Here is a 144,179-nt window from a genome sequence, read left to right as displayed (position 1 = left end):
TGGTTGTGGCTATTGGGGTGGGTCGCAGCAGGGAATTGTGGAAGGCTTTAGATGGGTCACAGTGTAAAACAGTCTAGGAATCACTGGTATGAGGTAGGCTACATGCTGCTGACCTGAGTACAACTGTAACTCTTTTTTCTGTGTCTGTCTGTCTCTCTCACACACGCACGACACACACACAAATACACCCAGGCCCCTAACACTAATAGATGTTGACACAGATGATAGCCACACGGTGAATAGATCTTCAGCAGTTTTACGAGTGGCTGATATCCCTGTGCTTGTCCAGGCTGCTCCCCAGCCAGCTCCTACAGGTGTTGATAAACGCACCACACTGGATGCCAGTGACTCTGATGCCCCTCTGAACCATCTGTCTTTGGTGGAAACTGCAGCCCCATTGTCTCCTCACACCCAGTTATGGCCTCTCACACCGCATTAACACCAATAGAGTCCAAATACAGCCAGGATAGAGGTCAATGGAGAGGGGAGAGGGCTGGGGTGTTTGCTTTAACACCTTGGGGGGGCATTTATTGCCTTTTCAGTGTGTGTGTGTGTGTGTGTGTGTGTGTGTGTGTGTGTGTGTGTGTGTGTGTGTGTGTGTGTGTGTGTGTGTGTGTGTGTGTGTGTGTGTGTGTGTGTGTGTGTGTGTGTGTGTTTTTATAGTGGTCATCAGCTGGGCAATAGGGCAGATGGCTGGGCTAACAGGAATACGAGGAGCCTTGAGGAAACACATTTACACAAGCCTAGATTTACACAGTCACTCAGGGAGAGTTCATGGAAGCTAAACCCTTTCAGGGAAAGCAGGTATATCAAAAAATCAAGACAGAGAATGGGAGGGATCTTGAGAATTTCTATGATCTGAAACTGTAATAATAAGTATAAGATCTGTATGAAGTGATTTTGTTAGAACACATAGTAATGAGCTGTGGAATAGAATACAGTACACAAAACCATCTAAAATCTCACTAGAGAGAGAATGCAGTCAGAAGTTGAACATGTTTCCTCTCCAAGGGATAGACATGCTCTCCAGACTCTGGACCTAAGCCATGTGTATGTGTGTGTCTGTGCCAGGCAGGAAGCTGCTCTCTGCTGCTGTGATTGATAGAGCAACCGTACTGACCAATCCTCTCTTCCCACCATTAATCATACAGACACATACAGACACACATACACATCTGGTGGAGTGAATGCTTCCTCTGCAGTCAACAGCTGAACCTATCCTCGCTCTGTTTCTCTCCCATCACACAGTCTTTCACCTCTCCTTCATTCAGCCCTGAAGTCCTGGTGGGTTGGCTGGCTGATCAGTTCAGCATGTGCTCTCTTCTCTCTCCCTCTTTTCTTTCTCCTTCAAAAACACTTCATTGAAGTTTTGTAATGCCATTTTCTTTATTACAATACCTTTAATAAAGGCATGCTCTGTAAAGGCAGGTAGACTTCCATTGGAGATAAGTGAATTTGCCACTGTTTTAAAACCATGGCATTATCATTTACATTATCATTAACCTCAACATAACACTGTAGTGTCCATAGAGTCCAGACAAGAGACTGATACTCAAGGCAAGCCCTGACTGACTAACACTGCTGGTATGATATTAGCTTATTAAAACACATAGCATCATAGCCACTTCTTTCCTCTGATTCTAACACATAGCATCATATCCACACCTCTCTTAGATGTCATTTCAATGACAGGGATAAAAACAAGCTACCAGGTATAAAATTAAAATACTGGAAATATGTATTCATATTAACAATTCGTAATATACTGTATTTACAAAATAACATTATTTTTCCTTGGTATCAATTTCCTTTTTATATCCTGTATCGTTTGCTCAGCAAAGCAGCAGCTTGTTTCATAATATGGCGATGAAGATCAATAATGTGTAGCAGCCTTCTTCTCCTCTTCCTCCTCCTCTTACTCCTGGGAGAGTCTCCCTACATTAAAAGGGATAGTTCACCCAAATAAAAATTACACATTGGTTTCCTTGCCCTGTAAGCAGTCTATGGACAATGTATGACAGTAATCCATGCATTGGTTTAGTTTCCCTTGCACTGTTTTAGCATTTGTGGCACAGATCCAATTCAAGTCATGGAACCGATATTATAATTTTTTGCACATTATGTCCAAATTATCCAAAAGTATTTTAAATTGATTGTGAAGCTCAACAAAGTCACTTCGGTCTTTTGTACATGGGTGACAAATGCTAATATCAGTCCCATGACTTGAATGGGATATGTGTCACAAATACTAAAATGTTAGCATGTGAAAATAGTGCCAGAGAAAATAAACCAAAGCATAGATTGCTCTGATACATTGTCTCATACCTTGCTTACGGTTTAAGAAAACCGCCAGGTAGCCTAGTGGTTAGAGCGTTGGGCCAGTAACCGGAAGGTTGCTGGATTGAATCCCCGAGCTGACAAGGTAAAAATCTGTCGTTCTGCCCCTGAACAAGGCAGTTAACCCACTGTTCCCTGGGCGCAGTGGATGTTGATTAAGTCATCCCCCTCACCTCTCTGATTCAGAGGGGTTGGGTTAAATGTGGAAGACACATTTCAGTTGAATACATTCAGTTGGACAACTGCCTGGGTATCCCCCTTTCCTAATGTGTCATTTGGGTGAACTATCCCTTTAATAGTTCAGTATAGTCCTGGGGAGGAGGAGAGAAGAGTCCATATTTGTGCAAACTCTATTTCATGTCTTATGACTCTGTTATAACCCTCCATGTGTCTGTCTTTTCCATTGTCTTTATCTGTGTGAATGAGCATCGCTCCAAAAATGAAAAGCAGGTCAGATGAAACCACTAGGTCCTTTTGCAGATTGGAGAACGAGGGGATAAAGCACTCAGGTAGTGTCCTTCCCTCTGGTAGGTCTCCCAGTCACCGAGGAAGGGCTGCACATAGGAGCCAGGGGGGGTAGGGACTGATTAAAAGGGAGGTGGATAGGTTAAGGTGTATGGGCAGGGCAGTGTTTTTAGATCAGCGTTGGCTGTGTCCGCGGGTGTACGTCAGGGTAGATGCTGTGGTGATCGTAGGCTAGGATGGAGGTTCAAGACGGGGTTCGGGAAGGTTTGTGGTGTGCGTAGGCCAGGGTGGAGGTACGAGAGGGGGTCCTAGAGGGGGTGTGCTGGGTGTAGAGCAGGGTGGAGGTCCAGGATGGGCTCAGGGGAGAGTATTCTGCTCCGTGAGTCGTCTCCCTGGAGAAGACAGAGTCAGAGGAGCTGCTGGTGTCTGGACCCAATGGAGAATACTGGACCACAGGGATGGACAGATTCAAATACTCCTAGAGAGATTTGCGAGAGGGAGGGAGGACACGTTCAGGGGAAAAATTCAAATGATACAAAAATGACACTGTGTTTGTGTGTGTGCGTGTGTGCGTGAATGTGTTTGTTTACCTGGTTGGTCATGAGTGAGAGTGTGCGGTCCAGATCCTCTACCAGCTGTTGGAAGGTTGGTCTGCGAGATGAAACAGCGTGCCAGCAGTCTCTCATCATGATATACCTGAGAACACACACCACAGTGTTACAACAGAGCGTGTGTTTGTATTACTCTACTTGCGAGGACATTCTTACAGTATACTTGTGTTTTTTTTGTGTGTGTACTCACAGCTCCTCTGTGCAGGCGGCTGGCCTGTCCATACGATGTCCCTCCTTCAGCAGTTTGAACAGCTCCTCTACAGGGACCCCTGGGTAGGGAGACCCTCCTAGAGTAAAGATCTCCCACATCAACACCCCAAACGACCACCTACAACAGAATTCAATACAATCAACATCACTTTCTCAGGGACAATTATTGCTGGGCTTGAACGTAAACCTACCGACACATAACAACAGGATGGATAGCACAACACCACAGAATGTATATTAGGAGTTAGGAGTGTGACTTACACGTCACTCTGGTGTGTGTAGATGCGGTCGAACAGAGCCTCTGGAGCCATCCACTTCACTGGCAGACGACCCTGGGAGGAAAACAAGGGGTTAAAACACGTGTCAAACTTATTCCACAGAGGGCTAAATGTCTGCAGGGTTTCGCTCTACCCCTGTACTTGATTGATTAATTAAGCTGACTAATTAGTAAGAAAGTCCCCTCACTTGGTTGTCTAATGCTTTTGTCTAGGTTTTAATTGAAAAATTAATTCCCTCTGTGGAATGAGTTTGCCACCCCTGGGTTAAAACATCTATATGTCTGAATTTCAGTCGTCTACTCGCTCCACTGTGATCATGTTACTTACATTGGTGGTCTTCTTGTAGTAGTCTATGTGGTGGATGTCTCTGGCCAGACCAAAGTCTGCTATCTTCATCACATTGTCCTCTGTCACCAACACATTCCTGGCTGCTAGGTCTCTGTGGATACACTACAGAAAAAAACGGGATTGATTAATTTATTGGTTGACTGATTTACACTAATGTCCAGTAAAGGGAGAGGTAGAGAAAGAGAAAGTAATAGATTCAGACGAAGAGAATGAAACACAGAAAGATGAAAAGAAGAACAAGAGAGAGACATACAGACAAAAAGACAGACAATAACATTGGTTTCTTCTCTGACCTTCTGTAAGGCGAGGTATGCCATGCCCCTGGCCACCTGGTAGGCAGCAGACACCAGCTCCCTGACCTCTACGCTGTCCAGGGGGGCCTGGGTTGGCCCAGACCAGTACTCCAGATCCACAGGCCTCCGACAACGCAGGTACTCCCTCAGGTTGCCCTGAGATGCATACTCTACCACCACGTAGAGAGGGCCTGGAGGGAGAGGGAAGGGTTATAATAAACAATGTGGTGTTCCCCGAGGTTCAGCGCTTGGACCCCTGCTGTTATTTTCACCCCTTGGTACTGTGGCCATTGTACTCATCTGTGCAAATAAAATGCTATTTCGCTCACACGCTTGCACACACACACACAAGCACACATACACAAGCACACATACACAAGCACACACAGCACCAGTATTACCATCCTGTGTGCAGGCTCCCAGCAGGTTGATGATGTTTTTGTGTTTCCCGATCATCTTCATCATCTCCATTTCAGCGATCAGATCACTCAGGTCCTTCTCTGTGGCGTCCGCTACACAGGAAACAGGATGTGACATCAAATCAATATCAACCAATACAAACACTGTTTTTCAGTTTATTTTGAATTATCTCCTTAAATATTAGGAATATATTTCAGGAAGTAGTTTTATGTACCTTTGAGCATCTTGACGGCAACCTTGGTGAGACGAGAGGGTTTTTCTCTGTCCAGACCTGCAGCCTCTGCTAGCACAACCTGACCAAAACAACCTTCCCCCAGTGGCTTCCCCAGAGACAGCCTAGAACACAGACACATACAGCTATGAATGTCCTGTGCATGGAGGTTATGAATCTCCTTGGTTAAGTTATGAGCACCGTGTGCAGATTATGTATGCAATATGTAGGGTTATGTATGCCGATATTATAGATTGGGTATTCTCTATGCAGGGATATAAGCCCTCTAGTACCTGTCTCGTGACAGCTCCCAGAGTGGGTCTGCGGGCAGCTCATACACTGACACGCCGACCAGGGTGGGCGTGGCTCCACTGGAAAGGCGGTACGGCCTGACCAGACACACCCCCGACTGTAGAGAGGAAGAAGAGTCTACTGACACCTTGAGAAAGAGAAGGGGAGGTAGTGAGAGAGGATATACTGTAATAAGAGTTAGCCCGCTGAACTAAAGCCTATGGATTAGCTCAGGAAAAAAAGTATTCACGTCTCAAGCAAAGGTTACGCATCACACGATCATGGATCACTAGTATGTGTGTGTTACCTGTCTGTGTAGGGGAATGCTCTTGGCCAGTTTGTGAACGGCCAGCTGGCTGCTGAAGTCGCTCTTCTTCGGGGAGCAGCTTAGTCGGCAGGCGGTCGCTACGCCGACCATGAACATGATAATGAAGAAACCAACGCAGTAGATGAAGATCTCCAGGTAGGCCTGAGATGGTACAGGGGAGGGGGGCAGGTCTGGAGGAGAGGGAGTGAAGTAGGATGAATTCATAACATTTTTTACATTGTTTTCTTTCTTCTTCCATTTTAAGTGCAAATGTATAAAGCACATTGGGCTGCAAAGGTTTGTACACAAGGTGAATAAAGTTCAGAATAATACCGTTTATTTTTGCATGTGTACCTTTGATCACACTGAGCCAGGCAGAGTGGTGAGAGAGTCCTATAGAGTTTCCTGCCAGACAGGTGTACTCTCCTTCATCCTCCACAGACACGTTCCTCAGAGTAAACACCTCCATCTCCCTGTCTGTGGTGTTAAACCCTGCAGTCTGAGAGAGAAAGAGACATTTTTTAGCCCTCGTCAATACAGTGTGCGTTAACCTTCAGAACATGTACATATATGTGTGTGTGTGTGTGTGTGTGTGTGTGTGTGTGTGTGTGTGTGTGTGTGTGTGTGTGTGTGTACCTTAAGTACGCGTACGTAAGGCAGTCCGTCTGGTCCCACTCTGCTGCCATTAATGGTGATGCTTTTGAGCCACTGGATGTGGGGCTGAGGGTCGCTGAACACTCGACAGACAAACTCCACGTCGCTACCAACCATGGCCGTACGATTAGCTGGCAGGCCTGCCTGGAGGATGGGCCTGTGAGGGGAACGTTCTAGAATAAACAGAAAACATCAATGCAATGTGAGTGATACAAAAACACTAACATAGTGTTTACATATGTGTACCACTCAAGGTACACATATCAAAAGTAAACACACCTACTCATTCCAAGGTTTTTCTTTATTTTTACTATTTTCTACACTGTAGAATAATTGTGAAGACATCAAAACTATGAAATAACACATATGAAACCATGTAGTAACCTTAAAAAAGTGTTAAACAAATGAAAATATATTTTAGATTTTAGTTTCTTCAAAGTAGCCACCCTTTGCGTTGATGACAGCTTTGCACACTCTTGGCATTCTCTCAACCAGCTTCACCTGGAATGCTTTTCCAACATTCTTGAAGGAGTTCCCACATATGCTGAGCACTTGTTGGCTGTTTTTCCTTCACTCTGCGGTCTAACTCATCCCAAACCATCTCAATTCGGTTGAGGTCGGGTGATTGTGGAGGCCAGGTCATCTGATGCAGCCCTCCATCACTCTCCTTCTTGGTCAAATAGCCCTTACACAGCCTGGAGGTGTGTTGGGTCATTTTCCTGTTGAAAAACAAATGATTGTCCCACTAAGCGCAAACCAGATTTGATGGCGTATCGCTGCAGAATGCTGTGGTAGCCATGCTGGTTAAGTGTGCCTTGAATTCTAAAGAAATCACAGACAGTTTAACCAGCAAAGCACCCCCACACCATCTACTCCATGCTTCACGGTGGGAACTACACATGCGGAGATCACCTACTCTGCGTCTCACAAAGACACAGCGGTTGGAACCAAAAATCTCTAATTTGGACTCATCAGACCAAAAGACAGATTTCCACCGATCTAACTTCCATTGCTCGTGTTTCTTAGCCCAAGTCTCTTCTTATTATTGGTGTCCTTTAGCAGTGGTTTCTTTGCAGCAATTTTACCATGGCCTGATTCATACAGTATCCTCTGAACAGTTGATGTTGAGATGTGTCTGTTACTTGAACTCTGTGAAGCATTTATTTGGGCTGCAATCTAAGGTGCAGTTATCTCTAATGAACTTATCCTCTGCAGCAGAGGTAACTCTGGGTCTTACTTTCCTGTGGCGGTCCTCATGAGAGCCAGTTTCATCATAGCGATTGATGTTTTTTGCGACTGCACTTGAGGAAACTTCTTGAAATGTTCTGCATTGACTTACCTTCATGTCTTAAAATAATGATGGACTGTCGTTTCTCTTTGCTTATTTGAGCAGTTTTTGCCATAATATGGACTTGGTCTTTACCAAACAGGGCTATCTTCTGTATACCACCCCTACCTTGTCACAACACAACTGATTGGCTCAAACGCATTAAGAAGGAAAGACATTTCACAAATTACCTTTTAACAAGGCACACCTTTTAATTGAAATGCATTCCAGGTGACTACTTCATGAAGCTGGTTGAGAGAATTCCAAGAGTGTGCAAAGCTGTTATCAAGGCAAAGGGTGGCTACTTTGAAGAACCTAAAATATATTTTGATTTGTTTAACACTTTTATGCTTACTACATGATTCCATGTGTATTATTTCATAGTTTTGATGTCTTCACTATTATTCTACAATGTAGAAAATAGTAAAAATAAAGAAAAACCCTGGAATGACTAGGTGTGTCCAAACTTTTGACTGGTACTAATATATATATAGCCTTGGTTTCATGCATGTTAACATTAGAAGCCTCCTCCCTAAGTTTGTTTTATTCACTGCTTTAGCACACTCTGCCAACCCGGATGTCCTAGCCGTGTCTGAATCCTGGCTTAGGAAGTCCACCAAAAACTCTGAAATCTTAATCCCCTAACTACAACGTTTTCAGACAAGATAGAACGGCCAAAGGGGGCGGTGTTGCAATCTACTGCAGAGATAGCCTGCAGAGTTCTGTCCTACTGTCCAGGTCTGTACCCAAACAATTTGAACTTCTACTTTTAAAAATCCATCTCTCTAAAAACAAGTCTCTCACCGTTGCCGCCTGCTATAGACCACCCTCGGCCCCCAGCTGTGCTCTGGACACCATATGTGAACTGACTGCCCCCATCTATCTTCAGAGCTCGTGCTACTAGGTGACCTAAACTGGGACATGCTTAACACCCCAGCCATCCTACAATCCAAGCTTGACGCCCTCAATCTCACACAAATTATTAATGAACCCACCAGGTACCACCCCAAAGCCGTAAACACTGGCACCCTCATAGATATCATCCTAACCAATTTGCCCTCTAAATACACCTCTGCTGTTTTCAACCAAGATCTCAGCGATCACTGCCTCATTGCCTGCATCCGTAATGGGTCTACGGTCAAACGACCTCCACTTATCACTGTCAAACGCTCCCTGAAACATTTCAGCGAGCAAGCCTTTCTAATCGACCTTGCCCTGGTATCCTGGAAGGATATTGACCTCATCCCGTCAGTAGAGGATGCCTGGTTATTTTTTTTAAATGCCTTCCTCACCATCTTAAATAAGCATGCCCCATTCAAGAAATTTAGAATCAGGAACAGATATAGCCCTTGGTTCTCCCCAGACCTGACTGCCCTTAACCAACACAAAAACATCCTATGGCGTTCTGCATTAGCATCAAACAGCCCCCGTGATATGTACCTTTTCAGGGAAGTTAGAAACCAATATACACAAGCAGTTAGAAAAGCTAAGGCTAGCTTTTTCAAGCAGAAATTTGCTTCCTGCAACACAAATTCAAAAAAGTTCTGGGACATTGTAAAGTCCATGGAGAATAAGAACACCACCTCCCAACTGCCCACTGCACTGAGGATAGGATTTCAATAAGCATTTTTCTACGTCTGGCCATGCTTTCCACCTGACTACCCCTACCCCGGTCAACAGTACTGCACCCCCCACAGCAACTCGCCCAAGCCTTTCCCATTTCTCCTTCTCCCAAATCCAATCAGCTGATGTTCTGAAAGAGCTGCAAAATCTGGACCTCTACAAATCAGCCGGGCTAGACAATCTGGAACCTCTCTTTCCAAAATTATCTGCCACAATTGTTGCAACCCCTATTACTAGCCTGTTCAACCTCTCAACCTATTATCTGAGATCCCTAAAGATTGAAAGCTGCCGTGGTCATCCCCCCTATTCAAAGGGGGGAGACACTCTAGACCCAAACAGTTACAGACCTATATCTATCCAACACTGCCTTTCTAAAGTCTTCAAAAGTCAAGTTAACAAACAGATCACCGACCATTTCAAATCCCACCGTACCTTCTCCGCTATGCAATCTGGTTTCTGAGCTGGTCATGGGTGCACCTCAGCCACGCTTAAGGTCCTAAACGATATCATAACCGCCAACAATAAAAGATAGTACTGTGCATCTGTCTTCATTGACCTGGCCAAGGCTCTCGACTCTGTCAATCACCACATTCTTATCGGCAGACTCAACAGCCTTGGTTTCTCAAATGACTGCCTCGCCTGGTTCACCTGCTACTTCTCAGATAGAGTTCAGTGTGTCAAATCGGAGGGCCAGTTGTCCGGACCTCTGGCAGTCTCTATGGGGGTGCCACAGGGTTAAATTCTTGGGCCAACTCTTTTCTCTGTATACATCAATGATGTCGCTCTTGCTGCTGGTGAGTCTCTGATCCACCTCTACGCAGACGACACCATTCTGTATACTTCTGGCCCTTCTTTGGACACTGTGTTAACAACCCTCCAGACGAGCTTCAATGCCATACAACTCTCCTTCCGTGGCCTCCAACTGCTCCTAAATACAAGTAAAACTAAATGCATGCTCTTCAACCGATCACTGCCTGCACCTGCATCACTACTCTGGACGGTTTTGACTTAGAATATGTGGACAACTACAAATACCTAGGTGTCTGGTTAGACTGTAAACTCTCCTTCCAGACTCACATCAAACATCTCCAATCCAAAGTTAAATCAAGAATTGGCTTCCTATTTCGCAACAAAGCATCCTTCACTCATGCTGCCAAACATACCCTCGTAAAACTGACCATCCTACCGATCCTCGACTTTGGCGATGTCATTTACAAAATAGCCTCCAATACCCTACTCAACAAACTGGATGCAGTCTATCACAGTGCCATCCGTTTTGTCACCAAAGCCCCATATACTACCTACCACTGCGACCTGTACGCTCTCGTTGGCTGGCCTTCGCTTCATAATCGTCGCCAAACCCACTGGCTCCAGGTCATCTACAAGACCCTGCTAGGTAAAGTCCCCCCTTATCTCCGCTCACTGGTCACCATAGCAGCACCCACCTGTAGCACGCGCTCCAGTAGGTATATCTCTCTGGTCACCCCCAAAGCCAATTCCTCCTTTGGCCGTCTCTCTTTCCAGTTCTCTGCTGCCAATGACTGGAACGAACTACAAAAATCTCTGAAACTGGAAACACTTATCTCCCTCACTAGCTTTAAGCACCAGCTGTCAGAGCAGCTCACAGATCACTGCACCTGTACATAGCCCATCTATAATTTAGCCCAAACAACTACCTCTTCCCCTTCTGTATTTATTTATTTTATTTTGCTCCTTTGCACCCCATTATCTCTATTTCTACTTTGCACTTTCTTCTACTACAAATCTACCATTCCAGTGTTTTACTTGCTTTAACCTGTTGGGGATAGGGGGCAGTATTTGCACGGCCGGATAAAAAACGTACCCGATTTAATCTGGTTACTACTCCTGCCCAGTAACTAGAATATGCATATAATTATTGGCTTTGGATAGAAAACAGCCTAAAGTTTCTAAAACTGTTTGAATGGTGTCTGTGAGTATAACAGAAGTCATATGGCAGGCAAAAACCTGATAAGATTCCTTACAGGAAGTGGCCTGTCTGACAAGTTCTTGTTCTTCTTGGCTCTGTTTATTGAAAACTGAGGATCTTTGCTGTAACGGGACACTTCCTACGGCTCCCATAGGCTCTCAGAACCCGGGAAAAAGCTGAATGATGTAATTCCAGCCTCTGGCTGAAAAACATTAGCACGTTTGGATAGTGGCCGGTCAGAGTACCATCAGACTGAGGCTCGTGCACGAGGGGATCCCATGTTTTTATTTTCTCTCTCTTTGTACGTAAACACGCTTTCCCGGTCGGAATATTATCGCTTTTTTACGAGAAAAATGGCATAAAAATTGATTTTAAACAGCGGTTGACATGCTTCGAAGTACGGTAATGGAATATTTAGAAATGTTTTGTCACGAAATGCAGCGTGCGCGTCACCCTTCTTTACCATTCGGATAGTGTCTTGAACGCACGAACAAAACAGAGGATATTTGAACATAACTATGGATTATTTTGAACCAAACCAACATTTGTTATTGAAGTAGAAGTCCTTGGAGTGCATTCTGACGAAGAACAGCAAAGGTAATAACATTTTCTTTATAGTAAATCTGACTTTAGTCAGGGCTAAACTTGGTGGGTGTCTAAATAGCTAGCCCTGTGATGCCGGGCTATCTACTCAGAATATTGCAAAATGTGCTTTCACCGAAAAGCTATTTTAAAATCGGACATAGCGAGTGCATAGAGGAGTTCTGTATCTATAATTCTTAAAATAATTGTTATGTTTTTTGTGAACGTTTATCGTGAGTAATTTAGTAAATTCACCGGAAGTTTGCGGGGGGTATGCTAGTTCTGAACGTCACATGCTAATGTAAAAAGCTGGTTTTTGATATAAATATGAACTTGATTGAACAAAACATGCATGTATTGTATAACATAATGTCCTAGGGTTGTCATCTGATGAAGATCATCAAAGGTTAGTGCTGCATTTAGCTGTGGTTTGGGTTTATGTGACATTATATGCTAGCTTGAAAAATGGGTGTCTGATTATTTCTGGCTGGGTACTCTGCTGACATAATCTAATGTTTTGCTTTCATTGTAAAGCCTTTTTGAAATCGGACAGTGTGGTTAGATTACCGAGAGTATTGTCTTTAAAATGGTGTAAAATAGTCATACGTTTGAGAAATTGAAGTAATAGCATTTCTAAGGTATTTGAATAACGCGCCACGGGATTCAACTGGCTGTTGAGTAGGTGGGACGATTTCATCCCGCCGACCCTAGAGAGGATATTGTATTTACTTTGCCACCATGGACTTTTTTTGCCTTTACCTCCCTTATCTCACCTCATTTGCTCACATTGTACATAGACTTATTTTTCTACTGTATTATTGACTGTATATTTGTTTTACTCCATGTGTAACTCTGTGTTGTTGTATGTTGTCGAACTGCTTTGCTTTATCTTGGCCAGGTCGCAATTGTAAATGAGAACTTGTTCTCAACTTGCCTACCTGGTTAAATAAAGGTGAAATAAATAAATAAATATGCACACATACTGACCCACTACGTCCAGCTGGTAGGTGTGTGTGAGGCTGCCGTGCTTGTTCTCCACAAGACAGGTGTAGTTGCCTTTATCAGACGGAACCACTGACTCCATTATTATAGTCCACATGTGGTCCCGGAGCTAAAAGAGGGAGACAGCGAGAGAGGAAGAGCGTGAGAGAAAGAGGCAAAGGAGTGAAAACATGAGAATAGCCATGAAAAATACACATTTTGTGTTGTGTTAGTAATTTAATTTTGGCAAAGTAGAAATGCTTGACATCATTGGAAAATCAAAAGAAATCAGCCAAGACCTCAGAAAAAAATTGTAGACCTTCACAAGTCTGGTTCATCCTTGGGAGCAATTTCCAAACGCCTGAAGGTACCACATTCATCTGTACAAACAATAGTATGCAAGTATAAACACCATGGGATCACGCAATCGTACTTTGGTGCGAAATGTGCAAATCAATCCCAGAACAACAGCAAAGGACCTTGTGAAGATGCTGGAGGAAACAGGTACAAAAGTATCTATATCTACAGTAAAATGAGTCCTATATCGACATAACCTGAAAGGTCGCTAAGCAAGGAAGCCACTGCTCCAAAACCGCCATAAAAAAAGCTAGACTACGGTTTGCAACTGCACATGGGAACAAAGATCGTACTTTTTGGAGAAAAGTCCTCTGGTCTGATTAAACAAAAATAGAACTGTTTGGCCATAATGACCATTGTTATGTTTGGAGGAAAAAGGGGGAGTTTTGCAAGCTGAAGAACACCATCGCAACCGTGAAGCAAGGGGGTGGCAGCATCATGTCGTGGGGGTGTTTGCTGCAGGAGGGACTAGTGCACCTCACAAAGTAGATGGCATCATGAGGATAGAAAATTATGTGGCTGTATTGAAGCAACATCTCAAGACATCAGTCAGGAAGTTAAAGCTTGGTCGCAAATGGGTCTTCCAAATGGACAATGACCCCAAGCATACTTCCAAAGTTGTGACAAAATGGCTTAAGGACAACAAAGTCAAGGTATTGGGAGTGGCCATCGCAAAGCCCTGACCTCAATCCCATAGAACATTTGTGGGCAGAACTGAAAAAGCATGTGCGAGCAAGGAGGCCTACAAACCTGACTCAGTTACACCAGCTCTGTCAGGAGAAATGGGCCAAAATTCACGCAACTTATTGTGGGAAGCTTGTGGAAGCCTACCCGAAACGTTTTACCCAAGTTAAACAATTTAAAGGCAATGCTACAAAATACTAATTGAGTGTATGTAAACTTCTGATGAAAGAAATAAAAGCTGAAATAAATCATTCTCTCAACTATTATTCTGACATTTCACATTCTTAAAATAAAGTGGTGATCCTAACTGACCTAAGACAGGGAATTTTCTACTGGGATTAAATGTCAGGAATTGTGAAAAACTGAGTTTAAATGTATTTGGCTAAGGTGTATTTAAACTTCCGACTTCAACTGTATATACAACACATTAAGAACACCTTCCTAATATTGGGTTGCAATTGTTGTCTCATCTACATTGATTGAAGTGGATTTAACAAGTGACATCAATAAGCGATCATAGCTTTCACCTGGAATCACCTGGTCAGTCTATGTCATGGAAAGAGCAGGTGTCCTTAATGTTTTGTACACTCAGTGTATAAAACACAAGAAATTCATGTTTTTGGCTGCACTGGGGCTTTGACAGATGATACACAACTCAACAGACAACCCAGTATGAAGCAGAGGGCTATACAAAAACACATACCTTGAAGCCTCCAATGCGCTGGTCTTTCCTGAACTCTTTCCCATTCCTGTACCACCGCAAAGTTGGTGTGGGATTACCAGTCGCCTGGCAACGAAATTTAACAGTCTTACTGGCAGGAACGGCATGGAGCCTCTTCTCCATCTTGTCTGGAGTCGCCCACTGAGGAGCCATCACTAGAGAGAGGGAGAGGTATTTATATTTCACATTTTTGATTCAATATCAATCTTTCTTCAGTTGGTTTGGCTAGTAACTACTTTTTCAGACCAATAAAGCTAGAGGAAGCAAAGGGGAGAGAAAGGGAAGTGGCAGGGAAAGAGGTCAGGAGAAGGAGCTTACATTGGAGCTCCTGATTGTTAGATAGTTTATTTTCCTCTGAAGAAGACTCGTCATCATCATCTTCGTCCTCAGAAGATGCCAGCATGTCAGCTATGGAGAGAGAAGAAAACGTAAACCAAAAATAGAAACCAGTGTGTGTGTGTGTGTTTAAACAGGAAGGGCTGAGGCAGGGTTACTCTGTGGGGGTCTGGGATGCTCCTGCTGAGTGAAAAGGGAAACGGCTTAAAGATTAACCTTTCACATTTACCCCTTTAAGCTGCCACACACACACACACACACCAGTTCCCCTGTTGCTCCCTAACCCCCAGCTCAGAGATAAACAAACACACTAATAATCACCACCTTCATCCTGACAAATGGTTGTGAACAAAGGGCGAGTTGGGAGAGAGGAGGGAAAAGCAGCACGTTTCAGATCTTTAATGGGTCTTGTTTGAATACGTTGAATGAGAAAAAGCCTACTTCCTTCTACCATTAGACACAGTCGGATCAGGTTCCATTCCACAGCATTCACAGATCTGGTCACATCAGATCAGTGATTACTATAAGCAGGGACATTTACTACCACACATCCCTTTTCACCTCTCATCAGGATTACTGACTACTATACAATATATTACTAATATATTAGTAACTCAGGACATTTTCTGCCACAGATTCTGTATCTCCCAACCTCTCAGCAGGACCTACACCAGAAAAGCAGTCATCATTTCTCCTCTAATCTACAGATATTAGGTCCATAATCAGCATCACCACAGACTGACACAGACCATCCCCGAATTCAAGCTCCCAACCTCACTACATTATGTCTGTAATCTACAGGGAGAGGTCTACAGAGACTGCATTATGGGAGGTCTTGAATACAGCATGTCTGTCATCTAGAGGGAGAGGTCTACAGAAACTGCATTATGGGAGGTCTTGAATACAGCATGTCTGTCATCTAGAGGGAGAGGTCTACAGAAACTGCTTTATGGGAGGTCTTGAATACAGCATGTCTGTCATCTAGAGGGAGAGGTCTACAGAAACTGCATTATGGGAGGTCTTGAATACTGCCTGCTCATAGCAGGGGGAACATTCTCAATGAGAGGTTGTCAAAAATAGACAGAGAGAGAGAGCGCGCGCAAGAGAAAGAGAGAGCGAGGACGCGAGAGAGCGAGGGGATAAAGACAAAGAAAGCAAAAAAATTACTGAAAAAAAAAGAAAGGAATCCAGTAAAAGAGAGAAAAGCAGGGGGAGTTGGTTGAAGTCCAAAAACCTTTATTTGAACGAAGCAACGAGAAGGAGAGAAGGATATGGGAAATTGGGAGCAGGCTTTGTTTATGGAAAAATAGTTTGCGGCGCAAAAGTTACATTTAGGTGTTTTTGACTAAGAGAGAAAAACAAGAATTTATGGGTTCCAAAACAACAGTATCACACACACACACTCAGCTGGATACCAGATGGCTGGAAGCGAAACACACAAAAACATGCGGGCACACACATACACAAATAGATGCACACACGCATGCGCGTACAAACACGCGCACACAACACAGAGTGTTAGGGTTGGTCAGGATGGTTGTGATTACAGTACTCGCCAATACAAATAAAACCATCTCCTTTCAGACGGCATTCATCCTTTCCTACCAAAAACAGCATTTCTGCTCCACATCCTCCACATCCAACCAGCTGTGTGTGTGTATGTGTGTGTGGACAGGATATGTAAACCATGGCACCATGAAAAATCACTGTAAACATCCTCAGCTTTAAACTAAATGGACAAACCTTCAAGAGCTTCTTTCTAGCTCAATATAGAATCCCCCCACCCCAAACACACATCCATAAATGTAAATGTATGTTCTGTTTTCTCTAGCTCAGAATAGAGACCCACTACTAACGGAACAGTTCCAGATAGCAGAACAGAGTCAGTGGGATTGAACCACCATGGTAGCAGTCTGAACCCAGAACCCTCAGCCTGAACCCTCAGCCTAAACCTAGAACCCTTAGCCTGAACCTAGAACCCTTAGCCTGAACCTAGAACCCTTAGCCTGAACCCTCAGCCTGAACCTAGAACCCTTAGCCTGAACCTAGAACCCTTAGCCTGAACCCTCAGCCTGAACCTAGAACCCTTAGCCTGAACCTAGAACCCTTAGCCTGAACCTAGAACCCTTAGCCTGAACCCTCAGCCTGAACCCAGAACCCTCAGCCTGAACCTAGAACCCTCAGCCTGAACCTAGAACCCTCAGCCTGAAGCTAGAACCCTCAGCCTGAACCCAGAACCCTCAGCCTGAACCCTGAACCCTCAGCCTGAACCCAGAACCCTCAGCCTGAACCTAGAACCCTCAGCCTGAACCTAGAACCCTCAGCCTGAACCCAGAACCCTCAGCCTGAACCCAGAACCCTCAGCCTGAACCCAGAACCCTCAGCCTGAACCTAGAACCCTCAGCCTGAACCCAGAACCTTCAACCCTAATCTGACGATTTGTTTATTTATTTATTTGTAATAATGACAATTACAACAATACTGAATGAACACTTATTTTAACTTAATATAATACATCAATAAAATCAATTTAGCCTCAAATAAATAATGAAACATGTTCAATTTGGTTTAAATAATGCAAAAACAAAGTGTTGGAGAAGAAAGTAAAAGTGCAATATGTGCCATGTAAAAAAGCTAACGTTTAAGTTCCTTGCTCAGAACATGAGAACATATGAAAGCTGGTGGTTCCTTTTAACATGAGTCTTCAATATTCCCAGGTAAGAAGTTTTAGGTTGTAGTTATTATAGGAATTATAGGACTATTTCTCTCTATACGATTTGTATTTCATATACCTTTGACTATTGGATGTTCTTATAGGCACTTTAGTATTGCCAGTGTAACAGTATAGCTTCCGTCCCTCTCCTCGCTCCTACCTGGGCTCGAACCAGGAACACATCGACAACAGCCACCCTCGAAGCAGCGTTACCCATGTAGAGCAAGGGGAAAAACTACTCCAAGTCTCAGAGCGAGTGACGTTTGAAATGCTATTAGCGCGCACCCGGCTAACTAGCTAGCCATTTCACATCGGTTACACCAGCCTAATCTTGGGAGTTGACAGGCTTGAAGTCAGAAACAGCGCAATGCATTGCGAAGGGCTGCTGGCAAACGCACGAAAGTGCTGTTTGAATGAACCCTTACGAGCCTGCTGCTGCCTACCATCGCTCAGTCAGACTGCTCTATCAAATCATAAACTTAATTATAACATAATAACACACAGAAATACGAGCCGTAGGTCATTAATATGGTCGAATCCGGAAACTATCATCTTGAAAACAAAACGTTTTTCCTGTCAGTGAAATACGGAACCGTTCCGTATTTTATCTAACGGGTGGCATCCCTAAGTCTAAATATTCCTGTTACTTTGCACAACCTTCAATGTTATGTCATAATTACGTAAAATTCTGGCAAATTAGTTTGCAACGAGCCAGGCGGCCCAAACTGTTGCATATACCCTGACTCTGCGTGCAATGAACGCAAAATGACACAATTTCACCTGGTTAATATTGCCTGCTAACCTGGATTTCTTTTAGCTAAATATGCAGGTTTAAAAATATATACTTCTGTGTATTGATTTTAAGAAAGGCATTGATGTTTATGGTTAGATACAGTCGTGCAACGATTGTGCTTTTTTCGCAAATGCGCTTTTGTTAAATCATCCCCCGTTTGGCGAAGTTGGTTGTCTTTGTTAGGAAGAAATAGTCTTCACAGTTCACAACGAGCCAGGCGGCCCAAACTGCTGCATATACCCTGACTCTGTTTGCAAGAGAAGTGACACATTTTCCCTAGTTAAAAGAAATTCATGTTAGCAGGCAATATTAACTAAATATGCAGGTTTAAAAATATATACTTGTGTATTGATTTTAAGAAAGGCATTGAGGTTTATGGTTGGAGCAACGTGTACCTAAGCAATTATATGCAACGCAGGACAGGCTAGATAAACTAGTAATATCATCAACCATGTGTAGTTAACTAGTGATTATGATTGATTGATTGTTTTTTATAAGATAAGTTTAATGCTAGCTAGCAACTTACCTTGGCTTCTTACTGCATTCGCGTAACAGGCAGGCTCCTCGTGGAGTGCAATGTAAAGCAGGTGGTTAGAGCGTTGGACTAGTTAACCGTAAGGTTGCAAGATTGAACCCCGAGCTGACAAGGTACAAATCTGTAGTTCTGCCCCTGAACAAGGCAGTTAACCCACCGTTCCTAGGCCGTCATTGAAAATAAGAATGTGTTCTTAACTGACTTGCCTAGTAAAATAAAGGTCAAAAATCGGCGTCCAAAAATACCGATTTCCGATTGTTATGAAAACTTGAAATCGGCCCTAATTAATCTTCCATTCCGATTAATCGGTCGACCTCTACCCAGAACCCTCAACCTGAACCCAGAACCCTCAGCCTGAACCCAGAACCCTCAACCTGAGGGATTAAAATAGATTAAATAACACAGAGGAAAAGAAGGCTCACGTGAGTATACACAAGCACACACACACACACACACACACACACACACAGACACACGCGCACACACACACGCACGCGCACAGACACACGCGCGCGCACGCACACGCACACGCACACGCACACACACACACACACACACACACACACACACACACAGAAGGCTAATGAGACGTAGCCCTGTCTGTCAACTACAACCGAGAGAGCACAAGCAAGAAAGAAAGAGAATTTAAGATCTTTATGTGGCCCATGTTTCTTACCTGTGTCGCTGACGTGGGCAGCAGCTGGTCTGGACTGGGTCAGGGGAGAGTAAATCAGTAGAACCAGCAGTGACCAGAGGAGCAGCAGAGACCAGCGGGACAATAACATACTGGCACTGGTATAGGTTAACTGGTACAGTACTGGAATGGCAGGGGCTACTGGTACAGGGCTGGCTGTAGAGGGCGCTTAAATGTATCAGCCTACAACCATCAACTCTTCAGGTGGGGAACTGTAAGAGGAAAAAAGAGAGGGACATTCATGAATATGTTAAAGACAAGACAAGGCATTTTATGAAAATAAATGGCAAGAAAAGGATGTGACACTGCTACCCTGTCTAAAGCCCGTCCGATATATCAGTTCACCAATACTATCAGCCGATAACCAATATTTAATAAATAGGATGATAAAAGGGAATCTCATGCTTATATGAACACTTGTCATTATTGTCACGATGTATGAAATCAACATTTGAAGCACAATTATTGGACAATTGCTCTTTTGGATGCCAATTTATGAGAACCTAGTGTGGAAAATGTATATCAGTATCGGTAAGTTTGTCCCCCCAAAAATCGGAATCGGACCCGAAAAATATATGCGTCAGGCTCTAACTGGTCAGCCCATGCTCGCAGGAGGACATTGGTAGAGGCTGTGACACATGCTCTGGTGTCTCTTTTCACAGCTTCCAACACTCCTCACACTATAACATCTTTCGACGCTTGTCCCGTCAGCTCACCTGTCATATATTAATGCCCATCAAACGTTCCAAAACAAAGCTGTGTTTTATCACAGTTTTGTTATGCTTCCCCCTAAAGGCATCAGCATGCTTTGGTATTGGCTGGCGCCTAGCCGAGTGCTGAATAAGTGTGCACGCATACTCCCTTAAAAGTCATTAAGCAGCAATAGTACTGTTTGTCCATCTTGAGACGCTGTAACCAGTATACACTTCCTCAAAATAGTCAGACTTCATCTAAGATAACTCAAGAATTCTGTCATTCATTTAGAAGTTTTTTGCAGAGGAGATCTTAGTTGCGCAATTTTACATCTAACTAAGATGTTTGGTGCAGTATTTATCAATGAAAAAATGAGCATGAAAATGATTAGTCTCTGGTTGAATGACAAACACTTAATTGAAGAATCCCTACTGTTGACCAATCACCGACAAAGGGGCGTAGACTTTGGCTACCGACTTCGGCTTGTCTCGAGAAAAAATGTTGTGTGCAAGATCAGCCGAAAAAACCTTACCAAAGACCAAAACGAACAAAAACGTCATGATTAATATATGTACAAACTTTCCCGAACTGTTTTGATGGGAAGCATGCGGAGATTGCGGACGCCTTAACCTGCACCCTCAGCCCAAACACCATATGCCCCACAGTCCGCCTGCCAGTGCCACAGTGTTAAAGTCTTATTGAGAAGATGGATCTGGTGTTTAGGTGTTATGAGACCGCTCCAGACCACAAACAAACACTGATGTAGAGAGACTAACACCCAGGAGAGCTGTAAATATATTCTATAATACATCATCTCCCTTGTCATTATATACTGTTGTAGAGTCAGAAACATGTTGAACAGCTTGACGGTAAATTAACATTACTGAAATTTGGACACTACTGTAGCTGGCAGCTAGGGATGGTGTGGGCATTACTGAAGGTTACTCTGTCCTTCAGAACTGGCAGCCAGTGTGCGTGTGTGTGTGTGTCAGGGTGATGACCCAGAGTGGGAGATGTGTAACAGTAAAGAGTAGAGTGGCAGGTTTATGAAGATGTCATTAATGCCCTTGATTTACACCACACACACAGAGAATTTACCCTCATGGACACTGCCCGTAACTCAACCCCACACTAACGTTAAAGAGTCTCTTAAATTGATGAGTTTGTTTGCAGATTTATGAGTTTTGTGGTGGAGAGTCTCCATCCTACTGCTGGCTAGCTGACAGCAGTGCGCCCAGCACAGAGACAGCTAGGCAGACACAGTCTTCTTATTACATAGGAGAGAGAGTAAAAGAGAGAGACATAGAGTATGCAGGCTTTTGCTCCAGCTCTACCCCCCCCCCCACCCAATTCTACTCATCAGCTGCTTATCAGGCCCCAATTGGTTGAATTACGTGTGTTAGAGCAGGGTAGGAGAAAACCAGCATACCTCTGCCATAGCTCTTCGGAAGGAGACTTGGACACCCCTGCCATAGAAGCTAACAGCTAGCTAACAGCTAACACACCCAGTTCTGTAAACCTCACTGTGGTAGTTATCAAATCACCACAATCACCACAGACACAATAAGAACAGAAATAAGACCACTTTCTACCTGCCCCAGCCTTGCTGTGTGGCTTCTTTAAATTCTAAAGGAACTTCGGAGAGAAGAAAATGCAGATAACAGTAACTTTGACATCCATTTCAGCAATTTAACAGACGGTCTTATACAAAGAGAGTTGCTTTGAACCAGAGCAGGGTAGAAAACCCATACAAATGGTGATCATTGCAAGTAAAACCTTCCAAAATAGCTTCAAGTCCAGTGCTAGTTATTTTCTGTGCTGTTATTCTGCAGATGCTGCTGGTTTAAACTAGAAGCCACCGGGTCAGCTTGCTGGTTCTGTGTATAGCTTAGAGGAGGCTGTTAGAGTGACTCAGGGGGGTTGATATGATAAAAACTGATGGTCTGAGAGACAGTAACTACACACACACACAGGGTGGCATAGAGTCGCTAGGCCAGGAATAGAGCATCACACCAGCTCTCTATCGAGGAGAGGGCCTCAACATACCGGAAACATCTCCCTACTCCATCTTTCTCCCATGCCTTCCTCCCCATACACCCCACCCCCCTCTAATCCCTTCAATCAGACAACTTCTAGTTCTCCTAAGATTATCCCCCCCTAATTCCTTCAATCAGACAACTTCTAGTTCTCCTAAGATTATCCCCCCCTAATTCCTTCAATCAGACAACTTCTAGTTCTCCTAAGATTATCCCCCCTAATCCCTTCAATCAGACAACTTCTAGTTCTCCTAAGATTACCCCCCTAATCCCTTCAATCAGACAACTTCTAGTTCTCCTAAGATTATCCCCCCTCTAATCCCTTCAATCAGACAACTTCTAGTTCTCCTAAGATTACCCCCCTAATCCCTTCAATCAGACAACTTCTAGTTCTCCTAATATTACCACCCCAATCCCTTCAATCAGACAACTTCTAGTTCTCCTAAGATTACCACCCCAATCCCTTCAATCAGACAACTTCTAGTTCTCCTAAGATTACCCCCCTAATCCCTTCAATCAGACAACTTCTAGTTCTCCTAAGATTATCCCCCTAATCCCTTCAATCAGACAACTTCTAGTTCTCCTAAGATTATCCCCCCTCTAATCCCTTCAATCAGACAACTTCTAGTTCTCCTAATATTACCACCCCCTCTAATCCCTTCAATCAGACAACTTCTAGTTCTCCTAATATTACCACCCCTCTAATCCCTTCAATCAGACAACTTCTAGTTCTCCTAATATTACCACCCCAATCCCTTCAATCAGACAACTTCTAGTTCTCCTAATATTACCACCCCAATCCCTTCAATCAGACAACTTCTAGTTCTCCTAATATTACCACTCCAATCCCTTCAATCAGACAACTTCTAGTTCTCCTAAGATTACCCCCCTAATCCCTTCAATCAGACAACTTCTAGTTCTCCTAAGATTATCCCCCCCTCTAATCCCTTCAATCAGACAACTTCTAGTTCTCCTAATATTACCACCCCAATCCCTTCAATCAGACAACTTCTAGTTCTCCTAAGATTATCCCCCCTCTAATCCCTTCAATCAGACAACTTCTAGTTCTCCTAAGATTACCACCCCAATCCCTTCAATCAGACAACTTCTAGTTCTCCTAAGATTATCCCCCCCTCTAATCCCTTCAATCAGACAACTTCTAGTTCTCCTAAGATTACCACCCCAATCCCTTCAATCAGACAACTTCTAGTTCTCCTAATATTACCACCCCAATCCCTTCAATCAGACAACTTCTAGTTCTCCTAATATTACCACCCCAATCCCTTCAATCAGACAACTTCTAGTTCTCCTAATATTACCACCCCAATCCCTTCAATCAGACAACTTCTAGTTCTCCTAATATTACCACCCCAATCCCTTCAATCAGACAACTTCTAGTTCTCCTAAGATTACCCCCCCTCTAAACCCTTCAATAAAACAACTTCTAGTTCTCCTAAGATTATCCCCCCCTCCAATCCCTTCAATCAGACAACTTCTAGTTCTCCTAAGATTACCCCCCTCTAATCCCTTCAATCAGACAACTTCTAGTTCTCCTAAAATTACCCCCCCCTCTAATCCTTTCAATAAAACAACTTCTAGTTGTCCTAAGATTACCCCCCCTAATCCTTTCAATAAAACAACTTCTAGTTGTCCTAAGATTACCCCCCCCCCTAATCCTTTCAATAAGATATTGTCTAGCTCTCCTAAGATTATCTTTCCCTCACCCCCCTACATCTAATCCCTTCAGTCAGACAATTTCTAGTTCTCCTAAGATTATCTTTTTATTTCCCCCTCCCTCTCTTTCTGGCAGATGTGACCTCTCCAGATGTTCCATTCCAAAAGCCTTTACCTACACACCACATTCTACCTCAGCCCTGGCCTGGTCCACCCGACATAGTAACGCTGTCATAGTAACACACCATTTTCCTGTAAACTGGAAAACAGCTCATGGTGTGTACCTGTGTGTCAAGGGGAGCCATGGCTGAGATATGCTACCATGAAGCATCCATGAAGGCATTGATTGTGCAACTATACAACCCAGCTGTAGTACTGTTATTTACAGAGGCTGAATGGCGGGAGACAGAGGACAGGTTGAGAGTAGAACAGAAAGCACACAGGTCTGCTGTAAGACTTTTATCCACCTAACTCACTCACACTCCTGGTCAGTGACCCTGGAGTCTTCTATAGGCCTGGATAACAGCTCAGTGCCTTACCATACACCTTTATCTACCTCCCCACTCATCTCTTTATCCCTCTCCCAGTCTCTATCTGTTCTATTATCTCTCTCTACTCATCTGTTTCTCCTCTCAGAATGTGGTATCTGATTCAGATTAGCAGCCATCACACATTCCCTCCATTTCCAAATGGCAGAGTCAGTTCTCACACTCACATTCAGTATCTCAGTCTCTCACTGTTACCCTGGCGAGTAAGACTTAGATTTCCAATGTATTCATTACACAAGTACACTTGAAACTGAACTCACACCACACCATTATTATCGTCATTGTGTGTATGTGCTGACATAAACATCCAAAATGGTCTTCTGATCATAATGAGCCATTTCTGGACAGATAAAAAAACATACTCAAAGGAGAAACTCGATTGAAAGTGTTTTTTTTAGTTGAGCACCAGGTTTAATCTCGGTCCAGGAAACCAGCCCAATAACTTGTTCAATGTCATGCATGGCCCACGGATCATGTGGCAACAGTACTACTTATATTCACATTCTATTAAGGAGCAGGTGACAGTTCGGTAGCCTAGTGGTCAGTGTTGGGCTAGTAACCGAAAGGTTGCAAGTTCGAATCCCCGAGCTGACAAGGTAAAAATCTGTCGTTCTGCCCCTGAACAAGGCAGTTAACCCACTGTTCCTAGGCCGTCATTGAAAATAAGAATTTGTTCATAACTGACCTGCCTAGTTAAATAAATGTAAAATAAAAAAATAAACAGTTGGTTCTGCGCGTGACTCACCGGTCATGCGGTAGCGCTGTGATGAGTCAACGAACAGCAGATATGGCGCGTGCTGCTGAATGAACAGCCGGATCTCATCAGAGTTGGAATGTCACACGCACAAGCGTCATTTACCGTAAACAGATTAAACTGATACGTGTACACCCACGGCGGTCGGTCTGCCCATTGCGGTGGCATGTGACGCGACTGACTGCTTTACGGTGTGTTCCTCAGTCAGAGAGAGAGACATGGGTCACAGCTTACTAGCTGGACTGTGGTTTGTAATTATGTGGTCATCTTTGTGTATATCTTATACATGATTAATGAAGCCTTCATAATAAGGCATTATAAAGGTTGGCATTTATGACATGGTTACAAATGATTTGTGAAGCATAGTTATAGTTTACGAAGGCTCATTAATTTTTATAACGCATCTAAATCAGGATGATTTTTTGTTTTACTTTGTTAGGGCTAACACTGGCAGGGGCCCCTAAATTGCATAACATTCTTATAGCCTATGTGGGATAATTCCAATATGATCATGAATGGCCAGATCGGTCTATACCTACTTTATTTAAAAGTAGAATTGTTTTCTCAAATGTTTACGGATCACATAGGCCAAAGCAAGCTGCAACATTGTATCCGTGACTGTGGACATCTAGGCTATTGGTCGCATTGAATGTAGTGTCTCACCTGAATTTCTGATCCTTGTGCAGCTCCCCTCGAGAAGGTAGGTTAGACGTCTAAAAGAAAGTAATTAAATGTCCGATTCCGTCGATGTCTTTTAAACCTTAAAGTCACAACTCTCGTAAACAATGAGGTGTTTTTCCAGAGTTCAAATGCAGTGGCGCGGTGAAGCTTCGAGGAACGTTAATGGCCATTGATTTCGGAGTAGCAATGGAGCGGTCTCTCTATCTTCCGAGAGAAGAGGTATAAAAACACGTTCAGCACAAATACTTCACATGTAGCCTACTTGGTCAAGTTTTCGACCGGTTTCAGTAAAGATATCTCCAGCAGCAGCAAATCTCAAGGCATTTTACTTTACTCAATACGTTCCTATTCTTGGAGAAAACATGGGGAAACTCCGATCATCTTCTGTATTGTCTTGCAACTTTGCAGAATACTGCAACCAAATATTTATCTGAAAGTATATATATATATTGTTGTCAACACCGCATAGATCTATTTGCGAGGCGAATTGTCAGGCAACATTATAACGTTAGGTCATTGAATGTATTTCCGAGCGGCGAATTCCAGCTCTCTGACCTCCCCCAACCACTTCTCACCGTGTGCTGAGAGAATCTGAAGGAGACCTCCCCCTTCTCTCCTTTCCTCCCTATTCCCCCATTCTCTCGTTTCCTCCCCATTCCCCCCTTCTCACTCCCCTCTCACTTGCAGGAACTCAAAATGATTTAGCCTACACTGTAGACTTGTAGGTCTGTCACAAATTAAATGTAAAAAAAATGGTCTACTGGCTTGACTGATCGAAACACAGCATATTTTGGAAATAGACACCCTGTTCATTTGTGTTTTGGCAACATTCTCATAAGACATTAAACTACTAGGCTACTCAGCATTTGTGACTACTGCCCTTTTAACTAAACTTCTGACAGAGGGAAATGGCTTTCATATCATGGAGAGCCTGCTGTGTGTGTGTGTGTGTGTGTGTGTGTGTGTGTGTGTGTGTGTGTGTGTGTGTGTGTGTGTGTGTGTGTGTGTGTGTGGCTAACTGGTTGGGCAGTGATGTAACTGGCCCTGGTCTGAGTAAACAGTTGATTAAAAATCAGAGGAAGGTGATGCAGAGAGAGAAACACACACAAACACACTTGTTTCTGCGTCCATTGACTGATGCTGTGTGAAATGTGTCTGTTTGTCCAGGAAACCTTGGCATGGGATACAGTAGGCTGGCTTTTTTATAAGAAGCAGTAATTCTATTGGCTGTGATGGATGAACTGGGAATGGTGTTACCAGCTGTACTTCCTGGTATTGTCAATAATGGCCAAAGGTCAACTACTTTCCCAGTATGCATTAGGGATCTCAAAGTGGAAAATAACCCAATAACATTTATTTATGGGGTACCTCATATATCTGACTGTCTATCAGTCTGTCCGATGGTGTGCAAACTCCACTGACGACAGGTTAGCTAAATGCTGCATTACAGCCTCAAAAGGAATATGGGCTGTATAAAAATGCTTTATAAAAGGCACAAAAAATGTCAACAAGTAAGTGCAGTCAGTGCAGTCAAAAACGTGATTTTCCTGTGTTTTAAAAAATATATTTCCACACTATGACGTTGGAATAATACTATGAAATTGTGAAAATGATGATAATGCCCTTTTAGTGTAAGAGCTATTTGAAAAGAACGCCAGAGATGTCAGACTGTTTTGGTGGGATGGAGTCTTGGTCACCAGGCAGTAAATTACCTTCAGCTGCAATATGTAACATTTTGGGCAACCCAACCAAATTCATATAGAAATGTGAGTTATATATCTGTCGTTCTCATTAGAAAGCAAGTCTTAGAAGTGGTAGATCTGTTCTATGTGCACTATTTCTATGCTTCCCATTCTTAAATTTAGTTTTTGCTTATTTTTCATTTCAGTTTTGTACACCAGCTTAAACAGCTGAAAACACAATATTTTTGGTTAATGGAAATATATTTCACAGTGGTTTAGATAGTACAATGATTCTCTACACTATACATTGCTTGTTTTATCACATAAACTGAAATTCACCGAACTATTAGACTTTTAGCAACAAGGAAGTGGCAAAGTGATTTCTGCATATTTCACCTTTAATAGAAAAATAAGAAAGAGACTTCCAAACCTCTCTGCCAATAACAGCTAATTTTCGGTTTTTCCCTCCCCACCTAGACCACTCCCAGACAGTCCTAGCAAAATTCTTGCCTGAGAACACCATTTTAATTGAAAACTATCCCAGTAAGGTACTTATTTGTTACCAAGAAATTATTTGATATTGACATAAAAAAACACACACACACACACACACACACACACACACACACACACACACACACACACACACACACACACACACACACACACACACACACGGCCTGGTCCGCCCTATGGGAGTCTTAATCTGGCTTTTCAAAAAAAAAACACCTCATAAACCCAGAGCTTCTCTTCTCCTCTGGTGGCTGTGTGTGCACACAAGCAAGTGTCCGTACGGGTGTGTGCGTTTCTGTGTAGGGCAGGGTAGGGGATAGGCAGGGTAGGCGGGGAACATATCGTCCAGACCACATCACATGTGTAGAGGGTGTGGGTGTGTGGGGGGGGGCACATCTGGAGCTGGTTGCTGCTGACGCCACATTGGCGAGTATAGCAGAGGAGGGGGGAGATGAGGAGAGGGGAGATGAGGAGAGGAGGGGGACAGGAGGTCCTAAACCAGTGGTTTATTTTTAAGAATGGAATAAAGCAAACAATTGTTTCTAGTTCCGACCCAGCCAGCCCTGTCTCCAGTCCCAGACAATCAGCTTTACACACCATTAAAGGGGCAATCAGCCAGTCCTGTCTCCAGCCCCAGACAATCAGCTTTACACACCATTAAAGGGGCAATCAGCAGGTGCTACATACTTTTAAAAACTTTTAATTAATGATATGTCCCAGAGGAAGCTTGTGGGAGAAGCTATTGAAGGACGGCTCATTGTAATGAGCCCATCCTCCTATAACTCCTACCACCAGCATCTACTGATATGTACCTATTGATTCTTGGAGAATATAACTTCAAATGCCTCATGTTCTTAGCTCAACTGTCGTACCCCAACAGAAACAAAAATATAAGCTCATTTTACTATGTTTGTAACAAAGTAAATGTAAACAAATGCTATACAATCTCAAAACATGGTTAAAATTATACTTTTGATATCATTGATGGTCAGTCCTTGCATCCACAGCTCTGTTTATGAGAGTGCTTACTTTTTACCGAAATGGGTGGGAGTTAGCTTTGTTATTGTTTCAACTGCTGATTGCCGTTTTAAGGAAACTCTAACACTGTGTGTGTTTACCCTCTAGAGAATGCAGTTCTGAATGCCTCAGAATTGCGGAGCCCCAAACACACATCTACTATCATTATAAGGTGCCCATAGATCTGCCCCAGAAACAAGCATACTGATGCACATACACATGCATGCACGCACACCAGATGTTACCAGCTGTAGCAGGCTCAGTCCAATCCAGTCCAACTGACCACAGGAGAGGAAATAAGAAGATGTGTGTGTTTAGAACATAGCAGACAGTTAGAGAGGATACCCGCTGTAGCCACAGAACAGGGGAACAGAGAGGACAACTAAATACAGAAACACACAGACATCCCATCGGAGCTAAAGGCCAAAACCACACAAACAGCCTCAGCCCTATCACACAGCCCAGGCCCTCTCCCCAGCCCCAGCCTCATCACCCAGCCATAGCCGTCTCCCCAGCCTCAGCCCGGGCCTCTCCCCAGCCCTAGCCTCAGCCCAGGTCCTCTCCCCAGCCCTAGCCTCATCACCCAGCCATAGCCGTCTCCCCAGCCTCAGCCCGGGCCTCTCCCCAGCCCTAGCCTCAGCCCAGGTCCTCTCCCAGCCCTAGCCTCATCACCCAGCCATAGCCGTCTCCCCAGCCTCAGCCCGGGCCTCCCACTAGCTCTAGCCTCAGCCTATCACCCAGCCATAGCCCTCTCCCTAGCCTCAGCCCTATCACCCAGCCATATCCCTCTCCCCAGCCTCAGCCCTATCACCCAGCCATAGCCCTCGGCCCGGGCCTCTCCCCAGCCCTAGCCTCAGCCTGGGCCTCTCCCCAGCTCTAGCCTCAGCCCTATCACCACCCAGCCATAGCCCTCTCCCCAGCCCTAGCCTTAGCCCAGGCCTCTCCCCAGCCTCAGCCCTATCACCCAGCCATAGCCCTCTCCCCAGCCCCAGCCTCAGCCCTATCACCCAGCCATAGCCCTCCCCCCAGCCTCAGCCCTATCACCCAGCCTCAGCCCTATCACCCAGCCATAGCCCTATCACCCAGCCATAGCCCTATCACCCAGCCTCAGCCCTATCACCCAGCCATAGCCCCAGCCTCAGCCCGGGCCTCTCCCCAGCCCCAAAACTTACCAGCCTTGTCAGGGCACAACAGCCCTCTCACACCACAGTAGACTGTGAGACCCGTGACTTCAGCCTCTGTGATCTCAGCCTTTACCATGTCACTGATCACAGCTGTCACTGTAACCCAGACACACACACACACACACACACCCCCCTCATACACATTATTCGTACAAGCATATGCACAAACAAGCATACGACGACATCAAGTCATGACCACTACTGCTAATTAAACACTTTAACCAGGCCAGCCGAGCTGTGTGTGTGAGTTCAGTCTTCTGGTTCAGCCCTGTATGGTCAGGCTGACCTTGGCCGAGCAGTGAAATGTGAGTGTGTGTGTGTGTGTGTCTGTGGCTTTATATGAAGCTGTTTTATAAGGCGTTACCCAAGACGATGTCGGACCACAGAGGGTGACATGAGGAACCAAAATGGCTGCCAAGAGAGGCTGAGAGAGAGCGAGAGAGGAAGATGGAGAGAGAAGAGCGGGGGTAGAGTCAAAGAGAGGAGAGTGGAGATGGAAAGAAAGAAAGAAGGATGGGTGAAACTACCAAACCCTTTAAACCACAGTTATAATATAAGGAAAATAACATCCTAAAACAGGATTTAAATTATTCAACATTTCTGGAAACCTATAGGAACATCCTGGAACAAGCCTTGTTAAAAACAGTAGAAACACGTGATCACACCTGTGTGTAGATGGGAGAGAAAGTCTGGGTGCATATAACCACTTCTCCAGTTATGCTGGATTCACTCCCCAGGCAGGGATGAGCATGAGTGATGACCATGCCTGCCTCTCTGCTTCGCCACTTCTTCACTCTCACTAACATACACACAGTATCAGCTAGCATTAACTAAAACATACGCCCAGCTCAACTAAACACAGGATCTTCCAGCTGTCCAACCCTAACATCACATTACACACCCACTATCACCTCATATTCTCTTAATCCACAATCTCCTTTCTTCTCTGCCTCTCTCTAGTGACAGTATGCCACATTTTATTTGTCACATGCTTCGTAGACAACAGGTGTAGACTAACAGTGAAATTCTTACCATTTCCAACAATGCAGAGTTAAAGTATACATAAATGGTAGTCCAGTGTGTGTGCATAGTCAGTGCAAGAGAGTTAGTGCAAAAATGGGTCAATGCAGGTAGTCCGGGAAGCCATTCGATTAGCTATTTAGCAGTCTTATGGCTTGGGGGTAGAAGCTGTTCAGGGTCCTGCTGGTTCCAGACTTGGTGCATTGGTACCGCTTGCCATACGGTAGCAGAGAAAACAGTCTGTGGCTTGTATGCATGCGTGGGTGTGAGTGTGCAATAATGTGTAAGATATGTGTAAGCTATATCTGAGTTTAGCGGAGAGAGGAGAGTGTATTTATAAAGGAAGTGGGTTCTGGGCTGACTGAAGGGACATTCTCTGTTCTCCAAAAAAGCTGCCTGGCCGTGTAAACTCCACATTCCCGAGCTTGTGGTCTCTCTCAGAGGGAAGGACTGTGGCAAGACTACATCCATACCTTTTGAACCTGTTAAATCAGTATGCTTTAGAAATAAAATAAATCACCAAAAAATTGTTTCCAAGGATCAATCAAGACCTTGCACATGCTTGCCTGCCTGCACCATAAGTGTGTGTGTTTTCCTCCCATGAGCTCATGCTACACGAGAGTGTTCAAGCAGACAAGGCCTTGAGGAAGGAAGGGAGGAGGCCAGAGGGGTTTAGGAATGGAACGTGTCCCGCCCTTTAACCCCAAAACTAAGGATTCCAGCCCACACCACAACAGGCACACCCTCTCTTTGTCTCTCTCTCTCACACACACACACACACACACACACACACACACACACACACACACACACACACACACACACACACACACACACACACACACCATGCCATGCCATTACCCACAATGCACACCAACCAGGGGTTACCTAGCTATCCCTCTGTGAATGGCGTCGCTGACCCTCAGTACTGCTTGGTTGGGAGGGAAGAGGCACATACATGCATGCACGCATACATACACAAGCACGTACACACACACACACACACACACACACACACACACACACACACACACACACACACACACACACACACACACACACACACACACACACACACACACACACACAAGTATAAGGCTACACACAGAGCAGGATCATTTGTGATGTCATCGGAATTAAAGCTTCTCCACCACACTCAAGGATACACTGTAAATACAATGCATTACCATGCATTTTACACACACAATCTAGCCCAGTATCAAGACTATTGTTATTGTGGAGTTCACTGACTCCTGACAATTTGAATGTCACCAAAATAACAGTTTCACAGCCCACATTCATGGTCCACAGAGAGAGAGAGAGAGAGAGAGAGAGAAAAAAATACAAATAGGAAGAATTGAAGATGAGTTATATCATGAGAGTTCTTGCTGAGGCAAGCACATTGATGAACAGTCATTCTACCTATGATGTGTTTGTTTGTGTTCAGTAATTAGCATATCCGTGCCATCGCCCCCTCTGATTTGACTACAGGCCCCCTCTGTGGTCCCGCCCCCACAGCCTCATGCCACCGAACAGGGTCTCCCACCCACAAATCCGACACACACAGACAGAAACACACACGCACTTCCCCATCCATCACGGGTCATTAGTGAAAGCCACATCCATCCAATCAGCTGTGTGGTTTGTCTTTAGAAACAAATCAAATCAATCAAATTGTATTTGCCACATGCGCCAAATACAACAGGTATAGACTACCATGAAATGGTTATTTATGAGCCCTTTCCCAACAATGCAGAGTTAAAAAGTACACCATAATTTGCAAATAAATTCATGAAAAATCCTACAATGTGATTTTCTGGATTTTTTTTCTCTCATTTTGTCTGTCATAGTTGAAGTGTACAGGCCTCTCTCATCTTTTTAAGTGGGAGAACTTGCACAATTGGTGGCTGACTAAATACTTTTTTGCCCCACTGTATATAGCCACAGTAAAACGAGTCCTAAATCGACATAACCTGAAAGGTCGCTCAGCAAGGGAGAAGCCACTGCTCCAAAACCGCCATAAAAAAAGCCAGACTACGGTTTGCAACTACACATGGGGACAAAGATCGTACTTTTTGGAGAAAAGTCCTCTGGTCTGATTAAACGAAAATAGAACTGTTTGGCAATAATGACCATTGTTATATTTGGAGGAAAAAGGGGGACGCTTGCAAGCCGAAGAACACCATCCCAACCGTGAAACACGGGGGTGGCAGCATCATGTTGTGGGGGTGCTTTGCTGCAGGAAGGACTGGTGCACTTCACAAAATAGATATCATGAGGATAGAAAATGATGTGGATATATTGAAGCAACATCTCAAGACATTAGTCAGGAAGTTAAAGCTTGGTCGCAAATGGGTCTTCCAAATGGACAATGGCCCCAAGCATACTTCCAAAGTTGTGGCAAATAGCTTAAGGACAACAAAGTCAAGGTATTGGAGTGGCCATCACAAAGCCCTGACCTCAATCCCATAGACAATTTGTGGGCAGAACTGAAAAAGTGTGCGCGAGCAAGGAGGCCTACAAACCTGACTCAGTTTCACCAGCTCTGTCAGAAGGAATGGGCCAAAATTCACCAAAGTTATTGTGGGAAGCTTGTGGAAGGCTACCCGAAACATTTGAACTAAATTAAACAATTTAAAAGACAATGCTACCAAATACTAATTGAGTATGTAAACTTCTAACCCACTGGGAATGTGATGAAAGAAATGAAAGCTGAAATAAATCACAACTATTATTCTGACATTTAACATTCTTAAAATAAAGTGGTGAACCTAACTGACCTAAGACAGGAAATGTTTACTAGGATTAAATTTCAGGAATTGTGAAAAACTGAGTTTAAATGTATTTGGCTCAGGTGAATGTAAACTTCCGACTTCAACTGTATAGAGGTATATATCGTGATGACTTGTCACCTTAGCCCATTGCATATATGATAAACAGAGTAGCAGCAGCAGCATATATGTCTGTATGTGAGTGGGTGTGTAGTCAGTATAAATGTATATGCATATTATGTGTGGGTAAGCAAATGGAGTTCGAGTGACCGTGTGTAGGGCCCTGTGAGTGTGCAAAAAAAATAAATGATTTAGATATATAGGTTCACTCTGTCCGTATAGCCATTTTGTTAGCTATTTAGCAGTCTTATGGCATGGGGATAGAAGCAGTTCAGGAGCTTGTTGGTGTCAGACTTGATGCACCGGTACCACTTACTGTGCAGAAGCAGAGAGAACAGTCTATGACTTGGGTGGTTGGAGTCTTTAAAGATTTTCTGGGCCTTCCTTAGAGGTCCTGGATGGCAGGAAGCTCAGCCCCATTGATGTACTGGGCTGTCCCACCACCCTTTATAGCACCATGCGATCGAGGGTGGTGCTATTGCAGTACCAAGCAGTGATGCAGCCAGTCAAGATGCTGTTAATGGTATAGCTGTATTACTTTTTTTTTTAGGTTTGTCCCTAAAGGCAGGTTTCAAACACAAACCGTCACAATAAGTACATTCCAGTTACCCTACACACCCTTGTATGCTGCCTAGTCTGCCGGGGCCATCCTTCCAAATCTTGTCTCTTTAACTCAAGTTTCCGAGAGTAAAGCGCGCCAAATATGCGTGCGGATCACTTAAAGGAGCCGTTGACATAAAAACACAACTAGATACTAAAAACAGGCTACAGCCTTTATTGTAAAATACATAAAACAGTAATTATACAGTGATATGATACAACAACAAAAACATTTCACAATGATAAAGTGTAGCACCATGTGATGGAAATCCAACCCCAGGAATGGAGAAGATGGTCCATGTAGGATAATGTACATGTGGACACATTAAAGTGAGACTCAGCCATATAAACTTTTGTCACGAACCTCAGATATTGCAGATAAGCGCATTTGTGCATTTCACACTGCTGCAACGCAATAGCTGCGAGACCAAAACAGCGAGGAGTTTAGCCTCACACCGTTTGTTGTTGCGGAAGTCGGCCCGAATCTTCCGTCAAAATACATATATTATTTTACAAACATGTAGAACCTTTTACGCCATATATACAAACATGTGTACTAGAACATTTCTGGGTCTCGTTTCATATTCACTCCTCATGTCAGAGGAACAACCACTGCCCTCAGGTAGCTAAGTGAATACTAAGGTTTGATATAGTATTGGACAACTAGTCTCTTCTGAGAATTCAAAATCAGTGGTGAGCTACACAGGGGGTTGGGAGGAATGACTTAAGGACCAGGAGTGTATGTTTGTGTGGGGTTCAGTGGAGGAGTAGCGCAATCTAAGACATGTGCAGTAGGGTTATCGTACACTCTGAGACATGTGCAGTGGAGTCAGCATCTCTTCAAAGATGGCTCCCTTCACGTTGGAACCCCGAAGGTTAGCTTCCTGTAAATCACATCCAGACAGGTCACAGTTCTGAGAGAGAGGGGGAGAAAGATAGGGAGGGAGCTATGTTTGAGAGGTGTTTTTGTGTGTGTGTGTGTGTGTGTGTGTGTGTGTGTGTGTGTTTACCTCCAGGTCTGTGCCTGCCAGTGTAGCTCCTCTCAGGTTGCAGTTTTTCAGCTTGGCGTTCTTCAGGGTGGCAACTCGCAGGTTGATACCGGTCATCTGGCTACCCTCCATGTCCACCCCCTTTAGGTTGGCACCTAACACACATCAATATAAATCCAAGTATGATCGTAAAGGTATTGAACCTTGCTCGTCCTTGCCATCCAAGTGTGTGTGTCAAGTCAAATTTGTTTATGTGTGTGTTACCCTCCATGTTGGCTTTGACTCCAGCAGGGTCTTCAAAGTTACATCCTCTCAGAGACGCACCCTCTGCATTAGAACACAGCATCTTAACACCCTGTAGGTTAGCTCCCTGTAACACACACACACACACCTCCACATTAGAACACAGCATCTTAACACACTGTTGGTTAGCTCCCTGTAACACACACACACACCTCCACATTAGAACACAGCATCTTAACACCCTGTAGGTTAGCTCCCTGTAACACACACACACACCTCCACATTAGAACACAGCATCTTAACACCCTGTAGGTTAGCTCCCTGTAACACACACACACACCTCCACATTAGAACACAGCATCTTAACACACTGTTGGTTAGCTCCCTGTAACACACACACACACCTCCACATTAGAACACAGCATCTTAACACACTGTAGGTTAGCTCCCTGTAACACACACACACACACCTCCACATTAGAACACAGCATCTTAACACTCTGTAGGTCAGCGCCCTGTAACACACACACACACACACACACACACACACACACACACACACGTAACACAATGCATTTACACACTCACGTCAAGGCAGGCTGAGGACAGGTCTGCCCGCTCCAGGTTGGCACCACTGAGGTTGGCGTGAGTGAGGTTGGCAGCTCTCAGGTTGGCCATCTTAAAGTTGATGTAGCGCAGGTCCAGGCGAGACAGGTCTGCACCGCTGAAGTTCAGACCCTGTGTGTGTGTGTGTGAGAGAGAGAGAGAGAGAGAGATCAAAGAGGACAGTGTCAGACAAGATAGATCAAAGCCACTGAAAACAGATACATTTTGGTGAGTGTGTGCTACCTGACAGCGCAGCTCTGACTTGGTGGGTGTGGCCAACAGGAAACGTACAAACTCCTTCCTGGTTAGAGGGGAGTAGTCATCAGCAGGCTGGGAACTCTGGGTAGGAGAAAATATGGTGTAGTTAGGATAGACAGGCCTCATGCACACTTACGGTATTCACACGCACACACACCTTCATCAGGTTCTCCAGTTGCTCAGCCAGCTGCTCAATGCCGAAGAACCGAGCCTCCTCCAGGACCCCTGAGACAGAGAAAGAGATGAAGTAGCTATTAGTGTGCGTGTGTAAGTCCAGTGTGTACATTGTGAGTGTGTGGCATACCCAGTGGGTTGATGCCGTCATTGATGATGAGTTGTCCGTGTCTCAGGTAGTTGAGGATGGGTTCAAAGTAGCCTGGACTCCTGTCTATCAGGTAGGCACCCTGGGAGTCCTGTTTATTACCCCACACATCTACACACACAAGGAATTTGGGACATGAATAATGTGTGGAGGAGACAGGCAGTCAGTGGTGCATTGTGGGAGTGACATCATCACCTTTGTCTCGGAACATGTGGGCCAGCATGCTCGCTGGCTCTTTACTGACCAGCGTGCTCCTGAGGAGAAAACACACACACAGGTTATGTTTATCAATAAAATGGAGTGGACAGACTGCGAGGTTGTCATGGTTACCGTGTGGTGGTGAAGCAGCAACCCCCAACGTTGAGCGTCAGCCAATCAGTGTGAGTCTGGAACCAGTCTGGACAACCAGGGTCATCCTGGGGGTCTGCACACTTTGTCTTACTCACATCTGAGGGAAGTCATACAGATAGCAAGTACATCCCACCCAGATAGAAGCCCAGAATATCCCACACTGTACCTCCTGATAGAGCGGTATTGAGGCTGTATTCAACTTACCATCAAAGGAGTCGCCCTCAGACACATACAGCACGTCATCATCCCTGCAGAACACACGCACGCACGGTGTTAGCAGTGAACAGAACTTTGTCCTGCCTAGCTAGCTGAGTAGTTCTGCTATGTCGCCAATTTTAAACTGACCTTATAAGCGTTATGTCGTCTATAAGACCGCCTGTCCCGTTATAAACGCTGGAGGCTCGGATTCCCAGTTTACTGCTAGCGACGGACAGCAGGTCTGTCAGTGATCCATACAGCGCCACAACCTGCGGCAAAATACACACGAAGCCCACAGATACAACCCTGCGACAAAATATATCTGGCGATGTACACTGACAAATGACGAAACTGCTTGCAACTTAGCGTACCTACTGTGGTCAGATGAGATGTAGCTAGCTACAGCAGTAGCTATGCAGAGATGTTATCTGTGCTGCCGTTGATATAGAAAGGGATCCGATAGGGTTCTCGGAAACTAGCTTACCTTGCCATTGGAAGACGTTCCGTTGACAAACAGAGTGACTCTCTTCATGATAGTTTTGGTTATTTAGCTGCTCGGCTTGAGTCAACTAGCTAAATTTCGATTGGAACCGAAACATCCGCAACAAAATAAAATAAAAAGCTTGAAAAAGCGTTACAACGATGTCGTCCAATCAATGATTAAAGAGTGAATGTTGTCCAATGGCGATGAAGGAGGTGGTAACTCACATGCAGTTACTGAGATGTCATTGGTCATAATTATTTTTTCTAAGCAATGAATGCCTCCTTTCCTTGCTTCCTGTCCTTAAAACTTTTAGTTTGGAGGTGGAAAAATCATTGTTATCGAGCAATAATGACAAACCTCCTGGCATTGACAACTTAGATGGGAAGCTACTGAGGATGGTAACTGACTCTATAGCCACTCTTATCTGTCATATATTTAATCTATATCAAGCTTGCTGCCAACACGAGGCAAACTGTTGGAAAAATTTGTTTTACCACATTTTTTCCTGTGAACAAATTAACAACAGACTTTCAGCATGCATGTAGAGAATGGCACTCAACATGTACAGACAGCACTGACACATATGACTGATGAATGGTTGAAAGAAATTGATAAGAAGATTGTGGGAGCTGTACTGTTCGATTTCAGTGCAGCCTTTGATATTATTGACCATAACCTGCTGTTGAGAACGTAGGTGTTATGGCTTTTCAACCTCTGCCATATCGTGGATTCAGGGCTATCTATCTAATATAATTCAAAGAGTTTTCTTTAATGGAAGTTTCTCTAATGTCAAACATGTAAAGTGTGGTTTACCGCAGGGCAGCTCTCTAGGCCCTCTACTCTTTTCACCAATGACCTGCCACTGGCATTAAACAAAGCATGTATGTCCATGTATAATGATCAACTATATACACATCAGCAACCACAGCTAATGAAGTCACTGAAACCCTTAACAAAGAGTTGCAATCTGTTTTGGAATGGGTGGCCTGTAATAAACTGGTTGTGAACATCTCTAAAACTAAGAGCATTGTATTTGGCACAAATCATTCCCTAAGTTCTAGAACTCAGCTGAATCAAATCAAATCAAATTGTATTTGTCACATGCACCAAATAAAACAGGTGTAGACCTTACAGTGAAATGCTTACCTACAAGCCCTTAACCAACAATGCAGTTTTAAGAAAATACCAAAAAAGTAAGATAAGAGCTGTTGTTGTCTTACCCGTTGTTGTCTTAGCTAGCTCTCCCAATCAACACGTGATTGCTTTATGCCTCACTTTCTGTCTCTCTCAAATGTCAATATGCCTTGTACACTGTTGTTTAGGATAGTTATCATTGTTTTAGTTTACTGCCGAGCCCCTAGACCCACTCAACATGCCTCAGAGACCTCCTTTGTACCATCTCCCACACATGCAGTGACCTCACCCAACATAACTAGCCCGTCCAGAGATGCAACCTCTCTTAACATCACTCGTTGCCTGGGTTTACCTCCACTGTACCCACACCCCACCATACCCCTGTCTGTACATTATGCCCTGAATCTATCCTACCACGCCCAGAAATCTGCTCCTTTTATTCTCTGTCCCCAACGCACTAGACGACCAGTTTTGATAGCCATTAGCCGTACCCTCATCCTACTCCTCCTCTGTTCCTCGGGTGATGTGGAGGTTAACCCAGGCCCTGCGTGTCCCCAGGCACTCTCATTTGTTGACTTCTGTAACTGAAAAAGCCTTGGTTTCATGCATGTTAACATCAGAAGCCTCCTCCCTAAGTTTGTTTTACTCACTGCTTTAGCACACTCCGCCATCCCTGATGTCCTTGCCGTGTCTGAATCCTGGCTTAGGAAGGCCACCAAAAATTCAGAGATTTCCAAACCCAACTACAACATTTTCCGTCAAGATAGAACTGCAAAAGGGGAGGAGTTGCAATCTACTCCAGAGATAGCCTGCAAAGTTCTGTCATACTTTCCAGGTCTATGCCCAAACAGTTCGAGCTTCTAATTTTAAAAATGTATCTCTCCAGAAATAAGTCTCTCACTGTTGCCGCCTGTTATAGACCCTCCCTCAGCTCCCAGCTGTGCCCTGGACACCATATGTGAATTGATTGCCCCCATCTATCTTCAGAGTTCGCTCTGTTAGGTGACCTAAACTGGGATATGCTTAACACCCCGGCAGTCCTACAATTTAAGCTAGATGCCCTCAATCTCACACAAATTATCAAGGAACCCAGCAGGTACCCTAAATCCGTAAACACGGGCACCCTCATAGATATTATCCTGACCAACTTGCTCTCCAAATACACCTCTGCTGTTTTCAATCAGGATCTCAGCGATCACTGCCTCATTGCCTGCATCCGCTATGGGTCCGCGGTCAAACGACCACCCCTCATCACTGTCAAACACTCCCTAAAACACTTATGCGAGCAGGCCTTTCTAACCCACCTGGCCGGGGTATCCTGAAAGGATATAGACCTCATCTCGTCAGTCGAGGATGCCTGGACGTTCTTTAAAAGTAATTTCCTCACCATCTTAAATAAGCATGCCCCTTTCAAAAAATGTAGAACTAAGAACAGATATAGCCCTTGGTTCACTCCAGACCCTTGACCAGCACAAAAACATCCTGTGGCGGACTGCACTAGCATCAAATAGTTCCCGCGATATACAACTTTTCAGGGAAGTCAGGAACCAATACACGCAGTCAGTCAGGAAAGCAAAGGCTAGCTTTTTCAAACAGAAATTTGCATCCTGTAGCTCTAACTTCAAAAGGTTTTGGGACACTGTAAAGTCCATGGAGAATAAGAAAACCTCCTCCCAGCTGCCCACTGCACTGAAGCTAGGTAACACTGTCACCACCGATAAATCCACAATAATCGAGAATTTCAATAAGCATTTCCCTACGGCTGGCCATGCTTTCCTCCTGGCTACCCCAACCCCGGCCAACAGCTCCGCACCCCCCGCAGCTACTTGCCCAAGCCTCCCCAGCTTCTCCTTCACCCAAATCGAGATAGCAGATGTTCTGAAAGGGCTGCAAAACCTGTACCTGTACAAATCAGCTGGGATAGACAATCTGGACCCTCTCTTTCTAAAATTATCCGCCGCCGTTTTTGCAACCCCTATTACCAGTCTGTTCAACCTCTCTGTCGTATTGTCCGAGATCCCTAAAGTTTGGAAAGCTGCCGCGGTCATCCCCCTCTTCAAAGGGGGTGACACTCTAGACCCAAAGTGTTATAGACCAATATCCATCCTGCCCTGCCTTTCTAAAGTCTTCGAAAGCCAAGTTAATAAACAGATCACTGACCCTTTCGAATCCCACCGCACCTTCTCCACTGTGTAATCCGGTTTTCAAGCTGGTCACGGGTGCACCTCAGCCACGCTCAAGATACTAAACGATATCATAACTGCCATCGATAAAAGACTACTGTGCAGCCGTCTTCATCGACCTGGCCAAGGCTTTCGACTCTGTCAATCACCATATTCTTATCGGCAGACTCAACAGCCTTGGTTTCTCAAATGACTGCCTTGCCTGGTTCACCAACTACTTCTCAGACAGAGTTCAGTGTGTCAAATCGGAGGGCCTGTTGTCCGGACCTCTGGCAGTCTCTATGGGGGTACCACAGGGTTCAATTCTCGGGCCGACTCTTTTCTCTGTATATATCAACGATGTCGCTCTTGCTGCGGGTGATTCCCTGATCCACCTCTATGCAGACAACACCATTCTGTATACGTCTGGCGCTTCTTTGGACACTGTGTTAACTAACCTCCAAACGAGCTTCAATGCCATACAACACTCCTTCCGTGGCCTCCAACTGCTCTTAAATGCTAGTAAAACCAAATGCATGCTTTTCAACCGTTCGCTGCCCGCACCCGCCTGCCCGACTAGCATCACTACTCTGGACGGTTCTGACTTAGAATATGTGGACAACTACAAATACCTAGGTGTCTGGCTTGACTGTAAACTCTCCTTCCAGACTCATTTTAAACATCTCCAATCCAAAATTAAATCTAGAATCGCCTTCCTATTTCGTAACAAAGCCTTCTTAACTCACACCGCCAAACATACCCTCGTAAAACTGACTATCCTACCGATCCTCGACTTCGGCGATGTCATTTACAAAATAGCTTCCAATACTCTACTGCAGTCTATCACAGTGCCATCCGTTTTGTCACCAAAGCTCCTTATACCACCCACCACTGCGACCTGTATGCTCTAGTCGGCTGGCGCTCGCTACATATTCGTCACCAGACCCACTGGCTCCAGGTCATCTATAAGTCTTTGCTAGGTTTATCTCTGCCTTATCTCAGCTCACTGGTCACGATAACAACACCCACCCGTAGCACGTGCTCCAGCAGGTACAGTGAGGGAAAAAAGTATTTGATCCCCTGCTGATTTTGTTCGTTTGCCCATTGACAAAGAAATGATCAGTCTATAATTTTAATGGTAGGTTTATTTGAACAGTGAGAGACAGAATAACAACAAAAAAATCCAGAAAAATGCATGTAAAAAATGTTCTAAAATGATTTGCATTGTAATGAGGGAAATAAGTATTTGACCCCTCTGCAAAACATGACTTAGTACTTGGTGGCAAAACCCTTGTTGGCAATCACAGAGGTCAGACGTTTCTTGTAGTTGGCCACCAGGTTTGCACACATCTCAGGAGGGATTTTGTCCCACTCCTCTTTGCAGATCTTCTTCAAGTCATTAAGGTTTCGAGGCTGACGTTTGGCAACTCGAACCTTCAGCTCCCTCCACAGATTTTCTATGGGATTAAGGTCTGGAGACTGGCTAGGCCACTCCAGGACCTTAATGTGCTTCTTCTTGAGCCACTCCTTTGCTGCCTTGGCCGTGTGTTTTGGGTCATTGTCATGCTGGAATACCCATCCACGACCCATTTTCAATGCCCTGGCTGAGGGAAGGAGGTTCTCACCCAAGATTTGATGGTACATGGCCCCGTCCATCGTCCCTTTGATGCGGTAAAGTTGTCCTATCCCCTTAGCAGAAAAACACCCCCAAAGCATAATGTTTCCACCTCCATGTTTGACGGTGGGGATGGTTTTCTTGGGGTCATAGGCAGCATTCCTCCAAACACGGCGAGTTGAGTTGATGCCAAAGAGCTCCATTTTGGTCTCATCTGACCACAACACTTTCACCCAGTTGTCCTCTGAATCATTCAGATGTTCATTGACAAACTTCAGACGGGCATGTATATGTGCTTTCTTGAGCAGGGGGACCTTGCGGGCACTGCAGGATTTCAGTCCTTCACGGCGTAGTGTGTTACCAATTGTTTTCTTGGTGACTATGGTCCAGCTGCCTTGAGATCATTGACAAGATCCTCCCGTGTAGTTCTGGAATGATTCCTCACCGTTCTCATGATCATTGCAACTCCTCGAGGTGAGATCTTGCATGGAGCCCCAGGCAGAGGGAGATTGACAGTTCTTTTGTGTTTCTTCCATTTGCGAATAATCGCACCAACTGTTGTCACCTTCTCACCAAGCTGCTTGGTGATGGTCTTGTAGCCCATCCAGCCTTGTGTAGGTCTACAATCTTGTCCCTGACATCCTTGGAGAGCTCTTTGGTCTTGGCAATGGTGGAGAGTTTGGAATCTGATTGATTGATTGCTTCTGTGGACAGGTGTCTTTTATACAGGTAACAAACTGAGATTAGGAGCACTCCCATTAGGAGTGTGCTCCTAATCTCAGCTCATTACCTCTATAAAAGACACCTGGGAGCCAGAAATTATTTCTGATTGAGAGGGGGTCAAATACTTATTTCCCTCATTAAAATGCAAATCAATTTATAACATTTTTTACATGCGTTTTTCTGGATTTTTTTGTTGTTATTCTGTCTCTCACTGTTCAAATAAACCTACCATTAGAAGCTGTTTAGAAGCCTCTTGGACCTAGACTTGGCGCTCCGGTACCGCTTACCGTGCGGTAGCAGAGAGGACAGTCTATGACTAGGGTGGCTGGAGTCTTTGACAATTTTTAGGGCCTTTCTCTGACAACGCCTGGTATAGAGGTCCTGGATGGCAGGAAGCTTGGCCCCGGTGATGTACTGGGCCGTACGCACTACCCTCTGTAGTGCCTTGTGGTCGAGCAGTTGCCATACCAGGCAGTGATGCAACCCGTCAGGATGCTCTTGATGGTGCAGCTGTAAAACCTTTTGAGGATCTGAGGACCCATGCCAAATCTTTTTAGTCTACTGAGGGGGAATAGGTTTTGTCATGCCCTCTTCACGAATGTCTTGGTGTGCTTGGACCATGTTAGTTTGTTGGTGATGTGGACACCAAGGAACTTGAAGTTCTTAACCTGCTCCACTACAGCCCCGTCGATGAGAATGGGGGCGTGCTCGGTCCTCATTTTCCTGTAGTCCACAATCATCTCCTTTGTCTTGATCACGTTGAGGGAGAGGTTGTTGTCCTTGCACCACATGGTCAGGTCTCTGACCTCCTCCCTATAGGCTGTCTTGTCGGTGATCAGGCCTACCACTGTTGTGTCATTGGCAAGCTTAATGATGGTGTTGGAGTCGTGCCCTGGCCGTGCAGTCATGAGTGAACAGGGAGTACAGGAGGGGACTGAGCACACACCCCTGAGGGGCCCCTGTGTTGAGGATCAGCGTGGCAGATGTGTTCTTACCTACCCTTACCACCTGGGGGCGGCCCGTCAGGAAGTCCAGGATCCAGTTGCAGAGGGAGGTGTTTAGTCCCAGGGTCCTTAATCTGGTAATGAATGGTGTTGCTGTTGAAAAAAGTTGAGGAGACTAAATTACTTGGTGTTACCTAAGATTGTGAACTGTCATGGTCAAAATATATAGATTCAATGGTTGTAAAGATGGGGAGAGGTCTATCCGTAATGAAGATATGCTCTGCTTTTTTGACACCTCACTCCACAAAGCAAGTTCTACAGGCACTAGTTTTATCTTGTTATTAAATGTTTTTATAAGAAACTGTTTTCATAGTCAACTTACACACAGCACTGACACACACACTTACCCCACAGGTCCAGAACAAATTCAAGGAAATGTACAGTATTTTACAGAGCCATGATTTCTTGTAACTCTTCCATTTTATATAGCACAAGTGAAAAGCAAACCTGGTTTAAAAAAATAAAATAAAGCAACACCTCACGGCACAACGCCTCTTCCTCATGTGACCTACTTGTTGTGTGTATGTACTGACATGTATGTGTAACTGTTAGATGCACACACACACTACATGTTGTTTTTAAATGTATGCAAATTGAAAAGTATTTTGTCTAATGTCGCTTTATGTCGGACCCCAGTAAGACTAGCTGTCGCTATAGGCGTTGCTAATGGGGATCCTAATCAATCACATCAAACAGAGAGAATGCAGAATTTAACAATCAAATCACTTTATTAGCCAATTCATTCATACAGGCAAATAAAATAGCATGGGCTCTACAGTGTACAGACACGCTCACACATACAGTCATGGTTGGGTGGATATCTTACAATGCAAATAGAAGAGCTGGGTTGCATTCAGGAGACATAAATGGGAGAAAAAAACTAACAATTGCAATCCTACTGGACAAGTTCTCTGTTTGGAAATATAATTTGCCTCCTAAACACACCCCTTATCTGAGTAAAATAAAACTACATTGCGATTGGGAACAGAGGATTCTGGGAGGCTGTCAATCGTTTCTGCTGTCCTTGTGTGCCGAACTACAACTCTTCCCCCCCCCCCGGGTTAAGGTTGGGGAGTCTTGCATTCACTCATTTCCGCTGTCCTCTGTGTCGTCTTCTCCCTCGCTCCGTCCCTCCATCTCTCCGTCTCTAACTCTCTCAGGGTAGTTGAGGATGTGGCGGTTGGCCTGAATGAGGTACTGCTGCTGTTTGAAATACACCTTCAACACTCCCTTCATCACCACAAATGCTATACCACCCTACAACACAGAGAGAGAAAGAGAGCGAGAGACAAACATAAAACAAATGCTTCCTCAGCCTTGAGACATACTGTACAAATACACTCTCCCCTCACCAGAACGGTGCGTTGCAGAGATGAGGGTACCCTGCTGAAGATCAGTCGTCCCACCAGGCTGGCTACAGAGGGGAAGATGAGAGCTCCACACAGAGTACGAGACACTGACAGGTGGTCCCCTCCATTACCCCCATCAGCTGGCACACGGGGCAACGGACGACCTATACCTGGGAGGGAGGGGAAGAACGCATTTAATTTGCAGAATGTACTATATGCTGTAACGTTTACTAAACCTCTAGCGTTAACCATACCTCAGACAGACAACCTGTCTTCTCACTTTTGTATGTATGTATGCATGTATACCTGGCAATAGCAGCTGTAGTTTAGAGGAGTGTCTCTGCCACAGCCTCAGTATGTAGTCCTCCCAGCGGATCATCTTGCCCAGGACAAGCATCACAGGGATGGTAGGTAGACCCATCAGGAGGAACAGAGGATCTGCTCTCTCCATCACATCCAAGCCCTTCTTATGGCCCACCACCTGGAGAAAGAGGGGGAGGGGTAGAAGATGAGGGAGGGAGGGAAAGAGGTGAACTGGGACTCCTGTGTTTTGAGTTGCATTGTTGTTCGCAATGGATTCACTGAACTAGTTACTGAACTAGTGAGTAGTTAGTGTTAGTTATGGGTCAAAGGTTAGAGGTCAAGGGTAAGGGTATAATGGGTATGACAGGGTTAAGGTTCAGGGGTCAGAAGTCAAGAGGCATGTACCTGCATGACAGTCACAGCTCCATAGGTGACAGCTGACCAATAGACTGTCCCCACCACCACACCGGCAGCAGTGAATGGACTGGCCCGTGACAGAGCACTGTCCATCTGCTGGAGGAAGTATACCAACGGCCCTGGAGGGTGGGGGGGACAAACATATACAGACAGTCATTAACTAACTGACACATCTGGACATGAAAGCTACAGATTAGAGCTTTCATTGTGGTGTGTAGTGTGTTTGTGTTCGAGTTGGTTTGTTCTATATCCCACCTTGGGTAAGATGATGCCGTGTGTGTGTGTTAGTTACCCAATTTGGGAAAGACAATGCGGTACTCTGTGCCACACTGAGGGCAGCTGACGGCTCCTCCACTGTTTCCTTTCTGCTTCTCATCGAGCCAACGCTGCAGACAGGCCTGGTGGATCCACTTGGTACAGCCCTTACATCTACAGGGGCTCACCCACTCTGCCACGCGGTCCTCTCTCTCTGTCGCAAAACACACCCAGCAGTGCCTGGAAACACAGAGTGAGACACAGGTTAATACGCGTGCATGCGTTTGCGCGCACACACACACACACACACACACACACACACACACACACACACACACTTACTTCTCAGGGGGCTCCTCCACACAGGCCATCTTGAGTCTGTTCAGTTCCTCTAGGTCCCCGTCTCACCATGGGCCAGCCAGGCAAGACCTACACACACATTCTTTCTCTACATCTTGCTAAAATATAGACAGCATTTATTTACTAACTGCCTGTATTAGCTTGCTTCTTCTACATTCACAAACTCAATTCCGGTCAAACTTGTAACTTAGCTGGCTAACTGGCTACAAAGGCCTTGGCTAAGTGACATGCCCCAGTGACCACTGTAAACTAATCTTAGCTATAGTTAATGCTGTGATGCATATTTTCAATGTTTTAGTTGGATCAGAAAATGACATGTCCATACAATTTGCCATTCATAAGTTTTAATCGCTTTGTGATACTTGCTAACGGCCAAGTGTTAAGAGTAGCCATACTAGCTTCCTCCGGTACGTAACTGCCTAGCTAGCTAACTATAGATTAGAGGAATTCATAACTTTTAGTTGTTGTTGAATAATGACAGTGGTTTCTTACCTCGACAATACCTCTATATAAAAACCCGAAGTACCTTACAGTCAGTTTTTTAACTGGTTGGATGACAATAAAATAGTTTTTATTTATAAAAAATATTCGAACTGCCTGTCCTACGGACGAACAAAAATACATAGCAGTCCTTCCGGTCACAGACACTTTTTCTTAAAGGCAAATACATTTTTTTTTTCTCCAACTTGAATATTTTTGGATGTTGTGGAATTTACAGACAGATAAAACATACATAATTTCTGTTCACTAATAATTACCCATTATTTCCCAAACATGCACATAATAATGTAATAGACATTATGTTTCCACCCTCTCTGATGCTCATCTATTCATCTTGTAAAGGGGGAAAGTTTATTTAGCTGAAGGTACATTTATTCATAAAGATGGTGATGATGATAATAATGATTATGATAATGGAAAAGCAAGCCGGCAAAAACAGTGCACAAGCTCACAACCCTGAATCTGGGTTTGACAGCAAGCACGTGGGCTCCAGCTGGCAGTATTGCCATTGGCTGTTGCCAATGTCAGTCTACTCTAGAGACAACCGCATACCTACTGGGTTGGGTTGTGATCAACGCAAGCAGCAGCGACCACTGGTCTGAAACCAGAGGACAGGGCGTTATTTACATGATTAAAATATCAAATAGGCAAGATTGTATCAAAGGAGTAATAGAAACATATCTTAAACAATCAGTTCGTCATGGAGTCCTATGACATTATAGCTAACCAGCCGGTTGTGATCGATAATGTAAGTATGATGTCACTCATCCACACCCTTGCCTAGCTAACGACTAGCAAGGGAGGTTAGCTAGCTAGTGTTGTAGGCTTTGATCGAAGATTTTTTATAACTAAACCAAGATAGGCCACAGGCTGTCGTTTCCAATGGAAACAAAGTCATAGTGGGCAGAGCCAAGTACGAGCTAGCGAGATCCTATTGGCCTGTTCTAGCACACATCTGCATATTTCCGTCAGGGAATGCCTATTCTGAAGTGCGCGTGTGCAATAACTCAATTCGCCTTTGCACCCCTTCTAAACGCCATTTGTTTTTACTTTGGCAAATGGGAAAGTCTACAACAGATTCTAGTTTTGGGAAAAGATAACTGTATTGAGATCAAATGCTTAATCAATAGGACATTTGCATAATGTTTGCCAAAATCCATCTTCTCCCACTGCCCGCCACTGTGCTTCCTCTCACTACCATATTTGGTAGTGAGTGGAAACGCCAAGCGGATGATTCCCATTTATACATCCGGTGAAATATCTGTCTTATTGTTCTAGCTGTGCTTTGATAGCTGACATTACTGAATACATTGTACTAGCTGACTATTCATCAATATATTCCAGTTGCGCTTAGCCAGCTCTTTCCACGTGCACCTCGTGTTGTAAAATGTCTCTTTGTCAAATATGTATGTTGCTGTGTGTGCTGCAGAATCAGCCAACGTTAGTTAGCCAGCTTACGTTGTTATTTTTCATCCAAACACTGGTTTGCCTGTATCGTCTCCATCATATATGTTCTGTTCTGGAAGAATAACTATCTAGCTAGATTTAAATGACACATTCACAGTTAACGTCAGGCACTAGCTATGTAACTAGCTGCAACACCGGCTAGAAACAGTTGTGTCGCCGGGAGACAAACTCCACCTTGCGAACGGCTAGCCATCTATGCGAAATGCGTTGGCCGAGAAAGAAGTTAGCTATTGCCACCTGTCACTGATTATGCGCACTACACTAGAAATAAACTACTTAATTCCAAAATGAGCTTCTTTGTTAAATAATTGGTCCTGAATGAGTGTACCGGACCTTACAGGTGATAACTGTTGTTGTCAACATAATACTGCCTGTGTCATCTGTTGCCCTGTTATGAGCCCAGAGGCCTTTCATGGGCTAATGTTTTACTCAAACCCTTATAACTATTAATTATAAGGAAACACTAGGCATGTTAAAGCCCAGTGATGCTGCCATAACCCAGCAGATAGGTGCTGTCTCAGACAGAGTGGGATAATGCCTTCCGCTGCCTCAGGCTGTGTCTTATGACTCAACACACACGAGGAGTGTTAATTGTGGTGGGTTGGGACAGACAACTTAAGTAGTAATAGCTTGATATGAATAACTTTCTTTCCTGTCCTATCTCTCCTAATTTTCCCTCTACCTCCATCTGTCTCGATTCCCACGGGGGGCCAGCACAGAAAAAAAAAATGTATGAAATGTATGCATTCACTACTGTAAGTCGCTCTGGATAAGAGCGTCTGCTAAATGACTAAAATGTAAATGTAAATGTCTCTCCCCAGGGTTCAGGTGTTGTCAAAGCTGGCTTTGCTGGAGACCAGATCCCCAAATACTGCTTCCCCAACTAGTAAGACCTCCTTTATTTGTACCTATCCTACATCAATAAGACACAGCTGTGATTCAGATCGATAACATACATGGGGTTGTTTTTAACTGTGTTGTGTTCTGCTGTGTGTGATCCAGTGTGGGCCGTCCCAAGCACGTGCGCGTGATGGCAGGAGCCCTGGAGGGGGACCTCTTCATTGGACCCAAAGCAGAGGTAGGCATCATACCATAGCCTTACACACACACTATGAAGGGGCCTGTTTCAACAAGCCTCTAACCCTTCTCTTATCCCTCCCTCCCAGGAGCACAGAGGGTTGCTGTCAGTAAGGTATCCTATGGAGCATGGTATAGTGAAGGACTGGAACGATATGGAGAGGATCTGGCAGTACGTCTACTCTAAGGAACAGCTGCAGACCTTCTCAGAGGAGGTGGGCTCTCCTCTCACTTCCTTATTCTCCTCCTCCCCTTTTCCTGTCTCTAATCTCCTCACTGTGTGAACAGTTAACCATTGTTGTAAATGTTAGGCTTCTTGATTTATTGAATTGTATAAAAAATTATGGATGTTGTGAGTGTGTGAAAAGTATTTAACAGACAAGGGAGCTAGTATGACTAAGAAAGCGATTTTCAGCCTTCTGGCTCGCATGCTAACTGGATCTGTCTTCCCTTCCAGCACCCTGTCCTGCTGACTGAAGCCCCTCTGAACCCCAGTAAGAACAGGGAGAAGGCGGCTGAGGTGTTCTTTGAGACCTTCAACGTTCCCGCCCTCTTTATCTCCATGCAGGCAGTCCTCAGTCTGTGAGTACGCACACTGTTTGTGTGTTTGTGTACATACCGTGTGTGTTAGTGTGTGCAGGCACGCTTTTGTGTGTTTGTTATACTCATGCCCCTTTTTCTGGTCCAGCTATGCGACAGGGCGTACCACAGGTGTGGTGTTGGATGCGGGCGACGGGGTGACCCATGCGGTGCCCATCTACGAGGGCTTTGCCATTCCCCACTCCATCATGAGGGTGGACATCGCTGGAAGGGACGTGTCCCGTTACCTCCGGCTGTTGCTACGCAAGGAGGGCTATGACTTCCATACCTCCGCAGAGTTTGAGGTGGTCCGCACCATCAAAGAGGTAAGGGACGGACAGTGTGTGACCTAACTAGAAGAAAATGAAGGGCTCAGTAGGAATTGCTGTCAATTAGGACTGGGCGATATGGTTTAAAAATCACATCTCGATTTTTTTCAAACTTATGGGTGATTCACAATATATGTATCTCTATTATAATAAAAAAATAATGTTCTCTCTAAATAAGCATTGTTGTACAATTAAAGGTAAATGCACTGCATTTCAAACAGTCAGCAATAATCTAATGAATTCAGGGCTTGTGAAGTTATACCTAGGATAAATGTAAGCCTTCCACAACCATAAGACACACTAATAATTATTTATCAAAATAATTCAACCTGCTTTTTAACATTTTTATAATCACTGATCCAGCTTTCAAGTCTGTCTATGAAATTGCCCTTTTTTGTTGCAAATGTAACCAGAACCATGCATAATGCACATTCACTAATAATGACTAACTTCTTAAAGAAGCCATTAGGCTATAGAACATTAACACAGGACTCATCAACAATCTCTCCAGCCCACGTGCTAGTGATTAGCCAGCTAATTTTATATTTCAAGTTTAGCCAACTTGGATGTATTTGCTAGCTAACAAGGCTAAACAGTTGAATAGTTGTAAACACACCCTGCTGTCCGTCTCCAGCTGTTTGAACAGCGTGCTAGCATGTCCACTTTGTTCACATGCTTTATCTTGGTCAGGTCGCAGTTGTAAATGAGAACTTGTTCTCAACTTGCCTACCTGGTTAAATAAAGGTGAAATAAAGTAAAAAAGTGGTCTACCTTATTTCTCAGAATGACAACGAGTTGCCAATTCCTTATATAATTGCGTTTTATGCTTATTGCACATTTATAAAACACAGACTAGAAAGTATAAGACTTTGTCTATAATGCTGCTAGCGGTACTGCAATGCCACGAGCGACAAACTGAGCCTTTTTCCACAATCAATGTTCATTGATACTCCTGTTTTAGTAATGTCTGCTCTCGCAATGTGAGGAGTTGAGACATAAAAAGGGCATCGTCAGAAAGGTTAACTTGTCCTTTATTACAGTTAAATAATGTCTCAATGTGTTTCAGTGTCCATATGACTGATTCTGTTGGACCAAACCTCAAATTGAAATAGCGATTTCAAACCGCTTGTCAGAGAGACAAGCGGGCTTATTTTCTTTGGGCTTATTTTGGACCTAAGTTTGTCATCTGACTTTGGGACAACGACTCCCATTGTTAGGGCAGAGACATGAGCATCTCATCATTATATACAGATCTCTGGTGTAAATGGGGAGGTGCACACAGCACAGGAGGAGCAAAAGAGACGGGGCCAAAAATACAACACGAGAACAAGCGGACAGAAACGCTCATAAAGACAAAATGCGATACAGGCGTTTGGAATATCGCAGAAAAACATATATTCAAATGAATCTAATTACCGTAAATTCCGGACTATAAGCCGCAACTTTTTTCCCAGCTTTGAACCTCGCGGCTTAAACAATGACGCAGCTAATATATGGATTTTTCCCGCTTTCAATTTTTTTTTCTCCAAAATAACACATTCTGTGACATGCTCAGTTTTTTGGCGGCATGAAGCTTTCATTAGACCAATGAAATTGCCGAACGGGTTAAGGTCAAACAACTTTTTTGTTTACTGTTTAGATTAAATCGAGCGCTCTCAAACTTCCCATCATTCTGATTACGGTAGTCATTTTGTCACCCTCATCATGGCAAAGACACGGAGAAATGCATATGATGCAGCTTTCAAGTTGAAGGCGATTGATCTGGCTGTTGGAAAAGGAAATAGAGCTGCTGCACGGGAGCTTGGTCTTAATGAGTCGATGATAAGACGTTGGAAACAGCAGCGTGAGGAATTGACTCAGTGCAAAAAGACAACTAAAGCTTACTGCTAATTTTTTTATTTTTTGTTACAAGCCGTGTTTCGTTAAAGCCTATTTATTTTTGTTATAAGCCGTGTTTCGTTAAAGCATATTTATTTTTGTTACAAGCCGTGTTTCATTAAAGCCTATTTATTTTTGTTATAAGCCGTATTTCGTTAAAGCCTGTGTAAAGTTCATTTGTTTCAATGTACCGGTAGGCACCTGCGGCTTATAGACATGTGCGGCTTATTTATGTTCAAAATATATATATTTTTTAAATTCAGTGGGTGCGGCTTATATTCAGGTGCGCTTAATAGTCCGGAAATTACGGTAATTGAATATATTGGCCAGCCTAACTGTCAATAGGGCTGTGTTGGTAATGTGTGTGTTTCTGTCCTCAGAGAGCCTGCTACCTGTCCCTGAACCCCCAGAAGGATGAGACTCTGGAGACCGAGAAGGCCCAGTACACCCTCCCCGACGGTAGCACGCTGGATGTGAGTCAAACACCACACACACACACACACACACACACGCACACACACACACACACACACACACCTTTGTTTTATTTTGAGGGACTACAAACATCAACATCATCATCACTCTGACACCCAGTTGACCCTAACTCTGACCTCTGCCCCCTGTCCAGATTGGTCCAGCCAGGTTCCGCGCCCCAGAGCTGCTGTTCAGGCCAGACTTGATTGGAGACGAGAGCGAGGGGATACACGAGGTGCTGGCCTTCGCTATCCAGAAGTCTGACATGGACCTCCGACGCACACTCTTCTCCAACATCGTACTGTCTGGAGGATCCACACTGCTCAAAGGTTACACACACACACACACACTGACCAACAACAACTAATACTAGTGTGTTGTGAAAGTGGGTGTTTTCTCATGTGGTTTAAGGCTCCTTAGCTAACAGTCTTTTCTGCTGCAGGCTTCGGGGACAGGTTACTAAGCGAAGTGAAGAAGCTCGCTCCCAAAGACGTTAAGATCAAGGTACAGTAACTAATGACCCAACTTTTCACCTCTTCTTGGCCAGAGCTCAGCATGTTGCTATATGAGTCTGTTTTTAGCATGTGTGGGCAGGATGTCTCCTCAGCAAGTCCCTGCTGACTTTCTGTCTCTCTCTGTGTTTCCTGTCCAGATTTCCGCCCCTCAGGAGAGGCTCTACTCCACGTGGATCGGGTAAGAGATCACCACACAGACTCACTCTCACTCACGCATCTCTCTATTCCCTAATCCCTCTCTCCTCTCCTCCCTCTGCGTAGTGGCTCCATCCTGGCGTCGTTGGACACCTTTAAGAAAATGTGGGTCAGCAAGAAGGAGTATGAGGAGGACAGAGCACGGGCCATCCACAGGAAGACCTTCTAACACCGCTGCCCTTAAACTGACCTCAACATGACCTATCTGCCCTGTGCTGCCCCAACCTGTCATGACACTACCCTCCAATGCTCCTGTATTTGCTCTGTTGCCCCACATTACTGATTTGCCCCAACATCTGGAACTATCCCCACAGCCCAAAGTCTGCCCCAGTCTCCCCCTCTCCTTAAGGCCTCCCCCATCCTCTGGCCAGGGGACTTTCCATATACTCCCTCCCTCAATTCAGCATGCCTTCTGTTACCAGCCATGTGGGAGAGAGCAGGGTGGCCCTTCAGGCAAGCCTGTGGCCCTCTCACCTCCTCCCTCCTCACACACCCAGGGCTGCTGGGCATCTGACAATACTGTGGACTGTTCTTTCTGTTCTTAAAGGGGCAATGCTATACTCTACTCAACCCTGAAGTATTTATATTAGTCTCCTATCTACCCTGCCCTGTACGATACCTTGCATCATATCATCCAATGACAAAGAAGGTTAATGTTTTTCGATTCTGTAAGAATTCCATTCCAAACCGAAGAGATTGATTAAATTTTTTTGCGTTCTTTACAGTTACAAATCACCATGTTAATGTCAATGGTTGAATTCGCCATTGTTTTATTACATTCTTTGTTTCCATTTGTTGAATTAGATGGTGTTGAGGGTCAGGGTTAGGATAGTCTGCTACAGGAATAGATCATGCTACTCTCTGTAGATGGGTAAAGAATACCACTGGGTTTTACATTGGCTCATCAAATATTCAAGGAATTCATTGGAAAACATTCAAAGAACTTCTCTTTCCACCAACCCTCCCACATGTGTTCTTCAACAATGACTAATGGACATGCTTAGATGACAGCAATGTTTAACGCTTCCTTATGATGTGTAAAGTATCTCCATTCAGCTAGCTGTGTTTTTTTTCTCTTTGTTTGAAAATGACATTAGTGGAAATGGTTTGATAACGAAGGACGGGTGAGATGTATCCTGCTCACTCGGTACCAAATCCAACGGTGGGATTTCAACTTTAAATAACCATTAGATGACCATTGCTATTTCTAAATGACCGTTTAAGATATAACAGTTAAACTTTGGGACCAGTTGAATGGGACACTTGAATGCCTTGTAAAGATTAAACATGACAAAGTGCTGTCCATAAAACATGTTAGTGTTCTGTACTGCACAGAGAGACTGATCTGAGAGCTGTATGCCTGGACAGGATCATCTCTGAGGAGGTCCAAGTCTCCACTAACCATTGATACAGGTTCATATTTAATAATCACCTTTCTGGTTAACCTTCAGATTGATGAAGGCTTATCTGATCCTAGATCTGTGGTTATGGGCAGCTACAACCTGGAGTGATCTCTGATCTCAGTGTTAGTCAAGGGTCAGGCACTAGCTGAATATTGGGTGAAAGGCCACAGAGATCATCGTTTTATTTCTCTCCAAAGACTCCATATTTGGCTCCATTTAAAGGATGGTGGAGATCACCTGTTAAATGTTCCCTGTGAGTTCTTTTAAAACACCGTAAGTGTATGGGTTAGAACATTTGAGAGAGAGCTAGGTTTAGTTGCTATAGACTGTAGTAGGACCATTCTCATAATAAGCATGTAGAAGCACAAGATGGTGGATTATTATCAGTTAGTTTTCTACCCTCTATTCCCCCCTCGTGTACCACTAGAAGTCTGGGTGTTATTATGGCTAAGCTGATTTCCCTACGTCTCAGTGGCAGTAAAGGGGTTGTGTCCAAATCTGCGTCCGCCTTGCTCCTGTGCCCTGGCACCGGAAAGTCCACTTCAGATTCTGGGTGTTTTTTAAAAGGTTCTAAACTTCATCAGCCTTGTGTACAGTGGACCGCTTTTCAAAACGTCAAAAAATCAAATAAATGTACAATACTGTTTATTCAAGTGTTGCTTTTACTTTTCATTTTGTAAATTCAGTATAATAAATAAGTTAATGACTGCTGTTAGGTCTCTGGTCTTTGTAATTAATTCATCTTTATGATAATCATAACCAACAGGATGCTATGAATTGTTTCATACCCACTTCAGTTACACTCTGGTGACTTTGGTCACATATTAAACTAACTTATAAAGGCTTTATAAGGCATTCATTCAGAAGTACTACACATGCTTTACAATGAAAGCCATACCACATTCATAAGCAAGTCATATAAGATAAACTGAGAATGCTCTTGGGATCTTTTCTCGGTCACTCAATAAGAACATCACTATCGTCTGCTGGCTGGATATTACGGTTGAAGTTGATAGCACCATATTGTCTATGTTGGCAGAAATCCACTTTCCAAAAAGCAGAGAAGAATATAGGGGGAGGAGTTTACTCCCAAGTAGCTGTGTATAGCCTACCTGTGCAAAGGAGAAATTAAAACTTTAGCTTATTCTGTAGATTTCCTGTGCAGTGTGTTCTCGAAACGTTGTGTAGATACAGTATGTGTGTTTTATAGATTTATGGAGTAGATCCTTGGGGATGGTTGTTGGGGACACACTGTGATTCTATTCACCCATGATGATGGCCTGAAAAAGCAGAACATTGATGAGTTTCTCCAAGCAGGGAGTCAGGACCTCCAGCAGCTTGTAGAGAAATGTGGGAGCAGGTACCAGGTCCTCAACATTTAGGACAGGGCCCATGGTACTCAGGTTCCAGAGCTGCTGGAGCAGGTACCAGGTCCTCAACATTTAGGACAGTACCCATGGTACTCAGGTTCCAGAGCTGCTGGAGCAGGTACCAGGTCCTCAACATTTAGGACAGGACCCATGGTACTCAGGTTCCAGAGCTGCTGGAGCAGGTACCACATCCTCAACATTTAGGACAGGGCCCATGGTACTCAGGTTCCAGAGCTGCTGGAGCAGGTACCAGGTCCTCAACATTTAGGACAGTACCCATGGTACTCAGGTTCCAGAGCTGCTGGAGCAGGTACCAGGTCCTCAACATTTAGGACAGGACCCATGGTACTCAGGTTCCAGAGCTGCTGGAGCAGGTACCAGGTCCTCAACATTTAGGACAGGACCCATGGTACTCAGGTTCCAGAGCTGCTGGAGCAGGTACCACATCCTCAACATTTAGGACAGGGCCCATGGTACTCAGGTTCCAGAGCTGCTGGAGCAGGTACCAGGTCCTCAACATTTAGGACAGGGCCCATGGTACTCAGGTTCCAGAGCTGCTGGAGCAGGTACCAGGTCCTCAACATTTAGGACAGGGCCCATGGTACTCAGGTTCCAGAGCTGCTGGATCAGGTAGAGGAGATGGTGGTAAGAAACAGAGAGAGATTCTACAGCAGTCAGACCTACCAGGAGGCGGAAGACCAGGTCAAAGAGATGGAGGGAAAGATCTAGAGAGAGGAAGAGGAGAGGAAACAAAGGGAGGAGTGGAACTTGAAAGAGAGGCTTGAGGAGTTGCAGGACTCTCTGATACAGATAGAGTGATCCAGGAGCATGAGGGAGATATTAGTACACTCAGTGAAAGAACCACTGAACTGGAGAGACAGGCGAAAGAAGAGAGGGATGATGTAACGGTCGTCGTACGTAGTGGACCAAGGCGCAGTGGGTCAAGTGCTCATAGTGACTTTTATTGAACACAAAATTAAACAAATGATCGAACGAACAAATCAAATCATTAACAATGTGAGATCAAAAGTGGCCGTCTTACTATTTCAGCAGTGTCATTTTTTCTATTTGTATAAGTGGTTATGTTACATGTTGAAACTTGAAATATAAGTATCTCTACAGTGAAGGATTTATTAGTAATTCATTTATTTATGTTGTCATGCATAGTTTATTAGTTCAAAGAAACCCTTTAATAATGAGTGATTTGAATGACACGTCCATTGTGAATTTACTCCCACATTAACAATCAGACTCCCAATGACAACCACCACCTGAGATGGCTATTATTGCAATAAAGAAAATAAACTTAGTAAAGAGTCAGTGGGAATTTCTTGTCTTGAATGATTCAATCTCAGGAGACCAGAGGAAGTTATGGAGCATCAGCCTGAATGGAGGTGTCCATATGAATGACAGGTGAGGAGTTAAAAAGAATGCAGTAACCTTCTCTGGCCACTAGATGTCCCTGTTTCACCACCAGAGGAGCAGGAGGAACCATGAGGAGTATAGGAGCAGGAGAAAGCTACAGATAACTGCGAAAATAAAGGAAACACCAACATAAAACATCTCAACAGGGCGTTGGGCCACCACAATCCAGAACAGAGTCAATGCATCTTGGCATAGATTCTACAAGTGTATGGAACTTGGAGGTATACGACACCATTCTTCCACAAGAAATTCCATCATTTGATGTTTTGTTGATGGAAAACGCTGTCTCAGTCACCGCTCCAGAATCTCCCATAAGTGTTCAATTGGGTTGAGATCTGGTGACTGAGACAGCCAATGCATATGGCTAACATAATTTTCATGCTCATCAAACCATTCAGTGACCACTCATGCCTTGCGGATGGGGCGTTGTCATCCTATGGGGGCATAGCCATGGTAGCCAAAATAATGACCTGCCCAGCATTTTTATACATGACCCTAAGCATGATGGGATGTTAATTGCTTAATTAACTCAGGAACCACACCTGTGTGGAATAACCTGCTTTCAATATACTTTGTATCCATCATTTACTTGTGTTTCCATTATTTTGGCAGTTACCTGTACACTAACTGTGGTTGTCTCGATTCTTCTATGAGGAAGAGAGATAGGAAACCTGTTTTCTTTATCTTCTATATGGTATGTTTGCTCTCAGCTCATTGAGCCCAAAGGGACAGATATTAATACACATATCAGTCGAGGGCCACCGTAGTGTAGGGACAGTTCGAGTGTTAATGTGTATGTGTGTGTATCTGTATTGTGTTAACACAGTTGCTATGCAGTTATCTTTGCTGTGGCATTGTGTGCGTGACTGTGTGAATGTCTCCTGCCCAGATCCCCAGTCACCAACACACAGAGCACAGAGAGAGAAAGTTATAAAAGAGATGTGATACCAGTGGTTGGCATATACACTTTCACCTGGCAGTGTGTGTGAGTGTGTGGGCATGCCTGTGTCTGCTTGTGCACATGGTTTTGTGAGTGTGTGTGTTTGTGTGTGTGTGTGTGGGGGGGTGTAAGGGTGTGTGTGTGTGGGGGGTGGGGTGGATGTGTGTGGGTGTGTGTAAGGGTGTGTGTGGGTGTGTGTGGGGTGTGGGTGTGGGGGTGTGAGTGTGGGTGTGTGTGTGTGTGTGTGTGGGGTGGGGGGGGAGGTGTGTGTGTGTGTGTGTAAGGGTGTGTGTGTGGGGTGTGAGTGTGGGGGGTGTGACTGTGGGTGTGTGTGTGGGGGGTGTGAGTGTGTGGGGGTGTGACTGTGGGTGTGTGTGTGGGGGTGTGTGTGGGGGTGTGTGTGGGGGTTGTGAGTGTGTGGGGGGGGGGGTATGTGTGTGAGTCACAGAAAGGATGATGGCTCATAATAATGGCTGGTATGGCGTGAATGGAATGGTATCAAACCATGTGTTTGATACCATTCCATTAATTCCGTTCCAGCCATTACTACGACCCCATCATACCCAATTAAGGTTCTACCAGCCAACTGTGGTGTGTATGATAGTGAGAGTGTAGGTGTGTGTCTCCCCCATGGTGTTGCTATGGTATTTATGGAACAAGAGAATATAAATAGAGAGTATAAATAAAGTACTAGTCTGGCACGTCTCTGATGTTTTCTGTCTTTATTTGGAAGGAAAATAAAATAATGAATAATGGATGAGTTATCAAGAGATAAATGAGGAGAGAGCAAAATGTGGGGCCAGGGGAAAGAGAAAGCAAAGAGGAGGGTAGGGGGAGGGGAAAGAGAAAGCAAAGAGAAGGGGAGGGGAGGGGGAGGGGAAAGAGAAAGCAAAGAGAAGGGGAGGGGAGGGGAGGGGAAAGAGAAAGCAAAGAGAAGGGGAGGGGAGGGGAGGGGAAAGAGAAAGCAAAGAGAAGGGGAGGGGAGGGGAGGGGAAAGAGAAAGCAAAGAGAAGGGGAGGGGAGGGGAGGGGAAAGAGAAAGCAAAGAGGAGGGGAGGGGGAGGGGAGGGGAGGGGAAAGAGAAAACAAAGAGGAGGGGAGGGGGAGGGGGAGATGGAGCAAAGAGGATGGGAGGATAAGTGGAGGGGGAGAGGGAGCAAAGAGGATGGGATGATAAGGGGAGGGGAGAGGGAGTAAAGAAGATGGGAGGATAAGTGGAGGGGAAGAGGGAGCAAAGAAGATGGGAGGATAAGGGGAGGGGGAGAGGGAGTAAAGAGGAGGGGAGGGGGAGAGGAAGTAAAGAGGAGGGGAGGGTAAGGGGAGGGGAGAGGGAGCAAAGAGGAGGGGAGAATAAGGGGAGGGGGAGAGGGAGTAAAGAGGAGGGGAGGGTAAGGGGAGGGGGAGAGGGAGTAAAGAGGAGGGGAGGGTAAGGGGAGGGGAGAGGGAGCAAAGAGGAGGGGAGGATAAGGGGAGAGGGAGTAAAGAGGAGGGGAGGATAAGGGGAGAGGGATTAAAGAGGAGGGGGGGATAAGGGGAGGGGGAGAGGGAGTAAAGAGGAGGGGAGGGTAAGGGGAGGGGGAGTAAAGAGGAGGGGAGGATAAGGGGAGAGGGATTAAAGAGGAGGGGGGATAAGGGGAGGGGGAGAGGGAGTAAAGAGGAGGGGAGGGTAAGGGGAGGGGGAGTAAAGAGGAGGGGAGGATAAGGGGAGAAAGAAGAAAGTGAAGTCAAGGAAATTGCATTGCATCAGTTATTGCTAGGTTTCTCTCTCTCTCTCTTGCACCACACGTGAGGAGGAAAGGACCACTGAAATGTATAAAAATATCAAGGACAGAACACACAAACAGGACAGAGTAACACCCTAACACACACACACACACACACACAGTAATCTGCTCCCAGGAGTCTCTCAGATCTGCAGCAATTACATAAGAGGGAACAAAAACTAGCAGGTGGCAACAATCTCTCAGACATGATGATCCTGTTTCTTTAAGCCCTGACTCCTCTCTCATCCTCCTCTGACCTTATGTGACATTACAGCAAAAAAAGCAGAGACAGAGAGATGGGAAGTGGAGAGAAGAGGGGAGAGGGAAGGATAGGAGATGAGAGAGGAGAGGGAAGGGGAGGGGAGAGGAGAGAGGGGAGTAGAGAATAGGATAGGAGATGAAGAGAAAGAAGAGGAGAGGGGAGCAGAGGATAGGAGATGAGAGAGGAGAGGGGAGGGGAGGAGAAAGGAGAGGAGAGGGGAGGAGAGGATAGTAGATGAGAGAGGAGAGGGGAGGAGAGGATAGGAGATGAGAGAGGAGAGGGGAGGAGAGGATAGGAGATGAGAGAGGAGAGGGGAGGGGAGGAGAAGATAGGAGATGAGAGAGGAGAGGGGAGGAGAGGATAGGAGATGAGAGAGGAGAGGGGAGGGAGAGGATAGGAGATTAGAGAGGAGAGGAGAGGATAGGAGATGAGAGAGGAGAGGGGAGGAGAGGATAGGAGATGAGAGAGGAGAGGATAGGAGATGAGAGAGGAGAGGGGAGGAGAGGATAGGAGAGGATAGGAGATGAGAGAGGAGAGGGGAGGAGAGGATAGTAGATGAGAGAGCAGAGGGGAGGAGAGGATAGGAGATGAGAGAGCAGAGGGGAGGAGAGGATAGGAGATGAGAGAGGAGAGGGGAGGAGAGGATAGGAGATGAGAGAGGAGAGGGGAGGAGAGGATAGGAGATGAGAGAGGAGAGGGGAGAGGGCAGGAGAGGATTGGAGATGAGAGAGGAGAGGGGAGGAGAGGATTGGAGATGAGAGAGGAGAGGGGAGGAGAGGATAGGAGATGAAAGAGGAGAGGGGAGGAGAGGATAGGAGATGAGAGAGGAGAGGGGAGGATAGGAGATGAGAGAGGAGAGGATAGGAGATGAGAGAGGAGAGGGGAGGAGAGGATAGGAGAGGATAGGAGATGAGAGAGGAGAGGGGAGGAGAGGATTGGAGATGAGAGAGGAGAGGGGAGGAGAGGATTGGAGATGAGAGAGGAGAGGGGAGGAGAGGATAGGAGATGAAAGAGGGGAGGAGAGGATAGGAGATGAGAGAGGAGAGGGGAGGAGAGGATAGGAGATGAGAGAGGAGAGGATAGGAGATGAGAGAGGAGAGGGGAGGAGAGGATAGTAGATGAGAGAGGAGAGGGGAGGAGAGGATTGGAGATGAGAGAGGAGAGGGGAGGAGAGGATAGGAGATGAGAGAGGAGAGGGGAGGAGAGGATAGGAGATGAGAGAGGAGAGGGGAGGAGAGGATAGGAGATGAGAGAGGAGAGGGAGGAGAGGAGATGAGAGAGGAGAGGGGAGGATAGGAGATGAGAGAGGAGAGGGGAGGAGAGGATAGGAGATGAGAGAAGAGAGGGGAGGGAGGGGAGGGGAGGGAGGGGAGGGGAGGGGAGGGAGGGGAGGGGAGGGGAGGGGAGGATAGGAGATGAGAGAGGAGAGGGGAGGATAGGAGATGAGAGAGGAGAGGGGAGGGGAGGGGAGGATAGGAGATGAGAGAGGAGAGGGGAGGAGAGGATAGGAGATGAGAGAGGAGAGGGGAGGAGAGGATAGGAGATGAGAGAGGAGAGGGGAGGAGAGGATAGGAGATGAGAGAGGAGAGGGGAGGAGAGGATAGGATAGGAGATGAGAGAGGAGAGGGGAGGATAGGAGATGAGAGAGGAGAGGGGAGGAGAGGATAGGAGATGAGAGAGGATAGGAGATGAGAGGAGAGCTCAAGTTTCTCTTGACTCATGTTGATCTATTCGTCTTAGAAAGAACAGACAACCACAGAGATACAGGTTGGACTCTTGTATTCAAACACATTTACAGAACATTACAGAAATATCAATATGGAAATTATAGTAGGAATCAATGAAGAGGTCACAGGCTATATCTGCTTGAGGCTTGCTACATAGATCAGAGAACAGAAGAAGAGACAGAAAAAAGAGAAAGATAAAAGGTTTAAAAAATAGAACGTCTGGACTCGTTAGAGAAGATCTAGAGGGCGATGTTTACAGGTTGTACTATCCAGTGATTGGCCATCGGCTCAGAGACATGAATCACCTCACAACATCGCTAACGAGCTCCGGTAACGGTTACCCTGGAATCCAGAGACCATTCTGAACAATCATATTCCGGAGCAGACAGAAATAGTTCTCAAAGAAAACATTTCCAGATTGAGAGAAATTATCATTCAGTTCAATAATCAGTTGAATCACATATCACCGTTTTTGTTTAAAGTGCATTTCAACATAAAAAAACTGCCCTTAAATCTGCGGTACAGACACAGTGAAAAGCACCCCCCCACCCCCACCTCCACACACAGACCAAATCCATTTTCCAGATCCATTTTCCAGTCTTGTAGTCATGTCCAGCACACTGTAGGGTCATTAGATGTCTGTGTTTGTTGTACCTGTAATCTATGTGAGGGTCCCTGTATATATAGTGTGTGATCATTAGTGAGGTCAAACACACTTAGGGTGGTGATTATGCACACACACACACACACACACACACACACACACACACACACACACACACACACACACACACACACACACACACACACACACACACACACACACACACACACACACACACAATTCATAAATGCATGGTTATAAGTGTTCAAACACACATTAGTTGATGATTTTGTATGTTATCACTCATACAGCCTTAACCACCTGTTGTCTACGTTTTGTGTGTGTGTGTGTGTGTGTGTGTGTGTGTGTGTGTGTGCATGTGTCAAATTGGCCAGTAACATGCATCAGCCTACTAAACACTCCTCTACAACAGACATTTACATTTACGTCATTTAGCAGACGCTCTTATCCAGATTGACGCATTCACCTTATGATATCCAGTGGAACAACCACTTTACAATAGTACATCTATATATTTTTCGGGGGGGGTTAGAAGGATTACTTAATCCTATCCTTGTCACGTCCTGGCCAGTATAAGGTTAATTGTTTTTGTAGTTTGGTCAGGACGTGGCAGAGGGTATTTGTTTTATGTGGTTCAGGGTGGTGTGTTTTGTTAAAAGAGTGTTTGATTTAGTAATTCCGGGTTTTGGTTTATGTTTAGGTATTTCTATGTGGAGTCTAGTGAGTGTATGTCTATGTTTGGTTAATTTGGGTTGGGACTCTCAGTTGAAGGCAGGTGTTGTCTATCTGCCTTTGATTGAGAGTCCCATATAGTAGGGTGTGTTTGTGTTTGGTATTTGTGGGTGATTGTTCTGTGTTAGCCTTGTGCCTTGCAGACTGTCAGTGAATCGTTCGTTTTCTTGTTTGTTGTTTTGTATTCGTTTTGAAGTGAATAAATGTTCAAAATGAACAATCACATACCTGCTGCGTATTGGTCTACCTTTTCTGATGACGATTTCGTTATATCGTCCTCCGACGAAGAAATCCCTGACAGAATCACCCACCACTCAAGGACCAAGCAGCAGAGGAAGGAGCAGAGGGAATTCGAGTTGGACTGGCGGGAGAAGTGGACCTGGGAGGAAATTCTGGACGGGGCCGGACCTTGGCACCAGGCTGGGGATTATCGCCGCCCGCAGTGGGAAATTGAGGCAGCCAAGGCAGAGAGGCGGAGGTACGAGGCCATGGACGCGCTGAGGGAGAAGCACGAGAGGCACCCCCAATAATTTTTTGGGGGGGGGGCACACGGGTAGTTTGGCTAGGTGTAGGAAGTGCCGGAAGCCAGCTACCCGTGGTTATATGGAGGAGCGTATGAGGTGGAGAGCGCCATGTTTCGCTGAGGGGCGCACTATCTCACCCATACGCACGCACAGTCCGGTGCGCGTTGTTCCAGCCCCTCGCAGGTGCCGTGCTAGAGCGGGCATCCAGCCTGGTAGGAGGATGCCTGCGCAGCGCATCTGGTCGCCGGTACGCCTCCGAGGACCAGGCTACCCAACTCCCGCTCTACGCACAGCTACCATCAGGCCCCTGCACAGCCCAGTCTGCCCTGTACCAGCACCCCGCTCGTACAGGGCTACTAGTTCCATCCAGCCAAGACGGGTTGTGCAGGAGGTAAGATCAAGACCGACTGTGCGCCTCCATAGCCCTGGGTTTCCAGCTCCTGTCTCTCGTGCGGACCCGGAAGTGCGTCAACCCAGTCCGACTCGTCCTGTTCCCGCTCCCCGCACTAGCCTGGAGGTGCGTGTTCATAATCTGGTAAGCCCAGTACCAGCACCACGCACCAGGCTACAAGTGCGTAAACCCAGCCTCACCAGTCAACAGTCGTCATCAGAGCTGCCCGCCAGTCAACAGTCGTCATCAGAGCTGCCCGCCAGTCAACAGTCGTCATCAGAGCTGCCCGCCAGTCAACAGTCGTCATCAGAGCTGCCCGCCAGTCAACAGTCGTCATCAGAGCTGCCCGCCAGTCAACAGTCGTCATCAGAGCTGCCCGCCAGTCAACAGTCGTCATCAGAGCTGCCCGCCAGTCAACAGTCGTCATCAGAGCTGCCCGCCAGTCAACAGTCGTCATCAGAGCTGCCCGCCAGTCAACAGTCGTCGGAGCTGCCCGCCAGTCAACAGTCGTCGGAGCTGCCCGCCAGTCAACAGTCGCCGGAGTGGCCAGACTGCGCTGAACTGCCGGAGTGGCCAGACTGCGCTGAACTGCCCCGAGTTGCCAGACTGCGTTGAACTGCCCCGAGTTGCCAGACTGCGCTGAACTGCCCCGAGTTGCCAGACTGCCCTGAACTGTCCCGAGTTGCCAGACTGCCCTGAACTGTCCCGAGTTGCCAGACTGCCCAGACTGTCCCGAGTTGCCAGACTGCCCAGATTGTCCCGAGTTGCCAGACTGCCCAGATTGTCCCGAGTTGCCAGACTGCCCAGACTGTCCCGAGTTGCCAGACTGCCCAGACTGTCCCGAGTTGCCAGACTGCCCAGACTGTCCCGAGTTGCCAGACTGCCCAGACTGTCCCGAGTTGCCAGACTGCCCAGACTGTCCCGAGTTGCCAGACTGCCCAGACTGTCCCGAGCTGCCAGACTGTCCCGAGCTGCCAGACTGCCCCGACAGCCTGGAACGGCCTGAGCCGGAGCCACCTCCAGAAATAGGTCGGTTCGGGAGGGGGGGTGTAGCACAGTGCCGTCGTTGACGGCAGCCACCCTCCCTCCCTTTAGAAAAGGGGAATTTTTCTTTTGGTGTTGCTTGGGGTTATTTTTTGTTAAGGTGCTTCCGGGGTTAGCACCTTTAAGGGGGGGGGGGTACTGTCACGTCCTGGCCAGTATAAGGTTAATTGTTTTTGTAGTTTGGTCAGGACGTGGCAGAGGGTATTTGTTTTATGTGGTTCAGGGTGGTGTGTTTTGTTAAAAGGGTGTTTGATTTAGTAATTCCGGGTTTTGGTTTATGTTTAGGTATTTCTATGTGGAGTCTAGTGAGTGTATGTCTATGTTTGGTTAATTTGGGTTGGGACTCTCAGTTGAAGGCAGGTGTTGTCTATCTGCCTTTGATTGAGAGTCCCATATAGTAGGGTGTGTTTGTGTTTGGTATTTGTGGGTGATTGTTCTGTGTTAGCCTTGTGCCTTGCAGACTGTCAGTGAATCGTTCGTTTTCTTGTTTGTTGTTTTGTATTCGTTTTGAAGTGAATAAATGTTCAAAATGAACAATCACATACCTGCTGCGTATTGGTCTACCTTTTCCGACGACCATTTCGCAATATCGTCAGAAGACGAAGATAAGTGTGACAATCCTAGGTATTCCTTAAAGAGGTGGGGTTTCAGGTGTCTCCGGAAGGTGGTGATTGACAGAGTGAGGTGTTATGGGGCACCAAGGCAACAGAAAGGAACGTCACATCACAGACAGAAATACAGACATAACATCACAGTCACACTGCTAGTTTGCACCTCTTCTTTTCACATGAATAAAAATAAATGGAAACAAAAACAGACATAAACCCTGATTCTGTCATCACCTAGCTGTAAAATGGCTGCATGTGTGTCAGTGTGCCTATGTGTTACTGTGTGTCAGTGTGACTGTGTGTCAGTGTGTGTCAGTGTGTGACTGTGTGTCTATGTGTTACTGTGTGTCTATGTGTTACTGTGTGTCAGTGTGACTGTGTGTCAGTGTGTGACTGTGTGTCAGTGTGTGACTCTGTGTCAGTGTGTGACTCTGTGTCAGTGTGACTCTGTGTCAGTGTGACTGTGTGTCAGTGTGTGACAGTGTGACTCTGTGTCAGTGTGACTGTGTGACTGTGTGTCTGTGTTACTGTGTGTCTATGTGACTGTGTGTGACTGTGTGTCAGTGTGTGACTGTGACTGTGTGTGACTGTGTGACTGTGTGTCAGTGTGTGACTGTGTGTCAGTGTGACTATGTGTCAGTGTGTGACTGTGTGTCAGTGTGACTATGTGTCAGTGTGTGACTGTGCGTCAGATTGTGACTGTGTGTGACTGTGTGTCAGTGTGACTATGTGTGACTGTGTGTCAGATTGTGACTGTGTGTCAGATTGTGACTGTGTGTCAGATTGTGACTGTGTGTGTGTGACTGTGTGTCAGTGTGACTGTGTGTGACTGTGTGTCAGATTGTGACTGTGTGTCAGTGTGTGACTGTGTGTGACTGTGAGTCAGATTGTGACTGTGTGTCAGATTGTGACTGTGTGTGTGTGTCAGTGTGACTATGTGTGACTGTGTGTGACTGTGTGTCAGTGTGTCTATGTGTGACTGTGTGTGACTGTGTGTCAGTGTGACTATGTGTGACTGTGTGTCAGTGTGACTATGTGTGACTGTGTGTCAGTGTGTGACTGTGTGTCAGATTGTGACTGTGTGTCAGATTGTGACTGTGTGTGTGTGTGTGTGACTATGTGTCAGATTGTGACTATGTGTCAGTGTGTGACTGTGTGTCAGTGTGTGACTGTGTGTCAGATTGTGACTGTGTGTGTGTGTGACTGTGTGTCAGATTGTGACTGTGTGTCAGATTGTGACTGTGTGTCAGATTGTGACTGTGTGTGACTGTGTGTCAGTGTGTGACTGTGTGTCAGTGTGTGACTGTGTGTCAGTGTGTGACTGTGTGTCAGATTGTGACTGTGTGTCAGTGTGTGGCTGTGTGTCAGATTGTGACTGTGTGTGACTGTGTGTCAGTGTGTGACTGTGTGTCAGTTTGTGACTGTGTGTCAGTGTGTGACTGTGTGTCAGTGTGTGACTGTGTGTGACTGTGTGACTGTGTGTGACTGTGTGTCTGTGTGTGACTGTGTGTCAGTGTGTGACTGTGTGTCAGTGTGTGACTGTGTGTCAGATTGTGACTGTGTGTCAGTGTGTGACTGTGTGTGACTGTGTGACTGTGTGTGACTGTGTGTCAGTGTGTGACTGTGTGTCAGTGTGTGACTGTGTGTCAGTGTGTGACTGTGTGTCAGATTGTGACTGTGTGTGTGTTTAGCCCTTGGAGTTTAGGGTTTAAACAGTATCTTGCTGGCAAGGAAATCATCCAGAGATGTCGAATCAAATTTGTCATGTCGAGTTGCTGTGATGTTTTGGGGCACTAAACACCCTCTCATGGGAGTTGAACAGCTGGTGAGAGCAGTCCTATCTCCTGTGTGTGTGTGTGTGTGTGTGTGTGTGTGTGTGTGTGTGTGTGTGTGTGTGTGTGTGTGTGTTTGCCCGTGTGTAGTGTTTACTCTGTGAAGTTTGTTGGAAGTGCATACACTATAATGATATATATTCTGAACAATGAATTTCAATTCCGGATTTCTTATTTAGACATATGAACATAAACAACAACTATGATGCCGGGGCATTCCCAGCACTTCAGTTTAAGCATGCGCCGTTTCTCAGTACCATATTTCTCACCACAGTATTTCTAGGTAGTATTTAGGTCATTATTTTTACAGCTGTACAGTAATTTGTCAGAAGACAGTAAGCCTGAGTAAAGCCGGCAAGCACAGCGAACGGGAGGGTAATGTAATTTGTAATTTATGAAATGTCTATATTTTTCCGTTTTAGAATGAGTTGCTTATTAGGCTATATATTGATGTGTGCCCGATGCCGCCCCTCATCTCTGATTCTCCGCTGGGCGCGCAATATCAAGTGCGTCTAAAGGCTATTTAGTGCGGTCTCAATGAAATGATCCACAGCCTATAGGCTACGAAGTGCATGCTCGGAGAAGCACAGAGCACAGTTATATTTATAAGATAGCTGCTGAGACGGTGTAAATACAACTAGGCTGCACTACACATCGCAATGGATATTCCAACAATGCTCTGCTCTGCTGATCCAACATTTTTTTGTGTGCAGCCTAACTAATGGCTGTGCTGTGTATGACTACGCTGTCAGTTCAGGAGAGTCAAAGGCTTCTTCCAAATAGGCTATAGCTTCTGTTCTGTTCAGTTTGAGGAGAAGGTGCAGGTGATAAGGAGGACCGGTCAACTTTGATAGCTTGCTACTACTATAATAGATTTGATTAAAAACAATATGTTTCTTGCCCATGATGTATTTATCACAGTTACTGACCTCACAATAAGCCAGATTTTAGAAACTTACTTTGGGGTGCTGAAACTTGAAGCCGCAGCACAATCAATGGGAAATGGACAGCTCATGATGCTGAAAGTAGGCAAATCAGAGTAGGAATAATTCATTTCAACAGTCTTCATTTTAATTGGAATTTACTAACAACAAGAGAGCCTATTTCTTCTAATTTTAGAAATAATAGGTAGGCCTATCGGTTTGACAGATGAAATTAGGCTATAGGCTGCTATATCCATAGATTTTGTCGGTCCATTCCTCCACCCACCATGCACTCTTTAAAAACAGCCAACCTTCATGTCAGTGAAGAGCTGTTAAGTTAGAACCAAGACTGGAATTGGGGGGGTATGAGAGGGTATGACATAGTCCTACCCCTTGTTAGTTTATATAAACTGATCCGATTATATAAAGTAATCTATAACAACGCTTTGCTCCACGATACTAGAAACAAGCTGTAAAATAGCCGAGACAGACGTGCGAATATCACTGTTTCAATTCTTTGACATTCAGAGGCTGAGCTACAACCTGCTATAGCGAAGGAGACCATTTTTTTTTTACTTTGCTTGGGAAGCAATCTAATTCTGTCACTATCAATTGATTAAGCGATTCACTTTTCTGTACAATAGAAGATGTTTAACCCAGGCAGCTTTTAGGTTAGCACTTGTGTTGTGACCTTCTCTCATTGGTTTCCACTCGGGTAGAAAGGAAGGCCTAACTTTTGAAAATACCATGCTCAGATTCCAAATTAAGTCTCTGATTTAATTATTTGCATACAGGGCCAGTTTTGTTGCAAACAAGACTAACATGATTTGGCATTGGAGGAATATGATAAGATGAACACATAGGCCTATCTCTCTGTCCATTATTAGCCTGTCAGATGAACACATAGGCCTATCTCTCTGTCCATTATTAGCCTGTCAGATGAACACATAGGCCTATCTCTCTGTCCATTATTAGCCTGTCAGATGAACACATAGGCCTATCTCTCTGTCCATTATTAGCCTGTCAGATGAACACATAGGCCTATCTCTCTGTCCATTATTAGCCTGTCAGATGAACACATAGGCCTATCTCTCTGTCCATTATTAGCCTGTCAGATGAACACATAGGCCTATCTCTTTGTCCATTATTAGCCTGTCAGATGAACACATAGGCCTATCTCTTTGTCCATTATTAGCCTGTCAGATGAACACATAGGCCTATCTCTCAGTCCATTATTAGCCTGTCAGATGAACACATAGGCCTATCTCTCTGTCCATTATTAGCCTATAATTTCGGTAATTTATGTGGCATTAAAAAAATATTCTGCTAATATGTAAAATTATGGACAATTGCATGAACTGTTTATAAAAGGTATTTTTTTCTTGGACCTGCAAATACAATGATAGATTCATGCAATGCTTTTACTATAAAGGAGATATTTCATTTACATTTTAGTCATTTAGCAGACGCTCTTATCCAGAGCGACTTACAGTAGTGAATGCATACATTTCATACATTTTTTTCTCCATACTGGGCCCCTGTGGGAATCAAACCCACAACCCTGGCGTTGCAAACACCATGCTCTACCAACTGAGCCACATGGGACTATTTCCACCGCTACGCTTGTCCATGGATGTCTGCAAACCCACAACCTTCTGGCCCGCAGCCTTATACGCTATAAAAACCTCTTCGTTGCAATGTAATACTTACAAGACGAAAAATGAAAACTGCATATCTAAGGCTCTGGTCTGTCCATGAAGTGAGGGTAAAAGATAAACAATGTGGATAGCAGAGAACATGTCTAATTGTTATTTTGGGTTTAGGGGAGGGTCACTTTTTTTTTCAAGCGTTCAGGGAGGGTTTAGGTCATATATATTTTGATGAAGGGAGGGCCTCCATTTTCATTTCAGAAGTCAGATTTTCTCCATGTAACCCTTATTATAAATAACATTCACTCCCTTACATTTAGAATGCTCAGGCAGGACAGAAATATGGTCCAGTTCACACACCTACCAATATAACCCATTGTCATCCCTACTGCCTCGGATCTGTCGAACTCACTAAACACAAATGCTGCATTTATAAATGTCTGTTTTGGAGTGTGCCCCTGTCTGTCTGTATAAAAAAAAAGGAAAGAAAAAAAGAAATCCGTGATGTTTGGTTTGCTTCATGAAATGATGTATAGCATTTACTTTAACTTTTAACTTTTAATTAAGTATGACAAATTTGTTATTTTTCCACCACTGTCCTTAAGTACATTTAAAACCAGATACTTACATACTTTTACTCAAGTAGTGTTTTACTTGATGACTTTCACTTTTACTTGAGTAATTTTCTATTAAGGTATCTTTAGTTTCACTCAAGTATGACCAAAGCCTACTTTTTCCACCACTGATTTACGGTAGTAGCGTTTTTTCATCCTTATAACTATCTGTGAACATTTAGACTCTCTTCATACATTCAGATTCCTATATGTTATCCTGAAAGCCCAATCACCATGACATTAAAGAGTATTGGAGCTATGTGAGTATGTGATCTAGGAGTATTGAGCATCAATAGCATGACCAGATAGACCGTAACATAGTCAACATGATGTGACCCTCTGTGTATCACTCCTACTTCAGTGGTGAGTTCATATATGCACTAGTCTACTGTTGTAGTTCAGCACTCAGGGCCCAGGGTTGTTTCTGGACATACCATAGCTAACACATTAGCATGTAGCAGCATACATTTTGATACATGATTGGCTCTAGTTAAGCAGGAAACTGCCTGGGGCTAAGAGCCAATCAGGCCTTACTGCCCGGGGGCAGGAGCCAATGAGAAGGGGCTGAGGTGATAATATTGTGAACACACAGCTAAGAGGGTCTGCACACACACACACCACAGCTAATTAGCTAATGATAATTTCATACACGAGAGATTTGTCATTTTTATTAGGATCCCCATTAGTTAACGCCATAACGCTAGCTAATCTTCCTGGGGTCCAACACCAATTAACAAGACATTACAAACAATAGGGTTGGACCATTAAAACCAGGCAAATTTAAAACAAAAACACTCCACATCTGAAATTACAGATGCACAAAATCAAGTGGGATGTCAGAGTCTTTGCAGTTTCAACAAAAAATGGAACACAGAAGAAGAAGAATCTGCCTCAGGAACCACAATGAAAATATAGTTTTTAAATATAAAATCAGATATGAGATATATATGTTATTTGGTTTACATCATTTCCACAGTTTTGTACAATCATAAAGTTGATGTGGATTCATGATGAAGATTTACAGTAGGCCAGCCAGACAGTCGGCCACCCAGACAGAAATACAGTAGATCAGCCAGCCAGATAGCAAACCAGGCAGCCAGCCAGCCAGCCAGATACAGTAAACATTAGACCAGCCAGCCAGACAGCCAACATGCCAGCCAGCCCCTCGGCCACCCAGACAGATATACAGTAGACCAGCCAGCAAGACAGCCAGTAGACCAGACAGCCAGTCTGCTCTGTGATCTGTCTGCAATGCGTCAGCAGCACCAGGGACTCCCTCTCTCAGCCAGACACAGCTGTCAGTCACCCTCTAGCCCCTGGCTCACTACTGGACACCCAGCACCAAATGGTCGCTCTCTCTCTCTCTCTCATTGGTGAATAGCTTATAGATTTTTCTACTGTTGTCACAGAGAGACAGTGACTGAGAGGAAGGGCTGTCAGTGTCAACAGGGTTATTCTGACGTTAGAGAGACAGCTGTCATATAAGCTTCAAGTTCAATTGCGTGCACATCCCTGACAACCTGAAATGGTTCCTTCACACAGACAGCGTGGTGAAACAGTGCCTCTTCAACCTCAGGAGGCTGAAGGAATTTGTCTTCACAAACTTCTACAGATACTCCATTGAGAGCCACCCTGCATTGAGAGTCTACCCTGCACGTTAGAGACTGCTGCCCTATGTATATAGTCACTGAACACTGGTCACTTTAAAAATGTTTACATACGGTTTTACACACTTCATATGTATACTGTATTCCAGTCAAGGCTCATTCTATATAACTACTGCTGTACATACTTTTTCTATTCATATACTGTTCATATACTGTCCATACTGCCTATACACACCGTTTTAGATATATATATATATATATATATATATACACACACAGTATATACAGTACCAGTCAAATGTTTGGACACGCCTACCCATTCAAGGCTTTTTCTTAATTTGTACTATTTTCTACATTGCAGAATAATAGTGAAGACATCAAAACTTTGAAATAACACATATGGAATCATATAGTAACCAAAAAAAGTGTTAAACAAATCAAAATATGTTTTATATTTGAGATTCTTCAAAGTAGCCACCATTTGCCTTGATAACAGTTTTGCACACTCTTGGTATTCTCTCAACCAGCTCCATGAGGTAGTCACCTTGAACGCATTTAAATTAACAGGTCTGCCTTGTTAAAAGGTCATTTGTGAAATGTATTTCCTTCTTAATGCATTTGAGCCAATCAGTTGTGTTGTGACAAGGTAGGGTTGGTATACTGAAGATAGCCCTATTTGGTAAAAGACCAAGTCCATATTATGGCAAGAACAGCTCAAATAAGCAAAGAGAAATGACAGTCCATCATTACTTTAAGACATGAAGGTCAGTCAATCCGGAAAATGTCAAGAACTTTGTAAGTTTCTTCAAGTGCAGTCGCAAAAACCATTTAACCTTTATTTAACTAGACAAGTCAGTCAAGAACAAATTCTTATTTACAATGACGGCCTACCCAGGCCAAATCCTAACCCGGACGATGCTGGGCCAATTGTACACCGCCCTATCACGGCCAGTTGTGATATAGCCTGGACTCGAACCAGGGTCTGTAATGACGTCTCTAACACTGAGATGCAGTGCTCTAGACCGCTGCACCACTCGGGAGCTCGGAAGCGTGGGAACCATCAAGCGCTATGATGAAACTGTCTCTCATGAGGACCGCCACAGGAAAGGAAGATCCAGAGTTACCTCTGCTGCAGAGGATACGTTTGTTAGAGTTACCAGTCTCAGAAATCGGCAATTAACTGCACCTCAGATTGCAGCCGGAATAAATGCTTCAAAGAGTTCAAGTAACAGACACATCTCAACATCAACTGTTCAGAGGGGACTGTGTGAATCTGGCCTTTATGGTCAAATTGCTGCAAGGAAACCACTACTAAAGGACACCAATAAGAAGAAGAGACTTGCTTTGGCCAAAAAACACGAGCAATGGACATTTGACGTGTGGAAATCTGTCCTTTGGTTTGATGAGTCTAAATTTGAGATTTTTGGTTCCAACCGCTGTGTCTTTGTGAGACGCAGAGTAGGTGAATGGATGATCTCAGCATGTGTGGTTCTCACGGTGAAGCATGGAAGAGGTGTGATGGTGTTGGGGTCCTTTGCTGGTGACACTGTCAGTGATTTATTTAGAAATCAAGGCACACTTAATCAGCATGGCTACCACAGCATTCTGCAGCAATACGCCATCCCATCTGATTTGCGCTTAGTGGGACTATCATTTGTTTTTTAACAGGACAATGACCCCAAACACACCTCCAGGCTGTGTAAGGGCTATTTGACCAAGAGTGACGGAGTGCTGCATCAGATGACCTGGCCTCCACAATCACCCGACCTCAACCCAATTGAGATGGTTTGGACCGCAGAGTGAAGGAAAAGCAGCCAACAAGTGCTCAGCATATGTGGGAATTCCTTCAAGACTGTTGGAAAAGCATTCCAGGTGACTACCTCATGAAGCTGCTTGAGAGAATGCCATGAGTGTGCAAAGCTGTCATCAAGGCAAAGGGTGGCTATTTGAAGAATCTCAAATATAAAATATATTTTGATTTGTTTAACACTTTTTTGGTTACTACATGATTCCATATGTGTTATTTCATAGTTTTGATGTCTTTACTATTATTCTACAATGTAGAAAATAGTAAAAATAAAGAAAAATCCTTGAATGAGTAGGTGTTCTAAAACTTTTGAACGGCAATTTATATATATTCCGGACTTTGACATTGCTCTGATATTTCTACATTTCTCTCTTTATTTATTTTAAGGGATTTGTGTCTTTTGTTTTGCATTGTTAGGTATTACTGCACTGATGGAGTACCAAATATAAGCATTTCGCTGCAAAATATGTATATGTGGTCAATCAAATTTGATTTGATTTTGATTAGAGCTCAAGGTAGCCCTGAGTTCAGAATTGACTGTCTGACTGACTGACAGTCTATCCATCTTTCTGACTGGCTTGACGACAGCTTAACACCCCAGGATGATGACAATCTCTGGTGAAGACAGTTTTCTGGGGACAAGCTGAATTAGCTCAGAAATACATCATCACCATTGAAACAGAGCCCACGCATCCCTGGTTCTGTCAGTCTCTTTGCCGCAGTCTCTCCAGATGTTTGCTACCTAGCGTAGCTGCATGTGTGCAATCTGTCCATGAGCTGCTCTGTCGATTAGCTGTATAGATCTGTTTGTTTGCTTTTAGCGAAGTGCATTCTGTATACTCTGCAGGGCCTGCGATGCTTTGTATGAATTCAGAAATCGACCGATCTCTATGGAGACTGGGGCCAACCAGCTTTGTCTTTGACTGTCAGTCCAGCTGCTTAGTTCCACTTTCTCTCTCTCTCTCTCTATTAGCGTTAGCGGCTCTCTATTGGTTCTGTCCATTGGGGCGTTCTGTCTGTTAGCTGCTTGCTTGATATGAACTTTACCCTTGTTGTTTACATCCTGTCTGACAGCTGTACACACTACACAATGTCCATTAGCTCTTAGCCATTAGCATTAGTCACTAGCTCTGTCGGCTATCTGTTAGCTGCATATGCTAACACCGGGCTCAGCCCGTGGTGGCGGCGCGATGCTCATTGACCCTGCCCGGTTCAGCATCGACATCTTGGTGATCCCCTCGCTGCCAACGGTGGAGAGTGGGAAATTCTCGTAGCTCTCTGGCGCCCCCAAGCCACAGTGGCAGCGCTGCAGCTGGACCTTCAACTCCCTCTGGAAGTTACTGTTCAGGAAACCGTACACCTGTGTGTGTGTGTGTAGACAAAGTTTAAATGCAGAGCACCAGCACTTAATATGTTTCTAATGACATTTACATTTCCAACATTTTAATCAATACAGTTGAGTTGAGTTCAGTTCATTTAAATTCAATTCAGTTAAGTTAAATTAGATTTTATTTCATTTCATTCAATTCCACTCCACCCCACTCTACCCCACTCAACCCTTTCAGGCTTTTCTTGAGGAATTCTCCCAGTCCCTCTCTGTAAATGTTCTGGGAGAGAGAGGAAGGCAGCTAGCACTTCCACATCACTCAGCTACCCCTCTCACTACTGCTACCCTAACCTTCTGGGAAAGAGAGGAAGGTAACTAGCACAACACTCTCACTACTGCTCTCAACCTTCCGGACTGTTCGGACAGATGGAAGACATGCTTTTCAAGAGCAAGAACAAAGACACAGCATCTTGTGGCCTGCTTTTAACTGGGAAACTACAATCAAAACTGGACCAAATGTGGAAAAAAAGAGAACCAACCACAGCCCCAGGACCGTAGAACTGGGATACGAAGGAACAAGCGCCCCTTGCACAAAAGAGTTGAGAAAATAGCAGAGAAAGAGAGGTGATACATGGATTCTAAAGCATTCATTTTTGGGAATGTAAACAACTGCAAACAAACTGTAAACAAATTGGTTACTCAGTAGACCATCTTAGTTACCAGGGCCCAGATTCACAAAACACTTCTTTCACAAAAACTTAAGAAGCTTCTTAAGAAAAAAAAAGAAAACTTCATAAGATAGTTCGTAAATGCAATTCCTCAACAATATCTTAAGATTTTCTTACAAACTTCTCAAATACCCTATTACGAATCTTCATAAGATGTTTGTTGCTAGGCAACCGTTTTAGCTAGCTATCTAGCTAGCAGTGGCAATCATGTTAGCATATTTCCTACTGAGATTACTGTTCTAAACATGTTCTTGGGTTTAAAATAATCAATACTGAAACTTTCAGATGAAGTTTGTGAGTGAATTAAACATGTTCAATTGCTTTCATGAGCTTTTTCTCTCACTGCCCTGAGTTTTAGACAAGGGTTTAGCTATCTTTGAATTAAGGACAAATCTAAAAACGTTATTTTCAATAATCATCAATAAACTTAAGCTTAAGGAGAAACATAAGAAATAGCACAAGAACATTTCCAATAACCTTTTTGAGGAATAGCAACTTTGCTTTACTTTTTTCGTAAGTCTATAGTTCAGGAAAAAATGGCAGTTAAGAAGAAATTTCTTCTTAATAAGAAGGTTTTATGAATCTCGGCCCAGGAAATCTGCACCTGGCTTGTTGATTTTAAAACAGGCATTTCAAACAAAAACAACTCAAACAAAAACCAAAACAATAACAATGGAACTATCAGCAATAGTCCCAGTCGGTATTCAGGTAATAATGAATTCCCCTCGACCACGCCCACAAACCAACAGTCTTTCCTATTGACCCCCATTGTAAAATGGGCAACTTCCCTGTCGTTTTTTTTGTTATACAGAAATAATAAAACATGCCGAAAAGCTGCTGTGTTCAATGTGCATGTAACCAAGTCAAAAATCCCGACCTATGGTTCGCAATGCTCCCACATAGGGAAATATAGTGTGAGAAGACTCCTCTGGATTCAGGCTTTTCAGTATGGCAAAGTGGGAAATGTTGGGACGCTGTGTCCAACTAGGCTAAAACATTTAATCAAAGTAAGACATTTAACTTGTTTAGTACAGTCCGTTTGTAACTCTGCTCGCTACTTGTAGCTGTATAGTCTGTTTGTAACTCCACTCACTACTTGTAGCTGTATAGTCTGTTTGTAACTCTACTCACTACTTGTAGCTGTATAGTCTGTTTGTAACTCCACTCACTACTTGTAGCTGTATAGTCTGTTTGTAACTCTACTCACTACTTGTAGCTGTATAGTCCGTTTGTAACTCTACTCACTACTTGTAGCTGTATAGTCTGAGTTGTAACTCTGCTCACTACTTGTAGCTGTATAGTCTGTTTGTAACTCCACTCACTACTTGTAGCTGTATAGTCTGTTTGTAACTCTACTCACTACTTGTAGCTGTATAGTCTGTAACTCCACTCACTACTTGTAGCTGTATAGTCTGTTTGTAACTCTACTCACTACTTGTAGCTGTATAGTCTGTTTGTAACTCTACTCACTACTTGTAGCTGTATAGTCTGAGTTGTAACTCTACTCAATACTTGTAGCTGTATAGTCTGTTTGTAACTCTACTCACTACTTGTAGCTGTATAGTCTGTTTGTAACTCTACTCACTACTTGTAGCTGTATAGTCTGTTTGTAACTCTACTCACTACTTGTAGCTGTATAGTCTGTTTGTAACTCTACTCACTACTTGTAGCTGTATAGTCTGTTTGTAACTCTACTCACTACTTGTAGCTGTATAGTCTGTGTTGTTGGTCTTGGCTAGCTTAATGTTCTGGTCGGTTGCTAGCTAGCACTCACATGGCTGCTAGCAGTCATGAAAAGTGGCATAAGAGAAGCACTACAATATCATGTTTTTCTAAGTAGTGAGAACGCTAGGGAGCAGCCATTGTTGAAAGGTAATCTTTAGACATGTTGTGCTTTTCTTAAATGTAGTTTTATAATCGACTTAAACAAGCAGACAACAAGAAAATTCTATTTGAAAAAGGTCAAGTTTTTGCTGTGAGCCAATGAGGTAACTACAGGTTGTTTTCACCACAGGTGTGCAGGTTTGCGAAGTTCTATCTAATACCGACTGGGTCTATAGCAAGAGCAGTAGCAACGGAACCTTCAGCAGCAGTAGAAGTCTCACCATGCCTGTTTGTCTATCCACCATCTGTGACATCAGGACATTCCAAAAGGTGCCACAAACTGAAGCAATAAAAGGGAAACCCCAGATACATTACTTGGCCACTATGTGCATTTGCAAAACACATGAACTAACCTCCTGTGTTTTACCAGTTGCCCAACGACATGGCACTCTGCCCTATGTAGACACTAAAAATACATAACAAAAAGGGGCATTGGAAAAGGGAGGCAGATTCAGATTTTGGAGGACCAGGAGAAAGAAAGTGAGATCAGGTACCTCACAATAAACATATACCTGAATGGGACAGTATTGGTTCAAGGGAGTGAATGAAGTTGTGCTCCACACCTTTGTAGCCAGATTTTTTACACTCAAATATGTGGTGGAAGCAGAGGGAAAAAATGACCAGTACCTGATCAACATTACAACATCACAAGCAAGTTCCAATGAACCCAATGAACAAAGACAGTGAACAAAGACAGAGAGGACATGGTCAAAGAAATGGTCAAATCATCACCTAAACCCAATTTCATTGTGGCGCAGATGAGAGGCAGCCTCTCCCAGCTAGACTCAGAACTTGTTAAAAGTTAAAAGATCAAGTCCTGGACCACCTCTCTACCAGCACTGACGTAGAGATGGAGCAGCTGCGTGACCAACTCTGCCAGGTGAAGAATGAACACAGACGCTTGATAGAAAACCTGACATCAGAGAGAAAGAAAGGAAATGACAGAAGAACTCTCTGAAATGAAGTTAGTGACAATGAGAAAAGTAGAGGAGATCAAGGAGGAGATGGGAAAAGAGCTTTTAGAAGTAAAAAAGGACCTGAAGAACAGAGGACACCATGCAGTCTCTGAAGGAGCAGCTAGCCAGGGTCACAAACCCCAGCCCACCTCCCACCGTGCTCCACACACTCATCCCCACCAGCTCTCCAGGAGATCCCTCTCCACCCAACACCAACCTGTCTCCTCCAGGAGATCCCTCTCCACCCAACACCAACCTGTCTCCTCCAGGAGATCCCTCTCTACCCAACATCAACCTGTCTCCTCCAGGAAATCCCTCTCCACCCAACACCAACCTCTCTCCACCAGGAAATCCCTCTCCACCCAACACCAACCTATGTCCTCCAGGAGATCCCTCTTCACCCAACACCAACCTCTCTCCTCCAGGAGATCCCTCTTCACCCAACACCAACCTCTGTCCTCCAGGAGATCCCTCTTCACCCAACACCAACCTCTCTCCTCCAGGAGATCCCTCTTCACCCAACACCAACCTCTCTCCTCCAGGAGATCCCTCTCCACCCAACACCAACCTATGTCCTCCAGGAGATCCCTCTTCACCCAACACCAACCTATGTCCTCCAGGAGATCCCTCTCCACCCAACACCAACCTCTCTCCACCAGGAAATCCCTCTCCACCCAACACCAACCTATGTCCTCCAGGAGATCCCTCTTCACCCAACACCAACCTCTCTCCTCCAGGAGATCCCTCTTCACCCAACACCAACCTATGTCCTCCAGGAGATCCCTCTCCACCCAACACCAACCTCTCTCCACCAGGAGATCCCTCTCCACCCAACACCAACCCTCCTCCTTCAGATCCATCTCCAACAAATAACAACCTCCCTACCACCTCTGCTAGCTCAACCAACACTCCCACCAACGCTCCAAGAACAACCTGGGATTGTGACTACAACGGAAACATCTATGGGAATAGAACTACTACCTGACATGGAGGTGAGAAAAATATGGTGCCCCACAACCTAGAGTACCCTCAAAATAATTTCAGAGGACAGTTTAATAGGAGCGAAGACAATAAAAATCCACACTGGAACGAACGACCTAAAGAACATGAGAGGACATGTGGCCCCAGCTATGGAAGAAATAGCCAATATGGCCACAGAGATATACCCATCTGCAATAATTATAATTTAATCTCTTCTCCCACGCTGCGATGTGCCATTCAATATAAGTTTATAAAACAAACTCAGAGCTCTCAAGAAAACGTGCACTAAGATCTAATGTCTTTTTGGCATACCACAAAGACATCCACCCTCACCTCATGCAAGACCACACCCACCTAAACTGGTGGGGTGTAAAAGTCTTAGCAAAGGTGCTAAAGTACATGGCCAATATGCGAAGAAAGACTAAGAGCATCCAGCCTATGGGAAGCCAGCAAATAAGAACATCACACCCAGAGAGCCCAGCTCTCCACCCAGAGACCCTCACATAACCCAGAGAGCCCAGCTCTCCACCCAGAGACCCTCACATAACCCAGAGAGCCCAGCTCTCCAACCAGAGACCCTCACATAACCCAGAGAGCCCAGCTCTCCACCCAGAGACCCTCACATAACCCAGAGAGCCCAGCTCTCCACCCAGAGACCCTCACATAACCCAGAGTCCAGCACTCCACCCAGAGAGCCCTGCTCTCCACCCAGAGACCCTCACATAACCCAGAGAGTCCAGCACTCCACCCAGAGAGCCCAGCTCTCCACCCAGAGACCCTCACATAACCCAGAGAGCCCTGCTCTCCACCCAGAGACCCTCACATAACCCAGAGAGCCCTGCTCTCCACCCAGAGACCCTCACATAACCCAGAGAGCCCTGCTCTCCACCCAGAGACCCTCACATAACCCAGAGAGTCCAGCACTCCACCCAGAGAGCCCAGCTCTCCACCCAGAGACCCTCACATAACCCAGAGAGCCCAGCTCTCCACCCAGAGACCCTCACATAACCCAGAGAGCCCTCCACCAAGAGAAGCCAGCACTCCGCCCAGAGAGACCCTCACATAACCCAGAGAGCCCAGCTCTCCACCCAGAGACCCCCACACTCCACCCAGAGAGCCCTCCACCAAGAGAAGCCAGCACTCCACCCAGAGAGCCCTCCTCCAAGAGAAGCCAGCACTCCACCCAGAGAGCCCAGCACTCCACTGAGTGTGACTATTGAACAAGTTGAAGAAGTTGAACTTCTAGCAGTAACATTGGATGGTCAGTTATCATGGTCAAGTCATATTGACAAAGTTGTTGTGAAGATGATGAGAGGTATGTCTGCGTTGTTCTGCTTTCTGCGTTTTTGACACAAAGATCAACTGTACTAGGTTCAGGCTTTGATCTTGTCCCATCTTGATTACTGTCTAGTAATATAGCAAAGACAGACCTAGCAAAGCTGCAGCTGTCTCAAAACAAAGCAGCACACCTTACCCTGAACTGCAAACATAGAACTAACATCAACAACATGCATGACAGTCTTTCATGGTTGAGGACAAAATTACTACTTCTCTTCTAGTCTTTTTAAGACATTTGTGTGTTGAAAATGCCTAACCACTTGTATAATCTATTTGCATACACTTCAAACAGACATACAGTACCAGTCAACATTTTGGACATTACATTTACATTTTAGTCATTTAGCAGACGCTCTTATCCAGAGCGACTTACAGTAGTGAATGCATACATTTCATACATTTAATTTAATGCATTTTTTTGTACTGGCCCCCCGTGGGACTCGAACCCACAACCCTGGTGTTGCACACACCATGCTCTACCAACTGAGCCACAGGGAAGGACACATCTACTCATTCAAGGGTTTTTCTTAATTGTTTAACTATTTTCTACATTGTAGAATAATAGTGAAGACATCAAAACTATTAAATAACACATGGAATCATGTAGTAACTAAAAAGTGATAAACAAATCAAAATATAGTTTATATTTGTGATTCTTCAAAGTAAACACCCTTTGCCTTGATGACAGCTTTGCACACTCTTGGCATTCTCTCAACCAGCTTCACGAGGAATGCTTTTCCAACAGTCTTGAAGGAGTTCCCACATATGCTGAGCACTTGTTGGCTGTTTTTCCTTCACTCTGTGGTCCAACTCATCCCAAACCATCTCAATTGGGTTGAGGTTGGGTGATTGTGGAGGCCAGGTCATCTGATACAGTTCTCCATCACTCTCCTCCTTGGTCAAATAGCCCTTACATAGCCTGGAGGTGGGTTTTGGGAAATTGTCCTGTTGAAAAACAAATGATAGTCCCACTAGCGCAAACCAGATGGGCTGGCGTATTGCTGCAGAATGCTGTGGTAGCCATACTGGTTAAGTGTGTCTTGAATTCTAAATAAATCACTGACATTGTCACCAGCAAAGCTCCCCCACACCATCACACCTCCTCTTCCATGCTTCACGGTGGCAACCACACATGCTGAGATTTACATTTTTTTACATTTTAGTCATTTAGCAGACGCTCTTATCCAGAGCGACTTACAGTAGTGAATACATACATTTCATCCATTTTTTTCCCCGTAGTGGTCCCTCGTGGAGATCATCCGTTCACCTACTTTGAGTCTCACAATGACACGGCGGTTGGAACCAAAAATCTCAAACTTGGAATCATGTGACCTAAGGACAGATTTCCACACCTCTCATGTCCTTTAGTAGTGGTTTCTTTGCAGCAATTCAACCATGAAGGCCTGATTCACGCAGTTTCCTCTGAAAAGTTGATGTTGAGATGTGTCTGTTACTTGAACTCTGTGAAGCATTTATTTGGGCTGCAATCTGAGGTACAGTTAACTCTAATGAACTTATCCTCTGCAGCAGAGGTAACTCTGGGTCTTCCTTTCCTGTGGCAGGCCTCATGAGAGCCAGTTTCATCATAGCACTTGATGGTTTTTGCGCCTGCAATTTAAGAAACTTTCAAAGTTCTTGATATTTTCCGCATTGACTGACCTTCATGTCTTAAAATAATGATGGACTGTTGTTTCTCTTTGCTTATTTGAGCGTTTCTTGCCATAATAGGGACTTGTTCTTTCACAAAATAGGGCTACCTTCTGTATACTACCCCTACCTTGTCACACACAACTGGTAGGCTGAAACACATTAAGAAGGATAGAAATTACACAAATTTACTTTCAACAAGGCACATCTGTTAATTGAAATGCATTCCAGGTGACTACTCAATGAAGCTGGTTGAGAGAATGCCAAGAGTGTGCAAAGCTGTCATCAAGGCAAACGGTGGCTACTTTGAAGAATCTCAAATAAAAAATATATTTTGATTTGTTTAACCCTTTTTTGGTTGCTACATGATTCCATATGTGTTATTTCAAAGTGTTGATGTCTTCACTATTATTCTGCAATGTAGAAAATAGGACAAATAAAGAAAAAGCCTTGAATGAGTAGGTGTGTCCAAACTTTTGACTGGTACTGTACATAACCCACCAGACACACCACTATGGGTTTCTTCACTGTACCTAAACCCAAAACAGATTTAATGCATCACTCAGTTATGTATATAGCCATGTCATCGTGGAATGCTCTGCCACCAGACGTTACTCAGGGAAAAAGTACGTTTAGCTTTAAAAACACAGAGCCTCTCCTCTTTCTAAAGATCTCATTTAACTGTATATAATAATATGAATATGTACATATGAATAGCGTGTAAATAATATTTTGGTTCTCTCTTAGTCGCTTTCCAATTTATAACTCTTATTTATTTTATTTGTTTATGTTTATTTGTTATTGTTATTATTCATTCTATTTAATGTCCTTGTCTATAACTGTTCTGCACTTTGTCATGTATTTGTATGTTTTATGTGGACCCCAGGAAGAGTAGCTGCTGCATGTGCAGGAGCTAATGGGGATACTAATAACCTAAACTAAACTCCACTCCACTCACCACAGGGTTGACACAGGTGGAGGCCATGGCGGTGAGGTGGCAGGCGGAGAACACAGCATCATGCTGGCAGGCGGGCAGCGCCTGGTGGTCCCAGTCGAATATCGTGTTGAACACATTGAGCGGCAGCCAGCAGAGGGCGAAGGCAGCAACGATGGCCGCCAACATAGCATTGATCCTCTGGGCTCCTCGGGCCTTCCGGCTCCGCTCCACCACGTCCCTGGATGGGAAAAACACACGAAAGGACTTTAGATGGGACTTACAGTATTCCACACTTTTCCAGTTACTTTTGTTTCTGTTTTCTTAGTCTGTTTATTTGTTCTTTGTGTATTTGCTGTAATTTTGTTTGATCAATGGGGGGCCACAGGAACGGACTAAATGGATGGGATTTAACCATACGTTACCAGGTACTTATTCATTTCATTAACATTTCTATTTACTCATTAACTGTTCATTGTCTATCCTCTTTGATGATCCTTGGACTATTACTCCACTCATTCATTTGTTTTATTCACCTATTCATCATTGGTCTCTCATTGACTACCATTCATTGACTCCTGTCCTGATGTATTACCTGCGTCTGAGTAGGCATACGATTATTTACTATTCACTGACTCATTAATCTGACAATTCTTTGACTGTCGTGTGTGTGTGTGTCTGTCTGTGCTTGCGAGCTTGCATGAGTGCATGTGTGTGTGTGCTTGTGTGCTGGCGTGAGTGTGCATGTGTGTGTGCATGCGTGTGAGTGTGCATGCATGTGTGTGTGTCACCTGCGTCGACGTAGGCGTAGGAATATACGTAGGTAGCAAAGCAGCACTAGTAGCAGAGGGAGGCAGTACTGGAACAGCAGCAGGGAGGTGGTGTAGGCCAGACGGTGTCTTTCAGTCGGCCATTTCTCCAAACAGATCACATGGTCTCTGAGGAGAGAGAGCGAGAGACAGAGAGAGAGAGCGAAAGAGAGTGGGAGAGAAGGATAGCAGGAGGGAGAAAGGGAGGGAAATAATGAGAGTGAAAGAGAGCAAGAGAGGGAGAGAGAGAGAGAGAGTGAGACCAAATTTAAGGAAAGCTTTGACTATGTACAGACTCAGTGAGAATAGCCGCCGTAGGCAGACCTGGCTCTCAAGAAAAGACAAGCTATGTGCACACTGCCCACAAAATGAGGTGGAAACTGAGCTGCACTTCCCAAACTCCTACCAAATGTATGACCATATTAGAGACACATACTTCCCTCAGATTACACATATACACAAAGAATTCGAAAACAAACCCAATTTTGTTAAACTCCCATATCTACTGAGTGAAATACCACAGTGTGCCATCACAGCAGCAAGTTGTGTGACCGGTTGCCTGTAACGCCCTGGCCATAGAGAGGGGTTTTTTGTTCTTTATTTTGGTTAGGCCAGGGTGTTACATTGGGTGGGCGTTCTATGTTTATTTTTCTATGTTGGTTTGTTTCTTTGGTTTGGCCGTGTGTGGCTCCCAATCAGGCACAGCTGTAGTTCGTTGTTGCTGATTGGGAGTCACACATAAGTAGCCTGTTTTTCCTTTGGGTTTTGTGGGTGATTGTTTTCTGTTGAGAGTTTTTCCTAACAGGACTGTTTTGCTGTCGTTTTTTGTAGTGTTCTCTTTTTCAATTAAATATCTAAGATGAACACACATCCTCCCTGCACCTTGGTCTCATTACGACGACACCAGTTACATTGCCACAAAAAAAGGCAACCAGTGAATAACAAACCCATTGTAAATACAACCCATATTTATATTTATTTATTTTCCCGTTTGGACTTTAACTAGTTGCACATAAAATTACATTTGAAATGTCTTTATTCTTCTGGGACTTTTGTGACTGTAATGTTTACTGTAAAAAAAATTGTTTATATCACTTTTGTTTATTATCTATTTCACTTGGTGTGGCAATGTAAACATATGTTTCCAATGCCAATAAAGCCCTTAAATTGATTTGAATTGAGAGCGAGAGGGGGGGAGAGAAAGAGAGAGAGAGAGAGAGAGAGAGAGAGAGAGGGAGAGAATGAAAGACAAAGAGAGTGTTCTGCGCTCTGCCACACTCACACGAGAGTGCTCTGAAATCAGAGTAGGTAGCCAGAGTGAATTTATGAACACACACACACACACACACACACACACACACACACACACACACACACACACACACACACACACACACACACACACACACTCTCACCTGAAGGGGTTGGCGGGCAGGGTGAGGTTCTGGAAGGGGTTGTCGGTCAGAATGTTGTAGGACAGGAACGGGAGTGATATGAAGCAGGCGACCAACCAGGTGAGACCTACGGCCAGGTAGGAGTGGCCTGCTGCTGGGGACCAGCCAGTAGGGTGCAGGATCAACTGATGGCGCTCCAACGCAATCAACACCAGGGAGAAAATAGACACCGTCACTGATACACACTGTACAAATGGTGTGACCTGATGGGGAAGAGAGGAGATATATAAGGGACAAGAGAGGGAGAGGGAGGGGAAAAAGGCACATTATGGACAGAAACAAACACTGCAAGGTTATCAAACAAAGACACAGGAACTCTGAACAAGGATCTTTATTTTTTGAAGAAAATTCCTTGTGATCTCACCTTGCAGAGTGCCTCCCCCAGTACCCAGCGGTCCATCAGAGTGTAGATGACGGTGACGGGTAGACACACCACACACATCAAGATGTCGGAGCAGGACAGGTTGGCGATTAAAATGTTGGTGACATTATGCAGTTCCTTCTGCCGCCCGATGATGAAAACCAGGCCCATATTGCCTAGCAACCCTACTGCGATCACCGTGCTGTAGGCCACGATGAGGAAGGTGGCTCCACTCACCGAGGGTGGACACTGGGCTGACTCTGACCAATCAGAGTTCTCCCAGACGCCAGAGGAGCTGCTGTTATTGGTCATGGTGGAAGAAGCGTTTTGGGGGCTGTTAGAGGGAGCTTACTGGCAGAGCCTGGGAGTTGATGGGGGGCTAGAGGGAGCTAAAGGGGGTGTAGAGGGGACAGGGTGACTGGGTAATCAGGCAGTTATAGTCCTTCTTTACCCTCCTCAGTTCACTGATTGGTCGTCAAGATGTTAGAGTCGCTGTGATTGTCTCTCCGAGTCTGCTAATCACTCTTATTGGTTGAGCCCTCAGTCTGATGGAGACAATATGATTGGTTTGGCTCAGGAGGAGCAAAAAGTCTATCTGTAAAACAGGGAAGAGAATAGAAAATAATCTCAGTCTATCTACTGTATAAAATAAGAAGAGAATCTGTAAGAAAAGATCTAAAGATCATGAATAGAGGGAGGGAGTGGAGGAAAAGAGAATACAACTTAGAAGATATACGTACAAACGATGAGAGAAAATGTGAAAAGACAGAACAGAAGATGAGAGAATATGAGATTAGAAGAGAGGAGAGGACAAGAGGATCATTAAAAAGGAAATTAGAAAAAAGAAAAGAGGGAACATAGTTTAGATGAGGACAGAGAAGGTATGAGAAGGGAGAAGATTCGAAAAATGAAAAGGGGAAAAGTTGAGAACAAAAAGAGAGAATATGGGGAGAATTAATAAGTAGAGAGAGAAGATAATAAAGAGAGAAGAGGGGGAGAATTAATAAGTAGAGAGAGAAGATATTAAAGACAGAGGAGATGGAGAACTAATAAGTAGAGAGAAGATATTAAGAGAAGAGAGGGAGAACTAATAAGTAGAGAGAATATATTACAGAGGAAGAGGGGGAGAACTAATAAGTAGAGAGAGAAGATAAAGAGAGAAGAGGGGGAAGAACTAATAAGTAGAAGGAAGATATTAAAGCGAGAAGAGGGGGAGAACTAATAAGTAGGGAAAAAAGATAAAGAGAAGAGGGGGAAGAACTAATAAATAGAGAGAGATGGGAAGAACTAAAAAGTAGAAGGAAGATATTAAATAGAGAAGAGGGGGAGAACTAATAAGTAGATAGAGAAGATATTAAAGACAGGAGAGGGAGAACTAATAAGTAGAGAGAAGATATTAAAGAGAGAAGAGGGGGAGAACTAATAAGTAGAGAGAAGATATTTATCAAGGCACAAGGCGAGACCCAAACGCAGACACAGGAGGCAGCTAGTTGGAGTCTTACAATGTTTAATAATCCAAAGGAGTAGGCAAGAGAATGGTCGTGGACAGGCAAAAAGGTCAAAACCTGATCAGAGTCCAGGAGGTACAGAGAGACTCGTGGTCAAGGCAGGCAGAATGGCCAGGCAGGCGGGTACAAAGTCCAGAAACAGGCAACGGTCAAAACCAGGAGGATTAGAAAAAGGAGAATGCAAAAAGCAGGAGAACGGGAAACCGCTGGTTGACTTGGAAACATACAAGATGAACTGGCACAGAGAGACAGGAAACACAGGGATAAATACACTGGGGAAAATAAGTGACACCTAGAGGGGGTGGAGACAATCACAAGGACAGGTGAAACAGATCAAGGCTTGACAATATTAAAGAGAGAAGAGGGGGACAACTAATAAGTAGAGAGAGAAGATATTATTGCCAGAAGATGGGAAGAACTAATAAGTAGAGAGCGAAGATAGCAAAGAGAGAAGAGGGGGGAGCTAATAATTAGAGAGAGAAGATAAGAAAGAGGGAAGGGAAGAACTATTAAGTAGAGAGAGAAGAATTTAAAGAGAGCAGAGGGGGAGAACTAATAAGTAGAGAGAAGATATTAAAGAGAGAAGAGGGGGAGAACTAATAAGTAGAGAGAGAAGATAATAAAGATAGAAGAGGGGGAGAACTAATAAGTAGAGAGAATATATTGAAGAGAGAAGAAGGGGATAACTAATAAGTAGAGAGAAGAAGATAAGAAGAGGGTGGAAAGGATTTCATTGTCCACTAAATATTAAAATGTCCACTAAATATTCATAAAATCTCTAGCCAGTGTTGAAGAGCTCAAGGAAAGATATTAGAGGAGGAGAGAGGAGAGGTGGATGTAATTATATCTGTCTCTCTTCCTTCAGGAAAGCAGCTCTCTGTGACAATTTCTACAGCTTCTCTCTCTCTCTCTCTCTCTTCGTCTCTCATTCTACCTATTATCTCTTTGTCTCTCTTTGTCTCTCTTTGTCTGTCTGTCTCTCTTCCCTCAGGAAAGCAGCTCTCTGTGACAATTTCTACAGCTTCTCTCTCTCTCTCTCTCTTCGTCTCTCATTCTACCTATTATCTCTTTGTCTCTCTTTGTCTCTCTTTGTCTGTCTGTCTCTATCCCTCAGGAAAGCAGCTCTCTGTGACAATTACTCCAGCTTCTCTCTCTCGCTCTTTCAATTCACTTCAATTCAAGGGGCTTCATTGGCATGGGAAACATATGTTAACATTGCCAAAGCAAGTGAGGTAGATAATATACAAAAGTGAAATAAACAAAAATGAACAGTAAACATTTAACATACAGAAGTTTCAAAAGAATAAAGACAATTCAAATGTATTTATCTTACTGTTCGTCTCTCATTCTATCTGTATCTCTGTCTCTCTCTCTCTTCCTCACACCAGTATAAGCATCTTATCATTTATTCTTCCTCAGAACTTTGTTTCATGTCTTTTAAATATTTTTTCCCAGCAGGTTGCACACATATATATATATATATATATATATATATATATATTGCACACACACACACCCACATATATACACACACATAAACACACATGAAAACAAAAAACACACACACAAACAGAACAAAACCTGTTACACTAACAGAAAAAATGAGAGTAGATGTCTGTGTCATTTGCATGAGAGGGGGAGTGCAGCTCAGATGAGGTGTGTAGTCAAGCAATCAGCAATACACTGCCAATTAGGACAGGAAACAAACACACACATGAGAGAAGGAGAGGTGAAGGAGACTATAGAGAGACTGGGAACAAACACATACATTGAAACAGACACAGACTCACACACACTGCCTTCAAGTTAATAGTGTGATTATACAGCCCGTCTCACTGAATATTACTGGCTCCTCTGACGAGATTAAACATTAGAGACAAATGGCTTAATGTGACCCTCAAAGAATTGTGTGTCTGTATGTGTGTGTGTGTTTCATTATATTAGTCTAGACAGTTGTAGTAGAATATACAACAGTATAACTATAGCTAGACAACAGAGAGTATATGTAGTAGAACAGATAGACGGTAATATTCTCTGATCTGGCAGCAGACAGGGATGTCTGAAAGCCCTGGCCTCTCTAAAAATACCAACACGCTCCTAGACACAGACTGACTGTGAATAACACACGCATTCATGCTTGAATGCACAGAAACACACACACACACAAGCATGTGCGAAGACACACATGCAGACACACACACACACATGCATGCTTGGGTGCATACAAACACACACATAAGAATTTGCACTCACACACCTGCACACACACACACACACACACACACACACAAAAGAGTGAACATTCCTCCCTCCTCATTTATCTGGTTCATACTCTGCTGTCTTCCTCAGGCCAGTGGCGTCCTGGTTTGACTAAGCTGTTTATTAAAACCACTCTGAAAGACAATATATCATGCTTATGACACCAGCTCATTGCCACAGACAGATATCAATATCACTAATCCGGAAAAACAACATTAATATTTATCTTCTGTTTAGCTAGTCTCCACTGGGCCATTTTACTGTGCTATGAATGTTGCTCACAAATGACCAGTCGCTTTCTTAATGAGTTAACTGCCTCTGCCCTCGGGAGCAGACAGTTAACCACCTCTGCCCTCGGGAGCAGACAGTTAACCGCCTCTGCCCTCGGGAGCAGACAGTTAACCGCCTCTGCCCTCGGGAGCAGACAGTTAACCACCTCTGCCCTCGGGAGCAGACAGTTAACCACCTCTGCCCTCGGGAGCAGACAGTTAACCACCTCTGCCCTCGGGAGCAGGCAGTTAACCACCTCTGCCCTCGGGAGCAGACGGTTAACCGCCTCTGCCCTCGGGAGCAGACAGTTAACCGCCTCTGCCCTCGGGAGCAGACAGTTAACCGCCTCTGCCCTCGGGAGCAGGCAGTTAACCGCCTCTGCCCTCGGGAGCAGACAGTTAGCCACCTCTGCCCTCGGGAGCAGACAGTTAGCCACCTCTGCCCTCGGGAGCAGACAGTTAACACACCTCTGCCCTCGGGAGCAGACAGTTAGCCACCTCTGCCCTCGGGAGCAGACAGTTAACCACCTCTGCCCTCGGGAGCAGACAGTTAACCACCTCTGCCCTCGGGAGCAGACAGTTAACCACCTCTGCCCTCGGGAGCAGGCAGTTAACCGCCTCTGCCCTCGGGAGCAGGCAGTTAACCGCCTCTGCCCTCGGGAGCAGGCAGTTAGCCACCTCTGCCCTCGGGAGCAGGCAGTTAACCACCTCTGCCCTCGGGAGCAGGCAGAGTTGGTTAACTCATTATGAAAGCGACTGGTCATTTGTGATTAACATTTAATATCAACATCAAAGTAGACATCATGCTAAACTCCAAATCCCTGCAAGGTCCTGCACTTCATCTCTAAATGATACCTTTGCTAACAGGTGTTGGATTAATTTAAAACTTGCACAAGACAGTTGACAGAATTGTCAAATTTAAAGAAATGTAGCCAATTTATTCGTTACTAAATTTAGCTAACATTACATAACTAATCCAGAGATTCTTACATTTGCTTCGATTCGTCAGTCTCGCCCAGATCATCCTGGCATTTGTAGGTCTTTATGATAGTCACATTAGCAGCTAATTAGCATGGCATTATTTATTTTTAAATGCAGGCGGATATATTGATAAAAGTCACCTTGTCCTAAAGAGATTTACATTGTTATCAAAACGTCATGCCAGGCTAAACCTACGTGAAACACAGTGCTTATTTTAAGTGTTTCTAAAATCCCCTATGGGAAAAATGAATGGTGGAAATACTAATTGGAACCATTTCCCTGTTTGACCACTAGGTTTTAAGAGTATTATGACTCATACTGTGGTACTTTATTAGAGCAGCAGGTAGGGGTTGATGAGCTGCATGTGGCTGGTTTGTTATAAAAGGCAGAAAACAAAATCTGTATGAGTGTGTTTGGGGGAGGGATGTTGAGTCACTCAGTGGAAATCATTTATTCAACGGAAGACAATAATGAAGCAAATATCCTCCATCCATCGCCTCCAAAACTCCCAGCTGGGATAAACAACTAACTCACATACACACACACACACACGCTAGCATTTGCGTCTCCACAGGCTTTCTAGTGTATAGGACACAGACTGTTTTCTCTCAAAGGGTAGAATACTGACTCTCCTCTGCTAGCGTATGTGTGTGTTTGTGTGTGTGTGTGTGCGGGGGGTGGGGGGTGAGCGTTGAGTGGATATAATTTATTCAACGGAATACAATAATCAAGCAAATATCCTCCATCCATCATCTCTCACAACTCCCTTCTGGGATAAACAACTAACCCACACACATGTACACGCACAGGCACACACACACACACACACACACACACACTAGCATTTGTGTCTACACAGGCGTTCTAGTGTATAGGACACGGAGTGTTCTCTCCTCCCCTCTACTCTCCTCTACTAACCCCTATTCTTTCCCTTCTCCCTTACCATCTCCTCCCTTCTCATCTCCTTCCCTCCGCTCCCCTCTACTCCATCCCTTCCTCTCTCCTCCCCTCCCCCCTTTTCTCCTCTCCTTCCCCCTTTTCTCCTCTCCTTCTCAATCTATCCTCCTCGGATGAGTTGGACCGTAGAGTGAAGGAAAATCAGCCAACAAGTGCTCAGCATATGTGGGAACTCCTTCAAGACGATTGGAAAAGCATTCCAGGTAAATACCTCATGAAGCTGGTTGAGAGAATGCCAAGAGTGTGCAAAGTTGTCATCAAGGCAAAGGGTGGCTACTTTGAGGAATCTAAAATATATATGTTTATTTGTTTAACACTTTTTTTGGTTACTTCATGATTCCATATGTGTTATTTTATCGTTTTGATGTCTTCACTATGATTTTACAATGTAGAAAACAGTAAAAATAAAGAAAAACCCTTGAATGAGTAGGTGTGTCCAAACTTTTGACTGGTACTGTATGTCACAATACATGTTAACAATATGCGTTAACATACACTACATCACCAAGAGTATGTGGACACCTGCTTGTCAAACATCTCATTCCAAAATCATGGGCAATAATATGGAGTTGGTCCCCCCCTTTGCTGCTATAATAGCCTCCAATCTTCTGGGAAGGCTTTCCACTAGATGTTGAAACATTGCTGCGGGGACTTGCTTCCATTCAGCCACAAGAGAATTAGTGAGCTCGGGCACTGATGTTGGGAGATTTGGCCTGGCTCGCAGTCGGCGTTCCAATTTATCCCAAAGGTGTTTGATGGGGTTGACAAACCATTTCTGCATGGACCTAACTTTGTGCACGGGGGCATTTTAATGCAGAAACAAGAAAGGGCCTTCCCCAAACTGTTGCCACAAAGTTGGAAGCACAGAATTGTCTAGAATGTCATTGTAAGCTGCAGCGTTAAGATTTCTCTTCACTGGAACTAAAGGGCCTAGCCCGAACCATGAAAAACAGCCCCAGACCAATATTCCTCCTCCAACAAGCTTTACAGTTGGCACTATGTATTAGGGCAGGTAGCGTTTTCCTGGCATCCGCCAAACCCAGATTCGTCTTTCGGACTGCCAGATGGTGAAGCGTGACATCATACCAGAGAACGCGTTTTCACTGCTCCAGAGTCCAATGGCGGCGAGCTTTACACCACTCCAGCCAACGCTTGGCATTGCGGATGGTGATCTTAGGCTTGTGTGTGGCTGCTCGGCCATGGAAACCAATTTCATGAAGCTCTCGACGAACAGTTATTGTGGTGACGTTGCTTCCAGAAGCAGTTTTGGAACTTGTTAATGAGTGTTGCAACCGAGGACAGATGATTTTTACGCGCTACGGCTTCAGCTCTCGGCAGTCTCGTTCTGTGAGCTTGTGTGGCCTACCACTTTGCGGCTGAGCTGTTGTTGCTCCTAAACGTTTCCACTTCACAATAACAGCCCTTACATTTAACTGGGGCAGCTCTAGCATTTGACGAACTGACTTGTTGGAAAGGTGGCATCCTATGACGGTGCCAGGTTAAAAGTCACTGAGCTCTTCTACTGCCATTGTAGTGCCAATGTTCCCTATGGAGATTGCATGGCTGGGTGCTCAATTATATACACCTGTCAGCAAAGGCTGTGGCTGAAATAGCCAAATCCACTCCTTTGAAGGGGTGTCCACATACCTTTGTATATATAGTGTATATGTAATGTAAGCATTATTTCAGTGATACTTGTAATCATGGTAATAAAACAGAACAAACAACACAAAACACTAAAAACGTAATTTAATCCTATTAATTTTATTTGTTTCTTAATTAAGGCATTTTACAGTTGTAAGCCGTTCCCACTTGTCATTTTGTTGCACCTGGGAAGCGCTTAATGATAGCATTTGTAGGGGAAAGCAACAACTAGAAGATAAAGAGCACATAGAACAGTTAGGGGTTGGGGTTGTAAATTTAAAAAAATATCATAAATGAAAAAACCTTTATGTGAAAAGCTAATCAGATTCTGTTGAATAAGACATCATTGACCATTAAATGCCCTATTTGCAATGATTCAATTAAGAGAACTCCATAACAGGGTTGAGGGAAATTTCTATTCAACAAATTGAAGATGTTAAAGTGATAGTTCCCTTTTTTACACCGTATAGTCAGTCAGATGGTTCCCTACCCTGAAAGTAGTCCATGGGCCAGGAAAAACTGTGATCCATGGTTCAGAGTTGTTTAAATAGCCACTATTAACTTGAGGGGATGTGGCCATAAACATTTTACTTTTTTCTAATTGACCCCATAACCCATATAGTTTTTTTTCTTAGCCATCTGACTATAAGGTGTAAAAAAGTGAACTTTCCCTTTAACATCTTCAATTTGTTGAATAGAAATTGACCCCAAGCCTGTTATGGGGTATTCATTTTTAAAGGGATAAAGCGAGATTTCGAGATCTAGGTCAGACAAACGAATGAATATCATTTTTATGTCTCTGCATGCAGTTTGGAGATTATTGAAGTTAGCATATCGTTAGTTTAGCACAAATGCTGGAAGTCTCCTGGTACAGCGGCCAGCTGATCGCAATGTTGCATCTGTCTCAATGGCGCTGCTAGTGTGCATACCGACGCCATAATGAGACAGATATGATGCTGCAATCTCTATACGCCAACGGGACAGAGATTGAGGAAGTGGATAGAATCTTGTCTCTTGTGATTATCAGTAAAATGAACACATTTGTAAAATCTTGCTTACTGTGTATAACTTTATAAGACTATAACTGACCAACCACCCAGCTTTGGAATAGTTAGAAAGTCTATTTCCCTGTTTTTGAGAGGAGGCGGCTACTGTGAAAGACCTCAAGTAATTGCACTAAGCTAAAAATATACTAACTTCAATCATCTCAAAACACACAGAGACATACAAATGGTTTCCATGAGTTTGTCAGACTCTGGGTAAGTAGAAAAACAACCTACATCTCAAAATTCGAAGTATCCCTTTTTGTCAGTGTCTACAATAATATTCACCATTCTTTCTGCCATGAGTAATTTATAAGTCATATTCTTTTTAAAACTATATCATGACAACACTGTACACTGTAAAATGCTTATTTGCAATCGATTAACAAAAACCTTCTCACAGTAATAAGCCACTTTTTCAGGATCCAATCTGTCTTTTTACTCCCCATCTTCTCCCCATTTAGCTTTGCCACCTAGAATTGTTCAAATGAAATAAGTTGAATGTTTAATAAATAAATCTCCAGTCCTAATGACACAGCCAGATATTTAAATTTCAGTTAGGTCTAAAGATAATGCGAAAGTATTCACCCCCTTGACAATTTTCCTATTTTGTTGCCTTACAACGTGGAATTTAAATTTTGTTTTTGCGGGGTTTGAATCATTTGATTTTCATACAGGCCTACCACTTTGAACATGCAAAATATATTTTTTTTATTGTGAAACAAACAATAAACAAGACAAAACAACTGGAAACTTGAGCGTGCATAACTATTCACCCCCCAATCTCAATACTTTGTAGAGGACATTTCTTTGTAGAGGACATTTCTCCAAAAAAGTGTGATCTTTGTCCCCATGTGCAGTTGCAAACCGTAGTCTAGCTTTTTAATGCTGGTTTTGGAGCAGTGGCTTCTTCCTTGCTGAGCGGCCTTTTAGGTTATTTCGATATAGGACTCGTTTTACTGTGGATATATACTTTTGTACCTATTTCCTCTAGCATCTTCACAAGGTACTTTGCTATTGTTCTGAGACTGATTTGCACTTTCCTCACCAAAGTACGTTCATCTCTGGGAGAAAGAACGCGTTCCCTTCCTAAGCGGTATGACAGCTGCGTGGTTCCATGGTGTTTATACTTGCGTACTATTGTTTGTACAGATGAATGTGGTACCTTCAGGCGTTTGGAAATTACTCCCAAGGATGAACCAGACTTGTGGAGGTCTACAATGTTTTTTTTGAGGTCTTGGCTGATTTCATTTGATTTTCCCATGATGTCAAGCAAAGAGGCACTGAGTTTGAAGGTAGGCCTTGAAATGTATCCACAGGTACACCTCCAATTGACTCAAATGATGTCAATTAGCCTATCAGAAGATTCTAAAGCCATGACATCCTTTTCTGGAATTTTCCAAGCTGTTTATAGGCAGTCAGCTTAGTGTATGCAAATTTCTGACCCACTAAAATTGTGATACAGTGAATCATAAGTGAAATAATCTGTCTGTAAACAATTGTTGGAAAAATTACTTGTGTCATGCACAAAGTAGATATCCTAACCGACTTGCCAAAACTATAGTTTGTTAACAGGTAATTTTGGGAGTGGTTGAAAAGCAAGTTTTAATGGCTCCAACCTAAGTGTATGTAAACTTCTGACCTCAACTGTGTACACTGAGATCATGTGACAGATCATGTGACACTTAGATTGCACACAGGTGGACTTCATTTAACTAATTATGTGACTTCTGAAGGAAATTGGTTGCACCAGATCTTATTTAGGGGCTTCATAGCAAAGGGGGTGAATACATATGCACGCACCACTTTTCCATAGTTCTTTAATTTTTTTTATTTTAGAAACAAGTATTTTTTTTTCATTTCACTTCACCAATTTGGACTATTTTGTGTATGTCCATTACATGAAGTCCAAATAAAAATCCATTTAAATTACAGGTTGCAATGCAACAAAATAGGAAAAACGCCAGGGGGATGAATACCTTTGCAAGGCACTGTGTGTGTGTGTGTATATATATATATATATATATATATATATATATATATATATATATATATATATATATATATATATATATATATATATACACACACACACACACACACACACACACACACACACAGTGCCTTCGGAAAGTATTCAGACACCTTGACTTTTTCCACATTTTGTTATGTTACAGCCTTATTCTAAAATTGATTAAATAAATAAAAATCCTCAGCAATCTACACACAATACCCCATAATGACAAAGGGAAAATATTTTATGTAGCAATTATTGCAAAAAAAACAAAAATACTGAAATACCTCAATACCTCATGTATTCAGACCCTTTGCTATGAGACTTGAAATTAAGCTCAGATGCATCCTGTTTCCATTGATCAACCTTGAGATGTTTCTACAACTTTATTGGAGTCCACCTGTGGTAAATTCAATTGATTGGACATTTGGAAAGGCACACACCTGTCTATATAAGGTCCCAGAGTTGACAGTGCAGAACAAAAACCAAGCCATGAGGTCGAAGGAATTGTCTGTAGAGTTCCGAAACAGGATTGTGTCGAGGCACAGATCTAGAGAAGGGTAACAAACATTTTCTGCAGCATTGAAGGTCCCCAAGAACACAGTGGCCTCCATCATTCTTAAATGGAAGAAGTTTGGAACCACCAAGACTCTTCCTAGAGCTGGCTGCCCAGCTAAACTGAGTAATCAGGGGAGAAGAGCCTTGGTCAGGGAGGTGACCAAGAACCCGATGGTCACTCTGACAGAGCTCTAGAGTTCCTCTGTGGAAATGGGAGAACCTTCCAGAAGGACAACCATCTCTGCAGCACTCCACCAATCAGGCCTTTATGGTAGAGTGGTCAGACGGAAGCCACTACTCAGTAAAAGGCACATGACAGCCTGCTTGGAGTTTGCCTAAAGGCACCTAAAGACTCTCAGACCATGACAAACAATATTCTCTGGTCTGATGAAACCAAGATTGAACTCTTTGGCCTGAATGCCAAGCGTCACATCTGGAGGAAACCTGGCACCATCCCTACGCGAAGCATGGTGGTGGCAGCATCATGCTGTGGGGAGACTAGTCTGGGTCGAAGATTCACCGTCCAACAGGACAACGACCCTAAGCACACAGCCAAGACAAAGCAGGAGTGGCTTCGGGACAAGTCTCTGAATGTCCTTGAGTGGCCCAGAGTATCCCGATCGAACATCTCTGGAGAGACCTGAAAATAGCTGTGCAGCAACGCTCCCCATCCAACCTGACAGAGATTGAGAGGATCTGCAGAGAACTCCCCAAATACAAGTGTGCCAAGCTTGTAGCGTCATACCCAAGAAGACTCGATGCTGTAATCCCTGCTAAACGTGCTTCACCAAAGTACTGAGTAAAGGATTTGAATACTTATGTAAATTTGATATCTGTTTTTTTTTATATTCATTTAAAAAATATTCTAAAAACCTGTGTTTGCTTTGTCATTATGGGATATTGCGTGTAGATTGATGAGGACCTTATTTTTTTTTAATCAAGTTTAGGATAAAGTTCAAGGGATCTGAATACTTTCCGAAGGCACTGTTTTACTGTACCACAGCTATGGATGTCAATTAAGGCAGCCCCACGCACCTCTCTGATTCCGAGGGGTGGGGTTAAATGGTGAAGACACATTTCAGTTGAATGCATTCAGTTCTACAACTGACTAGATATCCCCCTTTCCATTTTCCCATAGCAAAATGGACATTCTCATCAGAAACAGTGTTGGTTTGGGTGAGCAGCAACTAGCCTCTTTTCACAGGCGATGTATCTCCAGCTACTTGTTATCCTTAAATGTGCATTCTGAGATGGAGTCCCTCAAGAAATGACCCAATGTCTTTTGATATTCTTCAAACTGGGAAAGCTCCTCCCTCACCCCCAAGGCCGAGCCCCTCCAAGCCCTGATCTAAGGGCTTATGCCCCTTATAGTATTTCTAATTCTATGGTCTATACCAGGCCTGGGCAAAGGCCGGCCTGGAGGCCGTATGCAGCCCGCGACCTGATTCAATACGGCCTGCGGAATCATGCTCAGATCACATGAAGAATTTGCGATAGTAAAGTTTTGAAAAACGTATTTGTTATTTAATTCCCACCGCTTGTGGGACTTTTATTTTGATGGCACGTATAAATAACAACTGCACGAGGACAGAGTGACTGACAGGTTGATGTCACAGGAATATGTCTTCTGAGCAGAGGGCAAGTACATCGAAAGAGTTGCTTTCTCAGTTGCAAAGGGCAGTGGGCGGAGCCATTAAAGAATGTTTAATTGACTATGCAGCAAAACTTTGCCCCGAAAAGAAAGAGCTGTTGGAAAATGTTTCCCTGTCAAGACGAACAGTGACACGGTGTGTTGAGGACATCGCAGCAGAGAATATGGAACAACAGTTGAAAGACAAGGTAAAGGATTTCACCTATTTCTCCTTGGCCCTGGATGACAGCAGTGATGCACGTGACACGGCGCAGTTGTTGATATTCTTACAAGGCATAACCCCAGAGCTTGCTTCAGTGCATTCAATGAAGAGCACAACCACAGGGAAAGATATATTGGAGGAGGTTAATAAGTGTGTTGCAAAGCTGGGACTGACTTTTGAAAAGTGATTCAGTGGGGCCACTGATGGGTGCCCAAACTTGACAGGAAAAAACGTTGACCTTTTAAAAAGGATACAAGATGAAGTAGCTGAGCTGAACCCGGATCAGAAAATTATTTTCCTGCATTGCATTATTCATCAGGAGGTACTCTGTAAATGTGTTCTGAAAATGAGCCATGTTGTGGATACAGTCACTAAAGTGGTAAACTTCATAAGAGCAAAATCTTTAAACCACAGGCAGTTTGTCTCACTGTTGGAAGAGACAGTTGGGTCATGCAGATCTCCCCTACCACACAAACGTGAGATGGCTGAGTTTGGGGAAGGTTCTTAAAAGGATGTGGGACCTGAAGTCAGAGATTGCTGCAAATTAAAGGAAAATATGTGGATTTCCCTTAACTGCAATATACATTTTTAATTTTGCCTTCACCGTGGACATCATGGTCCTCGTAAATGAACTGAAATCCAAACTACAAGTGAAGGGCCTTTTTGCAAATCAGATGTACAGCCTTGTCAAAGCCTTCATGGGAAAATTACTCCTCCTGATCCGCCAAGTAGAAGCCAACAATCTCACCCACCTTCCGACACTATTAGCCTGTTCCCTATCAGATGACCAGCGGGAGAAGTTTACATCACTGCTGCGTACTTTGAACAGTGAGTTTTCTCGTAGTTTTGAGGATATCAAAGTGTTGGAAAATGACATGCTGTTGGTTTCCTCTCCTTTCACCTTCAATGTGGATAACGCTCCCACTGACCTGCAACTTGAGCTTATCGATCTCAATGAACAAAACTTTCCAAAGATTATAAGATGTTTGTACTGTTTGTGTCAACCTATGTATGTGAACAGACCTTTTCAGTGATGAAATATAACAAGTCAAGGCACAGATCATCTCTTACTGACTCTCACCTATCCTGCGCATGGTGACGTCAGAAACTATACCTGACTTCACTGCTTTAGTCAATGCCCATCAGAGACTTCACTCCTCACACTGATTGAGTAGTTTAAATGTAATGTTGAGCTCTCTCTTTTTCTTGTGTTTTTGTGCATACCCGTTAACAATAGTTCTGTCCGTGGTGCTGAATGCACAGTGTACTTTTCCCTCCGTGTAGTTCATTGATGTTTAATAATGAAAATACCTACCAAAAGGAGAACATGGATGTGGTTTATTTCTTTACATGTTAAAAAAGTAAAATAAGTAGCATATCTGGACATGATTTACAGTAGATATATCTGTCAACATAGTCATACACATAATGTATAATCCTGTAATATGATTCTGGCCCGCGATGGCAAAAATCTATTCTAATGTGGCCCTCCATGGAAAATAATTGTCCAGGCCTGGTCTATACAATCTCTGTACATACCTCTCAGGTTGCTTTTCAGCAACATGTCAACATCAAAAGCACCCAACAGCGCTCTTGCCATCTGTTGGCCTGGTTGCATGGCCGCCCTCCAGATGTTCTTTGGGACCATAACGTTTGAGCCTGGAAAACATTAATAATTCAGCCAGATGCTGTAAAAGACTAGAAAGTACTGTAAGTACAGTAACATAATACATCCTCTGTATTTAAAATAGACATGCTAGCTAATACTGTAAATTGACTTGTACTACAAAATAAACCTTCTCAGTATTTATCTTAAACTCTGATGATATAAAAGCTAACAATAATGTACTGTTTTAATGAAAATAAATGCACATATAAGGAGGTCTGTTTTAACCTTTAGCTAAATAAACCATAAACCAATGCAGTCATCTCAATACTGAGCAAGCTAACGGTAGCCGCTAAGCTAATAGCAACCCTATAGACTTGACAGGCTAGCGTTAGCGCATTTAGCTTAGCATTAGCATATCGTTTTTAAAAAAAAATACAACTCTGTAATATAGAACACTTGGATGGGGACATACAGGGCCTAGCAAATATAAATGAAGTAGAAAATAAACCACAGTATTACCTCAGATGAGCTATAAATCAATAAGTTCAAACTAAAATATTAGCTGGTGCCATTTCTTACGTTATCCTATGGGCTAGCCAAGCTTATACGCAAAACCCTGTCAACTCAATATCAAGATTGCTAACGGTTTTCACTCGATCAATTTACACATTTAAACTTTATAATTTCAACATAAACGGTAAGTATCACTCAGACAGCCATTTAGACTCAAACATTTTCTATAGATCATGTGCTTGTGTACACCACATACAGTACCTGTTTAACAGAAGAAAGAAAAAGGAGACAGGAGGAAAAACAGTTTGAGTTGTCACCATAAACGGTTTGAGTTGTCACAGACATCTTTCTTCGAGTGTTGTTGAGGGGAGGGGAGATGTTCATACCGCGCCTCCTGCTGGTGGCAATATGCATAAATGATTTCCAATGGAAATCCTTGGAGGATTCAGTCCAAAATAATAGTGGATTACAACCATACTGCAATCATTGATTACAACAATAATATATAAACCATGTTTTAAATACAATGTGATGCCATAACCTTATGGGCAGCCACAACTATAGTGTATGAAAATAAACAGGTTTCTGTGCGTTTTCAAAACTTGTACATAAACAAATTATAAACCTACAATAGTTGTCTACGCCATCTCAATCTAATCTCAAAATGAGAAGGCAAGTATCATCTAACCAAAAGGTTGCTGGTTCAAATCCCCAAGATGACTTAGTAAAAGATCTGTCAGTGTTTACTTGAGCAAGGCACTTAACCCTAATTGCTCCTGTAAGTCGTTCTGACTAAGATGTACTTGACTATTGCACATGTTATTTCCTCAAGTTTCTAACTGTAGTTATATTATCAAACAACAAATAATAATAACTTCAATTTTTTTTATGAAATTCATTACATATTAAATTACATATTTACACTTTTGTTAATCCTTTTGAGGCCTTGTCTTCATTCAGCTTTGACATAACTATCTTCAGATCCTCCCTCTTTTTTGCAGCCACATTTCTTCACAACGTACCCTTTTAGAAAATAAAGACAAGCACAACCAAAGACAGGCACAAGAGACAACCAATTATAAGCCGTTAATTAATAATCTGCTAACAGAGGTCACGTAAGACAACACAGAAAAACATTTGATAAACAATGAGGATGACTACATTCGGGATTGTCAAAAACAGTAGATAACAACAATCAACTACTTCCTGTTTTGCCTTCTTCTGCGGTCGCGAAAAGCCGGTGTAGTCTGGTTGTAGTGTTGTGACTACTAATTTACTACTAACATCAAGTAGTAAAAACTGTACCTGATTACTATTAAGAAAGCCTGTTTAATAAAGATAATATGAACTATAAATAATTAGGTGGGTGCTTATATTTGTCCTATTTCATGTACAAGTGTGTATTATGCCGCGCCTGTGTAGTAAAGCTGTAATGTTTTGACTATTTATTTACTACCATCAACCAACATCAAACAGCAAAAACCTCTACCTGAATACTACAAAACTCTAGTTGAGTAGTGCATAAACTACACATTCACAACACAATCCCTACGAGTCTCTACATAGTCACTACTGCACGAATAGGTTTTGTGTAGTAATTCAGTAGTACTTTAGGCAGCCCGAAATAGGTAGACCGAAATACAGTCTCAAATGACACTCTCAAAATACTACTTTCTGCTTGAACCTTATTCCCCATACAGTACACCACTTTTCACTTTAGGCATATTCCCCATATAATGCGCTACTTTTTACTATATGGGGCAAGAGGCCATGTGTACTTCCTGGTGCTTCTTGCTACTTCCTGTACTTTTACTATGATGTAACCCTTCTAATACTTCTTTATGTTAATCCAGCATAGTCTGTAGTGGCCCTCTTACTGGAAAACACAATTGTACAGATGATGTAGTAGATACAGGGTTGAGATGACAGAGCAAGATCAGGGGAGTCAACTGTGTGTGTGCGTGTGTATGTGTGTGTAGCTAGGGTTAGGTTTAGGGTCAAGGTTAGGTTTTTGGGTTAAGGTTAGGGTTAAGCTAAGTGTTAGGGGTTAGGGAAAATAGGATTTTGAATGGGACTGAATTATGTGTACCCACAGGGTCAGTTATACAAGACTGTGTGTGTGTGTGTGTGTGTGTGTGTGTGTGTGTGTGTGTGTGTGTGTGTGTGTGTGTGTGTGTGTGTGTGTGTGTGTGTGTGTGTGTGTGTGTGTGTGTGTGTGTGTGTGTGTGTGTGTGTGTGTGTGTCATATTCATAGCATATTTGTCCTGATTGAGTTTGACTGTCTTTCACATCTGATCACTCATCCCACTGTGACTCTGCATAAGAGACCATTCTTTATCTTTAAACATACACACACAAACACACACACACACACACACACATATCATTTACATAATTCAGCAGACTGAGGACAGGCTGCTCAAGATCAAACCAAATATTTGTCAACAACCTAACCCTCTCTCTGACACAGACACACACACAATCTCAGCAGCACTTTTCATCTAGCCCCTCTAATCAGGGATGATTCAGACCTGTGCCAAGTGATGTGTAGTCGGTAAGGTAAAACGTTAAGAAGAAATGTTATTTAAGCTAACATGATTCCCTATTATACATGACAGACAATCATATCTGTTTTTATAGAATAGTACCCACTAGAACAGGCTCCAAGTGAGTTGACGCTCTAGTCAATCAGTCTGGCGTTTTCTGTATTGGCCTTAGTGATCACTGTTTTACAGTCTGTGTTCATAATGGCTGCTCAGTGAAATGACCTGCCCTGATTTTTCATAGATGCTTGCTAAAAAACTTTGATGAGAAAGCCTTCCTTCATGACCTGGCCTCTGTAAATTGGTATTGAATCAGCTTGATCCGCTCTGTCGAAGACGTTTGGACCTTCTTTTTTGATAATTTCAGTGGTATTGTTAACAAACACGCCCCCATAAATAAAATGAGAATTGAAAACATGTTTAGCCCCTAGTTCGACCATGATCTGGCAGAGTTACTCCACCTCATGAATTTCATTTGGCGAAAGGCTCGGCACATGCATACTCAGGCTGACTGGCTCTTGTTCAGGCAAATGAGAAATAAGTGCACTCAGGCTATCCGGAAGGCCAAAGTTAGTTACTTTAAGGAACAGTTCTCTCTCTGTGGGTCTAACCCCAAGAAGTTCTGGAAAATGGTTAAAGATCTGGAGAATATACCCTCCTCCTCACAGCTGCCCATGTTCCTTAATGTTGATGATGTGGTTGTTACTGACAAGAAGCACATGGCTGAGCTCTTTAATCACCACTTCATTAAGTCAGGATTGCTATTTGACTCAGCCATGCCTCCTTGCCCATCCAACATTTCTCATCTCCCAACCCTTCTAATGCAACTACCCCAATAATCCTCCCTTTTTCTCCCCTGCCCCGCTACAAAGTTTCTCCCTGCAGGCGGTCACTGAGTCCGAGGTCTTAAATAAAGGACCGTGGCTGCCTTCCAAGCAATGGGAACCTCCCCAGAAAGGAGAGACAGATTAAAAAGGTCAGCGTTTGGCTTGGCGATGATAGGGGCAGCAACCTTAATGAAGAAACAGTCTAAACCATCTGACCCAGATGCTTTGTTGGGGTCAAGTTTTTAAGGAGCTCCTTTAAAGGGGGAGATCAAGCTGATCCGAACTGTTATAGGCCAATTTATATTTTGTCTTGTTTATCAAAAGTGTTGGAAAAACTTGTCAATAATCAACTGATTGGCTTTCTTGATGTCTATAGTATTCTCTCTGGTACGCAATCTGGTTTCCACTCAGGTTATGGATGTGTCACTGCAACATTAAAAGGTCCTCAATGGTGTCACCATTGCCCTTGATTCTAAGCAATGTTGTGCTGCTATTTTTATTGACTTGGCCAAAGCTTTTGATACAGTAGACCATTCCATTCTTGTTGGCCGGCAAAGGAGTAATGGTGTCTCTGAGGGGTCTTTGGCCTGGTTTGCTAACTACTTCTCTCAAAGAGTGCAGTGTATAAAGTTAGAACATCTGCTGTCTCAGCCACAGCCTGTCACCAAGGGAGTACCCCAAGGCTCGATCCTAGGCCCCATGGTCTTCTCAATTTACATCAACAACATAGCTCAGGCACTAGGAAGCTCTGTCATCCATTTATATGCAAATGGTACAGTCTTATACTCAGCTGGCCCCTCCCCGGATTTTGTGTTAAACGCTCTACAACAAAGCTTTCTTAGTGTCCAACAAGCTTTCTCTGCTCTTAACCTTGTTCTGAACACCTACAAAACAAAGGTAATGTGGTTTGGTAAGAAGAATGCCCCTCTCCCCACTGAAGTGATTACTAGCTCTGAAGGTTTAGAGCTTGAGGAAGTCACCCCATAAAAATACTTGGGATGAGGGCTAGATGCTACACTGTCCTTCTCTCAGCACATATCAAAGCTGCAGGCTAAGGTTAAATCTAGACATGGTTTCCTCTATCGTAATTGCTCCTCTTTCACCCCAGCTGTCAAACTAACCCTGATTCAGATGACCATCCTACCCATGCTATACTACGGAGACGTAATTTATAGATTGGCAGGTAAGGGTGCTCTCGAGCAGCTAGATGTTCTTTACCGTTTGGCCAAAAGATTTTCCACCAATGCTCCTTATAGGACACATCACTGTACTTTATACTCCTCCGCAAACTAGTTATCTCTGTCTACCAGTCACAAGACCCACTGGTTGATGATTATTTATAAAACCCTCTTCGGCTTCCCTCCCCACTATCTGAGATACCTACTGCAGCCCTCATCCTCCACCTACAACACCCATTCTGCCAGTCACATTCTGTTAAAGGTCCCCGAAGCATCCCTGGGGCGCTCCTCTTTTCAGTTCGCTGCAGCTAGCATTTACTTTTTTTTTTTAACATTTTAGTCATTTAGCAGATGCTCTTATCCAGAGCGACTTACAGTAGTGAATGCATACATTCCATTTCATGCATTTTTTTGTACTGGCCCCCCGTGGGAATCGAACCCACAACCCTGGCGTTGCACACACCATGCTGGTGCTGCAAAAACCATGCTCTACCAACTGAGCCACAGGGAACTAGCGACTGGAATGAGATGCAAAAAACACTAAAATTTGACAGTTTTATCTCCATCTCCTCATAGACACTCTTACTGACAGTTGTGGCTTCTTCATGTGATGTATTGTTGTCTCTACCTTCTTGCCCTTTGTGCTGTTGTCTGTGCCCAATAATGTTTGTACCATGTTTTGTGCTGCTACCATGTTGTGCTGCCACCATGTTGTTGTCATGTTGTGTTGCACCATGCTGGGTTTTTCATGTGTTGCTGCCATGCTATGTTGTTGTCTTATGTCTCTCTTTATGTAGTGTTGTGGTGTCTCTCTTGTCGTGATGTGGATTTTTTCCTATTTAAAAAAATATTGAATAATTTAATCACAGCCCGCGTCCCTGCAGGAGGCTTTTGCCTTTTGGTAGGCCGTCAATGTAAATACAAATTTGTTCTTAACTGACTTGTCTAGTTAAATAAATGTTACATTTTTTTTTAAGTTCCACATATGCTGAGCACTTGTTGGCTGCTTTCCTTCACTCTGCGGTCCAACTCATGCCAAACTATCTCAACTGGGTTGAGGTCGGGTGATTGTGGAGGTCAGGTCATCTGATGCAGCACTCCATCACTCTCCTTCTTGGTCAATTAGCCATTCCACATTCTGGAGGTGTGTTGGGTAATTGTCCTGTTGAAAAACAAATGATAGTTCCACTAAGCGCAAACCAGATGGGATGGCATATCGCTGCAGAATGCTGTGGTAGCCATGCTAGTTAAGCGGACCTTGAATTCTAAATAAATCACAACAGTGTCACCAGCAAAGCCCCACACCATCACACCTCCCCCTCCATGCTTCACGGTGGGAACCATACATGTGGAGATCATCCGTTCACCTACTTTGCGTCTCACAAAGACACGGTGGTTGGAACCAAAAATCTTTGCACTCATCAGACCAAAAGACAGATTTTCACCGGTCAAATGTCCATTGCTTGAAGGCCCGATTCACGTAGTCTCCTCTGAACAGTTGATGTTGAGATGTGTCTGTTACTTGAACTCTTTGAAGCATTTATTTGGGCTGCAATCTGAGGTGCAGTTAACTCTAATGAACTTATCCTCTGCAGCAGAGGTAACTCTGGGTCTTCCTTTCCTGTGGCGGTTCTCATGAGAGCCAGTTTCATCATAGTGCTTGATGATTTTTGCGACTGTACTTGAAGAAACGTTCAAAGTTCTTGAAATGTTCTGCATTGACTGACCTTCACGACTGAAAGTAATGATGGACTGTCGTTTCTCTTGGTTAGAGCGTTGGACTAGTAACCGAACGAGGTAAAAATCTGTCGTTCTGTCCCTGAACAAGGCAGTTTACCCACTGTTCCTAGGCCGTCATTGAAAATAAGAATTTGTTCTTAACTGACTTGCCTAGTAAAATAAAAATGAATAAATAAAAAAGTTGAGCTGTTCTTGCCATAATATGGACTTGGTTGAACCGTCCCACCTACTCAACAGCCACTTTTTTCCTGTGGCGCGATTTTCAAAACCTTAAAAATCCTATTACTTCAATTTCTCAAACATATGACTATTTTACAGCTATTTAAAGACAAGACTCTCGTTAATCTAACCACACTGTCCGATTTCAAAAAGGCTTTACAACGAAAGCAAAACATTAGATTATGTCAGCAGAGTACCAAGCCAGAAATAATCAGACACCCATTTTTCAAGCCAGCATATAATGTCACCAAAACCCAGAAGACAGCTAAATGCAGCACTCACCTTTGATGATCTTCATCAGATGACAACCCTAGGACATTATGTTATACAATACATGCATGTTTTGTTCAATCAAGTTCATATTTATATCAAAAACCAGCTTTTTACATTAGCATGTGACGTTCAGAACTAGCATACCCCCGCAAACTTCCGGGGAATTCGCTAACATTTTACTAAATTACTCACGATAAACGTTCACAAAAAGCATAACAATTATTTTAAGAATTATAGATACAGACCTCCTCTATGCACTCGATATGTCCGATTTTAAAATAGCTTTTTGGTGAAAGCACATTTTGCAATATTCTAAGTACATAGCCCAGGCATCACGGGCTCGCTATTTAGACACCCGGCAAGTTTAGCACTCACCATAATCATATTTACTATTATAAAAGTTTGATTACCTTTTGTTGTCTTCGTCAGAATGCACTCCCAGGACTGCTACTTCAATAACAAATGTTGGTTTGGTCCAAAATAATCCATCGTTATATCCGAATAGCGGCGTTTTGTTTGTGCGTTCCAGACACTATCCGAAATGGTAAAGAAGTGTCGCGCGCATGGCGCAATTCGTGACAATAAAATTCTAAATATTCCATTACCGTACTTCGAAGCATGTCAACCGCTGTTTAAAATCAATTTTTACGCCATTTTTCTCGTAGAAAAGCGATAATATTCCGACAGGGAATCTCCTTTTCGGCAAACAGAGGAAAAAATCACAAAGGCGGGGGCGGTCGGGTCACGCGCATAAGCCCAGAGTCCCTTGATCGGCCACTTGAGAAAGGCGATAATGTGTTTCAGCCTGGGGCTGGAATGACGACATTCTGTTTTTTCCCGGGCTCTGAGAGCCTATGGAAGACGTGGGAAGTGTCACGTTAGAGCAGAGATCCTTAGTAAAAGATAGAGATGGAAAAGAAGTTCAAGAAATGGTCAGACAGGCCACTTCCTGTAAAGGAATCTCTCAGGTTTTGACCTGCCATTTGAGTTCTGTTATACTCACAGACACCATTCAAACAGTTTTAGAAACTTTAGGGTGTTTTCTATCCATATGTAATAAGTATATGCATATTCTAGTTACTGGGTAGGAGTGGTAACCAGATTAAATCGGGTATGTTTTTTATCCAGCCGTGTCAATACTGCCCCCTAGCCCTAACAGGTTTTAACCTAATAGGGCTATCTTCTGTATACCACACCTACCCTGTCACAACACAACTGATTGGCTCAAACACATTATGTAGGAAACAAATTCCACAAATTAACTTTAACAAGGTACACCTGTTAACTTCTTTGGGATAGGGGGCAGTATTTTGACATCTGGATGAAAAGCGTGCCCAAAGTAAACTGCCTGCTACTCAGGTCCAGAAGCTAGGATATGCATATAAGTTTCTAAAACTGTTAAAATAATGTCTGTGAGTATAACAGAACTGAAATGGCAGGCGAAACCCCGAGGACAAACCATCCCAAAAAAAAATGAAAATCATCCTACCACTGATTTCAATGACTGGCACTTTTATAATAGGGCGAAATCGTGCCCGAGTGCAGTTCCTAGGGCTTCCACTAGATGTCAACAGTCTTTAGAAAGAGTTTCAGGCTGTTTTTTGGAAAAATGAGCCAGAAATTGTAGTTTTTCTAGGTGGCTCCCATTTTGGCTGTAGTGTTTCCAAGCACGTGAATGAGAGCACGTTCTTTGGTATTTTTCTCCGGTAAAGACAATAACGATTCTCCGTCTTAAATTCGATCGTTTATTTGCGTATTAGGGTACCTAAGGTTTGATTATAAACGTTGATTGACTTGTTTGGATAAGTTTATTGGCAACGTTTGGGATTCATTTTGTATGCATTCTGATGGAGGGAAACCCGAGTGGATTATTGACTGAAGCGCGCCAGCTAAACTGAGTTTTATGGATATAAAAAAGGACCATCGAACAAAAGGACCATTTGTAATGTAACTGGGACCTTTTGGAGTGCCAACAGAAGAATATCTTCAAAGGTAAGGCATATATTATATTTCATTTGAATTTGGCGCTCTGCAATTTCATGTCAAAATTGGACACTAGTGTCCCACTGATCCGCAAGAAGTTAAAACCTCTTCAGCGTCTCATCCCGTCAGCGGGATCAAAATCCAGCGAAAAATCATATCGCCATTAGCATAACAAAATTTAATCATTTTATAGATACACCTCTCCTGAATTGACCCACGTCGTCCGATTTCAAAAAGGTTTAACAGGAAAAACAAATCATTAGATTATGTTAGAGGAGTCCATCGTAAAAAGCAGCAACATAGCCATTTTCCGACCAAACACATGCATCACAAATAACCAAAAAACTGCTAAATGCAGCACTAACCTTTTACAAACTTCATCAGATGACACACCTAGGACATCATGTTACACAATGCATGCATTCTTTTGTTCAATAAAACCACAGTGGTTTCGAAATAATACTTTTTTTTTCACATTTAGGTTCGTTCAAACATGTCAAACGTTGTATAACATAAATCTTCAGAGCCTGTTTCAACAAGAGAGCCAATAAGATTCGAGGGGGACGATTTCAATGTGTTTCAAAACGTTTCCAAAGGTGGGGGTAGACAGGGCCGCCGGCGTCATAATGGTGATGGCCCTCCCGCTGTGACCAATTTCCAACGCGTCTCATTCACTGAGTTTCGACAGTAGAAGGATCAAAACACTTTGTAAAGACTGGCGACATCTTGTGGAAGCAATAGGAAGTGCTCAATAAACGATATCTCACGGTGTGAATTATAGGCGACGACGTGAAGTTGAGTCCACAATTCAGAATTCCACTTCCTGGTTCAATCGGTCTCGGGGTTTTGACTGCCATATGAGTTCTGTTATACTCACAGACACCATTCAAACAGTTTTAGAAACTTTAGGGTGTTTTCTATCCACAGGTATTAATTATATGCATATCCTAGCTTCTGAGTCTGATTAGTAGGCCGTTGAAAATGGGCACGAATTTTTTCCAAAATGCGCTGTGGCGCCCCCTATCCTAGGGTAACGTCAAGAGGTTAATTGAAATGCATTCCAGGTGACCACCTCATGAAGCTGGTTAAGAGAATGCCAAAAGTGTGCAATAGCTGTCATCAAGGCAAAGGGTTGCTACTTTGAAGAATCTCAAATATAAAATATATTTTGATTTGTTTAACACTTTTTTGGTTACTACATGATTTCATATGTGTTATTTCATAGCTTTGATGTCTTCTCTATTATTCTACAATGTAGAAAATAGTAAAAATAAAGATAAACCCTTGAATGAGTAGGTGTGTCCACACTTTTGACCGGTATTGTATGCAGCCCTAAAAGTTGTGCGAGGCTGATAGAATATTTTTCTAAATGATTCACAGCTGTAATTGCTGTCAAAGGTGCTTTCACCAAGTATTACCTCTGGGCTGTGAAGACATACACAATCAATACATCTGTCACGTCCTGACCAGTAAAGGGGTTATTTGTTATTGTAGTTTGGTCAGGACGTGGTGGTGGTGTTTGTTTTATGTGGTTTGGGGTTTGTTGGGCTATGTACTTATGTAAGAGGGGTGTTTGTTTTATGTGTTCCGGGTTTTTTTGGTCTATGTTAGTGTATTTCTATGTTCAGTCTAGTCTATCTATTTCTATGTTTAGTTCATTGGATTGACCTTCAATTGGAGGCAGCTGTTCCTCGTTGTCTCTGATTGAAGGTCCTCTGTATAGGGGTGTTTTTGTAATGGGATTTGTGGGTAGTTGTTTCCTGTTTTGTGTCTGTGCACCTGACAGGACTGTTAGTGTCGTTCGTTGTTTTGTATACGTGATTTGTTTGTTTTTCCTTCTTTTGATTTAATAAAGAAGATGAGTATACACGTTCCCGCTGCACCTTGGTCCAATCCTTACGACGCCCGTTACAACATCTTAATTTATTTCTCTTTTGAAGATTTTCTGTAAATATTTCTTTCACTTTGAAAATGTAGAGTAGGTTGTGTTCATCGGTAGGAAAACAATATTTTTTAAATAACATTTTTAGGCAGGAAAATGTGGAGACTGCAAGGGGTGTGTGTAGACTTTCACTAGTGACTGTTAATTGTTTTTGATCTTATGCTACACAATGATATGTAATGTGCATTTTCTAAAAAAATCTAACCTGTAAATGGTTGGATTTATTGTAACCGTTAGTGAGAAGGCTGTTCCAGTTAACATATTGTAGGTAGTCTAACAACAGTACTCTCCTCACTGCTCTGACAGGCATTCTGAATGTAAGTTGTGGGTAAAATGGTGTTGAGTTTAACTCCATAGGAGTTGAATTAACTATTGTGATTATATTGTGAGAGTAAACATTATTCCAAATAATTTGCTGTAGAATACTGAAAACTGCATCGAGTTAAAATAGTAACAGATATTGTTAATTAATACTGACAGAGTGAAACGCAATGACGCAGAGTTAAATATCAACACTAAATTGAGCATGTTCAACTGTGAAAAAAATAACTCTGTTGCCAGAGTACGTTTTACCCTTCTTAGACTGGCACCAAATGTTATCTGTGGCAGAGTAAAATATTCTTCAATTAGAGTCAAATGTACTCTGTCATTTTGACTCTGTAAAGCCTGTAGCTCTATCTAAATATACCAGGACATCTATACCAGGCGGTGTCAGAGGAAGGCCCTAAAAATTGTCAGACTCTAGGCACCAAAGTCATTGACTGTTCTCTCTGCTACTGCACGGCAAGCTGTACCGATGCACCAAGTCTGGAACCAGCAGGACCCTGAACAGCTTCTACCCCTAAGCCATAAGACTGCTAAATAGTTAGTCCAGTAGCTATTTGGTAAACTATTTAACTATCGGCACTGACACTTTTTGGACTAACTTTTTTGACTCATCACAAACGCTGCTGCTACTATTTGTTATCTGTCACTTTATTCATAGTTATATGTACATATCTACCTCAATTACCTCGTACCCCTGCACATTGACTCCGTACTGGTACCATGTGTATATAGCCAAGATATCCTTCATTACTCATTATGTATTTATTATTATTATCACGTGTTTTACTTTTAATATTTTCTCTACTTTCTCTCTGCATTGTTGGGAACGACCCGTAAGTAAGCATTTCACTGATAGTCTACACCTGTTGTTTACGAAGCATGTGACAAATAAAATGTGATTTTATTTGATTTAAAGCTTGTGGCTCTCCAGGACCAGGAACAGGTCTAGAACTAAAGTAGCTCTAACTAAAGCGTTTTGCACTCCAAGACCAGGGGTTTAAACAGTAACGGGGAGAGTAGCACAACTGCTGCGGCCCCATCTAACCTTGTGTGTGTGTGTGTGTGTGTGTGTGTGTGTGTGTGTGTGTGTGTATGGGTGTGTGTGACACACATTATGTCAGATTCTAAAGAGCATTAAGTCAAAACGGCAGGTGAAATGACAGAGCAGGCTATTGTGGTCTGACTCTGTGACTAATGGCATAAACACACACATACACACACATACACAGAGAGACAAACACACACACACACACACACACACACACACACACACACACACACACACACACACACACACACACACACACACACACACACACACACACAGAGATACACGCAGACACAGAGACACACGCAGACAGACACACACAACCTGTGATTTCCACTGCAGTTATTCCCTCCATATTCAGCAGTGTTAGCTGCTGTGTTATTGCGTAACACTTCATTATGTGTGTTGTTGGCCTGCTCTGGGAAATGTGCTGCTTTTACACTGTACATGTTATAATACACTGCCATTTGTTTCACTGAAAATGTGCTGTCTTCAACACTGTACATGTTATAACACATGCACACACACACACATGCACACACGGAGGCACACACGCACAGAGTTACAGGATGTCTGGTATTGATCCTTTCTCAGGAGTAACCTGGGTACACAGCACGCCTTGAACACTCGGCGTCTACCAATCAGAGCCAGGCGTTATCTACACTGATAAGAGCAGAACCCATTTAAAATCACAGCAGAGTGAGATACACACACACCGCGCACACACATACAAGTACACACAAACTCTCACACACACACACAGAAACACACACTTGTTATTTTTCCTCATAAAAATACCAACTATACAGATACATTTATTGGTTGTTTGGTTGGTTGATTTCCTGTCCTACCAAGGTCCATGAACTGAGGTGAGACAGACACAGCCACTCCTGGAGGACAATATGCTGGATAATAATTGAAAAGTATTCTGTGTCTCTGCCTTACAGCCTTTACCAGAGTTCTGCTGACAGACAAACCTGTCCTGATTCTTTATTTGATATCAAATTTAGCTACAATCATATAGGCCAGGGGTTCCCAAACTTTTTCACACAAGGCCCCCCTTCTAGCATTGGGGAACCTCCCCCTTCCCCGTGCATGTGAGCGCCACATCTATTTCTATGGGTACAAGCATGACTGTTCATGACACAAACTGTTCACATCCCTCTTGTTGGTGAAGAGAATTTTCCAGGTTTAAAGCTTCTTTCCTGCAATTCTACACATTTTGTCATGGGGTGCAAAGACAATTTTTCTGTTTTAAAGCACATTTTCTTGAAATTCTATACATTTAACCATGTCTAATGTGTATTAATGTTATATTTGAGTGACTAAAAAATTACAACAATATCTATGGGCTAAAAAAAAACAAAATAAAAAATGTTAGCTGACATGGGCTAGTTGACCTGGACAGTTCTGACCAGTTATAAATAGCTCTCTAAGGTATACAATGACTAACATGACAAGAGGAACTGATGATGCACTTCCCAATTTTGAAAAGGCACCTTGTGCATTCTACTATTACAACTAGTAATACCAAGTTTAAAGCCAGACTGAGTTCCTTTTTTGACCCCCTGCCAACCCCTCGCCCTAGGGAACACGCCCCAGAGTTTTGGAACCACTGATATAGGCTACAATAGTTTAGGCCTTCTGTAGCATACCTAAATTCTCGTAGGCTAACTACACTGCATAAGGTTAAATTATAAACGTTTTAAATTCATTAAACTGACAACAATCGAGAACTAAACAGATTACACTGAACAAACATTTTGCTACACTCGCATTATCATCTGCTAACAATGTGTATGTGACCAATACAATTTAATTTTCAAACAATTACCAATGATTTTCAAACTGTCAAATGGCTTCACAACAGAAAGGAGAGAAAGGAGAAAGAGCCCCCCCCTCCTCTCTCGCTGTGTCTCTCTCTCCCTCCCTCCCTCCCTCACACACACACACACACACACACACACACACACACACACCAGGGGCGAAAATCTGATATCAACTTTGGGGGGGACAATTACATGAAATTTTCTCAAGAGCAATTCCTGAGGGGGACACCAAAAGTAGTGCTGTAACACATAGCCTACATTGTAATATGGTAAATGTATATTGAGGAACCAAAGAAATAAGGTGTTTGCCGTACTCCTAACTACCGGTACCCAAAACTACACAACTACTCACAACAGCAATACCATTGCCTTTAACAAATCTTAGTTCAGTCACCAGTTTAAGTTGAGAGTGGGGGTATCCATGGCATTTTCCAATTATGTTCCTATTTTACAAGTAAAAAAAATGGAGAACCTTTCATAATGTTGCCAAACAAAGACTCAACAAACTTACCTGAGACTCCCTGTCTCTGCCAGTCTGTCCCTGCATATCTGTCCCCAACTCTGCTGTCTGTGTGCCATCTGTTGCCTAATATGCCTAATGACATCATTGTGAAACATTTCCATTAGAATTTAATTTCTTTCTTATGAACATTTTATCAACTAGTCTTTGAGATATTAGGCTACTAGGGTTCTTACTTTGCGTTTTGGTGTACTGAAAAATACTCTGATGTCCGTCTTTTATTTTTCTGCCATTTTTCTACCTGGCTGGCTGGCTACACACACACACAGTGTGTAGGCTATTTACAGTAGGAGATGGGCTTCTATCATCTTATCTTTTATCATTCTATTTGGGCTTCGATCTAAAAGGTAGCTAGCAAATGTGAAACGGATTAAAATGACAAGAGTTGACAGCTGTATGAGTTCACCATTTACACAACATATGCTGCAACCTTTTGTAATTTTAATAGTTTGTTTCATATTGGCTGGCTTCCAACAATAGCTGAATTTGCAAAGCTAGCGAGCACCAATTCAGTTTCAGTGGTGTTTGCTATAATCTTTGCTACCCGGGTTAAATAAAATAAATAAATAAAAGTTCCCTTGCGACAATTTAGCTTTTGCAACGAGACCATTAAATATATTTAAGACAATGGTAGAAGAGAGTGTAGTTCTGTTCAGTTTGGACTTCAGTTTATCGCTAACCTTATCACAGGGACTTTGAAGCACTAACTTACATCATCTGCATGCTGATCTCGGAATAAATTGACGATAGCAAAGATTCCATCTTTGACGAGGCCACATAAATGGAATAGGTACTAGCTAGCTTAATAGTTCATATTTGCGCGCTAGCTCTGCATATTCAGCTAGTGTGTGTGCGCGATTGACTGGATTAACCTCACGTCAGTTACGTTCATTGAGTGCCTTTCAGACAGTAGATACGACCCCTCTGTTACCTTGCCAGTGGATCAAACCATTGTGAGGAAAAGGGTGGGGGGGTCGCAATCTTTTGAAACTTAAAAACGCGCTATTAAGTGTCTATAATCAGCACAATTGCTTTCATTGCGTATTATTAATATTATTTAAATTACATAGTTATGTTTCAGTGATATATTGGGGGGGACAAATCATATTTTTCCCAGGATGGGGGGGTCGTGTCCCCCCGTCCCCCCCGCGATTTCCGCCCCTGACACACACACACACACACACACACACACACACACACACACAGCCGGTAATTCATCTTCCTTAGCGTTTGGTCATCGGTAAACCAGATCGCTGCATGCGATTGACGAATATTCACGTTTTACTGGAGTCAATAGGGTTCCCTCGCGCTGAAACATCTCTTTAACCCACACTGAATGATTAACAGCGTTTAAAAAAAACACAATATTTCAAGACAACAACTAGAATACTGAATAAACGGTAACATAACTGTATTCCCTCACTTTCTCTCTCCCTCACTCTGTCTCCTACATATTTATGGAATTGTTTTTTTTTTAATATGCGTAAAAGCAGAGGGACAATATCGGAGCACCAGAGCTAGACAACAAACATATTGAAGAATGAAGTCAAATGTCTGAGTGAGAGTGAGCGGAAATTTACCTTATGTTTATCTCTAAATGCTCAGCCAGTCACCTGCTGTATGTAGCCACGCGGACAGAACAGATGCGCGATCTCTCGTGTGAGATGTGTTGGTGCGTCTCTCTGCCGCCTCTGGGCTGTTCTGTGTGGAGGGACTCACAGCGCGGAAACGCAGCTTTATAACGAGAGGGGCATGGGGAGAAGCAGGGAGGGGAGAGACAGTCGACGGCGCGTCTTATCTTGAGAGAGAGAGAGAGAGAGAGAGAGAGAGAGAGAGAGAGAGAGAGGCGGGGGACGTCATTTGCGTAATAACCCACTGGTTGAATTGACATTGTTTCCACCAAAACATTTAATGTGAAAACGTTGAATCAACGGGGATTTTTTGGGGGAAGAAAGTCATCAATGTAAGGGAACTTTAAACATAAATCCATTGATATGGTGACATTTTTTGTTGATTTCACGTTGAATTCAGTTAGATGACAACTAGAACATTTAACGAATATTTAACATTCAATGATGGCTACCTGCCATGTATGTATCTAATAATCTCAGACATACAGACTGTAAAAAGACATGATGGCATGAGTCATCATATTTGTGCCCATTCTTCTCTTATCCAGAATAGACATCAAAAGAGGTTAACACAATAAGACGAGCCTTAAAGACATTTTCCAGAACTCTGGCAACTACACTGGGTGAAAAGGGACATATCAGGGGATATCTTTATCTATATACAGTATTTCCGGATGTCTGACATTTTAGATATAAGGACTAGATATGCTCCAGATACGCATGTCCTTCATTTCATTTACGGAGCTAGGATATTCTCCGTAATGGAATAGTTTCTTCATGGATTCAAACTGGACCTCCGAAATCTCCCTGCTAACATATGAGTCTGGGGTGATATCTGGGGTGAGATACGTTGAAGACACGCGTGCACCTGCTTAACGTTACATATTTGTAGAATATTTTAACTCCGGAAAGGGTATGTGTCAACATGCTGACATATCTAAGCCTTTATCTGTAGTCATTACCTGATCATATATGTATCCGCATATAAAAATATGCATCATTTCAAAAGATAGCCTTACATGACTTCATTGAATCATAGATATTTCAATGTCTCATCCTCGTATTTCCGATTGAAAATGGGCTAAATGTCCAGCGCCCAAATTATTTTACCAATTCAGGCGTTGAAAATCATTATGCTTCTTCACATGAAGGTGACATATTCAGTATACACATTGTCATATTTCATCCAAGATGCTATTTCCAAAGCACATCTCTGCTATTTCTGCTTTAAGGAAATGCAGCTTAGCTCCAATCACAACACATGTTTTCTGTAAAGAAGCAAACATATGCCAATCTTTGCGAAACATTTATTTAATTTATTTGACAGAAAATAAAAGTTGCACACCCTCAATCCTCCCGGCTGCCCTGTTTGTTATTATGGACGATGCGATGGGTGCAGATTGGGTCATCAGCGGCGGTCCCTCGCAGTCCAGACCCAATGTGGTGGTAGAGTGTTGGTCTGTGATCCACTCCAAAGCTGTCAATGCATAAATCATTAATCCAAATTGGGTCGATATTGCAAGACAATATTGTAATTTCACATAGTCATTCCACAAGGTAACTACTCTAGATGCTTCTTTCATGATGAGAAAACAGACTGTAAAAAGCTAACCAAGTTGCTAGTTAGTTAGCTAGATAACTAGTTAGCTTAAATTATCCAGTAATAGGGGAGAACGGGAACAGAAGTAAGACATTTTGTTTTTTTCCAAATTTCTATGAGATCGATAGAGACGCCATAATATTGTATGCCAAACAATTTATATATGTCCTCTACCATTAGCAATTGTATTTTAATATCTAGGGTAAATGGTTTAAATGAAATAGTCTAAGAACAGAACTACTGAAATGTTACTTTTGTAGCTGCCCGGTGGGGCGGGATTAACACAGCCTAGGGACAGCTGGCGAGAAGTGCACAATATCTGTCTTACATCCATGTTTCTAGTTTGTAATGCTCATTACTTTCAACAAATGTACTATCAGCCATAATTTGATGTTTGTGTCTGATTGAATTGCTATAGGTTCGTAATTTATGAAAATGAACCATGCGTCAACATTGCAATGTTGCGCAACCACAATATTTTGTTTTACAGTATTAATCAGACTAAAATGGATGACATAATAGCTATATTAACCATAATCTTCTCATCTCACTTTAATGGGAATATAGTAGATGTTTTTTCACAATTTTTTATGACTATTCATGCTTAGCCCTACCAATCAGGTGCGCTCCAGCTGTCATTGTCATGCTCGCTGCTCGTGAGTAGTTATTGTAGGGTGGTTTCTGTCAAACAATGTTTTACACTGTAAGGGTGCGTGCTGGTGGCAGGGAAGTCAGGCGCAGGAGATCGAACTTGGTATAAAACGGAGCAGTTTAATAAGTGCTCAAAAACTCTGAAAACCAAAATATACAAAATAATACAAGTGGGTACAAAACCCGTCGCACACCAGAACATATCTTGCATATAGCTTACAAACAAACAATCACCGACAAGGACAATGAGGGGGAACAGAGGGTTAAATACACAACATCTAATGAATGTGATTGAAACCAGGTGTGATACAAGACAAGACAAAACCAAAGGAAAATGAAAAGAGGTTCAGCGATGGCTAGAAGGTCGGCGACTTTGACCGCCGAACGCCGCCCGAACAAGGAGAGGGACCAACTTTGGCGGAAGTCGTGACAGTACCCCCACCCCACGAGCCGCGCATCGACACCGGCCTAAGGAATGACCCGGGGGGCGAGGCGCAGGGCGATCCGGACGAAGACGGTGGAACTCCTGCAGCATAGATGGGTCCAACATGTCCTCGACCGGAACCCAGCACCTCTCCTCCGGACCGTACCCCTCCCACTCCACGAGATACTGAAGGCCCCTCGCCCGGCACCTCGAATCCAGTATGGAAGGAACGGAGTACGCCGGGGCCCCCCCGATGTCCAGAGGGGGCGGAGGAACCTCCCGCACCTCAGACTCCTGGAGCGGGCCAGCCACCACCGGCCTGAGGAGAGACACATGGAACGAGGGGTTAATACGGTAATCGGGTGGAAGCTGTAACCAAAAACAAACCTTGTTCACTCTCCTCAGGACTTTAAATGGCCCCACAAACTGCAGACCCAACTTCCAGCAGGGCAGGCGGAGGGGCAGGTTTCGGGTCGAGAGCCAAACCCGGTCCCCCGGTGCAAACACCGGGATCTCACAGTGGTGGCGATCTGCATTAACCTTCTGGCGTGTCACGGCCTGCTGAAGGTGGACACGGACGGCTTCTCATGTCTCCTCCGCGCGCCTGAGGCAGTCGTCCACTGCAGGAACCTCGGTCTGACCCTGATGCCAAGGCGCCAGAACCGGCTGGTACCCCAGTACACACTGGAAGGGAGAGATGTTAGTGGAGGAGTGGCGGAGCGAGTTCTGTGCCATCTCAGCCCAGGGCACGAACTCCGCCCACTCCCCCGGCCAGTCCTGGCAATAGGACCGCAGAAACCTGCCCACATCCTGGTTCACTCTCTCCACCTGCGCATTACTCTCGAGGTGAAACCCTGAAGTAAGGCTGATCGAGACTCCCAGACGTTCCATGAACGCCTTCGAGACCCTAGACATGAACTGGGGTCCCCGATCAGAGACTATGTCCTCAGGCACCCCGTAGTGCCGGAAGACGTGTGTAAACAAGGCCTCCACAGTCTGTAGGGCCGTAGGGAGACCGGGCAGAGGGAGGAGACGACAGGACTTAGAGAAACGATCCACAATGACCAGGATCGTGGTGTTACCCTGTGAGAGTGGAAGATCAGTAAGAAAATCCACTGACGGTGCGACCAAGGCCGCTGTGGAACGGGTAAGGGTTGTAGCTTACCTCTGGGCAGGTGCCTAGGAGCCTTACACTGGGCCCACACCGAGCAGGAGGAAACATAAACCCTCACGTCCTTAGCCAAGGTAGGCCACCAGTACCTCCCGCTCAAACAGCTCACTGTCCGACCAATTGTATGAAATGTATGCATTCACTACTGTAAGTCGCTCTGGATAAGAGCGTCTGCTAAATGACTAAAATGTAAATGTAAATCCCAGGATGACCAGAGGAGGGTGACATGTGGGCCAAATAGATCAACCGGTCACGGACAGCAGACGGGACGTACAGACGCCCAGCGGGACACTGGACGGGAGCGGGCTCTGCACGTAACGCCTGCTCAATGTCCGTGTCCAGCTCCCACACTACCGGTGCCACCAGGCAGGAGGCAGGGAGTATGGGAGTGGGATCCATGGGCCGCTCCTCTGTGCCATACAGCCGGGACAATGCGTCTGCCTTTGCGATCTGGGAGCCTGGTCTGTAAGAAAGGGTAAAAACAAAACGGGTGAAAAACATGGCCCACCTTGCCTGGCGAGGGTTCAGTCTCCTCGCTGCCCGGATGTACTCCAGATTGCGGTGGTCAGTCCAGATGAGAAAAGGGTGTCTAGCCCCCTCAAGCCAATGTCTCCACAGCTTCAAAGCCTTGACGACAGCCAACAACTCACGGCCCCCCACGTCATAGTTTCACTCCGAGAAGAAGGCACAGGGACGGAGCTTTGGTGGTGTTCCCGAGCGCTGAGAGAGCACAGCTCCTATCCCAGCCTCGGACGCGTCCACCTCCACTATGAATACCAAAGAGGGATCTGGATGAGCCAGCACGGGAGCCGAGGTAAACAGAGCCCTCAGGTGACTAAAAGCCCTGTCTGCCTCAGCTGTCCACTGCAAGCGCACCGGGTCCCCCCTTCAGCAGTGAGGTAATGGGAGCCCCTACCTGACCAAAACCCAGGATAAACATCTGGTAGTAGTTGGCAAACCCTAAGAACCGCTGCACCTCCTTTACCGTGGTGGGAGTCGGCCAATTACGCACGGTTGCAATGCGGTCACTCTCCATCTCCACCCCTGAGGTGGAAATGCGATACCCTAGGAAGGAGATGGACTGTTGGAAGAACAGGCATTTCTAAGCCTTGACGTATTGGTCATGCTCAAACAGGCGACCAAGTACTCTGCGCACCAGGGACACATGCTCGGCGCGTGTAGCGGAGTATATAAAAATGTCATCAATATACACCACTACACCCTGCCCATGCAGGTCCCCGAAAATCTCGCCTACAAAGGCTTGGAAGACTGATGGCGCATTCATCAACCCGTACGGCATGACGAGGTACTCATAGTGCCCAGAGGTGGTTCTGAAAGCCGTCTCCCTCTCGGATACGCACCAGGTTGTAAGCACTCCTGAGATCTAATTTGGTGAAGAAGCGCGCCCCATGCATTGACTCTATCGCTGTGGCTATGAGCGGTAGCGGGTAACTATACCTCACAGTGATCTGATTCAGACCCCGATAGTCAATACATGGGCGCAGACCTCCCTCCTTCTTCTTCACAAAAAAGAAACTCGAGGAGGCAGGTGAAGTGGAGGACCGAATGTACCCCTGACGCAAGGATTCGGAGACATATGTTTCCATAGCCTCCGTCTCCGCCTGTGAGAGGGGATACACGTGACTCCTGGGAAGTGCAGCGTCTGCCAGGAGATCTATCGCACAATCACCCCGTCGATAGGTGGTAATTGAGTCGCCTTCTTTTTGGAGAAGGCGAGAGCCAAACCGGCATATTCAGGGGTATGGTCTGGACCTGGTCTGGACTCTCCACCGTAGTAGAACCAATGGAAACCCCTAAATACCTACCTGAGCACTCTCGTGACCATCCCGTGAAAGCCCTCTGTGGCCAAGAAACAGTGGGGTTATGACAAGCTAACCAGGGTAGGCCCAGCACCACGGGAAATGCAGGAGAGTCAATAAGGAAGAGACTAATTCTCTCCTTATGACCCCCCTGTATCACCATGCCCAAAGGAGTGGAGACCTCCCTAATCAACCCGGACCCTAATGGTCGACTATCTAAGGCGTGAATGGGGAAAGGCACATCCACGGGAACGATGGGGATCCCTAAACTATGGGCTAAAGCGCTGTCAATAAAATTCCCAGCCCGCCTGAATCGACGAGTGCCTTATTCTGGGAATGCGGGGAAAACTCAGGGAAAATGACAAACACAAACATCTGTGCAACAGAGGGCGCCCTGCCTGCTGCCTCGATCCCCAGAGGAACCAACCCGACACCGACCTGCAGTGTGACCTCTGCGGCCACAGATGGTGCACGAGCGGGAACCCCCTCCGGTCTCCCTGCGCACCGCCCCTCCCAGCTCCATGGGTATCGGAGAGGGGGTGTAGGAGGATGGAACCACCAGACCCCGATCAGAACGTCCGCGGGTAACCAGCAGGTTGTCCAGCCAGATGGACAAGTCCACCAGCTGGTCGAACGTGAGGGTGGTGTCTCTGCAGGCCAACTCCCGACGGACGTCCTCACGCAGACTGCAGCGATAATGATCGATCAGGGACCTGTCGCTCTATCCCGCGCCGGCAGCCAGGGTCCTAAACTCCAGGGCGAACTCCTGGGTACTCCTCATTTCCTGCCTCAGATGGAAGAGGCGCTCACCCACTGCTCTACCCTCGGGCAGGTGGTTGAAGACTGCCCGGAAACGGCGGGTGAACTCCTCAAACTGGTCCAACGCCGCATCTCCCTCTCTCCACACGCGTTGTCCCACTCCAGGGCGGTCCCGGTGAGGCATGAGATAAGGGCGGACACCCTCTCACGGCCCGATGGAGCCGGGTGGACGGTGGCCAGGTATAGCTCCAGTTGAAGCAGGAACCCCTGGCAGTTCGCAGCCTCTCCGTGGTACTCCTGGGGCCGAGAGAGACGAATCCCACTGGAACCAGGTGGAAAAGGGGCGCTCAGAGAAGACCCCGGTTGGGCTGGTGGAGACGCTAGAAGAACTCCCTGTCTCTCCCAGCAGTCCATAGTCCGGACAACACGGTCCAAGGTGGTGCCAAGATGGTGAAGCATTGCTGCGTGCTACCGGACGCGCTCCTCCACCCCTATAACCGGGGTACCTGCTCCTGCTGACTCCATACGGGGTCGGTGATTCTGTAAGGGTGCGTGTTGGTGGCAGGGAAGTCAGGCGCAGGAGATCGAACTTGGTATAAAACGGAGCAGTTTAATAAGTGCTCAAAAACTATGAAAACCAAAATATACAAAATAATACAAGTGGGTACAAAACCCGTCGCACACCAGAACATATCTTGCACATAGCTTACAAACAAACAATCGCCGACAAGGACAATGAGGGGAAACAGAGGGTTAAATTCACAACATCTAATGAATGGGATTGGAACCAAGTGTAAGACAAGACAAAACCAAAGGAAAATGAAAAGAGGATCAGTGATGGCTAGAAGGTAGGCGACTTCGACGGCCGAACGCTGCCCGAACAAGGAGAGGGACCAACTTCGGCGGAAGTAGTGACATACACCTCGTTGATTTATGATTGGGACGGGACTTCTGCCTAGGATTTGAATATCACACCTATGTATGACTTCACACCAGGATGTAAACACTGTTTCACACCCATTGTTCTGATTTTATTATTTTTTTTACATTTTATTTCACCTTTATTTAACCAGGTAGGCCAGTTGAGAAAAGGTTCTCATTTACAACTGTGACCTGGCCAAGATAAAGCAATGCAGTGCGACAAAAACAACAGCACGGAGTTACACATGGGATAAACAAACGTACAGTCAATAACACAATAGAAAAATCTGTATACAGTGTGTGCAAATGAAGTAAGGAGGTAAAGCAATAAATAGGCCATAGTGGCGAAGTAAGTACAATTTAGCAATTAACACTAGAGTGATAGATGTGCAGATGAGGATGTGCAAGTATAAATACTGGTGTGCAAAAGAGCAGAAAAACAAAACAAATATGGGATGAGGTAGGTAGTTGGTTGGATGGGCTATTTACAGATGGCCGTGTACAGCTGCAGCGATCGGTAAGCTGCTCTGACAGCTGATGCTTAAAGTTAGTGAGGGAGATTTAAGACTCCAGCTTCAATGATTTTTGCAATTCGTTCCAGTCATTGGCAGCAGAGAACTGGAAGGAAAGGCGGCCAAAGGAGGTGTTGGCTTTTGGGGTGACCAGTGAAATATACCTGCTGGAGCGCGTGCTACAGGTGGGTGTTGCTATGGTGACCATTAAGCTGAGATAAGGCGGAGATATACCTAGCAAAGACTTATAGATGACCTGGAGCCAGTGGGTTTGGCGACAAATATGTAGCGAGGACCAGCTAACGAGAGCATACAGGTCGCAGTGGTGGGTAGTATATGGGGCTTTGGTGACTAAATGGATGGCACTGTGATAGACTGCATCCAATTTGCTGAGTAGAGTGTTGGAGGCTAATTTGTAAATGATATCGCCGAAGTCAAGGATCAGTAGGATAGTCAGTTCTACGAGGGTATGTTTGGCAGCATGAGTGAGGGGGGCTTTGTTGCGAAAAAGGCAGCCGATTCTAGATTTAATTTTGGATTGGAGATGCTTAATATGAGTCTGGAAGGAGAGTTTACAGTCTAACCAGACACCTAGGTATTTATAGTTGTCCACATATTCTAAGTCAGAACCGTCCGGAGTAATGATGCTAGTCGGGCAGGCGGGCGGGTGCGGGCAGCGATCGGTTGAAGAGCATGCATTTCGTTTTACTAGCATTTAAGAGCAGTTGGAGGCCACGGAAGGAGTGTTATATGGCATTGAAGCTCGTTTGAAGGTTTGTTAACCCTTTTATGCGTGAGTTCCAAATATCTCTAACGTTCGCCCCAGCGTGAGTTTTTTTATGCACGTGATGTGAGAACATTCTCTCCATTCCAGAATGTGATTGTTATGTAACAGTACATTTAATCCGCGCTGCCCTCAAACCAAAGCACGCAGACTGTTTTTATTTATCAGCTGTTTTCAACTTGTATATTTTAAATTATTTTCTAACATGTTTTTTATTTTCTAATAACAGATTGAATTGAGGTGTGTTCCGCCTCATTCATTCACATAAATGTAGTCATTTTTACTTTTGCCGACCAATTGCTTTTTTTGACATTTCTGACCCGGACAAAATTCCCCAAACACTTCCCAATTGTTTGTGCAGTTCAAGTCTGCAGACATTTGCTCATCTCCCGTCCTGCATACACGTGTTCACATTTTCTGTCTGTTGCCTGCATCGCAATCAAAGTTGTTTTCGTTACCAATAATAACTTTGGAAATGTGTGCGTTTCTATCAAAGTAAGTGCCTTATTACGTTATAATAGTTTCTGCATGTCGTGTTTTGTCATTTCTACTGTAGCATAATGTTTTTGTGTATATTCCTTATAACCGCGGACACACGATGTAACGTTACTCATTTCATAACTTTTATGGTGTTACACTCAATGCTTAGGTAGCTAGCTACATTCTTCTATTAGCTCTGGAAAACAATGCTAATTGCGTCAGAGAAGATTGAAGCATGGTGGTGGCAGCATCATGCTGTGGGGATGTTTTCCATCAGCAGGGACTGGGAAACTGGTCAGAATTGAAGGAATGATGGATGGCGCTAAATACAGGGAAATTCTTGAAGGAAACTTGTTTCAGTCTTCCAGAGATTTGAGACTGGGACGGAGGTTCACCTTCCAGCAGGACAATGACCCTAAGCATACTGTTAAAGCAACACTCAAGTGGTTTAAGGGGAAACATTTAAATGTCTTGGAATGACCTAATCAAAGCCCAGACCTCAATCCAATTGAGAATCTGTGGTATGGCTTAAAGATTTCTGTACACCAGCGGAACCCATCCAACTTGAAAGTGTTGGAGCAGTTTTGCCTTGTAGAATGGGCAAAAATCTCAGTGTCTAGATGTGCCAAGCTTATAGAGACATACCCCAAGAGACTTGCAGCTGTAATTGCTGCAAAAGGTGGCTCTACAGTGTATTGACTTTGGGTGGTGAATAGTTATGCATGCTCAAGTTTTCAGTTTTTTTGTCTTATTTCTTGTTTGTTTCACAATAAAAAATATTTTGAATCTTTAAAGTGGTAGGCATGTTGTGTAAATCAATTTTAATTCCAGGTTGTAAGGCAACAAAATAGGAAAAATGTCTAGGGGGGGTGAATACTTTCACAAGCCACTGTATAGTTTGATAACTGCTGAACAAAAAAAGTATATATTGTGTACCATTTATGTTTTCAATTTACATTTTAGTCATTCAGCAGATGCTCGAATCCAGAGTGATTTACAGAAGGAATTAGGTTTAAGTGCCATGCTCAAGTGATCCAAGTCATATATGGACGTGGCTGCACTACATTATCATTATCCATTTATAGTGTAATGTACAATGCATTGCTGCAATATCTGGGTTATACAGTGCCTTCGGAAAATATTCAGACCTCTTGACTTTTTAACATTTTGTTACGTTACAGCCTTATTGTAATATATATATATATATATATATATATATATATATATATATATATATATATATATATTTAATTCTCAGCAATCTACACACAATAGCCCATAATGACACGATGAAAACAGGTTTTGAGAAAAGAAAAAAAAACAGAAATATCTCATTGACATCAGGGTGTTATGTAGATATCTATTTTGTTTGTAGCATGTGTTACAGTTGCATTTTTTAAAGACTTGTTTTGAGCATGCTTTCATTTACAGTATACAGTACCAATCAAAAGTTTGGACGCACCTACTCATTCAAAGGTTTTTCTTTATTTTTACTATTTTCTACATTTAGAATAATAGTGAAGACATCTAAACTATGAAATAACACATATGGAATCACGTAGTAATCAAAAAAGTGTTAAGCAAATCAAAACATATTTTATATTTGAGATTCTTTAAATTAGCCACCCTTTGCCTTGATGACAGCTTTGCACACTCTTGCCATTCTCTCAAGCAGCTTCATAAGGTAGTCTCCGGGAATGCGTTTCAATTAACAAGGTGTGACTTGTTAAAAGTTAATTTTTCGAATTTCTTTCCTTCTTAATGCGTTTGAGCCAGTCAGTTGTGTTGTGACAAGGTAGGGGTGGTATACAGAAGATAGCCCTATTTGGTAAACGACCAAGTCTAGTATCGCAAGAACAACTCAAATAATCAAAAAGAAACCACTACTAAAGGACACCGATAAGAAGAAGAGACTTGCTTCGGGCCAAGAAACAAGAGCAATGGAAATTAGACTGGTGGAAATCTGTCCTTTGGTCTGATGAGTCCAAATTTGAGATTGTTGGTTCCAGCCGCAGTGTCTTTGTGAGACACAGAGTCGGTGAACGGATGATCTCCGCATGTGTGGTTCCCACCGTGAAGCATGGAGGAGGTGGTGTGATGGTGTGGTGGTGCTTTGCTGGTGACAATGTCAGTGTTTTATTTAGAATTCAAGACACACTTAACCAGCATGGCTACCACAGCATTCTGCAGCGATACGCCATCCCATCTGGTTTGCGCTTAGTGGGATTATCATTTGTTTTTCAACAGGAAAATTACCCAAAACAGCCTCTTGTTTGTGTAAGGACTATTTGACCAATAATGAGAGTGATGGAGAGCTGCATCAGATGACCTGGCCTCCACAATCACCCAACCTCAACCCAGTTGAAATGGTTTGGGATGAGTTGGACCGCAGAGGGAAGGGAAAGCTGCAAGTGCTCAGCATATGTGGGAACTCCTTCAGGACTGTTGGAAAAGCATTCCTCAAGCTGGTTGAGAGAATGCCAAGAGTGTGCTGTTGTCAAGGGTGGCTACTTTGACTGCAATGGTGGAAGAGTCAGTGGAAGGGTCGGTGGGATATCTCTGTTTTTTGCTTAAATGTATTACTCATTTCGGCCACGGAGAACGAAAGCCCACAGTCCTCGGGAGCGGCCTGCATCGTCTTGTGTCTGAGCCGTTGAATTGAGACCCATTTTCCGGATTGACTGACCTTTATGTCTTAAAGTAATGTTGGACTGTCGTTTCTCTTTGCTTATTTGAGCTGTTTTTGCCATTAAATGGACTTGGTCTTTTACCAAATAGGCCTATCTTCTGTATACCACCCCTACCTTGTCACAACACAACTGATTGGCTCAAACGCATTAAGAAGGAAATAAATTCCAAAATTGTACTTTTAACAAGGCACAACTGTTAATTGAAATGCATTCCAGGTAACTACCTCATGAATCAGGTTGAGAGAATGCCAAGAGTGTGCAAAGCTGTAATCAAGGCGAAGGGTGGCTACTTTGAAGAATCTCAAATATAAAATATATTTTGATTTGTTGAAAACATTTTTGGCTACTACATAATTCCATATGTTTTATTTCAGAGTTTTGATGTCTTCACTATTATTCTACAATGTAGAAAATAGTAAAAATAAAGAAAAACCCTGGAATGAGTAGGTGTGGTCAAACTTTTGACTAGTACTGTACATAAAACAAATGTTTTCACAGGTTGAATGTCTGTCTATAAGAATTAATATAATTGTGTGGCATCTTGGGAATAATTTTGACCCACCCTTGGTTTTTGATGTACATGACTTGATAATTCATTGGCTATTTTAGCAGCCCCATTTCACATGTTAATACTCAGAAAATATGTTTTTACAGGAAACTGAAATATTGTTTAAATGTTAAACTGTTGTGAAAAAGACCCTATGGTGAAACAGGGAGACACTGACGTTTTATATTCTACACATATCCAGATAGCTTGTTCTGACAATAAACAAGTATCTTTATACTTTTAAAGGATGTTACAATATATATTTTAATTGTCAAGATAACATACTACTACTGTACTACTATCCGAGGTGGTAACCCTTTACACTCGGACCCGTATGTATACGGGTCAAAAATGGCAGAGATTGGCACTGGTAAGCACCTAAACTGGAATGCAGTGGCTGTACAGTAGTATGATATAAATTACATCAGAGCTCAGGCTTGTCTTAGTGGGGGAAATGCTGTAAATTAAGAGGACTCAATGTATTTTGAAAGATATGACATTGAGGATTATAATAAATAACGCTTTGATGTCATACGATCAAGCCAAACACCCAAATGTGCACTTATGCCATATACAATGTCAACGTTTTTATCACTATGTTTGATGTACAGTTACAAGATCACGTGGTGTCATGCCCTGGGTTGTTCTGAACAGAATGACATATGTTTGTCTATTGTGAAGAAATTAGTCGCAGAACAAGCACCTGAATCATGAATGTTTTCTATGCGCACCAAAATTACAATTTGTTTCTCTGAATTTCCTTGTGAAAGCCTAACACTGTAAGATCACATTTCATAATTTAACTAGTCATGTTGACAATAGAACAGGCTTTCAAATGGTGCCCACCTGACCCAGATTATAATTTATAACAGGCCATTTTTGGATTGCATAAACAACAACAGTAATTGTGTGATGGTGGGGATGCAGAGTTGTGTTCCAAACAAAACTACTACAAGGTTGTGTTCCTCAACAGCCCAGCTTGAAGACCTTAAAAAAAAAAAATTTAAGTTGAAGACTCTTCTTTGAGTCATAAAAGTGCATTGCATTTACTTAGGAACTGTGCAAACTTCAGAGAGGTGTGGCCTCTCAATACCTTTGTAATTTTTTGTTTTATGTTGCACCTACTTTCCAGGAATATTATTATCATGTTACTAAATGTATCCAGAGTATTTTCAGATTTCGTTAGCAACAAATGCAGGAAAAATACAGTAAATGTAAAATGCACATAAAATGTGTAATGTTTGCATTCAGTGTAATGTCTGAATTCAGTCTTGTATCAGGTAAACTGTTGTGTCCTCAACTTTGGCCTAATAATTTTCTCATAATCGCTAAACTTCTCCCTTTCAATTGCTACAATGCTATGAAACACCAAGTTAAGCAGAGTGTAATGATATAATCTTTGTTATTTTTTTTATTATGTTTTGATAGTTTAATACATGTATAAAAAGTCTGTTAGCATAGAAGCAGACATCGGCTAAAGTTAGCTCCAGTCAAGCTAGCCTGTTGAAGACATGGCAACAGGACCAACGAATGTTAACACAGAGTGTAAACAGAGGGAAACATTCTTACTTGCTGTTTTTAGGGATATGTTGAGAATTACATGATGAATATGTATCTATGAGATAAGATGATAATGTGTACCTTTTTACACATTGTTTTTTAGTATGTTGACTATTTAGAATTGTACATGAGTAGCCAAGTCAGTTGAATGAAAGAGAGCCAACTGAAAACTGTGTTGAAGAGAGAAGCACCAGATAAATAATTTTAAATCTTCAAGGTTTTCAGACTCCCTTCATTCTTCTTACCCTAACCTATCCATTTCCCAAGGTTTAAAAGGGTACATTACACTACTAGACCATGTGTGTTGTGGTTTTTCACTATGAGCTAAAGGGGTTTAAGATAAGGTGACCAGATTTCTGAAATGAAAACCGGGGACATTTCCAGTTCGGAGGTCAATATATCATTAAAATATCCAATGTTATTATCTATGAAATAAAAAAGGGGGATAATTCCGGGTTCATGTATTTAGTCTAACAGGCTCACTGTGATAGAGAAAACAACTATATTACACAAACACTACAGACAAGACAGAACTGTCCAATCTGAACAGCCATTCAGTGGTCCTGGTAGTCTGGGTAGAATAAGAGAACATGAGCAAAATAAAAAAAACAGACAATAGTATATGTGAAATACTTAACAACATAATAAAGAAATAAGACGATGATGAGGTTGGTACCTACATAGTATACTTATACCAACCTAATCTGTATATTTCTCAGAAGAATGTATCTTCTTCAGGATTGCTCTGTCTTTGGCATGCTTCTCCATGAACTCCTGGCAGGGGAGGTTGAAGTTTGTCTTCACAATAAGCATGGCCTTGATGGTAGGAACAGTGAACCTATTTCTTGCTGCTGTCCATAGATCATTCATTTGGGAGAACACTCTCTCGACTGGTGCATTACTTCCAGGTAAGCACATGACAACAGACGCTAATCTAGCCAGGTTAGTGTGTGGGATGTCATTCTCTTTGAAGTGGGTAACCACCATGCTCCATCTCTGACTAAGCAGTGTCTCAGATGTTTTCCATTCTTCAAGCTATCCCCCCTTTAGGAACTCTTGCAGGCCAGTAACCTCGTCAAACAATGCATCCTCATTGGTGGTCACATTGGGGCATTTTTCCTGCAGTGAGCCTGCTGCCTTCTGGATCTCTTCACGCTGAGGTTGCCTTTTTAAAAGGAGACAATGTAAATCTTTTAGATTATCTTGTGCTTTCCCATGCTTGCAAGTAGTTCACAGCCATAGTGAAGAATGATTGTGATGTTTTGAGAAAGCCCTCTTTAGACATTGCTCCATTTTCCTCTAGCTCTCTCAGAAGTCCTCTGACCAAAACTGGAATGAAGTTGTCATTATGTCTTGCAGTCAATTTTGCCTCAGTGTTTCTCAGAATTGCAGCGGACTCCACAGCACAGCGGTCCTGGTCTTCAAGCATCTTGATCGTGTCACTGAATACGGTCAGGTTTCCATGGACAAAGGCTAGTCAATGTTCAGTCAGTGGATCTTCGAACATTGTTCGCAGGACAACAGGGCATTTGTCTTCAGAAAGAAAAAAGGATTTCAATGGCACATACATTTTCAGCACTCTTTCTAGAGCAGGGAGCATGGACAGCCAGCGAACATTGCTGTGTCCTAAAATGTTATGGTACTCCTGGCCAACAAAATCACAAAAGCTCTTGTCTTTCTACTCTGACGGTGAAAATATGAAAATATCCAAATATCTTTGTGAGCAGGTACTCAACATCAAGGGGAATCATATCCAAAGCTGTTCTGGCCGTGTTATGAATGATGTGGGCAGGACAACCTAAGCCAATCACCTCCCGCTGCAGAGCATTTTTAACTTTGGTATGGACATTGACCCTCCCCAGCCTATTCAATCCACCAAAGTTGGTATTTGTGTTGTCGGCAGAGAATGCCACGACTTTGTTTTCCAAGTTGTAATTTTCTCCTTTCAATTCAACAAAATCAAGCAGTTTTGTTTCCACAGATGTGCTGCCATCATATATCTTACAATATCTGACTACTATTGGCAGCAGCTTTACATGTCCATGATTGGACGCATCAATGGACAGGGACACAAATTCAACCTGGTCTAGGTCCTGTGTTACCAAAGTAGTTGCCCATGTTGCTAACACGTTACTCACTATGGCTTCACATTTTGTCCTAGCACATCTAAACTTCGGCTCATAAAGCTTCCATGTGAGTTGTGCTGTGCAGTCCATAGATCTGTAACTATGATTGTGTTGCATAGTGTGGTATACAAAGACACCCTCCTGCAGAGCTAAATCATATTCTTCTTGGGAAGGCTCTACCTTCTTGAAGAATGTGGTGACAGAGGGCATACCAACACGGGCAATCAGAGAGGCTTTATGCTTTTTCATCTGTTGATGTTCTACCACTGCCGTTCTTCCCCGCTGTCAATTGAAAAAGAGGAATTACAAAGGGTGCAGTTAACCATTCTATTATCTTGACCTGAGCGTATAAATGGAAATTCTCTCATCATGTTGTCATTAAAATGGCATTTCCGTTTCTTGGAAAGAGCCATTGTACCTCCTCTGTCTGCTCTTCTTCACTCTCCTTGTGTCACTCTTCTTACTCTTAACTTTTTCTTCTCCTCCTCTTTTCTTCACTCATCTTCCTGCTCTTTCTTCCTTTCCTTCTCTTCACCTTTCCACCTCACTCTTCCACACTCTCCTCGCTTCACTCTTTTTACTCCCTTAATTTTTCCTTCTCTTTCCTCTCCAATCTTTAATAATAAATAGTACACTATTAGATAAAATACTTTGGTTAACAGATTTCCATTGCTTGCCTCATTTTTGTATTTAATCTTAAAAACATTGTTTGGAATAACAAATTGGCAGGTTTTCACACTACTTATAATGCCAAACCATTAAAATTGTAATCTACAAATAAATATTCTCAGAATTGTGCATTCATTTAACATAATCATATTTCCAAAATAGCCCGTCCACTGCATGTTTACATGTGAACGTTTTTTAACCTAGCTACCATGGAAGTAGCTAGCTAACCTAGCTAGATAATGTTAACTTAGTTGACATAGGTTATGCTAGTTAACATTAGCTATTTAAAACCTTATAAAGCAGATCATCCATCTATATAATAAATTGTGACATAACATTATTAGCTAGTATCTTAAACAATTGTAACTTACCTGTCTTGAAAAGACATTTGTGGTGATGTTGTGGATTCACTTGACACTTGCTAGCTTCTAGTCGAAGCAGTTTTCTCTAAAACTAGCACGAGCAAGTAGTTAGTAGAAGAACTGTGAATGAAGCTGATATAGTGAGCAGCCCACCTCTGCTGGACAAAACAAGCACAACGCGATTGAGACGTCAACCGGTATGCTCTGCTGCCCCGTCTTTCTTGCCACGTAAAATATTATTTCACTTTGCAGTCTGTTTTTAACGCACAGTTAAAAACGGGGACATTTCCGGGGACAGCTCCAGCCGGGGACAGGCCACCAAAAACGGGGACTGTCCCCGGAAAACGGGGACGTCTGGTCACCCTAGTTTAAGAGCGTACTAGGCAGTGGAGGCTCCTCAGAGGAGGAAGGGGAGGACCATCCTCCTAAGTGAATTTCATGAAAATAAAAATGGTAAAACATTGAAAAAGTTATCCTTTTTAGATAAATCTATACTAAATATATTCACGTCACCAAATAATTGATTAAAAGAAACTGTTTTGCAATGAAGGTCTACAGTAGCCTCAACAGCACTCTGTAGGGTAGAACCATGGTGTAGCCGGAGGACAGCTAGCTTCCGTCCTCCTCTTGGTACATTGACTTCAATACAAACCCTAGAAGGATCTTGGTTCTCAGCCTCTTCCATAGACTTACACAGTAAATATGACAACTTCCGAAGGACGTCCTCCAACCTATCAGAGCTCTTGCAGCATGAACTGACATGTTGTCCACTCAATCAAAGGATTAGAGAATTAATCTAGTACTGAAAGCTAAAACTACAGCTAGCTAGCACTGCAGTTCATAAAATGTGGTGAGTAGTTGACTCAAAGAGAGAGAAAGACAATAGTTGAACAGATTTCAACAAATGAATTTCTTCAAAAATGAAGGAGAAGCGAGAGAGAGAGAGAGAAAGAGAGAGAGATTGTCATTTTTTTCCAGTTTCACTTACTTAGCTAGCAAATGCAGCTGTCTAGTTTAGTTACTCAAACACCTGGCTCAAACAGAGCTAGCTAGCTGGCTATGACTATCCAACACAACACTGGAACTCTTCCAAGTCAAGGTAAGCTTTTGGTTTTATTCATTTATTGCCAGCGGTGTAACTGCTTACTGACTATACACTGTAACATTACTGCGTGATTGTAGCGGGTTTACTAATTTGTTAGTTATATTAGCTATGTTGACTAGAACGTTACTTTAGCTAATATGGGGACAACTATGTGTTGGGGACAGATGATGTGTTGTTCATTTGAAGTCCACAAACGAAGGGAAAAGGTGAAAGGAGGAGAGTGCATAAAGGCTAGAATGAATACAACGTGGCTGCTATGTTCAGGGGTGTATTCATTCTGCCGATTCTGTTGAAAAACGTTTCTTAAACGAAAGCAAACGAAACGGGGATACAAATACCAGAATATGTACAATAGAAACTCTTGTTTGCAACTGTTGGACTAATGATTACACCCTAGATAAGGTAGATGCAGGCAAGAGTGTGCAAGGTGCTATTGAATGTGTCAGTGTCTGTCATCTCAAATATTTCTCTCTACCTGTGCGCGCCTACGTTGTAAACTTTCATTCATAGGCTAGGTTGTAGGAACCTCATGATGGGGATTGGGAAAATTTGAGTATCATGTAATAGCCTAAACCTATCGATGTTACATTGAACTGGGTGAATGGAATATGAATGACAGTCATCCAACATGCTGTAATAGAAATAAGGCCATGCTCATGGAAGAAAAAAAATTGTCCTCCCTCATCTTAAACGGCACTGACTGCCACTGGTACTACTTTGCCATTGCAGAGAGAGTAGTCAATGTTGCATTATGTGAGTAACATAAATTGCAACGTTTTTGGTCACTTTACCCCAAAAATGGTGGGACACAGACCATCATAATACATTGTAAACAATGACCATGCTTTCATGTCTCACTGCATACTGCTAGTACAAAACCATGGTATTTTTTTGCACCATGGTAGCTAGTACTATTAAAATGGCAGGTAAAAAACATGTTACTGGTGCAAATACCATGGTATTTTCCTGCCATGGTAATAAAATAAAAAAACAACCATGTATGTGCTGAGAAAATATACTATGTAGGCCTACTGTCAATATTTGTCAACATATAGAAAAAATAGGATGTCCACATAGGCCAATCTGAGGATATCTAATTAGTCCATGTCCGGCCATACCATGTATGATATCTCGAGGGACCTCAGCCAAGAAATATCTGCTCCTATTATAGCTTCCTATCTTGAATGTGCTGAGAAAACACAGATATGCTATGTATGCCGTTAGTATTTGTCAACATGAAGAGAGAAAAATAGGATGTCACATATCTCAGGATATCAAATGAGCAGTGGTGGAAAAAGTACCAATTGTCATACTTGAGTAAAAGTATAGATACCTTAACCGAAAGTCACCCAGTAAAATACTACTTGAGTAAAAGTCTAAAAGTATTCAGTTGTAAATAAACTTAAGTATCAAAAGTAAATTAAATTGCTAAAATATGCTTAAGTATCAAAAGCAAAAGTATAAATCATTATAATTCCTTATAATTAGCAAACAGATGCAAACAGATGGCACCATTTACTTGTTTATAAAATGTACGGATAGCCAGGGGTACACTCCAACACTCAGACATAATTTACAAATGATGCATTTGTATTGATGACAAAGTGTTCTCTTGATAAGTGTGTGAATTGGATGATGTACCCCAAAAAACGACTTAAGTAGTACTTTATAGTATTTTTACTAAAGTACTTTTCACCACTGCGAATGAATGAGTAAATATCTGGCCATAGGAAATGTCCATGTGTGTAATCCCAATATCATACATTGCCTTCAGAAAGTATTCACACCCCTTGACTATTTCCACGTTTTGTTGTGTTACAGCCTGGATTTAAAATGTATTACATTTCGATTTTTTTGTCACTGGCCTACTCACAATACCCCATAATGCCAAAGTGGAAGTATGTTTTTAGAAATGTTTACAAATGAATAAAAAAATGAAAAGCTGAAAGGTCTTAAGTATTCAACCTCTTTGTTGTGGCAAGCCTAAATAAGTTCACAAGTAAACATTTGCTTAACAAGTCATATTAATAAGTTGCATGGACTCACTCTGTGTGCTATAACACGTTGACCAGACCGGAAACGTCGTGTGCGCGAGCGTCGCAAAATAAATGTTGAAATCAATGTTATTCCATTATTGCTCAGGCGCCAACGAGCGTCTGTGTTGCCAAGGGCTAAAATAGAAATCCTTTCTATTTCTGACGCAGATCGCGCTGCAAGTCCTGCCTCTCCCATCTCCTCATTGGTTTATAGAAGCAGGTACCCACGTGGGAGATTGAAAGACAAACTGTTTTGCCGGTCATGGTAATACTATGAAAGTGTAGATGCCAATCACCATATAAGTTCAAAGATGAAAAGGCCTGGAAGGAGGAGAGATGACTAGAAACGATTCGGTTGGCAGTTTTATGTGTGGATTAATTGTCGGAGTAGAGGGCCTTGTGCATTTCAGGTAAAATAACAAGTCAATGTTTATATCCCAAGACAAATTAGCTAGCAACAGCAAGCTAGCTAAATAGGACAAATTAGCTAGCAAGCTAACTAGCTAAATTGCCGTACATGTTTAATGCTTTTCGACCTGTCCCCAAATGAATGTCATTGGTTCAGAGTTTGTTTTGATATTTTAACCTGCGTGTCGTGATCGCATTTGGTGTAGGGGGACAAAATACATTTATGCTCGATAGCGCACGATGGCGCACCCGCGCAGCCGGTTTGGGTTCTGTGTAAAAAAATGTATGACTACCTCATTTCTGTACGCCACACATACAATTATCTGTAAGGTCCTCAGTTGAGCAGTGAATTTTTAAACACCGATTCAACCACAAAGACCGGGAAGGTTTTCCAATGCCTTGCAAAGAAGGGCACCTATTGGTTGATGAGTAAAAATAAAAAATAAAACAGACATTTAATATCCCTTTGAGCATGGTGAAGTTTTTAATTACACTTTGGATATTGTATCAATACACCCAGTAATGACAAAGATACAGGTGTACTTCCTAACTCACTTGCCGGAGAAAAAATAAACCACTCAGGGATTTCACCATGAAGCCAATGGTGACTTTAAAACAGTTACAGAGTTTAATGGCTGTGATAGGAGAAAACTGAGGATGGAGCCACAATATTGTTGTTACTCCATAATACTAACCTAATTGACAGAGCAAGAAGAAGAAACCCTGTGGCTCAGTTGGTAGAGCATGGTGCTTGCAACACCATGGTTGTGGGTTTGATTCCCATGGGGGACCAGTACTGGGGGCGAGTATGAAAATGAATGCAATCACTACTGTAAGTTGCTGTGGATAAGAGTGTTTGATAAATGACTAAAAGGTATTCTCTAGAGTATCAAACATGTGTCATGTAAAGCTATCCCCTGATATGGACCCTTTTTGCACAGTAACTTTGAATAAAGGATTGCAGCGGTCTAAGGCACTGCATCGCAGTGCTAGAGGTGTCACAACCGGATGTGATTGGGAGTCCCATAGGGCAGGGCACAATTGTCCCAGCGTCATCCGGGTTTGGCTGGGGTAGGCCGTCATTGTAAATAAGAATTTGTTCTTAACTGACTTGCCTAGTTAAATGAAGGTTAAAAATAAAATAAATACAGAACATTTCTAGTGTATATTTAGAGTTTGACCATTTCCAATCAATATCCTGACAATTTCTGAATTGAGATGTGTTTTTAGACATATACACTGGCTTCAGAAAGTATTCACACCCTTTGACTTATTCCATGTGTTGTTGTTACAGCCTGAATTCAAAATGGATTAAATTGATTTTTTTCTCACCCATCTATCTACACACAATACCCCATAATGACAAAATGAAAACATGTTTTAATACATTTTTGCACATTTATTGAAAATGAAATACAGAAATATCTCAATTACATAAGTATTCACACCCCTGAGTCAATACTTTGTATAAGCACCCTTGGCAGCGATTACATCTGTGAGTCTCTCTGGGTAAGTCTCTAAGAGCTGTCCACATCTGGATTGTCCAACATTTCCACATTATTATTTTCTAAATCCTTCAAGGTCTGTCAAATTGGTTGTTGATCATTGCTTGACAACCATTTTCAAGTCTTGACATAGATTTTCAAGTAGATTTAAGTCAAAACTATAACTCGGCCTCTCAGGAACATTCACTCTCTTCTTGGTAAGCAACTCCAGTGTAGATTTGGGCTGGATGTGTCAATGTGTAGTTCGTACATTCATAATCTATAAGCAGAATTACTATCTTACCTCAATAAGCCAAGAAATCCCTAGTTTGAAAGCTACAGTTTTTCTGGAAGCTGTGCTGTGCCATTTTCCCTATATTTTCCCCTATATGGGCCAGTCCACTAGCAATTCGTGTTCAACCAATGAGCTTCAGCCCCTCGCCATTTGAGTGACAGCTAGCAAGATGCACACACAGCAGAGTGGGAGAGAGAGTAATGACGGGGTGCACATATCTGCACATATGTGACCTACTAGGATATTTTCTGGGATAACTTCTGGCTCTTGAGAAATACTGGCTAAAAAAGTCAACAAAAGTACCAGATAATCTCTTTAAGGCTATTGCCATTGGATAACCTTAGAGTTCACAAATACAGGCCTAGAATCAGGGAAAATAGACAGTTTGGGGGGAAAAGTCCACACCGGAGAATGTCGTAAAATAGAATGGTATTTTTTTTCTGGTTGAATTCTTTGGTTTTAATCTGATAGGCTACCATATAGATAGTCTAAACCCTAGTTTATAGGGTAATGTGGGGTAACTAGCCCACTCTAAGAACAATGTCCAACTGCTGACACAAAAAAGCAACGTTTGGTAAAAATGTGCTATGTGGATGATGGTTATGCTTAGGCAAACAAACTATGAAGGGAAATAAGTGGCTATAGTTTACACTTTTTTAGTTATTTAATAAAATTTTGTTTTTTAAAAGGGCATTTTTACCAAGTCCCGGGGTAACTTTGTCCTGATCGTGCACACATTCTGATTGTGCCCACATTTTCTATACTAAAATGTGCCACTTATCTGTCAACTGTGTCCGCATTGTGACCAGATTTCCTGGTCCGTCCCTGTATGTAAATTATTTGAAAGATATTATTTCAAAATAATATCTATTTATTTATTTTAAGACACATATTGATGACATAAGTCAATGATTTTAGAATAATGATGATTTAAATGGTTTCACTGTCCAGATCGGTACACACTTGTAAGATATCCAGACACAATGCGTGTCTGACTACCTCCGGAGGTGGGCAGGATGATCTGATCACAATGTCTCTTTTAATAATCTACACCTGTCTACAAATGTGGGCACAGTCAGAGCGAACAAGATCAGAACAAAAGATGCATGTTAGCACCAGGTATAAACAGGGCTTCAGAAAGAGTCCTGTCATTGCCTCCTTTCCTTCAACACTGCACTGATGTGAAATAACTATGCAGGTGAATCTACATTTTAGGATGGGTGGAAGTCAATAACTTAGCATATTGCTTTCTCCTCTCCTATGTTTTTAGATCAGTGCTGAGGATCGACAAGAGAGGAAGGAAAGAAGACATGAAAATGAAGGAGTGGAGACGAGGAGAGGAGAGGAGTGAAGACGAAGCCAGCCAAGACTATGGAGATGAAGAGGAGACAGGAGGTAGGAGAGGTAAAGGTAAATAAGATGAACCAATACTGTATAAGAGCATTAAGATCAAGGAGATGAGATGAGGAGTTGAAGCCAAAATTAGATCATTGAGGTGCACCCCTCATGTTTCCTGTCAGCAGGTCAAAGGACCAGGTACTGTAGGTCCATATCTTTCAAGTGTAAAAGGACAGGACATCTCTCTCCTCTCAGATCGATCACCTTCTGTGGGATGCATTCGATTGGTATCATGGCAACCTGATAGCCACTCTCTCACCTAGTGTGTGTGTTTGTAGGCGTGTGTGTGCGCGTGTTAGTGCACAACTAAACAGGCCTCCACTCCCTCTTTAAGATGTCTGTATTGACATGATGTCACCCGTCTCTATGGGGCCACATGATTTAGGGAAGAAAATAATTGCTAATGTTATTTAGAAGTTTCAGTGAAGTTGGATTCACTGTGTAATCTGAGTTCACACATTGTTCAGAATCAGTAGTGCTGAAGGTGACAAAAAGCCACTTTGGGAGAAATAAAACAAGCAGATTGCAGGCTGCTTTTGTTCACAACTGAGTCACCGCAATTCACTTTGATAATGAGTTTCTGAATCTCAGAGATGGATTGTATACTCAGAGAGAAATACAGAGAGATGGAGGGAGCTCCTAATG

The 144,179-nt window shown here is 43.5% G+C and overlaps 6 protein-coding genes across 14 annotated transcripts; 2 read left to right on the top strand and 4 right to left on the bottom strand.

The window, feature by feature from the left end:
• Positions 1-1,367: 1,367 nt before the first annotated feature.
• LOC106567959 (fibroblast growth factor receptor 1-A) lies at positions 1,368-26,710 on the bottom strand. 3 transcript variants are annotated; one of them, XM_014137885.2, is made up of 17 exons: positions 26,088-26,709; positions 19,702-19,931; positions 14,967-15,056; positions 14,631-14,803; positions 12,893-13,016; positions 6,408-6,598; positions 6,126-6,270; positions 5,772-5,962; positions 5,467-5,612; positions 5,177-5,298; positions 4,944-5,054; positions 4,543-4,733; positions 4,229-4,351; positions 3,885-3,955; positions 3,604-3,741; positions 3,393-3,498; positions 1,368-3,280 (listed from the first exon to the last, which is right to left on the bottom strand). In XM_014137885.2, the coding sequence occupies exons 2-17, from the start codon at positions 19,808-19,810 to the stop codon at positions 3,047-3,049; spliced, it is 2,265 nt and encodes a 754-aa protein (XP_013993360.1). In that variant the 5' UTR covers positions 19,811-19,931; positions 26,088-26,709; the 3' UTR covers positions 1,368-3,046. The 3 variants fall into 3 exon arrangements, with proteins under 3 accessions (XP_013993360.1, XP_013993368.1, XP_045548126.1); XM_014137893.2 differs by lacking the exon at positions 26,088-26,709 and adding an exon at positions 25,416-25,502; XM_045692170.1 differs by lacking the exons at positions 1,368-3,280; positions 3,393-3,498 and having other exon boundaries at positions 3,600-3,741; positions 26,088-26,710.
• An 8,461-nt stretch (positions 26,711-35,171) lies between these two features.
• kctd9 (potassium channel tetramerisation domain containing 9) lies at positions 35,172-38,562 on the bottom strand. The gene is made up of 7 exons (NM_001141652.1): positions 38,464-38,562; positions 38,127-38,248; positions 37,094-38,029; positions 36,833-36,982; positions 36,266-36,371; positions 36,023-36,156; positions 35,172-35,926 (listed from the first exon to the last, which is right to left on the bottom strand). The coding sequence occupies exons 3-7, from the start codon at positions 37,232-37,234 to the stop codon at positions 35,810-35,812; spliced, it is 648 nt and encodes a 215-aa protein (NP_001135124.1). The 5' UTR covers positions 37,235-38,029; positions 38,127-38,248; positions 38,464-38,562; the 3' UTR covers positions 35,172-35,809.
• A 7,243-nt stretch (positions 38,563-45,805) lies between these two features.
• Positions 45,806-48,454, bottom strand: LOC106567972 (E3 ubiquitin-protein ligase MARCHF5). 2 transcript variants are annotated; one of them, XM_014137913.2, is made up of 7 exons: positions 48,278-48,454; positions 47,768-47,854; positions 47,463-47,665; positions 47,159-47,289; positions 46,757-46,931; positions 46,454-46,620; positions 45,806-46,358 (listed from the first exon to the last, which is right to left on the bottom strand). In XM_014137913.2, the coding sequence occupies exons 2-7, from the start codon at positions 47,794-47,796 to the stop codon at positions 46,185-46,187; spliced, it is 879 nt and encodes a 292-aa protein (XP_013993388.1). In that variant the 5' UTR covers positions 47,797-47,854; positions 48,278-48,454; the 3' UTR covers positions 45,806-46,184. The 2 variants fall into 2 exon arrangements, with proteins under 2 accessions (XP_013993388.1, XP_013993379.1); XM_014137904.2 differs by having other exon boundaries at positions 47,768-47,883; positions 48,278-48,434.
• A 449-nt stretch (positions 48,455-48,903) lies between these two features.
• acty (Beta-centractin) lies at positions 48,904-56,914 on the top strand. The gene is given in 11 exon segments (NM_001165405.1): positions 48,904-49,034; positions 50,575-50,639; positions 50,756-50,831; positions 50,920-51,045; positions 51,288-51,412; positions 51,519-51,735; positions 53,997-54,089; positions 54,245-54,419; positions 54,533-54,594; positions 54,743-54,783; positions 54,867-56,914. Coding segments are annotated over 11 exon segments (1,131 nt in total). The 5' UTR covers positions 48,904-48,986; the 3' UTR covers positions 54,970-56,914.
• A 19,382-nt stretch (positions 56,915-76,296) lies between these two features.
• On the bottom strand, positions 76,297-119,835 carry LOC106567981 (neuropeptide Y receptor type 1). Of its 6 annotated transcripts, none has more exons than XM_045692164.1 (9): positions 119,682-119,835; positions 104,595-104,695; positions 103,990-104,069; positions 103,090-103,209; positions 88,468-89,059; positions 88,065-88,306; positions 86,632-86,778; positions 85,865-86,081; positions 76,297-77,405 (listed from the first exon to the last, which is right to left on the bottom strand). In XM_045692164.1, the coding sequence occupies exons 5-9, from the start codon at positions 88,774-88,776 to the stop codon at positions 77,190-77,192; spliced, it is 1,131 nt and encodes a 376-aa protein (XP_045548120.1). In that variant the 5' UTR covers positions 88,777-89,059; positions 103,090-103,209; positions 103,990-104,069; positions 104,595-104,695; positions 119,682-119,835; the 3' UTR covers positions 76,297-77,189. The 6 variants fall into 6 exon arrangements, with proteins under 6 accessions (XP_045548120.1, XP_045548121.1, XP_045548122.1 ...); XM_045692165.1 differs by having other exon boundaries at positions 103,990-104,066; XM_045692166.1 differs by having other exon boundaries at positions 103,090-104,069.
• On the top strand, positions 89,331-92,994 carry LOC123728990 (putative uncharacterized protein FLJ45035). Its single transcript, XM_045702135.1, has 2 exons — positions 89,331-89,345; positions 92,566-92,994. The coding sequence occupies exons 1-2, from the start codon at positions 89,331-89,333 to the stop codon at positions 92,992-92,994; spliced, it is 444 nt and encodes a 147-aa protein (XP_045558091.1).
• Positions 119,836-144,179: the final 24,344 nt, after the last annotated feature.

Source organism: Salmo salar, chromosome ssa01 (assembly GCF_905237065.1).
Source record: "Salmo salar chromosome ssa01, Ssal_v3.1, whole genome shotgun sequence".
Classification (NCBI taxonomy): Eukaryota; Metazoa; Chordata; class Actinopteri; order Salmoniformes; family Salmonidae; genus Salmo; species Salmo salar.
The sequence above is the reverse complement of the archived record's forward strand: the minus strand, read 5'-3'. Positions and strand labels throughout refer to the sequence as shown.

Coding starts and splice junctions, on each gene's coding strand:
- LOC106567972 (XM_014137913.2), bottom strand. CDS start 47,796: ATGGCCTGTGTGGAGGAGCCCCCTGAGAA. Junction 47,666..47,767: donor GTGGAGGAGCCCCCTGAGAA/GTAAGTGTGTGT, acceptor CTGTGTTTCCAG/GCACTGCTGGGTGTGTTTTG. Junction 46,932..47,158: donor GAGCTGTGACTGTCATGCAG/GTACATGCCTCT, acceptor CTCTTTCTCCAG/GTGGTGGGCCATAAGAAGGG.
- LOC106567959 (XM_014137885.2), bottom strand. CDS start 19,810: ATGTTATTGTCCCGCTGGTCTCTGCTGCTCCTCTGGTCACTGCTGGTT. Junction 5,055..5,176: donor TGCCGTCAAGATGCTCAAAG/GTACATAAAACT, acceptor TTTCCTGTGTAG/CGGACGCCACAGAGAAGGAC. Junction 4,352..4,542: donor CATACCTCGCCTTACAGAAG/GTCAGAGAAGAA, acceptor TTTTTTCTGTAG/TGTATCCACAGAGACCTAGC.
- LOC106567981 (XM_045692166.1), bottom strand. CDS start 88,776: ATGACCAATAACAGCAGCTCCTCTGGCGTCTGGGAGAACTCTGATTGG. Junction 86,082..86,631: donor CTACGCCTACGTCGACGCAG/GTGACACACACA, acceptor TTTCCCATCCAG/GGACGTGGTGGAGCGGAGCC. Junction 77,406..85,864: donor CCACCTGTGTCAACCCTGTG/GTGAGTGGAGTG, acceptor ACACACACACAG/GTGTACGGTTTCCTGAACAG.
- kctd9 (NM_001141652.1), bottom strand. CDS start 37,234: ATGAGGCCTGTCTATCCTAACTACACCATATTTTCTCCTACCCAGAGT. Junction 36,983..37,093: donor AGTCAGAGCTGCGCTGTCAG/GTAGCACACACT, acceptor ACACACACACAG/GGTCTGAACTTCAGCGGTGC. Junction 36,372..36,832: donor TGTCCTCAGCCTGCCTTGAC/GTGAGTGTGTAA, acceptor TGTGTGTTACAG/GGAGCTAACCTACAGGGTGT.